Consider the following 144,179-nt stretch of genomic DNA (forward strand, 5'->3'; position numbering starts at 1 on the left):
TTGTCACCAGGTGCACGTGACATGATTCCCCTGTACTTATGTTGTATATTGTCTTAACAAAATAACCTGAGACGTATCTCCCTTCCGCATTGTATTAAAACCTCGATTAATATAAGACCATTGTGGCAAACAACACTACTGGTACACACCTCTTCTACTCTCTGTCATCCAACCCATCGTCCTCTAAGACAGTGCATAGATAGACACCCCTACCATGCAACGGAAATATTCCGCAAACTACCATATCCGGATGTTACGTTCTAGCGGGGGGTCACTGGTCGGGTACCCGTCACTGGTCCGAGCGCACTGATCTGACAGCGCGAATCTGAGCGATCTTTTATTAATACAAGCTTTTTACGAGTGTGTGTAAGTTATATGTATCGTTACTATATGTACATCGTGTGTTACATGCGTGTCTAGTTGTAATAACTGCCGGTTGTAATAATTGCCGGTTCTAAAATGCCAGTTATTCAATTTTTTTCGGGAAAAGAATAATAATGATAACACAAAAGAATGCAAAGACTAACTAGTTATTAAAAAGCCCGCCGGTTCAGTGGTGCGAGATGTTTACAGTGTTCAGACTATCGTACAACCTTGTACGTAGCTATAACACTAGTATAAAATATTATACTTGTGTTACGCTTTAAGGGCTTAAGCAGGACAATACATGTATATCGCGGTATTAGTCGAGTAGATTATACGAAATGGATGCCGTGTATGGTACCTATCCTAGTCTGCGTAGGCTGGGTCAATTTAATTACTGAAACCCTACAATATAGATAGCCGTACTAGCGGTCATAGGTGTTTATAAAATAATGTTATCCCACTAGGGACTTGTGAGAAGGCTAAAGCCTGGGAATACAGGGAGTATGAATTGAAACGTTGAAGGATGCAGAAAAAATCCCAGACCCAGTAGTGACTTGATTTCATGCAACATGCAGTCTAGGCATGCGCCAGATGTGTTACTTAGTATATTGTGAGGTGACTTACTGTTTAAAACCCTTACTAAAGGAGCAGTGTGTTAGCGTTAACAATGTATTGCCATGATTGCTGATTTACTAATTAGCTAGCTATGTATGTGTAGTGTAAGAATTCCAATACTAACACTGCAGAACATACCTCCCACTCCTCAGGCACAAATTTTGGCAGAGGCATTCCCCTAGACAATGTCTTGCTGTGCCCTAAGTTTGATGTCAATAGCTGCCTTCCCTGACCATGCAGTAACAGAAAAGGTGCAGAGTCAAAACAACCAGTTACCGGAGCCATAACTCATTTACCGGAACTCACATATGCTTACATGTTTCAATTACCGAAACAATATCTAACCACCAACCAAAAAGTTATTCCTAAAGCGATCAAAAAATTCCACACAATTGTGAGTGCCTATGGACATCCATGCAAAATTTTAGTACCTTAGAATGCATAATGTAGGAGTTACAATTTCTTTATAAAAATGTATGCATAAATTGCTTGATTATTAACAGTTCTACAGCTAAATAGTGGAACAACCAGCTCCCAATCAATTCTAGATCCTTCACTTCGTATTGTTCTTGATCTCTTGGTTTATAGACATTTTGTAGGGATAGCATGGCGGCATGCTTCACTTCTAGTCATGAAATAAGTACCTACGCTTATTAGCAGCTAGCCAGATGGTGGTACACTTGTGAAGTATAGCGTTAGATTGTTCGTAGAACACAGGAGCGCTGAAGGAAGCTACAACACGTGTTCTAACTATAGTCTGTCTTAAAGTATTAGAAACACGCATGTGCATATGATCTACAGCAATAAGTGATGAAAGACTAAATTACAATACTATATACTATATAAATGTCTGTCAATCAATACTTGACAACACTATTCTGAACTATATTCTCACCAACCTCTGTCTTCACCACAGCTGCCTTGTCATCTTTTGGCATGTAAGTTCAACTCCCATGTTCGCTAGTAGCTGTACCACATTTATTTGTGGAAGTTTCATCAACTCCTGGCCTTGACCATGGCTTGGCTTGTTTCTTTTATTGTTTGGTGACTAACATCAAAGCAGAAATCAACAGTACTCTCTCAAAGTGATGGAGAACAAATGCCATTGATGGCACAGGGTGAACTCGCATCCAAACACAGCCCCAAACCTACAGTACAGAAGTCAAACAATCTGTAAACCTTTGTACATTCCTTTATCAGTGGAATTATAACCCTTAACAAACATAAAACAGTCTTTGTCAACCATTCCGCTTCTTTGTACCACACCATTTTTATTAGTAAAATGTAGTGATGCACTGATACCGATACTAGTATCGATATTAGAATTGGTATCGGCCCTATTTTGGCGGTATCGGACTTGTATCGGTAAAGCTATAAATCCCCGATACCAACCAATACTTTAAATGATGTCATTTAATTACTTACTAGATAGCAGCGTACATAGCGCATCAAACATAGTTGGGCAAAAGCCATGAATTCCTTAAAAGAAGCCAGCCACTAGCATTATTAGTACAGTGGCAACTGAAGTAAGCCATGAAATAAGATTCATTGAAGCCATAAACTATTATCTTCGCACAATTGATAGCCACAAAACCAGAAAACTGCAGTTGATGAGATTAGAAAATGAGTTTAGTAAGCTAATCACTAGCTGGTTCTTGTGAGAAATGCCTGTGGGGCAAAGTATCGGTATTGCATCGGTATTGGCCTTTTCTAGCCTCAAATGTATCGGTATCGGATCGGTAGTGAAAAAGTGGTATCGGTGCATCACTAGTAAAATGCCTGTCTGATAATTGAAACGTACGTTTCTGGTAATTGAGTCAATCCGATAAATAATTGCTTATGCTACTATGAGTTTAGTCTGTGTGAGGTGTATGATGATCAACAGCTAACTATGTAGTTATTACCCAGTAGGTGTATGATTACAGAATTACCAGTGGGGATATAGTGAGATGAAGCCAAGGTATCAGTGTAATGAAAACCACATTCCACATACTATTCAGAATTTCTGTATCTATGTTTTCAGCATACAGGTATGCACTGGCACACAAAACTGTCAACACCATTGCAAACTACACAAGGCTTTATTAGTATCACATACCTACTGCATTATAATAATTATCTGTTTAAAAATCTATAACAGTGACACAAGGATTTCTGATGAAGGCCTCATAAATACTTTTGATTTGTATCCACATAGCTAGTTTATACTATAGACACATAACTACGATGTGCTTAAAGGACTGTAAGCAGCATACTTTTTGCATCACTGCTCATAACTTCGTAGTATGGCTAGTGACATCATTTATACTTGGTGCTCGTGATTAGTGCCTCGAGTGCTACTTGGTGGTACTACAATCCAAGGGAAAGGACAGCTGCTCTGCACATTATAAAGCAACGTCGAAAATTAATTTCAAGTTGTGCTGTGACACTTACGCGTATGCTGCTTATATAAAATACAAAATGATTCCTTATAATATTAATAATAATAATATAATTATTTAGAAAGTTAGGTCAAGTAGTTACCCAACAAAGTGTTCAATGATTGGCCGTAGCAGGCACTGTATTCCACAATTTCTACTGGTAATAATGGATACTAGCCCATTTCAAGCCCTATACATTTTACAAATCATGAATAGCATGTTTTGTGCCAAGCTACTTACCTATCAAACAGGGTCATACCTATAGCATATGTGACCAGATCTATGAAAACCCGACATGATGGCGCAAGTCTAAATTTTCAGTATAGGCTATTGATTGCAATGCGTAAAATATTTGCGTAAATGAAAGAAATTGGAAATATTTTAAACGCTTTGTTTTTTCATGAAGAAAGGGGGGTGCAATGATAAAAACATGGATACCGCCTACTCAAGAGGAGTTTCAAAATCTTTGTTTTGTAGCAGTAGCCTAAAGGATACATGTGTTATGTGCGTTTGTTTATGTCATGTCGAAGCAGTCGTACGCGATCGATTTTCTTCACTGATTTCATCTCTGTATGTAGTGAAGAAAGGTGGTAGGAGAAAATGTCACCATGTAATGGACTCCCCTATTCGTGGCGAACATGATGGTGCAAGTTGCAACTCTGTACTGCATTGCGTTTGTAAGTTAGTCGTTTTTGTAAGCACCTGTAATTTATTTTCCCAATACTTACTGTACAAATCGATCTTTCTGTTGCTGTTACTTTGTAGGGCTGTAGCTCTAAAAGTTGTTAGCATACAAGGTCGAAACTTGGCCAGAGCATGCACTCAGCTAAGTAGATTATCAAACGGTACGGTCGTACCATTTAAGTAGGAATCCAGGTAAAATTTTTGCGCGCCGCCAAAATTCCGCCTATAAAAATCACCCTAGAGATATCTTACGAGACGAAAATCACCTTTACGGAATAGTACTAGTCCATATAGTACATAAAACAGCATTGAATACAACAAAACGCTTACAGGTGGCTGGATATTAATTTTTAAAAAATCACCAAAACTCGAACTTTCTCCTCACTGCCTCACTCACTGACCACAGTCGCAAGCCTAGAGCCCAAACGAAGCAGCGCACGGCCACCATTTTACGCAAGGGGTTCTACACCTTAGCAAATCTGTACGTGATTTGAAATCATTTCGTGATTTGAAACCTGATTTGTGATTTGAAATTGGATTTGTGATTTGAAAATTGATTTGAAACTTCACTTGTGATTGCCATAGTGGGATTTGTGATGATATTACTGTGTTCTGAAGGACAGTAGTTCACGATTAAAACTAGTATTGTATCACTGTGAGCTTGTATTGTTTAGAAATATGTTTCCAAGAGTAATTTTCAAGCACTTTTAATTATTTGCATGGGCGAAACCACTCAAAATTTTGTTGATTTGTGATTTGGTAGCTGAAGGGCGTACGTGATTTGGAGAGGTGTCGTACCCCTTGATTTTACGCCACAATAACAAACTCACCAGTGAGATGTGCCTTTTGGGGTTCCGACGAGTGTGTGCCCTCTGTGCCTTGTCTTTTCTTTTATCTTCAATCAGGCTGCTTGTCTTCTTCTTCATCCAACGAAACCATATCGAGGCGTTAATTTTCCGTATCAACACTTTCTTTAAACAGCATAATACAAGCCACAAGATTATTTAAGACGCTTAGACTACGCTACTGTACGGAGGAATAGATTATATTCCTTACTGATATAATCTATGACGGAGGGTACTGTACGGAGGTACTGGTACTAGATAGCTTCATGATAGGTCACAAGATCACGCCCATTCTTCATTCTACGCATTATCGATCTATCAATTGAAACCACGATGATACACCCCTTTTGTACTAGCTGTATTTCAGTGACCACACACCTTCAATGTGGAAGGCTGACTCAACATACTCTATAATCGATCGAAACCACGCCCTTTTTGGCAAGCGGACATCTTGCAGGCTGCCTCGAGATACTCTAACACAGCATTCACCCTAATAGAACAGTCACATGTTTATAGCTAGCTGTATGCCTTAACAAAAAACTAAACAAGCTAGTGTATTAAAAATTATGAATTTAAAAATGAAGTAGGAATCCAAACTATAAAAAGTAGTGAAACAAGAGAAGAACAATGGTAGCTATTACAGCATAGCTCAGTGGGAAATCCTACTTTGGCATTGAACACAAAATAATGGCTATATCATGGGATTTCCCACCGAGCTATGCTGTAATAGCTACCATTGTTCTTCTCTTGTTTCACTACTTTTTATAGTTTGGATTCCTACTTTATTTTTAAATTCATAATTTTTAATATACTAGTAAATATTCAATAATAAAGAATTTGAAAAATGTACCATTATGTCGGGTTTTCGCAGATCCGGTCACATATGTAAATTCACTTATCTTGATGGCATGTAGCTTGGCATGTAGATCTAGGATTGGTTGGCTGATTTTCCATTACCTGGTCACTTATGGGAAGAACCTAACTAAGTATGTTACCAGAGCCTGCTGGGCATGTAACAGTATCAATAGCCACGGGTATAATTATGTCAAATGCTGTAGTTTAAAAGATGCTTCAAATTTGATGTACAAAATTGCAGTCACACATAGGAACATTGCAACCTGAGAAACAAATTGTGGCTGGAAAATATTTATTTTTTATTTTTGCATGTTTACATTACTAGCAGTCAAAGATTGTACACAGAGATAGTTTTGGATACTGTAGGTTAGGATTTCAAGAACACAAATAGAATCATTGATTAGGTAATGAAAAGTGTAGAATTTCAACTATGATGTTTGGCACTATTAGATGTGCTGAAATAGAGCTCAAATAGCAGCTTACACACTGGTCATGGTCATTAACACTATGTAATAGAGCTATAATAAATCCTATAGATGTTGACTGTTCTAGTGGTATTAGTCTTTCACATTCAGTGGTGTAGCCAAGGGTGGGCCTGGGTGGGCATGTTCCCACCCAAATTTCCCTTGGACAACGGTGCCTACTCGCTATTGCTATCACAAACAAGAAACAAGTAGTGTATACCTTCACAATGCGATATTTTTGTTGTAAATTAGCTGTTGATATTGAGATAAGTCTACTAATTACATCACATAATTCTAGTAATTTCAGTGTTTTCTATTTAATGCACAGCATCACATGATCCAATTTTTATTGGGGAAGAGAGGAACACTAGGAAGAAGGGGATCCAGTCTATTTTTCAGAATACTGAGTTGTGATTAACAGCAGATTTTTTTGTTGGAAAGGTTAATTGACCTAAAGTGATAGACGAAATTTACTGAAGTCTCTGGTGTTAGGCAAGTCGGGATTGAGAATGAAAATTTTGGGAGCTCAATTAAGCCATACAATTATCTGAAGAGTCAGGCTGGAATATAAAGAGTTGTGTACAAGTAAAAAGAGAGCAAGACAAGAAGGTGTAATAAGTTAGTTTTCATTTCTAGCTTCTATATCATTAATTCATGCAGTAGCATTATACTAGTGAATAAGCTGCAGGAACAGCAGCATATTTCTATAGCGTATTATTAGCTAGCTAGTACATTCATGCACTTTTGAAACAGTAATCCACAGGGATGGACTTGCATTTTGTGCTAGTTAGTTGCATGGGTGAAATGTATGGGTTATTGGGTGAGTGTGCCCACCCACTCCTGAAGGCCTGGTTACACCACTGTTTACATTCCCATGTTCAGTAAATCAGTCCTGCAAGTATAAGTTTGACCATGCAGCACTCATTAATTTTCAGAAGAGTTTAGTTCTTGTTATTTTCATCTTTCCGTAATAATACAATTGTTGCATTATAGTTAAACAATTGATGAAAACATACTCTACTATAGCTTTTCCTATAGCAAGTACTGGTTGGCACTGATTGTGGCACCTGGGTGGCCTGTGGATCTAGTCATGATGGGTTGGCTTTTTTCACCCCTTCTAGGTATTTGTCCCATTTAGGATACTTTATTCAGAGATTTTTAGGCTTCTGGGCTAGTGGTGAACACCTTGTACAGATTCTGCCTTCTGTGTTCACCCTCCAGTACCTAACTGGGTATAATAAAAAAGTAAATACATGGTTAATTTTCTGAGGGGGTAAACTCTCAGATATTTACTCTCTTTAAAGTATACAAACTTCCATCATTCATCTCTTGTTCTAACCCTAAGATTGGAATTTGTACACTTTAAAACAAGCTAATATAAACTAGTATTTTAAAAAAAAATTGTTAATTTAAAAACTGAAGTAGGGTTCTATGCAATAAAAGGTAGTGAAACAAGAGATGAATGATGGTATTACTGCATACCTTGGTGGGAAGTCCTACTTTCGCATTGAACAAAATAATTGTTATAATTAATGTGCCAAAGTAGGGACTTTCCCACCGAGCTATGCTGTAATACCATTATTCATCTCTTGTTTCACTGCATTTTATTGCATAAATTCCTACTTAATTTTTTAAAATTAACATTTTTTAGTTTTTTGTTGTAGCACAGCTCACTACAGTGTAACTTGTAACTGTTCTATTAGAATATCATACATGCATGACTGTTGCATTAGAGTGACTGTGTTGTATTAGAGTATCTTGAGCCAGCCAAGGGGTGTGCAGCTAACTAGACCAATAAGGGGTGAGGTAATCTTATCTAGATTGTTAAGAGGTGTGGTCTTCATACTCTATCGCTATTTTTTGTCAATTTAGATTTTTTTTTGATGAGTGTGGTCGCGAACTTATGAATGGGATCCCAATCACGAAGTTGCAGATATCTAGCTAGTATACCTCTTATAGTAGTGCCAGGACTGAAGTGCTTTTGAAATCCAGCTCTGAAATAATTCTGTGGCATCTAAAATATGCTGCTGAAAAAAGTGTTGATACGGAAAATTAACGATTTGATTATGGATTCATTGGATGAAGAAGAATATGAACAGCCTGATTGAAGATAAATAAAAGACAAGGCGCAGCAGGCCTACACTTGTTGGAACTCTGAAAGGCACATCCCACTGGTGAGTTTGTTATTGTGGCATAAAATGGTGGTTGTGCACTGCTTTGCTTGGCCTCCAACCTTTCGACTGGGACCAGTGAGGCAGTGAGATGAGATTTGGTGATTTTTAAAATTCTATATCTGGCCACCTGTAAGTGTTTTGTATATTTACTGCTGTATTCTCTAGGATGATTTTCAAAGGCAGAATTTTGGCACTGTACAGATTTTTTTGGGGCGATTCCTACTTTAACGGTAATACAATACCGTTTGATACTCCATCTGTCAAATAGGTACAAGCTTGACTGTCTTACTGCTAATTGTAAATGAAGCACAAAAAGTAGACATGTGTTGAAAAATATTTAAATCTCAAGGGTGGCTCTAGGATTTTTGGTGACTGGTTTCTGATCAAGAAGGTGAAGACCCAGAAAAGGTAACTGCATGCTGAGAATAACTGCCCTCCACTAACTATATCAAGACACACGGTAGCGTGCGGCCCAAGAAGCCGGCGCGCAACACCCGTGAGTATATTGACAGGAAGAATGAAAACGCAATTTTCGCACCTCTGTAGCTCTGTGCTGCCTTGATGAAACAAGACAATTTTTGCTGTGGACACTCCCTCCAACTTCAGTACTCCACATTCCAAATTTTAGCGAAATCACTTCAAGCGTTTCCGAGATATGCGACTTCAAAAATTGGCTAAGTTTCTTGTGTTTTTTTCTTCCTCTTTTCGCACACTTACAAAAACTGCTATAAAACGCGAACGTAATATCCGATTGCCTTGAAATGTGGCACACAGAAGGGGGGTATAAAGGCGCATCTCTGTACCAACTTTGGCTGGAATACGATAAACAGGCAAAGAGTTATTAGCGATTATTCATGGAAAATAACACCAATATGTTGTCATGCCTACAGGGTAAACCGCTTACGGGAAGAAGCTGAAAATCGGTGGGTAAATAGGTTAACTATTGAACAAATGGTTTGAAAGAAATCGAGCTAAAAACCAGGAAGATACAACGAAAAAACCAACAGTGTGTAACAATTATGCAATCGAGATTAACTAATAAAAAAACAACTACTTTCCACACCCACCAGAAAAACCGCTTGGGGTAATGCTTTGAAATTCACTGTACAGATGGAGTAATCATCTTAGAAAGGATCTTCAATGGTGTAGAAAAATCAGACTTGAAGCCACGGAGTTATAACACGAAATCAAACTTGGTGTAGCAAGTACGAGATCGAGATACTCTAATAGAGCAGTCACCCTAATAGAGCAGTCACCCTAATAGAGCAGTCACCTTGAAAAGAATTCAAAAGATCAGCTAGAAACTAGTAACCTGTATAGAAATAAGCTACAAGCAATTTACCCTGTAGAGAGATCAGCTAGAAGAAGCTACCTTGTAGGTAGTTCAACTACGTAGTTCAGCTAGAAGAACTCACCTTGTAGAGAGTTCAGTTACAAACAAATCGCCCTGTAGAGGAATCAGCTAGAAGATATTACCCTGTACAGAGTTCAGCTACAAAGAAACCATCATGTAGAGAGTTCAGCTGCAAACAAATCACCTGTAGAGAGTTCAACTACAAACAAATTACCCTGTAGATAGGTCAGCTAGAAGAAGTCATCTTGTAGAGAGTTCAGCTTCTAACTAGTGGCCCTGTAGAGTCATCAGCTAGAAGAAGTTACCTTGTAGAGAGTTCAGCTACAAACAAATCATCCTATAGAGAGATCAGCTAGAAGAAGTTTCCTTGTAGATAGTTCAGTTACAAACAATTCACCCTGTAGAGAGATCAGCTAGAAGGACTCACCTTGTAGAGTGTTCAGTTACAAAGAAATCGCCATGTAGAGTTCTGTAATAAATATATGCATTATATATATATATAATATTATATAATTTGTACATTTATTGATAAATATTTAAAGTATTCATCTGCTTCATCTGCTTCATCCTTTCTTCTTCCTGTGGAAAAGAAAAAAAAAGATAGGTTAAAAAAGCCCCAAAGCTGGCCTATGGCCAGCTTTGGGGTATACAAATACAAAAAGAAGTAAAATCTAATCCAAGCTGTAAAAAAAGAGTGCGGCCCTCAAAAATGCTATGGTGAAAAAAGATGTGAAATCCAAGGTGGCGGCTGTGATGGTAGGTTAATGGTAAAAGTTTTAATAACGATAATTCAGGTGAATTTGGTGCCGCTTGGTCTTGGCACAAAATTCACTTGAATTGTTGTTATTAAAATTTTTACCATTGACCTACCATCACAGCCATTTCTTGGCCGCCACCTTGGATTTCACATGTTTTTTCACCATAGCTTTTTGAGGGCCGCACTCTTTTTTTACAGCTTGGCTGTTTTGGATTAGATCAAGACACACGGTAGTGTGTCGTGCGGCATATTGACAGGAAGAAAGAAAACGCAATTTTCGCACCTCCGTAGCTCTGTGCTGCCTTGATGAAACAAGACGAATTTTGCTGTGTACATTCCATCCAGCTTCAGTACTCCACATTCCAAATTTGAGCGAAATCGCTTCAGGAATTCCTGAGATATGCGACTTCAAAAATTTGCTTAGTTTCTTCATTTTTTTTTCTTCTTATTTTTCTTCCTCTTTTCGCACACTTACAAAAACTGCTATAAAACGCGAACGCGTTATCCGATTTCCTTGAAATTTGGCACACAGAAGGGGGGTATAAAGGCACATCTCGGTACCAACTTTGGCTGGAATACCATAAACAGGCAAAGAGTTATGAGCGATTATGCACGAAAAATAACACCAATATGTTGTCACGCCTACAGGGTAAACCGCGTATGGGAAGAAGCTGAAAATCGGTGGGTGAATAGGTTAACTATTGAACCTCAAACCTTTTGTGGTTTGAAAGAAATCGAGCTAAAAACCAGGAAGATACAACAACAAAACCAACAGTATGTAACAATTACGCAACCGAGATTAGCTAATAAAAAACAAATACTTGCCATGCCTACCAGATAAACCGCTCGGGGTAATGCTTTGAAATTCACTGTACAGATGGAGTAATCATCTTAGAAAGGCTCTTCAATGGTGTAGAAGAATCAGACTTAAAACCACGGAGTTATAACACGAAATCCAACTTGGTGTAGCAAGTGCGAGATCGAGATACTCTAATAGAGCAGTCATCCTAATAGAGCAGTCACCCTGAACAGAATTCAAGAGATCGGTTAGAAATAAGAAACCTGTATAGAGATCAGCTACAAACAAGTCACCCTGTAGAGAGTTCAGCTACAAACAATTCACCCTGTTCAGACATCAGTTAGAAGAAGTTTTCTTGTAGAGAGTTCAGTTACAAACAAATCACCCTGTTGAAAGATCAGCTAGAAGATGTCACCTTGTAGATAGTTCAGTTACAAAGAAACCACCATGTAGAGAATTCAGCTACAAACTAGTGACCCTGTAGATACATCAGCTAGAAGAAGTTACCTTGTAGAGAGTTCAGCTACAAAGAAACCATTCTGTAAAGAGCTCAGCTGCAAACAAATCACCTATACGGAATTCAGCTACAAACAAATCACCCTGTAGAGAGATCAGCTAGAAGAAGTTACCTTGTAGATAGTTCAGCTACAAACAAATCATCCTGTAGAGAGATCAGTTAAAAGAAGTTACCTTGTAGAGAGTTCAGCTACAAAGAAACCATTTTGTAAAGAGCTCAGCTGCAAACAAATCACCTGTACAGAATTCAGCTACGAACAAATCACCGTGTAGAGAGATCAGCTAGAAGAAGTTACCTTGTAGATAGTTCAGCTACAAACAGATCTCCCTGTAGAGAGATCAGCTAGAAGAAATTACCTTGTAGAGAGTTCAGCTACAAAGAAACCACCATGTAGAGAGTTCAGCTGCAAAGAAATCACCCTGTATAAAATTCTGCCACAAACAAATTGCCCTGTAGAAAGATCAGTTAGAAGAAGTTACCTTTTAGAGAGTTCAGCTACAAAGAAACCATTCTGTAAAGAGCTCAGCTGCAAAGAAATCGCCTGTACAGAATTCAGCTACAAACAAATCACCCTGTAGAGAGATCAGCTAGAAGAAGTTACCTTGTAGATTGTTCAGCTACAAACAATTCACCCTGTAGAGAGAGCATCTAGAAGAAGTCACCTTGTAGAGTGTTCAGTTACAAAGAAACCACCATGGAGATTTCTGTAATCAATATATGTATTATATATATATAATTTGTACATTTACTGATAAAATATTTAAAGTACATCTGCTTCATATTTTCTTCTTCCTGTGGTAAAAAAAAAAAGATAGGTTAAAAAAGTCTCAAAGCCAGCCATAGGCCGGCTTTGGGGTATACAAATGCAAAAAGAAATGAAATCTAATCCAAAACAGCCAAGCTGTAAAAAAAGTGTGCGGCCCTCAAAAAGGCTATGGTGAAAAAAGATGTGAAATCCAAGGTGGCGGCCAAGAAATGGCTGTGATGGTAGGTTAATGGTAAAAATTTTAATAATGACAATTCAGGTGAATTTGGTGCCAAGACCAAGCGGCACAAAAATTCACCTGAATTGTCATTATTAAAATTTTTACCATTAACCTACCATCACAGCCATTTCTTGGCCGCCACCTTGGATTTCACATCTTTTTTCACCATAGCCTTTTTGAGGGCCGCACACTTTTTTTACAGCTTGGCTGTTTTGGATTAGATATACTTTCAGTCCTTGACTTTCAATTACGGAACTTTGCTGTTAGCAATTAAACATAACTTCAAAGCATGTCATTTCCCAGTATATAGGTACACTACATATAAGTACATAGAAATCATAAATGGTTTGAAGACTGTGCACTGAAAGAAGTCCCTAAAAGCTTTATTGATTGCTTTCCTGTAAACCGATTTTCTTAGTTTGTATCAAATTGAACAGCACCACCTTATCACTGCGTTATTGGACAATGTGTAAATCTTGATTAAAATTGTATTCAAGAGAAAGTATCTGGTCAGTAAGCTTCATTCATTAATTCAAGGTAGGCTTTGTTGCTCAGTGGATTAGTAACAAGATTAGTAACTTTCTTACTTGTAGTAATAAAATTTGATTCATTACAGTTGTAACTTTATTGGTAGCGCGTTACATTTGTAAGTAAAGTAGCTTAAGTTATATTACTAGCATATATTTTGTTATATTACTTAGTTACCACAAAAGAAATAATATTAGTACGTGACTCATTACATAAGTAATGCATTGTCCCCAACACTGGCAACCATTTTTAAATTCTTGGTGTGAAGAGAATGTTTGTTGCAACTACGTACAGGGGGTGTGTAATTGTTTTTATAGGCTTTTCACTACCCTATGCAATTACTGCTATCTTTTCTACTATGGAAAGAATAAGTAGTATAATACATTAGGTACAACTGTATCTCTACAATTTCTGTACTTCTACAGGCAGTAACACAAGGTATGACTAAATTTCCTTTATCAGAATCACTTCAAGTCCATATTAGTGCAGGACTTGAAGTGATTCTGCTCAAGGAAAAGTAGTCTTGGTTGGCTTGAGTGTTTGCGGCTGCATTTGTAACAAAATACCTTAAACTGCTACCAGACCCAATAATATCTACAGTATAGCGTCTCTTTTTTTGTAAACAACCCTTTTCTTTGGAACACCATACCATATTCCATCCTACAGATTAAGAAGTCAAATTTATTCCATGCTACCCTTTGCCGCTCTCTATTCAAATTACTCTCTTTTTTGTCCTGTTGTGCATTGCTCTGTTATTAGCTGTTTGTCTTGTCTTAGTTGTTGTATTCATGTGCATTTTAATGTTATTGTATGTATGCTTAATTGTGGGAAGTACATTTGCAGGCTTGTCCTTTTGTATGACCCTGTCATTTTGACAAATTGATAATAATACTAATACATAGTGGAAGTGTAATTGTTCTGACTGAATGTAGTTGCAGTTGTGTGTAGAAATCTTTGTGTGGCAATTGTTGTAATGGTCGTTGCACCAATGTTGTAGTTGTTGTGAATGAATGCTTACTGTTGTTGCTTGCAGCTAAATTTATGTGAAGTACATACGAGTGTAGTGTCTGTTTGTTGTACGTAAGTGATTGTATATCATGCATCATAATATAATCAACATTATTTAGTTACTCATAAAATAAAGAAACTATCATATTACTTTGTGTCCACAGCCATATGTGCAACTACCACCTTATCAAGATTTCTGTTCAGTTGGGATAAGGATAAGGTGTTGTTTCTTAAGAGTGCAAATAATTAAAAAACTCGCTAATTAAAAGGCATGAAAACCCAATTTGCTTGCATTTTCCTTGAACTTCAAAAACAGAATAATTATGTGACCGGATTTGCCAAAAGGTACCTTTTCTGCACATTATACATGCTAACAAACATAACAATGTAACTTTTGACTTCGTATACTGATTACCTTGCTCTTAGTTTCAAAATGCAGCCAAATGCTTTAGCTACATGCATGGAAAATGTCAGGCAATTTATGCAATGACCAAAATGTTATGGAGCTTCAAAGTTCACAAAATGAGTCAAAATTTAAAAGGTACCTTTTCACAAATTCGGTTGTGTATTGTGATATGTATTTGCAAGATATTAGTGGTCATGAATTTACAAAAAAAATAGTTGCAAACATATAAAAATGGTAATGCTCTGCTACCATCTGCAACATATGAATTATGAATGATTTCTCAACATCTCTTTGAATACTATGGCAAAGTTGTGAATATAGAAGGTTTATGGAAAACCCTGCTCACTCAACAATATATTGAGAAATTCAGTCTGCTAGCGATATTGTCAGTATGTTTATGTGTTGTAATGTAGCCAATTGTGTGGAGTTAAAATCATCAATTGGCTATACTATATTTGTACTCTATATAGGGAAGATGAGAACAATTTTATCTTCATGGCTATTGCTAATGGCTTGTGTTGAAGTCAGCATTCAACAGTGTACCATTAAGGGATCCATGTCAAAGATTAAGGATAGACTATACTCTATCACTGATGCCATGATCACCATCAACAGTACATATTACAACTGTTTGTCCAGATCTGATACTAGTGATCATTACAGTTCCATGTCAGTGTCAATATTGTATATCAGATCAGGTGATCCTAATAACACACATGAAGTTCGATACAACCTACAGTGTAATAATAGTGTTTGGGAAATTGTTGGGAACCAGTCAACTGCTCTGAGAAATAATAACACAAGATATTGTGAAGACTGTATTGATCAAACTGTGAACAAGTATCGCTGTACCAGTTATGCCATTGGTAAGTTAACAATGAAGTGTTACATGTATATGTGACTGGATCTACGAAAACCGTTCTTATCGCCCAAGACAGGAAGTTTGACTTTTTCACACAAACACAAAGCTTAATGAATGCACTATCAAGTTTCACTGCCACAGTCGACCAGAGTAAAGTAATCTGCTTTTGCTGGCTGCTTTTTTAGAGCACAGTGGCGAGCCGTACGAGTGGTCTGGGGTCTTGATGGAGCCCTGGCCAACCAGGAGATGGCTGTGTATGGCTGTACAGCTCCGTGGTGTTGGACAATGGACTGTGCTGAAAATTTCCTTTCATTTTAGCCAGTTCTGAGTCCTGAATGGCCTATAACTTGGCCTAATTCATCCCAGCACGTTTCTTTTCAATTTTTGAACACCATCTTGCCTGCCTTCCAGGGCCCCCACCTCCCACCCTTCTGGAGCTCGCCTGATACAGACAACCTCGGTTTAAAAACTATCTAAAATGACGGGAAACTTAGCTGTTGACCACTCCTTCAGTGGATGATCAGGAAGGTAAGAAATTGTTGTGAAACGTGTGAAAATTTGGTATGCGTAGCTACCACCATTGGCCAGCTACAACACACTGAATATTTAAAACCGACATTTCTTGATACTTTTGAATGGGCAATAAGACCGGTTTTCCCAGAGATAGTCACATCTAATCCAAAACAGCCAAGCTGTAAAAAAAGTGTGCGGCCCTCAGAAAGGCTATGGTGAAAAAAGATGTGAAATCCAAGGTGGCGGCCAAGAAATGGCTGTGATGGTAGGTTAATGGTAAAAATTTTAATAAAGACAATTCAGGTGAATTTTTGTGCCGCTTCACAAAATTTACCTAAATTGTCATTATTAAAATTTTTACCATTAACCTACCATCACAGCCATTTCTTGGCCGCCACCTTGGATTTCACATCTTTTTTCACCATAGCCTTTCTGAGGGCCGCACACTTTTTTTACAGCTTGGCTGTTTTGGATTAGATTTCATTTCTTTTTGTATTTGTATACCAGCTTTGGGACTTTTTTAACCTACATTTTTTTCTTTACTACAGGAAGAAGAAAAGATGAAGTAGATGTACTTTAAATATTTTATCAGTAAATGTACAAATTATATATACTGTATAATACATATTTGACCGCATTTGCGAAAAGGGGTCTTCCACACACATCCGATTTGCCAACTTTGACAATTGATAACTTCAGATTGGAACGAGCTATTGCCTTGATATTTGGGCAGTGGTGAGCACCACTATAGCTGAATACATGGTGAAATTTTCAGGTTAATATGTTACTTGAACACTGAGTTATGGTCTCCAACGTTTATGGAATTGGGTGTGTGTGGAAGACCCCTTTTCTCAAATCCGGTTACATATATTGATTACAGAAATCTCCATGGTGGTTTCTTTGTAACTGAACACTCTACAAGGTAACTTCTTCTAATTGCTCTCTCTACAGGGTGAATTGTTTGTAGCTGAACGATCTACAAGGTAACTTCTTCTAGCTGATCTCTCTACAGGGTGATGTGTTTGTAGCTGAATTTTGTATAGGTGATTTGTTTGCAGCTGAGCTCTTTACAGAATGGTTTCTTTGTAGCTGAACTCTCTAAAAGGTAACTTCTTCTAACTGATCTTTCTACAGGGCAATTTGTTTCTGGCAGAATTTTCTACAGGGTGATTTCTTTGCAGCTGAACTCTCTACATGGTGGTTTCTTTGTAGCTGAACTCTCTACAAGGTAATTTCTTCTAGCTGATCTCTCTACAGGGAGATTTGTTCGTAGTTGAATTCTGTACAGGTGATTTGTTTGCAGCTGAGCTCTTTACAAAATGGTTTCTTTGTAGCTGAACTTTCTCCAAGGTAACTTCTTCTAACTGATCTTTCTACAGGGTGATTTGTTGTAACTGAACTATCTACAAGGTAATTTCTTCTTGCTGAATTCTCTACAGGGTGATTTGTTTGTAGCTGAATTCTGTACAAGTGATTTGTTTGCAGCTGAGCTCTTTACAGAATGGTTTCTTTGTAGCTGAACTCTCTACAGGGTGATTTGTTTGTAGCTGAAATCCCTACAAGGTAACTTCTTCTAGCTGATCTCTCTACAGGGTGATTTGTTTGTAGCTGAACTCTCTACAGGTGATTTGTTTGTAGCTGAACTCTCTACAAGGCGATACTACTAGGTGATCTCTATACAGGATTCCTTGTTTCTAACTGAACTCTCAACAGGGTGATCTGTTCATAGCTGAACTTTCTACTGGGTGATTTGTTTGCAGCTGAACTCTCTAAATGGTGGTTTCTTTGTAGCTGAACTCTCTACAATGTGACTTCTTCTAGCTGATCTCTCTACAAGGTGACTTGTTTCTAGCTGATCTCTCTACAGGGTGACTTGTTTCTAGCTGAACTCTCTACTGGTGATTTGTTTGTAGCTGAACTCTCTACATGGTGGTTTCGTTGTAGCTGAACTCTCTACAAGGTAACTTCTTCTAGCTGATCTTTTTACACTGCATATTTGTTTGTAGCTGAGTTCTCTACAGGGTGATTTGTTTGCAGCTGAACTCTCTACATGGGAGTTTCATTGTAGCTGAACTCTCTACAATGTGACTTCTTCTAGCTGAACTCTCTACAGGGTGACTTGTTTCTAACTGAACTCTCTACAGGTGATTTGTTTGCAGCTGAACTCTCTACATGGTGGTTTCTTTGTAGCTGAACTCTCTACAAGGTAACTTCTTCTAGCCGATCTTTCTACAAGGTGATTGAGTTTTTTGCAGCTGAAATCTTTACATGGTGGTTGCTTTGTAGCTGAACTCTCTAAAAGGTAACTTCTTCTAGCTGAACTCTCTACAGGATGATTTGTTTGCAGCTGAACTCTCTACGTGGTAGTTTCTTTGTAGCTGAACTCTCTACAATGTGACTTCTTCTAGCTGAACTCTCTACAGGGTGACTTGTTTTTAGCTGATCTCTCTACAGGGTGACTTGTTTCTAGCTGAACTCTCTACAGGTGATTTGTTTGCAGCTGAACTCTCTACATGGTGGTTTCTTTGTAGCTGAACTCTCTACAAGGTAACTTCTTCTAGCTGATCTTTCTACAGGGTGATTTGTTTGTAGCTGAATTCTCTACAGGGTGATTTATTTGCAGCTTAACTCTCTACAAGGTGACTTCTTCTAGCTGAACTCTCTACAGAGTGATTAATTTTTTTTGCAGCTGAACTCTCTACATGGTGGTTTCTTTGTAACTTAACTCTCTACAGGGTGATTTGTTTGTAGCTGAACTCTCTACAGGGTGATCTGTTCATAGCTGAACTCCCTATAAGGTAACTTCTTCTAGCTAATCTTTCTACAGGGAGATTTGTTTGTAGCTGAGTTCTCTACAGGGTGATTTGTTTGCAGCTGAACTCTACATGGTAGTTTCTTTGTAGCTCTACAATGTGACTTCTTCTAGCTGAACTCTCTACAAGGTGACTTGTTTCTAGCTAATCTCTCTACAGGGTGACTTGTTTCTAGTTGAACTCTCTACAGGTGATTTGTTTGCAGCTGAACTCTCTACATGGTTTATTTCTTTGTAACTGAACTCCCTGCAAGGTGACTTCTTCTAGCTGATCTCTCTACAGGGAGATTTGTTTGTAGCTTAACTCTCTACAGGTGATTTGTTTGCAGCTGAACTCTCTACATGATGGTTTCTTTGTAGCTGAACTCTCTACAAGATAATTTCTTCTAGCTGATCTCTCTACAGGCCGATTTGTTTGTAGCTGAACTCTCTACATGATGGTTTCTTTGTAGCTGAACTCTCTACAAGGTGATTTCTTATATAGCTGATCTTTCTACAGGGTGATTTGTTTGTACCTGAACTATCTACATGATGATTTCTTTGTAGCTGAACTCTCTACAAGGTAACTTCTTCTAGCTGATCTCTCTACAGGACAATTTGTTTGTACCTGAACTCTCACATGATTGTTTCCTTGAAGCTGAACTCTCTACAAGGTGATTTCTTCTAGCTGATCTTTCTACAGGGTGATTTGTTTGTAGCAGAACTCTCTACAAGGAAACTTCTTCTAGCTGATCTCTCTACAGGGAGATTTGTTTGTAGCTGAACTCTGTATACATGATTTTTTTGCAGCTGAATTCTCTACATGATGGTTTCTTTGTAGCTAAACTCTCTACAAGGTAACTTCTTCTAGCTGATCTCTTTACAGGGTGAATTGTTTGTAGCTGAACGATTTACAAGGTAACTTCTTCTTACTTATCTCTCTACAGGGTGATTTGTTTGTAGCTGAACTTTCTACAAGGAAACCTCTTTTAACTGAGCTCTGTACAGGGTGAATTGTTTGTAGCTGAACTATCTACAAGGTAACTTCTTCTAGCTGATCTCCTACAGGATGATTTGTTTGTAGCTGAACTATCTACAAGGTAACTTCTTCTAGCTGATCTCTCTACAGGGTGATTTGTTTGTAGCTGAATTCTGTATAGGTGATTTGTTTGCAGCTGAGCTCTTTACAGAATGGTTTCTTTGTAGCTGAACTCTCTACAAGGTAACTTCTTCTAGCTGATGTATCTACAGGGTCACTAGTTTGTAGCTGAATTCTCTACAGGGTGATTTGTTTGTAGCTGATCTCTATACAGGTTACTTATTTCTAACTGATCTCTTTAATTCTGTTCAGGGTGACTGCTCTATTAGGATGACTGCTCTATTAGAGTATCTCGATCTCGCACTTGCTACACCAAGTTGGATTTCGTGTTATAACTCCGTGGCTTTAAGTCTGATTCTTCTACACCATTGAAGAGCCTTTCTAAGATGATTACTCCATCTGTACTGCGATTTTCAAAGCATTACCCCCAGTGGTTTATCTGGTAGGCGTGGCAAGCATAATAATAATAATAATAATAAAATAAAAGAATTAAAAATTAGCTAATCTCGATTGCGTAATTGTTACACACTGTTGATTTTTTCGCTGTATCTAATAGAGCAGTCATAAGGAAACTTCTTATAGCTGATCTCTCTACAGGGAGATTTGTTTGTAGCTGAACTCTCTACAGGTGATTTGTTTGCAGATGAACTCTCTAAATGATGGTTTCTTTGTAGCTGAACTCTCTACAAGGTAATTTCTTTTAGCTGATGTCTCTACAATGTCACTAGTTTGTAGCTGAATTCTCTACACGATGGTTTCTTTGTAACTGAACTCTCTACAAGGTGACTCCTTCTAGCTGATCTTTCTACAGGGTGATTTGTTTGTAGCTGAACTCTCTACAAGGAAACTTCTTCTAGCTGATCTCTCTACAGGGAGATTTGTTTGTAGCTGATCATGAACTCTCTACAGGTGTTTTGTTTGCAGCTGAACTCTCTACATGATGGTTTCTTTGTAGCTGAACTCTCTACATGGTAATTTCTTCTAGCTGATCTTTCTACCGGTGATTTGTTTGTAGTTGAACTCTCTACACAGAAACTTCGTCTAGCTGATCTCTCTACAGGGAGATTTGCTTGTAGCTGAACTCTCTACATGATAGTTTCTCTGTAGCTGAACTCTCTATAAGGTAACTTCTTTTAGCTGATGTATCTACAAGGTCACTAGTTTGTAGCTGAACTTTCTACATGATGGTTTCTTTGAAACTGAACTCTCTGAAAGGTGACTTCTTCTAGCTGATCTCTCTACAGGGTGATTTGTTTGTAGCTGAACTCTCTACAAGGAAACGTTTTCTAGCTGATCTCTCTACAGGGTGAATTGTTTGTAGCTGATCTCTCTACAGGGTGACTTGTTTCTAGCTGATCTCTATGCAGGTTACTTGTTTCTAGCTGATCTCTTGAATTCTTTTCAGGGTGACTGCTCTATTAGGATGACTGCTCTATTAGAGTATCTCGATCTCGCACTTGCTACACCAAGTTGGATTTCGTGTTATAACTCCGTGGCTTTAAGTCTGATTCCTCTACACCATTGAAGGGCCTTTCTAAGATGATTACTCCTTCTATACAGTGATTTTCAAAGCATTCGCCCTAGCGGTTTATCTGGTAGGCGTGGAAAGTAGTCGTTTTTTATTAGCTAATCTCGATTGCATAATTGTTACACACTGTTGGTTTTTTCGTTGTATCTTTCTGGTTTTTAGCTCGATTTCTTTCAAACCACAAAAGGTTTGAGGTTCAATAGTTAACCTATTCACCCACCGATTATCAGCTTCTTCCCATACGCGGTTTACCCTGTAGGCGTGACAACATATTGGTGTTATTTTTCGTGAATAATCGATCATAACTCTTTTCCTGTTTATCGTATCCTAGCCAATGTTGGCACCGAGATGCACTTTTATACCCCGTACTGTGTGCCAAATTTCAAGGCAATCGGATATGGCGTTCGCGTTGTATAGCAGTTTTTGTAAGTGTGCGAAAAGAGGAAGAAAAATAAGAAGAAAGAACAAAAATCGAAGAACCTAAGCCAATTTTTGAAGTTGCTTATCTCTTGAATACTTGAAGCGATTTCACTCTAATTTGGAATGTGGAATGCTGAAGGTGGAGGGAGTGTCCACAGCAAAACTCGTCTTCTTTCATCAAGGTAGCAAAGAGCTACGGAGGTGCGAAAATTGTGTTTTCTTTCTTCCTGTCAATATACTCACGGGTGTTACGCGCCGGCTTCTTGGGCCACACGACACACTACTGTGTGTCTTGATCTAATCCAAAATAGCCAAGCTGTAAAAAAAGTGTGCGGCCCTCAAAAAGGCTATGGTGAAAAAAGATGTGAAATCCAAGGTGACGGCCATGAAATGGCTGTGATGGTATGTTAATGGTAAAAATTTTAATAACGACAATTCAGGTGAATTTTTGTGCCGCTTGGTTTTGGCACAAAATTCACCTGAATTGTCATTATTAAAATTTTTACCATTAACCTACTATCACAGCCATTTCTTGGCTGCCACCTTGGATTTCACATCTTTTTTCACCATAGCCTTTTTGAGGGCCGCACACTTTTTTTACAGCTTGGCTGTTTTGGATTAGATTTCATTTCTTTTTGTATTTGTATACCCCAATTGGGACTTTTTTAACCTATCTTTTTTTTACTACAGGAAGAAGAAAAGATGAAGTAGATGTACTTTAAATATTTTATCAGTAAATGTACAGATTATATATATAATACATGTATTGATTACAGAAATCTCCTTGGTGGTTTCTTTGTAACTGAACACTCTACAAGGTGACTTCTTCTAGATGCTCTCTCTACAGGGTAAAATGTTTGTAGCTGAACGATCTACAAGGTAACTTCTTCTAGCTGACCTCTCTACAGGGTGATTTGTTTGTAGCTGAATTCTGTACAGGCGATTTCTTTGCAGCTGAGCTCTTTACAGAATGGTTTCTTTGTAGCTGAACTCTCTACAAGGTAACTGATCTTTCTACAGGGCAATTTGTTTGTGGCAGAATTTTATACAGGGTGATTTCTTTGCAGGTGAACTCTCTACATGGTGGTTTCTTTGTAGCTGAACTCTCTACAAGGTAATTTCTTCTAGCTGACCTCTCTACATTGTGATTTGTTTGTAGCTGAACGATCTACAAGATAACTTCTTCTAGCTGATCTCTCTACAGGGTGGTTTGTTTGTAGCTGAATTCTGTACAGGTGATTTGTTTGCAGCTGAGCTCTTTACAGAATGGTTTCTTTGTAGCTGAACTCTCTGAAAGGTAGCTTCTTCTAACTGATCTTTCTACAGGGCAATTTGTTTGTGGCTGAATTTTCTACAGGGTGATTTCTTTGCAGCCGAACTCTCTACATGGTGGTTTCTTTGTAGCTGAACGATCTACAAGTTAACTTCTTCTAGCTGATCTCTCTACAGGGTGGTTTGTTTGTAGCTGAATTCTGTACAGGTGATTTGTTTGCAGCTGAGCTCTTTAAATAATGGTTTCTTTGTAGCTGAACTCTCTAAAAGATAACTTCTTCTAACTGATCTTCCTACAGGGCAATTTGTTTGTGCCTGAATTTTCTGCAGGGTGATATCTTTGCAGCTGAACTCTCTACATGGTGGTGGTTTCGTTGTAGCTGAACTATCTACAAGGTAATTTCTTCTAGCTGACTTCTCTACAGGGTGATTTGTTTGTAGCTGAATGCTGTACAGGTGATTTGTTTGCAGCTGAGCTCTTTACAGAATTGTTTCTTTGTAGCTGAACTCTCTACAAGGTAACTTTTCTAGATGATGTCTCTACATGGTCACTAGTTTGTAGTTGAACTGTCTACACGGTGGTTTCTTTGTAACTGAACTTTCTACAAGGTGACTTCTTCTAGCTGATCTTTCTACAGGGTGATTTGTTTGTAGCTGAACTCTCTACAGGTGATTTGTTTGAAGCTGAACTCTCTAAATGATGGTTTCTTTGTAGCTGAACTCTCTACAAGTTAACTTCTTCTAGCTGATCTCTCTACAGGGTGATTTGTTGTAGCTGAACTATCTACAAGATAACTTCTTCTTGCTGATCTCTCTACAGGGTGATTTGTTTGTAGCTGAATTCTGTACAGGTGATTTGTTTGCAGCTGAGCTCTTTAAGTAATGGTTTCTTTGTAGCTGAACTCTCTACAAGATAACTTCTTCTAGCTAATCTCTCTACAGGGAGATTTGTTTGTAGCTGAACTCTCTGCAAGGTAACTTCTTCTATTGATCTCTTTACAGGGAGATTTGTTTGTAGCTGAACTCTCTACCTGATGGTTTCTTTGTAGCTGAACTCTCTGCAAGGTAACTTCTTCTAGCTGATCTCTCTACAGGGAGATTTGCTTGTAGCTGAAGTCTCTACATGATTGTTTCTTTGTAGCTGAACTCTCTACAAGGTAACTTCTTCTAGCTAATCTCTCTACAGGATCACTAGTTTGTAGCTGAATTCTCTACATGGTGGTTTCTTTGTAACTGAACTCTCTATAAGGTAACTTTTATAGCTGATCTTTCTACAGGGTGATTTGTTTGTAGCTGAATTCTGTACGGGCAATTTGTTTGCAGCTGAGCTCTTTAAAGAATGGTTTCTTTGTAGCTGAGTTCTCTACAAGGTAACTTCTTCTAGCTGATGTCTCTACAAGGTCACTAGTTTGTAGCTGAGCTCTCTACATGGTGGTTTCTTTGTAACTGAACTCTCTACAAGGTGATCTCTTCTAGCTGATCTTTCTACAGGGTGATTTGTTTGAAGCTGAACTCTCTACAAGGTAACTTCTTCTATTGATCTCTCCACAGGGCGATTTGTTTGTAGCTGAACTGTCTACATGGTGGTTTCTTTGTAGCTGAACTCTACAAGGTGATTTCTTCTAGCTGAACTATCTCTTTCCATAGTTGCATGAACTCCCTACAAGGTAACTTGTTCTAGCTGATCTCTCTACAGGGTGACTTGTGTGTAGCTGATCTCTATACAGGTTTCTTGTTTCTAGCTGATCTCTTGAATTCTCTTCAGGGTGACTGCTCTATTAGGATGATTGCTCTATTAGAGTATCTCGATCTCGCACTTGCTGCACCAAGTTGGATTTCGTGTTATAACTCCGTGGCTTTAAGTCTGATTCTTCTACACCATTGATGAGCCTTTCTAAGATGATTACTCCATCTGTACAACGATTTTCAAAGCATTACCCCAAGCGGTTTATCTGGTAGGCGTGGCAAGCAGTCGTTTTTTTATTAGCTAATCTCAATTGCGTAATAGTTACAGACTTATTAGCTCGATTTCTTTCAAACCACAAAAGGTTTGAGGTTCAATAGTTAACCTATTCACCTACAGATTTTCGGCTTCTCCCCATACGCGGTTTACCCTGTAGGTGTGACAACATATTGGTGTTATTTTTCGTGAATAATCACTCATAACTCTTTGCCTGTTTATCGTATTCCAGCCAACGTTGATACCGAGATGCGCCTGTATACCCCCCTTCTGTGTGCCAAATTTTAAGGCAATCGGATATGGAGTTCGCGTTTTATAGCAGTTTTTGTAAGTGTGCGACAAGAAAAAGAAAAATAAGAAAAAAAACCGAAGAAACTGAGCCAATTTTTGAAGTCGCATATCTTGGGAACGCGTGAAGTGATTTTGCTCAAATTTGGAATGTGGAGTGCTGCAGTTGGAGGGCATGTCCACAGTAAAAATCGTCTTGTTTTATCAAGGAAGCACAGAGCTACGGAGGTGCAAAAATTGCGTTTTCTTTCTTCCTGTCAATATGCTCACGGTTGTAACGCGCCGTCTTCTTGGGCCGCATGACACACTACCGTATGTCTTGATGTACTACCACTCCATGAACATCCCAATTAGATGGCATTTGGCAAATGTGTCATCTATTAGGGAAATGAACTTCATAACCATTGCTTTATGCTGTCTCATGAATCCATTTGAAAATGTCCTACCTTATTGTGTTTGATTGCCATTAGAATTCTCATGCACTACCAAATTCATTGGCATGCATAAAATCGTATGATATTAAAATGGTGACCATATCAACATTCCAATATTTGCCACTTATTACTTTGTTTTAGTGTTGTATAAAATTGTTTATGTAGCATGTAAAACAAATTTGCATTGTACAATAACAGCATTACCTTACACCTTATTTCATACTCAAAATAAATTTTCACTTTGAAAAGATATTGCTATTTGATTTATGAATTCTTGATTAGTTCTGTTATCACTACTGCTATTACTACTGCATAATATATTTCCTTTCAGACACTAAATGTGATAACTTGACAACACCATCCAATGGAGAGATCACATCATGTAGTTCTGGTAGAGTAGGAGTGGGTTATGAGGGAGACAATTGTAGTTTCACATGTAACACTAGTTATGTGCTGTCTGGTAGCGGCAATAGGACCTGTCAGAGTAATGGAAGTTGGAGTGGCATTGAAACTGTATGCAAAAGAGGTAAATGGATATGTTTTTGTCAGTTTACACAAATATCTAAATTTCATTTTTTTATAGTGTAGTATCTATAATGGTTATGTAGTCTTATATCTAATCCAAAACAGCCAAGCTGTAAAAAAAGTGTGCGGCCCTCAAAAAGGCTATGGTGAAAAAAGATGTGAAATCCAAGGTGGCGGCCAAGAAATGGCTGTGATCAGGGGCGGATCCAGGGGGGGGTGGGGGGCTTTGGGGGCTGAAGCCCCCCCCCCCTTCATATTTAGGCTTTACTTGATCAATATGCTGAGTATTATAATGAAATTTTGTCTTAGCATAATTATATGATCACTAATAATACAAATACTCATAAAACCACCTTATAAACATCTTTCCAAGATATTATCAGTGGATTTATGCTAAAGTTTATGCAACAAGGACCCGGATCAGCATTGGAGATGTACAAGATCGAGGTACTCTAATAGAGCAGTCAGCTAACTACTCTAATAGAACATTCACTGGAAACATGTAGTTGGTTCTGGAATTTTTCCAAATCTGCCTGCACCTATACATACAATGAAGTGCATTGGTCTGTTTAACCCTTTATTATCGAATGGCTAATATATTGCCATAACGAGTGCCCTTTATAAACGGAGCCATAACTCCTTTTTCCTAGGGGCTACGAAGCTGAAATTGCTACCAAACTGCTCAGAAGGACCGGGCGTTTTTAATGAAGTTTACCGTTCGGCGATAGGAAGAAGCATGGGAAAGTTATGGCACTTGGCAATATAAAATAGCGTATACAAAACAATAATACCTGTTTAAAACTCCATGTTCGCCTTCTCCCTGCTACTAGGAGGCTTTAGTTGGAGTTACTCCATTCCCCACGTGATAAGGATTCTAAAAATAAATAGTGTGATGTCATCGCGTTGATTAGTAAGATGGCGGCGCCCATCCTTCAATGCCATGGCGATACGGAGAAGATACGCTTTCTCCGCTTCATAGCGCGTGAGTTGTGTGTGTGATCTGTAAGTATTCTAGCTGTGTTGGTAGAAGAGAGAGTTGGCTATCAAACGGTATATAGCTTGATGGGTTAATTAATGGGTGGGGTCCACTCGTATCGCCCACATTTCACACAAGCCATAAAAGTTTTCACACTTGCGGTTTTGTAAAAAAAACTTCGGTAATAAAGGGTTAAAGGGCTTCATTCATCAACTTGTGTAGTTAATATGTATGGCAATACTTAATCCAGGTACACAATTTCCATTGAAAGTGCTCTCAGATTCAATCTTGTATTGTTCAAATTTCAAAATTTTCCACTTTCAACATTATTATTCTAACATCACCTATTCAGTGTTGTGCAATTGTGAGAGGGGTGCATCATGTATTTGGTTGTCTGTACCTACCCAAACTTTTCCATTAGCAAAATGCTTCAGAGAACCATACCTATAATCTAAGGGCAGTATATAAAATATCTACAGGCAGAAAATATTATGAATTTTATGTGGAAATGTCTCCAAATTGCAGTATTATAGCATCTATTTTTCAAAATTTTCCTGGGGGGCATGCCTCCCAGACCCCCTAGTTCTAGCATGCTTTGCATGCTGGGAAGTGTACTTCACACACCTCTACCCAAAGAGATTAGTACCTTGAGTTACCCCCCCCCCCCCTTTTATAAATCCTAGATCCGCCCCTGGTGATGGTAGGTTAATGGTAAAAATTTTAATAACAACAATTCAGGTGAATTTTGGTGCCGCTTGGTCAATCGGCACAAAATTCACCTGAATTGTCGTTATTAAAATTTTTACCATTAACCTACCATCACAGCCATTTCTTGGCCGCCACCTTGGATTTCACATCTTTTTTCACCATAGCCCTTTTGAGGGCCGCACACTTTTTTTACAGCTTGGCTGTTTTGGATTAGATTTCACTTCTTTTTGTATTTGTATACCCCAAAGCCGACCTATGGTCTGCTTTGGGACTTTTTAAACCTATCTTTTTTTCTTTACCACAGGAAGAAGAAAAGATGAAGCAGATGTACCTTAAATGTTTCTGATTTTATCAGTAAATGTACAAATTAAATATATAATACATATATTTATTACAGAACTGTCCATGGTGGTTTCTTTGTAACTGAACACTCTTCAAGGTAACTTCTTCTAGCTGTTCTCTCTACAGGGTGATTTATTTGTAGCTGGATTCTGTACAGGTGATTTTTTTGCTGCTGAGCTCTTTACAGAATGGTTTCTTTGTAGCTGAACTCTCTACAAGGTAACTTCTTCTAACTGATCTCTCTACAGGGAGATTTGTTTGTAGCTGAACTCTCTACAGGTGATTTGTTTGCAGCTGATCATGAACTATCTAGATGATGGTTTCTTCTTAGCTGAACTCTCTACAAGGTAATTTCTTCTAGCTGAACTCTCTACATGGTGGTTTCTTTGTAGCTGAACTCTCTACAAGATAACTTCTTCTAACTGATCTTTCTACAGGGCAATTTGTTTGTGGCTGAATTTTCTACAGGATGATTTCTTTGCAGCTGAACTCTCTACTTGGTGGTTTCTTTGTAGCTGAACTATGTACAAGGTAATTTCTTCTAGCTGATCTCTCTACAGGGTGATTTGTTTGTAGCTGAATTCTATACAGGTGATTTGTTTGCAGCTGAGCTCTTTACAGAATGGTTTCTTTGTAGCTGAACTCTCTACAAGGTAACTTCTTCTAACTGAACTCTCTACAGGGAGATTTGTTTGCAGCTGAACTCTCTTCATGATGGTTTCTTTGTAGCTGAACTCTCTACAAGGTAACTTCTGCTAGCTGAACTCCCTACATGGTGGTTTCTTTGTAGCTGAACTCTCTACAAGGTGACTTCTTCTAGCTGATCTTTCTACAGGGTGATTTGTTTGTAGCTGATTTTTCTACAGGGTGATTTGTTTGCAGCTGAACTCTTTATATGGTGGTTCTTTGTAGCTGAACTCTCTACAAGGTGACTTCTTCTAGCTGATCTCTCTACAGGGTGATTTGTTTGTAGCTGAACTCTCTTCATGATGGTTTCTTTGTAGCTGAACTCTCTACAAGGTAACTTCTTCTAGCTGAACTCATTACATGGTGGTTTCTTTGTAGCTGAACTCTCTACAAGGTGACTTCTTCTAACTAAACTCTCTACAGAGAGATTTGTTTGCAGCTGAACTCTCTTCATGATGGTTTCTTTGTAGCTGAACTCTCTACAAGGTAACTTCTTCTAGCTGAACTCCCTACATGGTGGTTTCTTTGTAGCTGAACTCTCTACAAGGTGACTTCTTCTAGCTGATCTTTCTACAGGGTGATTTGTTTGTAGCTGAATTCTGTACAGGTGATTTGTTTGCAGCTGAGCTCTTTACAGAATGGTTTCTTTGTAGCTGAGCTCTCTACGAGGTAGTTTCTTCTAGCTGATGTCTCCACAAGGTCACTAGTTTGTAGCTGAACTTTCTACATGGTGGTTTCTTTGTAACTGAACTCTCTCTACAAGGTAACTTCTTCTAGCTGATCTTTCTACAGGGTGATTTGTTTGTGGCTGAACTCTCTACAAGGAAACTTCTTCTAGCTGATCTCTCTACTGGGAGATTGGTTTGTAGCTGAACTCTCTACAGGTGATTTGTTTGCAGCTGAACTCTCTAAATGATGGTTTCTTTGTAGTTGAACTCTCTACAAGGTAACTTCTTCTAGCTGATCTTTCTATAGGGTGATTTGTTTGTAGTGGAATTCTGTAAAGGTGATTTTTTCTGCAGCTGAGCTCTTTACAGAATGGTTTCTTTGTAGCTGAACTCTTTACAAGGTAACTTCTTCTAGCTGATGTCTCTACAGGGTCACTAGTTTGTAAATGAATTCTCTACATGGTGGTTTCTTTGTAACTGAACTCTCTACAAGGAAACTTCTCCTAGCTGATCTCTCTACAGGGAGATTTGTTTGTAGCTGAATTCTCTACAGGTGATTTGTTTGCAGCTGAACTCTCCACATGATGGTTTCTTTGTAGCTGAACTCTCTACAAGGTAACTTCTTCTAGCTGATCTCTCTACAGGGTGATTTGTTTGTAGCTGAACTATCAACAAGGTAACTTCTTCTACCTGATCTCTCTACAGGGTGATTTGTTTGTAGCTGAATTCTGTACAGGTGATTTGTTTGTAGCTGAGCTCTTTACAGAATGGTTTCTATGTAGCTGAACTCTTTACAAGGTAACTTCTTCTAGCTGATGTCTCTACAGGGTCACTAGTTTGTAAATGAATTCTCTACATGGTGGTTTCTTTGTAACTGAACTCTCTACGAGGTAACTTCTTCTAGCTGATCTTTCTATAGGGTGACTTGTTTGTTGTGGAATTCTGTATAGGTGATTTTTTTTGCAGCTGAGCTCTTTACAGAATGATTTCTTTGTAGATGAACTCTTTACAAGGTAGCTTCTTCTAGCTGATGTCTCTACACAGTCACTAATTTGTAAACGAATTCTCTACATGGTGGTTTCTTTGTAACTGAACTCTCTACAAGGAAACTTCTCTTAGCTGATCTCTCTACAGGTGATTCGTTTGCAGCTGAACTCTGTACATGATGGTTTCTTTGTAGCTGAACTCTCTACAAGTTAACTTCTTCTAGCTGATCTCTCTACAGGGTGATTTGTTTGTAGCTGAACTCTCTACATTGTGGTTTCTTTGTAGCTGAACTCTACAAGGTGATTTCTTCTAGCTGAATTATCTCTTTCTATAGTTACATGAATTCCCTAAAGGTAACTTATTCTAGCTGATCTCTCTACAGGGTGAATTGTTTGTGGCTGATCTCTCTACAGGGTGACTTGTTTGTAGCTGATCTCTATACAGGTTACTTGTTTCTAGCTGATCTCTTGGATTCTCTTCGGGTGACTGCTCTATTAGGATGACTGCTCTATTAGGATGACTGCTCTATTAGGATGACTGCTCTATTAGGATGACTGCTCTATTAGGATGACTGCTCTATTAGGATGACTGCTCTATTAGGATGACTGCTCTATTAGGATGACTGCTCTATTAGAGTATCTCGATCTCGCACTTGCTACACCAAGTTGGATTTCGTGTTATAACTCCGTGGCTTTAAATCTGATTCTTCTACACCATTGAAGAGCCTCTGTAAGATGATAACTCCATCTATACAGCGATTTTCAATGCATTACCCCAAGCGGTTTATCTGGTAGGCGTGGCAAGTAGTCGTTTTTTATTAGCTAATCTTGATTGCATAATTGTTACACACTGTTGGTTTTTTTGTTGTATCTTCCTGGTTTTTAGCTCGATTTCTTTCAAACCACAAAAGGTTTGAGGTTCAATAGTTAACCTATTCACCCACCGATTTTCAGCTTCTTCCCATACACGGTTTACCCTGTAGGCGTGACAACATATTGGTGGTAGTTTTCGTGAATAATTGCTCATACCTCTTTGCCTGTTTATCGTATTCCAGTCAAAGTTGGTACAGAGATGTGCCTTTATACCCCTCTTCTGTGTGCCAAATTTCAAGGCGATCGGATATGGCATTTGCATTTTATAGCAGTTTTTGTAAGTGTGCGAAAAGAGGAAGAAAAATAAGAAGAAGAAAACGAAGAAACTAAGCCAATTTTTGAAGTCGCATATCTCGGGAACACTTGAAGCGATTTTGCTCAAATTTAGAATGTGGAGTGCTGAAGGTGGAGGGAGTGTCCACAGCAAAAATCGTCTTGTTTCATCAAGGCAGCACAGAGCTACGGAGGTGCGAAAATTGTGTTTTCTTTCTTCCTGTCAATATACTCACAGGTGTTACGCTCCGGCTTCTTGGGCCACACGACACACTACCGTGTGTCTTGATTACATAAAAGTTTCTGTATAGTAGCTAATATCTATATTCCAATGAAGTGTGCATTTACAAACCACCCATACATTATGTACATTGTGCTCTTCCATGCACTTATAACATGCACCTGACTGTTCCACAATAACTATATGCTTTACAGCATACCATCATGGTATGATACGTTAAGATTCTGTTAATGCATTATATATAATAAGATACTTCATGTGAACATTTTCCGCCGGGTCATGCTAGCTACGTCCAAGTTTCTTAGGATTTCAGACATTCCAATAAACATGTTCTGATTACGAAAACTTTCTGGGCAAGATTTAAGCCGTGTGTGTACAAGCCTCCTTCAACTCTGTAGACACCACTACTGGCAACCAGCAGTATGAGGCCAGCTAAAAAGTTTTTTGTCATTAAGCAATAGTGTGTTGATTCCAGTATTTCTCCACGTGCTAACATCATCTGTTATTCTACATCATCATCATCATCGTCCACAGTTACATCGTCCAGTGCTTCTCTATTATGTTCCATTATAATCTCTTCATCTCCAGGATAAGTATGGTAGTACTGTACACTACGGATCCCCCAAAGTGATGCACCCCCCTCCCTCCAAAAGAAAATTACGTATTTAATTTGCTGTAGATTTGTGTAATTTTGGTTTTGCAGCTGATTCTGTTACAGTATTGTCTCACTATTTAATTTTCAATTTTTAAAACACCTATAGACGGCTATACAGACATGACTCATTCTTGCATAGATATAATTATTGTGTACCCTGTATATCTCACTATCTATGCTACTCATACTGTAGCTATGCACATTAAGATTCTTTAGCAGTAATATGATTTAGCACTTATACACAACCCAATATCAATTGATCATATCGACCATGCCTCTTACTGGTAGCATGGTCATAGACAGATAGTGCCTTGTATTTATCTGGTGTGGTGAAAAGGAGCCATGGAAAGACTGTGCTCTATGAAAATGTTGCACATGCTATACATCTGAGGCCCACTCAAGATACTCTATAATAGCAAACACCTTAATACAACAGCCATGTTCGATATTCTAATAGAACAGACACATGTTCATATCATAGCTATACTGTTATTAATTTAAGGAATCCTAGTAATAAAAAGGGGAGTTATTATTCAGTGTACTGGACTATTGGACTGACATTTTTGTTTTTACACATTCTGTGATTGAATTTATAGAGTCTCACTAGTTAAGGGCTCTTAGGGAAGCTGCAGCCCACAACTAAACGGCTGAATATGATAATTGTATACAGCACTTACTTCTTACCCTGGTGTATAGTAATGCTTAAGGGAACGTGACAGTGATAGTTAATCAGCAATGACACTCATTTGAGATATCCCTAGAGCACGAGCTTTAGTAGCAAGCTAATCTCGCATGGTGCCCAACTTCTATTGAACATGGGGGTTACCAATTGCAACCGGATCTGCGAAAAGAGGTCTTATATCCTTTCCACATTTCCAAGTTTGATGAGTCATAACTCATCATTGTTTAATCTATTATCTTAACCTTACATCCAGGAATAGTGCTATGTTAGGAGTGTAAAGTGACCAAATCCAGGCTGGAACCATACTCACAAATCATGTTATGGATTGTCAAGTACATGCAATTGGAAAAGCTATAATACCCCTTTTCACAGATCCGATCACAATTAGAGATTTTTCAGCAAGGGAACTAATTAACATACCCCTGCACTGAAATACAGGTCTGGCAGTGCAAGACTATCTTGCTTCTCGAGCATGTTTTAGTTAAAGAATTTATTGCTAGCTAAATAATGGCAATCATGTTAATTCCCTGCCAGCATTGTATACACTAGGATAAGGAGTAAGTACTGTCAGTATAATTGCACAACAAACAGTACATAGCGAACATGATTATTAAGACAATTTTTGCATATACCAGTACTTTATTAGGTTCTCTAAGGGCCCTTATGTAGCAAGACACAGTAAACCCAATCACAAAAATGTGAAAAACAAATATGTCAGTCCAGTAACCCAGTCCAGTGTTCCAGTCCAGTGGTCCAGTCCATTGGTCCAGTCCATTGAATAGTGACGGCCCAATAAAATTTAGTGAAACAAGAGATGAATGATGGTATTACAACATAGCTTGGTGGGAAAATCCCTACATTAACATATCATAATGTTTTTTTTGTTCGTAACTAAATCATGAATGGCATCCCTTACTTCATCGTTGCATTCATTGAGTCACCAATTCTCCCAACTCTACAATTCAAAATATACTCTACACTAAATGGTGAACTGCAACCGTCACAAACAGAGAGTTTCTGTTGCAAGACCCCTTATAGGATCAATGAATGCACAGTCCAAGTGATATAGAATTTCTTCATGCCTTTTCTGGCTTGTTCAGATAATGACTAGGCTGGTTCACTTGCTGTCAGGGCCCAAAACATGTTGTAGAGTGCTTAATAATTGGGAAATGGGCAAATCACACATTCAGTAGAGCATTTTAATGCAAAACACATCATTAATTAAAATTTCTAGAATATGTTAGACACAGTCAATCACATGATCAATCATTTAAATAATGGTATCATTCTGGACAAGTACACACAATCATTGGGGCCCAGCTTTGTTACATAAATATCACCTATATTGTATGTTTGTGTTGTAATGTTTCTCCTGCAAGGAAGAACGGCTGTAGCCAATTGCATGGAGCCTAAAATAGCAATCAATCAATAAATCACCTTTACGGAATAATGTTATTAGTCCATCTAACATCAAAACACATGGTAGTGTGTTGTGCGACCAAAGAAGCCAGCACACAACACCCATGAGTATGCTGACAGGAAGAAAGAAAATGCAATTTTTGCACCTCCGTAGCTCTGTGCTGCCTTTGCAAAACAAAACAATTTTTGCTGTGGATACACCCGCTAATATCAGTACTCCAATTACCAAATTTGATTGAAATCGCTTCAAGCGTTCCCGAGATATGCTACTTCAATAATTGGCTTAGTTTCTAGGGGTTTTTACCTTCTTATTTTTCTTCCTCTTTTTGCACACCTACTAAAACTGCCATAAAACTTGAGCGCATTATCCAATTGCCTTGAAATTTGGCTCACAGAAGAAGGGTATGAAGTCACATCTTGGTACCAAGATTGGCTGGAATACAATGAACAGTCAAGGAGTTATTAGCGATTATTCATGAAAAAATAACATCAATATGTTGTCATGCCTCCAGGATAAACCGCTTATGGGAAGAAGGTAAAATTATTGCGTGGATAGGTTAGCTATTGAACCTCACACCTTTCGTGGTTTGAAAGAAATCAAGTTAAAATCCACGAAGATACAACGAAAAGACCAACAGTGTGTAGCAATTATGCAATCGAGATTAGCTAATAAAAAATGACTACTTGCCATGCCTACTGGAAAAACCGCTTGGAGTAATGCTTTAAAAGTCGCTGTACAGATGGAGTAATCATCTTAGAAAGGCTCGTTAATGGTGTAGAAGAATCAGATGTAAGGACACAGAGTTATAACACGTAATCCAACTTAGTGTAGGAGGTGTGAGATCGAGATACTCTAATAGAGCAGTCATCCTAGTAGAAGAGTCACCCTGTAGAGAGATCATATAGAAACAAGTAACCTGTATAGAGATCAGCTACAAACAAATAACCCAGTAGAAATATGTGCTGAAAAAAAATCACCATGTAGACAGATCAGTTAGGAACATGTCACCCAATAGAGAGTTCAGCTAGAAACAAGTCACCCTGTAGAGAGATCAGCTACAAACAAATCACCCTGTAGAAGGATCAGTTGGAGACAAGTCACTCTGTAGAGATATCAGCTAGAAACAATTTACCCTATAGAGAAATCAGCTACAAACAAATCACTCTATAGAAATATGTGCTGGAAACATGTCACCATGTAGAAAGTTCAGCTAGAAACAAGTCACCCTGAAAAGAGTTCAACTACAAACAATGAGAGTTTCAGCTACAGTTCAGTTATGTAAGAAATCACCTTATTACATGTGATATCATTCAATGTAAAGTTAATATACAAATATTTAATCAGATAAAAAGGTATACACGTAATTACTTCTGGCTTTTGTTCCACAATTCCTGCAGTGAAGAAAAAAACAAATTAGAGGAAACACCAAATCCAGTTGATAGCCAGCTTTGTGGCTTGCAATACAAAGAGAAGTGATATCTAAACCAAAACAGCCAAGCTGTAAAAAACGAGTGTGGCCCCCAAAACGGCCAGGGTGAAAAAAAGATGTGAAATTCAAGGTGGCAGCAAGAAATAGCTGTGATGGTAGGTTAATGACAAAAGTTTTAACAATGACAATTTAGGTGAATTTAATCTTGGATTTCACATCTTTTTTCACCTGGACCTTTTTGGGGGCCGCACTCTTTTTTTACAGCTTGACTGTTTTGGTTTAGATTAAATATATAGCATTAAAAGCGAGGTATTGGCAGATATAATAAAAAAAAATCACTGAAACTCAAATTTTTGTCTACCTTCCTGTCTGCATGCCTGCCTAGCCAACCACAGTCACAAGGCCGAAGGCTGAACAAAGCACCTTATGCCACAATAACAAAGTCACTGGTGGCGAGTGCTTTTTGGAGTTCTGATGAGTGCAACAGAGTCATATCCAGGTGTTAATTTTCCACATTAACACTTTTCTTGAGCAGATGCCACAAAATTTTTAAAGCACTGCACACTGCTATTTGTAATTTTATGAGAGGCTTGAGACCATGCCCATTAACCATCTTGGTTGATTACTAACAGTTGAGCATGGAGGCCACATCTCTTAACAATATATTTACTCAAACATGATCATACCCTCTTATTGGTTTTAGCTGTGTTTATGATAGTAGCCAGTAAAACAAGGAATAGCACCATGACCCTGGGTAGGAGAGAGTCTGACTTGTGATACACTTCCACAGCAGTCACTCTAATAGAGCAGTCACACATGTATAGTTGTATGTTATAACAAACAAATAAGCAAACAAACAAATAAACAAACAAACAAATAAACAAACAAACAAATAAACAAACAAACAAAACATAGTATAAGTAACCTGCTAAGCAAAACTTGACCTTCTTGCATTTTCCTCGATTATGACTTTTTGCTGTCTAGAGGGAAAAGCCAATAGGCTACTAAACTTTCAGCCTTATCTGGTAAGAGCTTTTTCAGAGTTGTAGCAGTGGACATCAAGAAGAGCAAAACAATCGATTTGTACAGTGCATATACAGAAAAATTACATGTACTCATTTAATAACAAGCCTTATCCAAAACTTTGTGAAACCATATAAGTGCCATATATTATCTATTTTATGAATGCTATACTCTCGCTACATTTCCATGTCTCGTCCGTGATATTTTAACTGGGGTGTAGTTTGTACAGGAGCTTATGGAAGAATGGTGAGTTAAGCATATAAGAGTAGCTCTAGCTTTATCAGACACAAGTAGATTGTTTCATTGTTTAAAATACGGTGCTCTAAGATGGCAAAACCCCAGAATGATGCCTTAACACAGGTTTATTTCACTGTGTGTGCTAATTAAAAACTTCCATAGATTCATTTAATGAACTGTAACTGCACTATGTGTGTATGTAACTAGCAATGTAAAAAGTGTATAGGCTAATTGAAACAATGATGAATGCTAGATTGACATGATAACATGTTCTTGTGCCAACTCTAATTAGTGCACATTATCAAAAAGCCTACTAAAATTTTTGCTATCTTAAAATGCCATCTTTTAAACAACAAAACAATGTACTTGTGTCTTGTAAAGCTAGACCTACTCTTATGCACTCAACTTTTTCATTTTTGTATAGGCTCTTGTACAAACTACACCCCCAGTTAAAATATCACGGATGCAACATGGAAATTTAGCAAAAGTATAGCATTCATAAAATGAGTAGTATATAACACTTGTATGGTTTCGCATAGTTTTGGATAAGGCCCACTGTCTCAAGTGTAAAAGAATACGGAGTTGGGACTTGTATCATTCTATTCACGGTGAACTGGACCATTCGTCAAGGTATAGTTTTTGGCATGAATATACCCATGCTATCAAACAAGAAGGCTGTTCAAGCTAACTCGTGCTTGCTTCATGGTACAGAAATAAAACAAAACTATGCTTCTTCTCCATGAAGAGGCAAATTCATTGGTATATCAATTCAAGTCTTCCTTCACTGTTTACTGAAGTGATTAAAACCCCCGTAAAATTATTTATGTAGCATGTGTATTTACCCAATGTATTTCTATGTCGTTGATTTCAAAACAGAATTATGCAGACAAATCGGGGTTTTCGCTCAGTGGATCACTTATCAATTAAATAAAAAAGGGATTATGTAATGAAACAATAAACGAATGGTGGTATAGTGTATTATAGTATGGCTCGATAGGAAAATCCCTACTTTGCTGAACAAAATAATTGCTTTAACATACTAATATAGAATTTATCACAGAGCTATCTCTTTTTCACTACTTTTTTATCATTTGGATTCCTACTTCATTTTAAAAAAAATAACTGTGAGCATGGTTCCTAACCAACTTAGAAAATGTGGGTGTTATATATACAGTGGAACCTCCCTTATCTGTACCTCTATTATTCGGGCACCTCCATTATCTGGGCACCTCCATTATCCAGGCACCTCCATTATCCGGGCACCTCCATTATCCGGGCACCTCCATTGTCCGGACAGCCCAAATTGGTCATGTGGCTTGTAGTTTATTGACCATAATGAAGTTTGGTTTAGATGAAAGCACAAGGAGGGAGCCTAAAGGTTACTGTTTACCTGTTTGGTGGCTTGTTTATTCTACTGCTAATATCTACCACTTGGTTGCTAGGTGATAATGCATTTTTACAGCCCAGGGGAGTGACCATGAATGCTCTGTAGTGACTTCCCCCTCTGCCCACTAAACTGCATAGCACTAACTGATAGCAATAACAACATTACTTGTATTTAAGTTAGTCACTTTAGCATACTAGCATGTTATTCTTAGTTATGGATATTTCTGAGATACGGACAGTAGTATATACCAGACTGCCCGGATAAGAGAGGTTCCACTGTATATGGCTATGTAGGTGGAACCATTGTGGGATTGAATTATATGTTGTTTTGAAATCACAGTGTTTAAACAATTCTTGCGATCAGTAGAGAAGATTGAACATGTTTTCGAATTAAAGCTTGTAGCTAGCTACATTATTGATGCTTCTGTTAGCTGGTGAATCAAAAACAGAGTGATAGCTACTGTGACAATAAAGTTAAAGCCAGCACTACCAAGGGTTTAAAACAGTTTAACTAATTAACAGTTTAACTAATTTTATTATCAAGGAAGTGGTAACAGTGGGGATCAGGGAGTAGATTGTTGTTAATGATTAACACTACTCGGTCTGGCACTAGCCTTCTGTCACTAAACCAGTATATACTCACACCTACATAACTTTTTTTTACAAGAAACAACTAAACATTCTACAAGTAAGCTTACCTATTTAGTTCTTTTAATAGAGAGTCCATTTAAAGTATAGTAAAAGCATATTAAACAGGCTTGAAACACTGATGTGCATTAAATAGAACTCTGTTATATATCTGGACTTCTCCATTTATAATAACAATTAGCAAACGTACCTACAACATTACAGTCTAGCTCCCATAATTGAATAGGCATAGATGTGCTTATAAAAAGAATGGAGTAGGTCAAGCCCTGTTCGTCTATGGGCTATTATATTAGCCTGTATATGCTTTGCAGAGCATGCATAGCAAATCAATGATCGAAAGTGAGATTTGCAATGCTTGAGGTTTATCTGCTAGCAGGTTTCTAACTAAGTTAGTTAGAAACCTGCTAGTAGCAACTATTTTAGAGACCTTCTAGTAGGTTTCTTCATGGTTTTTAAGGTGGCACTAAAGCAATAACGTACATTCTTGACAACAATCTGCTGTGTCTCAACATGGTCTCAATTTAAGACATATTGAAAGCTAGTACTTAACTTTGCATACAAATAAACTATGCATATAGGAATCTATCATTCCTAGAGAGTATAAAGCATAGAACTGCTCTCAAACCACAAAATCGGTGGTACTTAGTGGACTACAGAAGACACGTTATCTCTTAATAACCTCAAGTTTTACCTCCAATACTTCACATGATGAAAGCATACTATTACAAGTATCATTCTATGTATCAATAAGTGGAAGTGATTTACAAGTCGAAATATATGGCGTTTACAAGCAGATGAGAGCCTTGTTCCACCATTCGCACCAAGCGAAGAAGCCATAGAATGGATATATGATATACCGATGATACGTATAATTATTTTCGTGGCTGTTCAACCCATGTCTACAAAGAAAAGATAATGTTTGTAACAGGCTGTAAGGTGAGTCAAAACAAATAATGATTATTAGTGGCGCTTGCTTTCACCTTGTCAAGGTTGTCAGTTTGTGAGTTACAGCAGCTGCTTGTTGTTTTAGCTAACAACTCACCTGTTATTCATTATGCTTGGTAAGCTCATTATGGTGTAGCGCCAATTAGCCCGCCTGATTTACCACAAATTGCGTAGTATATGATATGTTCCATCATATGTATTTGCTATGGCTTCTTGTGCGCGTCATTGCTTTATTGCCACCTTAAGACCTCATTATCTGCCAGAGATCAAAGCTTACTATGCATAGCATTTTCTAAACTCTCTTCTAGAGGAACTAAAAAGACCATCATAGGTTTTAATTTTATGTTTTTATTATATTAATTAGTTGTATATATTCACAGCAGTTTTACAACTGCAATTGTATCAACCAACTATGATTTCAATGTACTTTTAAGGTGGCTGTACTATTAGCATATCTCAATTGATGATAATTGTTTTAATTTGACTTTTGTAAACCACTGTAAGGCTCTTTGACAATTGCTAATCAAGCTATAAACCAATGTTTATTCATTCCCTTAAAATAGTTTGCCTAGTTGTTACACATATTTGGTTTTTGCGATATGGATGACTTAGCACAATAAAAATGAATCAAAAATTGGTGTGTAGATGGAGTACTAATCTTTTGCGGCATTAAAGAGATTGGGATAATGGCCATATCAAGACACACGGTAGTGTGTCGTGCGGCCCAAGAAGCCAGCACGCCACACCGTGAGTATATTGACAGGAAGAAAGAAAACGTCATTTTCACATCTTTGTATCTCGGTGATCTCTTATCCGATTGGAACCAAATTTGCTACAGATTTGCACGCCAGCCAGGGAAGTCTACATTCTACATTTTAAGGAAATCACTCCAGCCATTTCCGAGATACGAGCTGCCAAACTTTTGATTTTTTTCTTCGTTTTTTTTCTTCTTCGTGTTTTCACACACTTGCAAACATTGCTATAAAATGCAAACACGTACTCCGATCGCCTTGAAAGTTTGCACACAGAAAGGGAGTCAAAAGGCGAATCCTAGCATCAAATTTGGTGCAAATCCGATGAATGGTTCAGGAGTTATTGCTGAGTATTCATGTAAAACAAGATCGATTAATTTGTTGTCACACCTACAGGGTAAACCACTTCATGGAATGAGTTGAAAATTGCAATGTAGATGGAGTAACCATTGTAGGAGTGCCTTTTGGTGGTTTGAAAGGAATCGAGATAAAGCTCACGGAGATATGGCACAAAACCTAACCTGTGTCACAATTACGCGATCGATTTTTATGAATAAAAAAGTATTAGCTTTTACGCCTACTAGGCAAACCACTTAGATAGGGTCCGCAACGCGAAAAATTGATATCCTCCAATCAACTGCCTAACTATTGTCATGTGTTAGGCTAAGTGTAACTTAAATAACACCAGTGTGGCAGCCAAGTTTGTCACTTTCTTCTGGTAGAAAACGGTACAAATGTCTTAAAATCACGTGATTTTTCGTTGCAGCGGTCCGTAGGGTTCTTCGTATGCCACGATATTCACTCTCAACATTGTTCAAGTAGTCTATCATCAACTCAAAGTATTGATAGTTTGATTTTATTGGTCAGTTTCTGGTGGCAGCACGATCTGTGCAGCTTTTTGGCGACAGACAAAATGTTTCTTCCTCTGGGTCATTCCGTACCAAATCAACCAAAAAAATCCACACCCCTTCCGATTTTTTTGAAAATTGGCACCCATGTTGGGTCCATAGAGAAACTATATCAGACAAAAATTTGGCTCATTTCGATTACTCACCTCTGAGATATGACCGGACAAATGTTGTCAACTTTTGAAACTATAATTTACATTGCATTATTTAAATTACCATAACTTTGTGTGTGTTCAATGTAGAGCCTTGCAATTTGATTTACTGAAATGCTTATTAAATTACCTTTCAGATGATATATAATTCATTAGAATTAAACGAAAGGAAAGGTCAAACCACATTAAAGAGCTAATTTTCTTTGATCTTTATTTATTCAAAAACGGATATTTCAATTAATTAAATTTTTTTGTGTCCTTATAGTTGTAACATATGTCTTTATCTACTTTGAGTTTGAAGTTGGGATGAGCTTTACATCATGAGTTATGTGTGCTATATCATTATGTATCATTTAATTAACAGTCTGTATAAAATAGAAACATTTTATATAAACAATAAATTATTTAATTGCTAGCACTTCTGTGTGAATTACTCAGTTGAACTGTTACACTTCTTCCATGCCTTAAACTTGTCAGTAGCATACTTACTCTCTTGTTTTGTGATGGTGTATGTACGACCTGTGACAGTTCTAGGATCAACTTTTGTTAGAATATTTTTTTGAGGAACAGACAAAACATGTTGCGTCAAAGGGTAGCTAAAAGCATGAGATGGACCATGAGGGTTCAGTAAAGTTACTAATATTTTCCCGGTCTCTTCTTCTTCCACTCGAAGTACACAGCCAACCCACCAATGACCACTCTCTACCACAGTGATGAATCCATTGATTTCTTCTAATGATAACTCTGTTGTTTCAGATAATGTAACCTTCTGCTCTTTCTGGGTATCAGAGTTTGAATATACTTTTGTAGATACAGTGGTTTTAGAAATAGGAATGAAACAGTGAAGCTTTTGTGTGCCTGGGATGGTTCTGGACTTCTGAAATCTACCTTGTAATAAAGTTTCTACTCTTGAGTAATCGTCAGTTGTACAATAGGAGAAAACTACATTTGAGATATTTTCAGAAGCCCATTCAAACAATTGCCTAGGTGTCATTATTTGATGATCATATGGTCGCTGAAGGCTGGCTCTTGCAGCCAGCCTTTTGACTGTGCCTCCTATACCATCACAAGGACCTTTGCCATGAGAGGTTGCAAAGAAATGCCATTCAGCATCAATCCCAAAGTCAGCTTTGTGGTGACATAAATTTAAAAAGTTTTTACGATTTTTATATTGTGCAGCTGCTCCATCAGAAAAATAAAGAATTTTTTGAGGAACAAATTTTGTCAATAAAAATTCTATAAGACATTTTTGAAATACATAAACAGCAACTGTGTCGTGGTGAAGACAGTCTGATATAATAACATAAGTTAGCTGTTGTAACTTGCCTGATTCCATGTAGTAGACCATGAAAGGGTGAACAGTTGCTTGAGAATTGTTCCAGTGAAAACCTTGGGCTTCGTCTTGTAGCACAAAAGAATAATTTTCAGAAAAATCTGCTATTACTTGGAATACACCTGCCTGTAAATAAGATTTTACTTCCATCTGAAACAAAGACTGCTGCTTGGCAACAAAAGAATGAGTTAGAAGGAGTTTTAACTGTTCGCAAAATAATTCAACAAATTCATCAGCGGTTTTAGTGATGGTTTCAAGCGTTGATCTGTCTGTTGAAACCCACTGTTTGTATTGGACATAGTCAATCATATTGTCATCAATTAATTCATATAAATGCTCCTTCAAGCCTGAAAGTCCAGGGCATGAGTTACAAGCCTGAAAGTAACAATCTGGCTGAGGTGGATTACAAATGATTTTTGCTAGACAGTGGCTGTATTCTTTAAGTGGAACCTCATCTTCAGCAGAAATTTCAGGAATCTTTCCACCAATCATCATCAGTTTAATATTTTGGTGAATGGTACAAACACATACAGCATGTGTCCCACTTGCCCCTGCCAAAACACAGTGTTTTGGACGAAGTTCAGCAAATTTTGAGAAACCTATTTTTTCCAATGGATGCTTTTCCTTAAATTGCTGATATACTTCCTTTAAATTGTTCAGAATTAATCTCTTTTGAACATGAACTCGCCTATCTCCATGTTTGATAGATACAAAATCTTTTTTACCTGGCATTATTCGACTAATTTCATCTGATTCATAAAAATCTTCTATAACAGAAATAGTTACTAGTGGTAATGTGCAGCCATGTTTTGGATTTGGAGATGACAAAATACCCTGTTCTTTAACGAGGTCTTTTACTTTACGTGCCATGTAATTGCTTACTGCAAATTCTTCTTGGATCTGTATTCTACTCCAACTTTTGGGCAACATAGTGAGAATTCGTACTTGCTGACTTCTATCTGTGGTTTCAATAAACTTTTCTTTAACTGCTGAATAATTTCTAAGCCATCATCAATTTTAGGCATTGTGCTATTGGAAGGCAACATAGCTTTTGCAGCAGCATCTTTAATTTTGCTTAGCTTTTGTTTTGAATAACTCTTGTGCACTAATTTCTTTTTAACAACTGGAGTTTCCCCAATAGCTTGTAAACATTCATTTAGTGATTCTAAGTTAGTTTGCTGGCTACTATAGCTATTATCTGGATCATCAAAGGAACTGTCAAGTATATTTGGCGCTACTGTTAGTTCCTTTCTACAGCTATCACAAATTTTACCTCGCAGCGTCAGAGTTGGGATCTTTTCAATCATCCATGGTTTAACTGGTCTTAGGGTTTTCTTCTTAGAGAAATGTCCCACTTTGTTAAATGGGTTACAGCATGTATTTGTCCATGTTCCTTGCTCCATGTAACTCGCAAATCAAATAATCACTTAGATAGCATGCTAACTCCAAATACTGAATATTAGAAGCTTTAAATTCTATTAATATACTACCCTGCTTATTACATCATATCTTTTTTCAAAAGGATAAGGCTGACCCACTAGTCTTTAATGCCCACTTTTAAGTTTTTGGGATTCAAAATTGTCTACAAGTGCAATTAGTAGCAGACTTATTTAAACACCTGATTGTCTGCTCATGATTATGCCCTGTGTTGGTGTTTGTTTATTTTTCAGCCAATTAACATTAAATTAATTTTATCCTGACTCCAACAATTGATCCAAATTTGCTTTATGTTAAAGTGTACAAAGGGAGCTACACAATCATGACTAGGGCTCAAACGAATATTCGAATAACATTTCTGGTATTCGAATATTCATTTCAAAGGAAATATATTACATCAGTGGTAGAGTACATGGAAATTCGTGATCCTACATAAGCATATCTATGACATAAGTGATCAAATCATGTTGATTTTGAATTGTATTAAAGAGACATCTTGTACAGCCGCAGGATTATTGATATCTCATCCATATCAATGTTGAAAAAGAATATTCGAATATTCGGTAGTTGTGAATAAAGAATATTCGAATAGTAAAAACCACTATTTGTTTGAGCCCTAATCATGACCTATTCACAGAATCCAAAGCTTATCATCAGAGGAGGATGGAAACAATCTAGGCACTACTTGAAAATATTACCTTAATTGCACAGTTTTGTTGGCAGTATCACGTGAACCTCAATAGTCCCAATACAAAACTAGCAAATGCTAGATATTTCAGTTGTGCATCGTGTAAGGATTAAGACTACGCACTTTGTTTTCAGTAAAAGCACTTAGTTTTCAAAGTAAAACTGATGGAGCAATATTTTGTGCGTAGAGATTCTAGAACTAGCCAGGTATTTGTATTCTAAACCAGACAATGATTCCAAACTTTGTTACATCATCCACACATTTTAGGTCATCCAGAAACCTATGGTTTTGCATAATTCATTTTAATGGCGCTTAAACCACTTCCACCCTCCTCTGGGTTAACATCACATATGTAAACATTTGTTTTGGCTTGCCACTGCTATTAGCACTATATACAAAGTTAGCTAGGTTCGTTATTTCTTTGGATGAATGCATTATAGTGAAATACTGATAGGAGATGTGCAAAAGTACACAAGTAACTTATATTATAATTATGTAACTCATGAAGTAAAGCTCATCCCAACTTCAAACTCACAGTAGATAAAGACATATGTTACAGCTATAAGGACACAAAAAAATTAATTAATTGAAATATCCGTTTTTGAATAAATAAAGATCAAAGAAAATTAGCTCTTTAATGTGGTTTGACGTTTCCTTTAGTTTAATTCTAATGAATTATATATCATCTGAAAGGTAATTTAATAAGCATTTTATTAAATGAAATTGCAAGGCCATACATTAATCACACACAAAGTTATGGTAATTTAAATAATGCGATGTAAATTATAGTTTCAAAAGTTGACAACATTTGTCCGGTCATATCTCAGAGGTGAGTAATTGAAATGAGCCAAATTTTTGTCTGATATAGTTTCTCTATGGACCCAACATGGGTGCCAATTTTCAAAAAAATTGGAAGGGGTGTGGATTTTTTTTGGTTGATTTGACATGGAATGACCCCTCTGGAGCACAGGACAAGCAGAGCAGCAACTACGCCGTGGGTCAGCAATGACCAGTACTAGGTAAAGTACCTGCATGTGGAGTATGGTTATAATTGAAGCTTGTTAGCCATATGGCTGAGCCATCTATATGCTGAAATTCGGCCAATACGACGCAATTTTTTGCAAACAAATACCAGAATTGTTGACACATCAGTGAGATAGTCTCCAACAGCAAGGATATGAAGCTTATAAACACCTAACAATACAGCTATCTCGCCCAGTAAACGCATAGAGCAATCCAATGCATGAAATAGGCACTCACGTGATTGAAATTCAAATCGCAGAGATACACATGGAATCACTTTCATTTCTGAATAGGAGCCATGCAGTGTGCTCCTTTTGTAAATATTTCTGCTAATTGTTTGCTCGGGCGTGGCCTGGGCCAGTGCAAGGTGTGTTCGGCTGTGATGGCATCATAGGGAGAGTCTTAGACCTCTGCGCTAACCGAGATGCTGAATGTAATGTACACAAACTGATTGTCACTTGATTCCAAGTGATTTTACGGTCATTGGAATAGATTATGGTTGTATTTTCCGAGATTTGAATATCGATCACGTGAGTGCCTATTTCATGCATTGGATTGCTCTATGCGTTTACTGGGCGAGATAGTCGTATTGTTAGGTGTTTATAAGCTTCGTATCCTTGCTGTTGGAGACTATCTCACGGATGTGTCAACAATTCTGGTATTTGTTTGCAAAAATCGCATCGTTTTGGCCGAATTTCAGCATATAGATGGCTCAGCCAGATGGCTAACAAGCTTCAAATATAACCATACTCCGCATGCAGGTACTTTACCTAGTACTGGTCATTGCTGACCCACGGCGCAGTTGCTGCTCTGCTTGTCCTGTGCTCCAGAGGAAGAAACGTTTTGTCTGTCGCCAAAAAGCTGCACAGATCGTACTGCCACCAGAAACTGACCAATAAAATCAAACCACCAATACTTTGAGTTGATGATAGACTACCTGAACAGTGTTGAGAGTGAATATCGTGGCATACGAAGAACCCAACGGACCGCTGCAACGAAAAATCACGTGATTTTAAGACATTTGTACCATTGTCTACCAGAAGGAAGTGACAAACTTGGCTGCCACGCTGGTGTTATTTAAGTTACACTTAGCCTAACACATGACAATAGTTAGGTAGTTGATTGGAGAATATCGATTTTTTGCGTTGCGGACCCTAACTTAGAGCCATGAGCTGAAGATCGGTGTATAGCTGGAATAATCTTCATAGAAAATCCTTGCAGTAGTATAGAAGGATCGGATTACAAACCACTGAGTTGTGATTCGAAAGCCAACTCCGTGTAGCAAATGCAAGATCGAGATACTCTAATAGAACAGTCATCCTAATAGAGCATTCAGCTAATTTATTTACTCCATTATAGAATTCTATTATGTTACAAATTATTCTGTAGGGAGTTCAGCTGCAAACAGTTAATCTTATAGACAGTTCAGCAAGAAGCAAGTCACTATGTGGAGAGTTAAGCTACAAATATATCACTGTAGAGATTCAGAACATTACAAGTCACACTGAAGAGAGATCAGCTATAAACAAGTCATGCACCTTGTAGAGAGTTCAGCTACAATTTAGTCACTCTCTAGAGAATTCAGCTACACACAAGTCACTGTGGAGAGAGTTCAGCTACAAACAAATTACCCTGTAGAGAGATCAGCTACAAACAAAACACTTTACAGAGAGTTCAGCTACAAACAAATCAGCTTGTAGAGAGATCAGTTACACACAAATCAACCTGTAGAGAGATAAGCTAGAAACAAATCACCCTGTAGTGAGTTCAGCTACAAAAAAATCATCATGTAGAGACATCAGCTAGAAACTAGTCACAATGTAAGGAGTTCAGCTACAAGTAAATCGCCCTGTAGCAAGTTCAGCTAAAACAAATCAACCTGCAGAGAGATCAGCTAAAAACAGATTACCTTATAGAGAGTTCAGCTACAAACAAATTACCCTGTAGAGAGATCGGCTACAAACAAATCACCCTGTGGAGAGATCAGCTAGAAACTAGACACAATGTAAAGAGTTCAACTACAAGCAAATAACCCTGTAGAGCGATCAGCTAGAAACAGATCACTCTGAAGAGAGGTCAGCTACAAACAAATCACCCTGTAGAGAGATCAACTACAAACAAAACACTTTGCAGAGAGTTCAGCTACAAACAAATCAACCTTTAGAGCAATCAGCAACACACAAATCAACTTGTAGACAAATCAGCTAGAAACAAATCAATCTGCAGAGAGATCAGCTACAAACAAATCAGCTTGTAGAGAGACCAGTTACACACAAATCAACCTGTAGAGAGATAAGCTAGAAACAAATCACCCTGTAGTGAGTTCAGCTAAAAGAAATCAACCTGCAGAGAGATCAGCTACAAACAAATCACCTTATAGAGAGTTCAGCTACAAACAAATTACCCTGTAGAGAGATCGGCTACAAAGAAATCACCCTGTAGAGAGTTCAGCTGCAAACAATTCACCCTGTAGAAAATTCAGTACAAACAAATCGCCCTCTAGAAAGATCAGCTAGAAGAAGTAACCTTGTAGAGAGTTCAGCTACAAAGAAATCATTTTGTAAAGAGTTCAGCTACAAACAAATCACCCTGTAGAGAGATCAGCTAGAAGAAGTTACCTTGTAGACAGTTCAGCTACAAACAATTCACCCTGTACAGAGATCAGTTAGAAGAAGTTTCCTTGTAGACAGTTCAGTTACAAACACATCACCCTTGCTAGAATAATTCACCTTGTAGAGATTTCAGCTACAAAGAAACCACCATGTAGAGAGTTCAGCTGCAAACAAGTCACCCTGTAGAAAATTCAGCTACAAACAAATCACCCAGTAGAAAGATCAGCTAGAAGAAGTTACCTTGTAGAGAGTTCAGCTACAAAAAAACCATTCTGTAAAAAGCTCAGCTGCAAACAAATCACCAGTACAGAATTCAGCTACAAACAAATCACCCTGTAGAGAGATCAGCTAGTAGAAGTTACCTTGTAGATAGTTCAGCTACAAACAATTCACCCTGTACAGAGATCAGTTAGAAGAAGTTTCCTTGTAGACAGTTCAGCTACAAACAAATCACCCTGTAGAAAGATCAGCTAGAAGAATTCACCTTGTAGAGATTTCAGCTACAAAGAAACCACCATGTAGAGAGTTCAGCTGCAAACAAGTCACCCTGTAGAAAATTCAGCTACAAACAAATCACCCAGTAGAAAAATCAGCTAGAAGAATTCACCTTTTAGAGATTTCAGCTACGAAGAAACCGCCATGTAGAGAGTTCAGCTGCAAACAAGTCACCCTGTAGAGAGTTCATCTAGAAACAAATCACCCTGTAGAGATATCAGCTAGAAGAGGTCACCTTATAGATAGTTCAGTTACATTTCAAGTCACCCAGTAGAGAGATCAGCTGCAAAATAATATCCTGTGGGGAATAATGGGCATGTAATAAATATATGTATATAATTTGTATAATTACTAATAAAATCAAAAATAATTGAAGTATTAAAATCTTCTTTAAGTTCTTTTCTTCTTCCTGTGGTAAAGAAAAAAACACATGGGTTAAAAAAACCCCAAAGCCAGCCATTGGCCGGCTTTGCAGTATACAAATACAAAAAGAAGTGATATCTAATCAAAAACAGCCAAGCTGTAAAAAAAGGTGCGGCCCCCAAAAAGGCCATGGTAAAAAAAGATGCGAAATCCAAGGTGGCGGCCAAGAAATGGCTGTGATGGTAGGTTAATGGTAAAAATTTTAATAACGACAATTCAGGTGAATTTTGTGCCGCTTGGTCTTGGCACCAAATTCACCTGAATTGTCGTTATTAAAATTTTCACCATTAACCTACCATCACAGCCATTTCTTGGCCGCCATCTTGGATTTCACATCTTTTTTCACCATGGCCTTTTTTATGGGCCGCACCTTTTTTTACAGCTTGGCTGTTTTTGATTAGATATAGTTAACAGTCTTTATTAGCGACATAACAATGGCAATGAATACAGGATACAATGAACACAGGGTACAACACAACTCAATTTATACTACAACATGAATACATAATATAGATACACATGTTTACAAAAGTGTTAGTAAGTATATTACAAAAACAACTGTGTTTACCTATTACAAGTTTACCATAAAAATAATGTGTTAATACTTTTGTAAAATACAACCCAATTATGCATACACAGTAAACAGTGTGTGTTGAAGGCTTCTATCTAATTAGTGTGCGTATTATGTTGTTAATTTATAAAAAGCTAGCTAACTGTTACTTTAGCTATTATCTAAAGTAATGTGTGTGTGTACTAAGTAACATCAGATTAGTATCAGGTAGTGAATAGGGCTGAGCAATACTACCGTTTTAGCAATATATCGCGATATTTTGAAAGTATCGATATTGCGATATTTTGATATTAACTATCATGATACCATGCCTGTACATTACTGTCGTTAAAAATCCATTTGCTATGCAGTACTTGGCTAAGAATCCTTGTAAATGATAAAGTCCACCCATTTGGTTTCCCCTGCAGAGAGGTGTGAACACCATAACAACCTCAAAGCATATGTAACAATAACTGTTACTGTAAACAAGGATGATAGTGGCTAGTCTGCTTTCACCTATAAGGACTTCCTGCAGGAATACTGAGCAATACAGTATGTGGCACCAGCTATGATTGACTTATTTGTAAGTATCGTGGACTATTCAGTATCGTGAATAGTGGCTTCAATATTGATCGTGATACTGAAATGGCAGTATCGCTCAGCCCTAGTAGTGAAGCTACGTATGTCACCAGCTGGTGTACTAGTGTAAGTGCAGAACTGATACAGTAGCTATGAGAGTAGATACCGGAATTTACAGCACATATTCAGCTATGTACATAATGCTAAAAGTAATATTATCACTGTATAGTGTGTAGGTTAGTGGGTTAGATGCAGCATCTTATGTAGTTACAATTCATCAGCATTATGCCATATGTATTTCAACATCATGTATACCAAACCCACAAAATTTGTGCCTACAACATGTACTTATGTACGTTGTTATTCATCATTCTGTTCATTCAATATATTGTTATTCATGATTGGTAGTGCTTGTGTTATTTTGTTTGTGTATCTTATTTCAGCATCTGCTCCAATGTTTATTAAACAATTAATAGATGATACAGAAAATGAGACACACACAGCTGACTTCACATGTCAAGCTAATGGTGTACCAATTCCTACCATCAGTTGGTACTTTAATGATGTTCCAGTAAATGTTAGCAATACGGAGAAGTATGAGGTGCTGCTTTCATCACCTGGTGTAAGCATCATAAGAATCTATAATGTGCAGTCTTCTGATGTGGGTACCTACACATGTAATGCTACTAATGTTGTAGCTAGTATCACTAGTTCTGGAATACTCACTGTTAATGGTAAGCTTGTACTTGTTTTTTTGTTATGTGCCAGTTCAACTCAACTAGCTGTTAATGAACAGTAAACAACTTGTACACCCAAAATGTAACAGTTATATTAACAATTTGTACCTTAGCTGTATAAAATAAAGAATTACCAAATGTATGAAAACTTACAAGACCTATGCGTACTATAATTACAGTCTGACTGTATGTACAACTGCTAAAGATGTGCAATAATGAATGTACAACAGAGCATGTCTCACACTGCAAAAGCAACAAAATTTTGAAGTTTATTTGTGACTGGATCTGTAAGAGTCTCACATCTTAGCACAAGCCTAATTTCAAAGCAGAATGCAATAAACACAATAGGTGAAATATTTACCTGAGATGAAAAAAATCTGTAAATTTTTTGAATGCTTGTTTCACAATGAAGAAAGATACTAAAGGAAAGAACCGTGATAGCATCGTGATCCCCAAAGCAAGTTAGAGGAGTTCCAAAATCTTTGTTTTGTGTCAGTACTTCAACGAGACAGAAGATATGAGTGTTAGGCTATCTTGCATTGGACGAGCAGTTTGCCTCCATTTCGTTTCACATTTTCGCCTTTTCCCTGGTTGTAGGAAGGAACTGGAAGATACTTACACATCAATGGATTCATCTGTTCACGGATGGCCTGATGGTGTAAGTTTCATCTTGGCAGCTGACTGCATTAATAAGTTATTTACATGCCAGCTTTACAATAGTTTATTTACCGTATTGTTTACTGTACAAATCGATTTTTCTATTGATACCACTTTGCAGGGCTGTAACTATGAAAGTTCTTGGCTTCTAGAGCTGAAACATTTGTTGACCACTCCTTTGGTTATTTAGATTTAAAAATGTAATAAATGGTATTCAAAAAATGTGCTAACATGGAGTTCTTGCAGATCTGGTTACATTTACTCAAAAGCTTTTACAGCATTAGAAGCAAATTTAGTGCTTTAAGTAGCAAAATTGCACAAGAGTTTGCAACGTATTTTAAGGTAGTGTACCTGATATCATTCTAATGTCCATTGTGAATTTAGCTCATTGCACTTTCATGATTTCCTATTTATGACAGTTCCAAGTGTTAGCTGGCAGCACAACAATACTGAATAATAAGATGACTAGTGAAGTGATTCTTCCCTTTAAATGTGTTGAAACTAGTAATTATACAGTAACTTGACATCATATAAAAGGCCACTTTCAATTTTATCATTTCTTCACTAGTCTGTAGTAATAGAAGTCCTTCGTATTATTGCCATGTAAAAAAATTATAAAAAGGACAGATGAGGCTATAGGTATATACACCACTTTCATACCTTACTGTAAAAGGAAGAGAAGTATATAAATGCCATATATGTATGTAGTGCTACTTTGAGTGCTCAGGAATGCAATAACGAAAAATAGAGGTAGTACAGTAGGACCTCGATTATCTGAACCCTCGATTATCCAAGAAGTATAAGTGACTACTCTATTAGAGTATTTCGTCATTAGGTGGATGTTCTATTAGAGTAAGTGTATGTTCTATTAGTGTAGTTGAACAGAACTCTGTATAATATGAATGGGCTGAACAAATTTACTTATCTGAACACTATTATGATTGAACTGGCACACAGGTGTTCAGATAATGGAGGTCCTACTGTACACCAAATCTATAACCATCCTAGGAAGGAGTATAATTGTTACCTCTATTTCTTGTTAATACATTCCAGGCATTCCCAGAAGTTATCAAATTCTTTAATGAAGCTTTATTATCCCTTCTGTTATAATAATATTATAGTGATACTTTACAGGATCAATTATGGGTTTTAGTTTTGAGAATAATGAGAAGTTAAGTTATGGATTTGGAAATGAAGGTAGTTTGGTGTTTTTTTGAATATAGAGGGTCATAGGTTACTGTTTTTGAATGATAATAGACATCTGAAGTGATGTCATGTAAAGCACAGGGCACTAAATTAAATTTACACTTAGCCATTGACAGAATAAACAGTACAGCCTTGTTATGTAGGTTACCATGATTGAATTTCACATGGCCCAATATACAAATACACTCGCGAAGCATGCCTAGTTTTCTACACTGGCAGTATAGTCACCCAAGTGGAATATGATTATTATGTGCACTTGTGATTTGTCTGACATATACACACTCACACTTGGACCTATGACCATCTTGCTTGTGTATATATGTACATATATATATATATATATATATATATATATATATATATATATCAGGCAAATCTCTCGTTCCCATGTTACAACTATTACGTACATGGATGTAATGGTTAATTCTGCTATAATTGTTAGTTCATTATATGTGACCAGATCTGCAAAACCCTGACATAATGGTGCTTTTTTTTCAAATTCTTTATTATTGAATATTTATAATCTACTTAGCTGAGTGCATGCACTGGCCAAGTTTCAGTCTTGTATGCCAATAACTTTTGGAGCTACAGCACTACAAAGTAGCAGCAACCGAAAGATTGATTTGTACAGCAAGTATTTGGAAAATAAATTTCAGGTGCTTACAAAAACGACTATAACTTACCAACCCAATGTAGTACAGAGTTGCAACTTGCATCATCATGTTCGCCATGAATAGGGGAGTCCATTACATGGTGAGTTTTTCTCCTACAACCTTTCTTTACTACATACAGTTGTACATATACAAAATCAGTGAAGAAAAATCGATCGTGTACAACCACTTCGACATGACATAAACAAATGCCCATAACTCACGTATCTTTTAGGCTACTGCTACGAAATAAAGAGTTTCGAACTCCTCTTGAGTAGGTGAATAAGATGGTACTCATGTTTCTATCATTGCACCCTGAACAACGCATTTAAAACGTTTACAATTTTTTTTTTCATTTACGCAAATATTTTATGCATTGCAATCAATAGCCTATACTGAAAATTTAGGCTTGCGCCATTATGTCAGGTTTTCGCAGATCCGGTCACATATACTGTGACTACTAATTTTTAGTGGTTTTGTTATATGACTTTATTTTGTAATGATTTGTATTAATGTTTTTAGTGTCACCAAACCTTACTATACCATTGATGATGCAAGAGTTTACAGTTATTGAAGAAAGTAATGTATCAATCATGTGCATAGCTACAGGTTATCCTCCACCAACAATCTATTGGTACAAAAGTGATGGGAATAGTAGTATGAGGCCAGTATCTGGTAGTGAAGTGATGTCATCTACTGGTGTTGGTAATGTGACAACTGTTAGTGTAGAACTGACATTGACAGGAGCTATGAGAGTAGATGCTGGAATGTACACATGTTCAGCTAGTAATATTGTTAGCAATGATACAGACGTTACGATAACCCTCACCATTCAATGTGAGTGTAAAACTGTATTGCATGATATCAATTTTGCATAAAAAGATGTGAAATCCAAGGTGGCGGCCAAGAAATAGCCGTGATGGTAGATTAATGGCAAAAATTTTAATTACGACAATTCAGGTGAATTTGCATTGCCTCCTCCTTCGGCACCAAATTCATCTGAATTGTTGTAATTAAAATTTTTGCCATTAACCTACCATCACAGCCATTTCTTGGCTGCCACCTTGGATTTCACATCTTTTTTCATCCTGGCCTTTTTGGGGGCCACAGTCTTTTTTTACAGCTTGGCTGTTTTGGTTTAGATATCACTTCTTTTTGTGTTGCAAGCCACAAAGGTGGCCATTAACTGGCTTTGGTGCTTCCTTCTAACTTGTTTTCTTTTTCTTTTCTGCAGGAATTGTGGAACAAAGGAAGAAATGTTGTGTACAGTTTTTTGTCTGTTTATAAATATTTGTATATTTAACAATGGAAGATAATCATACTGTAGGTAATAAGGTGACTTCTTATACATAACTGAATTGTAGCTGAAACTCCCATTGTTTGTAGGTGAACTCTCTACAGGGTGATTTGTATGTAGCAGAACTCTCTACATGATCGTTTCTTTGTAGCTGAACTCTGTACAAGGTAACTTCTTCTAGCTGATCTCTCTACACGGTGACTTGTTTGTAGTTGAACTCTCTACATGATGGTTTCTTTGTAGCTGAATTCTCTACAAGGTTACTTCTTCTAGCTGATCTCTCTACAGGGTGACTTGTTTGTATTCGAACTTTCTACATGATGGTTTCTTTGTAGCTGAACTTTCTACAAGGTAACTTCTTCTAGCTGATCTTTCTACAAGGCAATTTATTTGTAGCTGAATTCACTACAGGGTGGTTTGTTTGCAGCTGAACTCTCTACATGGTGGTTTCTTTGTAGCTCAACTCTCTGCAAGGTGACTTCTTATAGCTGAACTATCTACACAGTGATCTTTTCGTAGCTGAACTCTCTACAGGGTGATTTGTTTGTAGCTGAACTCTCTACAATATGATTTGTTTCTAGCTGATCTCTCTATAGGGTGACTGGTTTGTAGCTGAACTCTCTACAGGATGGTTTCTTTGCAGCTGATCTTCTACAGGGTGACTTGTTTATAGCTGAACTCTCTACAAGGTGATTTGTTTGCAGCTGAACTCTCTACAGGGTGGTTTTTTGTAGCTGAACGCTCTACAAGGTAACTTCTTCTAGTTGATCTGTCTACAGGGTGATTTGTTTGTAGATGAATTCTCTACAGGGTAATTTGTTTGCAGCTGAACTCTCTACATGATGGTTTATTTGTAGCTGAACTCTCTGCAAGGTGATTTCTTCTAGCTGGTCTCTCTATAATGTAACTTCTTGTATCTGATCTCTCTACCGGCTGACTTGTGTCTAGTTGTACACTCTACAAGATACAAAACAAATATAAATATATCAATATACCTTGTGATATCTGATGCTACTAGAAGAGTTTTTAAACTGTGTATGTACTATTATAGCTACATTCATTATTTGCATTTTGTATGCTTGTGTTCAAAATTTTTTTCATTTTCAAACCAACCTACCTACCCAAATTTAAAATAGTTTTGCCTGCGCAACATAAGATCAAATAGGTATGGCTCAACGAATACTGTTTTATTCATAAAAATTGATCGCGTAATTGTGGGTTTTGTGTCATCTCCGTGGTCTTTATCTCGATTCCTTTCAAACCACCAAAAGGCACTCCTACGATGGTTACTCCATCTACATAGCAATTTTCAACTCATTCCATGAAGTGGTTTACCCTGTAGGCATGACAACAAATCGATCTTGTTTTACGCGAATGATCCGTCATAACTCCCGAACCATTCATCGGATTTGCACCATATTTGATGCTAGGATTCGCCTGTGGACTCCTTGCTGTGTGCCAAATTTCAAGGTGATCGGAGTACGCGTTTGCATTTTATAGCAATTTTTGCAAGTGTGTAAAAACACGAAGAAGTAAACGAAACTTTGGCAGCTTGTATCTTGGAAATGGCTGGAGTGATTTCCTTCAAATTTGGTATGTAGACTCCCCTGGCTGGCGGGCAACTCTGTAGCAAATTGGGTTCAATCGGATAAGGGATCACTGAGACACAAAAGGGTGTGAAAATGACGTTTTCTTTCTTCCTGTCAATATACCCACGGTGTGGCGCGCCGACTTCTTCGGCCACGTGACACACTATTGTGTGTCTTGATGAATGGTTCAGAAGTTATGACCGATTATTTGGGTAAAACAAGATCGATTTGTTGTCATACGTACAGGGTAAACCGTTTCATGGAATGAGTTGAAAATCGGTTTGTTGATAGATCAACCATTGTAAGAGTGCCTTTTGAAAGTCAAAATTAAGATTATGGAGATATGACACAAAATCAAAGGTGTGTAACAATTGCGCGAGAATAAAATGTCCAATATTTTTCACGCCTACCAGGCAAATTGCTTAGAGCAATGAGCTGAAAATCGGTATGGGGTTGGAATAATAATCGTAGAAAGTCCTTGTAGTAGTACAGAAGAATCGGATTTCAAACCATTGAGTTATGATTCGAAAGCCAACTACGTGTAGCAAATGAAAGATCAAGATACTCTAATAGAACGAACAGTCACACTAATAGAGCACTCAGTTACGTTTATGACTTACTCCATGAATTCTATTAGATTGCAAGTTACTCTGTAGGGAGTTCAGCTGCAAACAGTAAATTTTATAGACAGTTTAGCTGCAAGCAAAGTCACCCTGTAAAGAGTTCAGCTACAAATGTATCGCTGTAGAGATTTAGAACATTACAATTAAGTCACACTGAAGAGAGTTCAGCTATAAACAAGTCATGCACCCTGTAGAGAATTCAGGTCACTCTCTACAGAATTCAGCTACAAACAAGTCACTGTGTAGAAAATTCATGCAGCAACCCAAAACCGCCCTGTAAAGAATTCAGCTATACAAACAAGTTACTCTATAGAGAGATTAGCTAGAAACAAGAGAGAGATTAGCTAGAAACAAGAGAGAGAGTTCACAGCTAGAAGATGTCACCTTGTAGAGACTTCAGCTATAAACAAATCACCCTACAGGGAGTTTAGCTACAAACAAATCACACTGTAGAGAGTTCAGCTAGAAGCAAATCATCCTGTGGAGAGATCAGGTAGAACAAGTTACCTTGTAGGGAGTTCAGCTATACAAGAAACCACCATATACAGAGTTCAGCTGCAAACAAATCACCGTGTAAGATTGCGACTACAAACAAATCACCCTGCAGAGAGAAACAAGTTAAAGAGACCAACTGTAAGAAGGCACCTTGGAGAGAGTTCAGCTACAAATAATAAACCACCCTGTAGAGAGTTCAGCTACAATGAAATCATCCTGTACAGAGTTCAACTAGAAACAGGTCACACCTATAGAGAGATCAGCTAGAAAAAGTCACCCTAGGCCTGTAGAGAGCTCAGCTACAAACAGATCACCATGTAGAAAGTTCAAGTAGAAACAAGTCATGCTGTTGAGAGATCAGCTAGATGAAGTCACTTTGTAGAGAGTTCAGCTACAAAAACTACCCTGTGGAGAGTTCAGCAACTAACAAATCACACCCTGCAGAAGATTCAGCTGCAAATAAATCAGTTCAGCTACAAACAAATCATCCTGTACAGAGTTCGGCACAAAAAATCATCCTATAGAGAGTTGAGCTACAAAAAATCACCCTGTAGAGAATTCGGCTACTATCAAATCACCAAACAGGGAATTTGACTACAAACAAATCACCTTGTAGAGAGTTCAGCTATAAAACCTAAGAAAGTTCAGCTACAACCAAATCTCTATAGAGAGGTCAGCTAGAAACAATTTACAGAGATCAGCTGGAAGAAGCCACCTTGTAGAGAGTTGAGGTACAAATAAACCATCCTGTAGAGATATCAGCTACAAAGGAACCGTCCTGTACAGTGTTCAGCTAGAAACAAGTCACCCTATAGAGGGATTAGCTAGAAACAAGTCACCCTGTAGAGAGTTCAGCTATGAAAAGATCACCCTAGAAAGAGCTCAGCTTGAAACAAGTCACCCAGTAGAGAGATCAGCTAGAAACAAGTAACCCTGTAGAGAGATCAGCTAGAAGAAGTCACCTTTTAGAGAGTTCAGTTACAAACAAATCATCCTAGAGAGTTCATTTACAAAGAAATCACCCTGCAGAGAGTTCAGCTGCAAACAAATCACCCTGTAGAGAGTTCAGCTACAAACATATCAGAGTTCAGCTATGAGCTGATCACCCTGTGCAGAGTTCAGTTCAAGAAACAAATCATGCTGTTGAGAGATTGGATAGAAAAAGTTACTTTGTAGAGAGTTCAGCTGCAAAAACCACCCTGTAGAGATTTCAGCCACAGCGAATTTACCCTGTAGAGATATCAGCTTGAAACAAGTCACCCAGCAGAGAGATCAGCTAGAAACAAGTCACCATGTAGAGAGATCAGCTAGAAGAAGTCACCTTGTAGGGAGTTCAGTTACAAACAAATCATCCTGTAGAGAGTTTATTTATTTAAAAATCACCCTGCAGAGAGTTTAGCTGCAAACAAATCACCCTGTAGAGAGTTCAGCTACAAAGATATCACCCTGTAGATAATTCGGCTACAAACAAAACACCCTGTAGAGGGATCAGCTTGAAACTGTACACAATGTAGGGAGTTCAGCTACAAGCAATCATCCTGTAGAGAGTTCAAGTTATCCTGTAGAGAGATTGGCTACAAAAAAATCACACTGTAGAGAGATAGCTAGAAAATGTTACCCAGTAGAGACTTCAGCTACAAACAAATCACTCTGTAGAGAGTTCAGTGGCGAACAGATCACCCTGTAGAGGATTCAGCTAGATACAAGTCACCTTGCAGAGAGATCAGCTAGAAGAAGTCACCTTGTAGAGAGATCGTAACCTTGTAGAGAGTTCAGCTACAAAGAAACCATCCTGTAGAGAGTTCAGCTACAAACAAATCACCCTACAGAGTTTAGCTGCAAACAAATCACCCTGTAGAGAATTCAGCTACAAACAAATCATCCTGTAGAGAGTTTAGCTAGATAAAAGTCACCCTGCAGAGAGATCAGCTAGTAGAAATCACCTTGTAGAGAGTTCAGCTCCAAAAAACCCACTCTGTAGAGAGTTCAGCTACAAACAAGTTATCCTATATAGAGATTAACTAGAAAGAAGCCTGTAGAGAGCTCAGCTACAATCAAATTACCCTGCAGAGAATTCAGCTACAACAAACTACTTTATAGAGAGATGAGCTAGAAACAAGTCACCTTGTAGAGAGTTCAGTCACAAAGACAACATCCTGTAGATAGTTCAGCTACATTTCAAGTCACCCAGTAGAGAGATCAGCTGCAAAAAAATTATCCTGTGGGGAATAATTGGCATGGAATAAATACATGTATATAATTTGTATAATTACTAATAAAATCGAAAAATAGATGAAGTATTAAAAAATTTTTCTTTAAGTTCTTTTCTTCTTCCTGTGGTATAGAAAAAACAGATGGAAAAAATAGCCCAAAGCCAGCCATAGGCCGGCTTTACAGTATACAAATACAAAAAGAAGTGATATCTAATCAAAAACAGCCAAGCTGTAAAAAAGGGTGTGGCCCCAAAAAGGCCATGGTGAAAATAGATGTGAAATCCAAGGTGGCGACTAAGAAATGGCTGTGATGGTAGGTTAATGGTAAAAATTTTAATGACAATTCAGGTGAATTTGGTGCCACTTGGTCTTGGCACCAAATCCACCTGAATAGGCCTTTTTGTTTAAGACAGTGGAATGTTGTGGTTAGACTGTGACAACATAATTGGTCTATGACGTGGCTTCCGGAGTGCGATGTTGCCTTACATTACCATTGATATTGGCAGTGTTTATACCAGTGCAGCTGCCGTATATATCACTAACAATTTCTAATGAATGGGTAAGTGTTGGAGAGTGGTGGATTATTACTTTCAGTGGTAATCCGCTAGTAATTAGTGAGATTATCAAGTTGAGCTGTCTTAGCTTTGTTGCCATGTTAGGTGAATGCTAGTCCTGTATCATTCACTGAAATGGCATGAAAGGAGAGTAGTGTATACAGGTAGCCCAGCAATGTAGCCTAGATCATCAGCATGGCACTCACAAGCCATATATCCAAGAGCTACAATAATGTCAAATGAATTCCCAGCAGTGCGTAGATTCCTAACGTCACTGCCAGATATTTTAACTTTCTTTATCCTCTCTAGTATGCTGGTTTCTCTATACAATAAAAAAGTTTGGGAACAGTACACCAGTCAAACAGCAACTTCACCATTGCTCCAGATAATTATGTCATTCACTATAAGAACACTATTTTTTGTTGTTGCTATCCTTAGCTTGGCTTGAATAGCTGCTAGTGGTGAGAATAGTGGTTAACTATCATTAGCACTAGAATTATCACCAGTGGCTTTGTTAACTACAGTGCTAAATGAAGCGATTAAGTATATGAACAGCCGTTTAATAAATATACAACTTCTGTAATTTGAAGACAGGTTGTTGTAGCACAATGAGACAAAAGTTTTCCTGAGAGAGGAAAACCACATCTAATATCTAAAGAAACTTGTTACAGTAGTATGAAAAAGTTTTAGCTTTTTAAAAATATGTATTTTTGTACAGGTGTCAATGGGAACCACGAGTTGTGGTAAGCAATATCGCACACCGGAAAAGTAAAAGAATTAATTAATATTTTGATTAGTTTAACGAAAGGCCTATTGTCGTTATTAAATTTTTTATCATTAACCTACCATCACAGCCATTTCTTGACTGCCAGCTTGGATTTCACATCTTTTTTCACCATGGCCTTTTTGGGACCGCACCTTTTTTTACAATCTGGCTGTTTTTTATTAGATATATATATATATATATATATATATCAAGACACACGGTAGTGTGTCGTTCGGCCCAAGAAGCCGGCGCGCCACGCCATGAGTATATTTACAGGAAGAAAGTAAACGTGATTTTCACACCTTTGTAGCTCCGTGATTCCTTATCCGATTGAAACCAAAGTTGCTACAGAAGTGCCGACTAGGTAGGGGAGACCACATTCCAAATTTGAAGAAAATTGCTCCAGCCATTTCCGAAATACGAGTGGCCAAAGTTTGGGTTTTTTTTCTTGGTTTTTTTTTCTTCTACTTCTTTTCGCACACTTCGCAAAATCCGGCATAAAACACAAACGCGTGCTCCAATCGGGCTGAAATTTGGCATACGTAAAGGGCTCATTAAGGTGAATCTCAGTACCAAGTGTGGTAGGAATCCGATGAACATTCATGGAGTTATTAACAATTATTTGCGTAAAATAAGGTCGAAGGTCTGTCACACCCACATGGTAAACCGCCTGAAGGAATGAGCTGAAAATTGCTATGTAGATGGAGTAACTATCGTAGGAGTGCCTATTTGTGGTTTGAAAGGAATCCAGTTAAGGGCCATCGAGATATGACACAAAATCCAACCTGTGTAACAATTACGCGATCGATTTTTATGATTAAAAAACTATTAGTTTCACACCTACCAGGCAAACCGCTTAGAGCAATGAGCTGAAAATCGGTGTGTAGCTGGAATAATTATCATAGAAAGTCCTTGCTTTAGTACAGAAGAATCGGATTACATACCACTGAGTTATGATTCCAAAGCCATATACGTGTAGCATATGCGAAATCGAGATACTCTAATAGAACAGTCACCCTAATAAAGCATTCAGCTACGTTTATAACTTAGTCCATTATAGAATTATATTACATTGCAAATTATTCTGTAGGGAGTTCAGCTACAACAGTTAATCTTATAGACAATTCACTACAAGCAAGTCACCCTGTAGAGAGTTCAGCTACAAATATGTCGCTGTAGAGATTCAGAACATTATAAGTCACACTGAAGAGAATTCAGTTATAAACAAGTTATCCTGTATAGAATTCAGCTACAAACAAGGCACTGCATAGAGGATTCAGCTATAAAAAAACTACCCAGTAGAGAGTTCATCTAGATCAGCTACAAACAAGTTACTTTATACAATGTTCAGCTACAAGTAAGTCACTCTGTAGAGAGTTCAGCTACAACCAAGTCACTCTGTAGTACAAACAAGTCACTGTGGAGCTGGAGAGTTCAGCAACCAATCAAAAAAACCACTCTGTAAAGAGTTCAGCTATGTTATAACTCTATAGAGAAAGTTAAAACTGCATAGAGATATCAGCTACAAGACATCACCTAATAGAGAGTTCAGTTACAAAGAAACCACCATGTAGAGAGTTCTGCTACAAACAAATCACCCTGTAGAGAGTTCAGCTAGAAAAAGTCATCCTGTAGAGAGATCAGCTAGAAGGATCACCTTGTAGAGAGTTTAACTGCAAATAAATCACCCTGTAGAAAGTTCAGCTACGAACAGATCAACCTGTAGAGAGATCAGCTAGAAGAAATCACCTTGTAGTGAGTTCAGCTACAAAGAAACCACCATGTAGAGAGTTCAGTTGCAAACAAATCATCTGTAGAGAGTTCAGCCAGAAACAGGTTCACCCTGTAGAGACATCAGCTAGAAACAAGTCACTGTGTATAGAGATCAGCTACAAAGAAACCATCCTGTAGAGAGTTCAATTACAAACAGATAACCCTATGGTGAGTTCAGCTAGAAATAAGTCACCGTGTAGAGAGATCAGCTAGAAATAAGTCATCCAGAGATCAGCTAGAAACAAGTCACCGTGTAGAGAGATCAGCTAGAAACAAGTTACCCTGTAGAGAGATCAGCTAGAAACAAGTCACCCTGTAGAGAGATCAGCTATAAAGAAACCATCCTGTAGAGAGTTCAGCTACAATCAAATTACACTATAGAGAGATCAGCTAGAAACAAACCATCTTGCAGAGAGTTCAGTTGCAAAAAAATTATCCCGTAGAGAGTTCAGCCACTCTGTAGAGAGTTAGGCTAGAACAAGTTACCTTGTAGAGAGTTCAGCTACAAAGAAACCACCATGTAGAGAGTTCGGCTACAAACAAATCATCCGTAGAGAGTTCAGCCAGAAACAAGTTCACCCTGTAAAGACATCAGCTAGAAATAAGTCACCCTGTAGAGAGATCAGCTACAAAGAAACCATCCTGTAGGGAGTTCAATTACAAACAGATAACCCTATAGTGAGTTCAGCTAGAAACAAGTCACCATGTAGAGAAATCAGCTAGAAACAAGTCATCCAGAGATCAGCTAGAAATGAGTCACCCTGTAGAGAGATCAGCTAGAAACCAATCACCCAGTAGAGTGATTAGCTACAAAGAAACCATCCTGTAGAGCGTTCAATTACAAACAGATAACCTTATAGAGAGTTCAGCTAGAAACAAGTCACCACGTAGAGAGATCAGCTAGAAGAAGTTACCTTGTAGGGAGTTCAGCTACAAAAAAAACCATCATATAAAGAGCTCAGCTGCAAACAAATCACCCTGTAGAGAGTCCAGCTACGAACATATCACCCTGTAGAGAGATCAGCTAGAAGAAATCATCTTGTAAAGAGTTCAGCTACAAAGAAACCATCATGTAGAGAGTTCAGCTGCAAACAAATCATCTGTAGAGAGTTAAGCCAGAAACAAGTTCATCCTGTAGAGAGATCAGCTAGAAACAATTCACCTTGTAGAGAGATCAGTAATAAAGAAACCATCCTGTAGAGAGTTCAGCCACCCTGTAGAGAGTTCAGCTAGAACAAGTTACCTTGTAGAGAGTTCAGCTACAAAGAAACCACCATGTAGAGAGTTCGGCTACAAACAAATCATCTGTAGAGAGTTCAGCCAGAAACAAATTCACCCTGTAGAGAGATCAGCTGGAAATAAGTCACCCTGTAGAGAGATCAGCTAGAAATAAGTCACCCTGTAGAGAGATCAGCTACAAAGAAACCATCCCGTATAGAGTTCAATTACAAGCAGATAACCCTATAGAAAGTTCAGCTAGAAACAAGTCACCGTGTAGAGAGATCAGCTAGAAACAAGTCATCCAGAGATCAGCTAGAAACAAGTCATCCAGAGATCAGCTAGAAACAAGTCACTCTGTAGAGAGATCAGCTACAAAGAAACCATCCTGTAGAGAGTTCAATTACAAACAGATAACCTCATAGAGAGAAACAAGTCACCGTGTAGAGAGATCAGCTAGAAACAAGTCATCCAGATATCAGCTAGAAACAAGTCATCCAGATATCAGCTAGAAACAAGTCACCCTGTAGAGTGATCAGCTACAAAGAAACCATCCTGTAGAGAGTTCAATTACAAACAGATAACCCTATAGAGAGTTCAGCTAGAAAGAAGTCACTGCATAGAGAGATCAGCTAGAATCAAGTCACCCTGTAGAGAAATCAGCTAGAAACAAGTCACTGTGTAGAGAGATCAGCTACAAAGAAACCATCCTGTAGAGAGTTCAATTACAAACAGATGACCTTATAGAGAGTTCAGCTAGAAACAAGTCACCGCGTAGAGAGATCAGCTAGAAACAAGTTACCCTGTAGAGAGATCAGCTAGATACAAGTTACCCTGTAGAGAGATCAGCTACAAAGAAACCATCCTGTAGAGAATTCAGCTACAATCAAGTGACGCTATAGAGAGATCAGCTAGGAACAAATCATCTTGCAGAGAGTTCAGTTACAAACAAATCACCCTGTAGAGAGTTCAGCCACCCAGTAGAGAGTTCAGCTAGAACAAGATACCTTGTAGAGAGTTCAGCTACAAAGAAACCACCAAGTAGAGAGTTCAGCTGCAAACAAATCACCCTGTAGAGAGTTCAGCTAGAAACAAATCATCCTGTAGAGAGTTCAGCAAGGATTAAATCACCCTGAATAGAGTTCAGCTACAAACAATGAGAGTTTCAGCTACAGTTCAGTTATGTAAGAAGTTACCTTATTAACTACAGTATGTGATAATCATCATTCAATGTTAAATATACAAATATTTCATCAGACAAAAGCTATACACACTCCTTTGTTCCACAATTCCTGCAGTAAAGAAAAAAACAAGTTAAAAGGAAGCATCAAAGCCATATGGCCAGTTTTGTGGCTTGCAATACAAAAAGAAGTGATTTCTAAACCAAAACAGCCAAGCTGTAAAAAAAGAGTGCAGCTCCCAAAAAGGCCAAGGTGAAAAAAGATGTGAAATCCAAGGTGGCGGCCAAGAAATGGCTGTGATGGTAAGTTAATGGCAAAAGTTTTAATTACGACAATTCAGGTGAATTTGGTGCTGAATCCTAGTGGAGGAGGCAATGCAAATTCACCTGAATTTTCGTAATTAAAATTTTTGCCATTAACCTACCGTCACAGCCATTTCTTGGCCGCCACCTTGGACTTCACATCTTTTTTCACCTTAGCCTTTTGGGGGGCCGCACTCTTTTTTACAGCTTGGCTGTTTTGGTTTAGATCAAGACACACGGTAGTGTGTTGTGCGGCCCAAGAAGCCGGCGCGCCACACCGTGAGTATATTTACAGGAAGAAAGTAAATGTGATTTTCACACATTTGTAGCTCTGTGATTCCTTAGCCGATTGAAACAAAGTTGCTACAGACGTGCCGGCTAGGTAGGGGAGTCCACGTTCCAAATTTGAAGAAAATCGCTCCAGCCATTTCCGAGATACAAGCGGCCAAAGTTAGGTTTTATTTTCTTCGTTTTTTTCTTCTTCTTTTTGCACACTTTGCAAAATCTGCCATAAAACACGAATGTGTGCTCCAATCGGGCTGAAATTTGGCACTCGTAAAGGCCTCAATAAGGCGAATCTCAGTACCAAGTTTGGTAGGAATCCGATGAACATTCACGGATTCCTACCAAACTTCAAGTGCTTCCTTGCTATCAGATAAATGGGATTCAAATTATGCTGCTGTAATGGGGTGGATCCGGTGCTGCTTGTCCTTTTCACTTTTGAGGTCAGCAATTAGGTGTCTGCGGGGTTCTAGATCTTCAAAGGGCTCCTTTGGCCACTCTTTAGGATCAGCACCAATTGACCTCATTCAAGTAGAGTCAAGACTCCCATTAATTAAGCAGCAAGCTGTTAAAAAAGGTGTGGCCCCAAAAAAGGCAATGGTGAAAAAAGATGTGAAATCCAAGGTGGCGGCCAAGAAATGGCTGTGATGGTAGGTTAATGGTTACATTTTAATAATGACAATTCAGGTGAATTTTGTGCCGCTTGGTCTTGGCACCAAATTCACCTGAATTGTTGTTATTAAAATGTAACCATTAACCTACCATCACAGCCATTTCTTGGCTGCCACCTTGGATTTCACATCTTTTTTCACCATGGCCTTTTTTGGGGGCCGCACCTTTTTTTACAGCTTGGTTGTTTTTGATTAGATTTATAATAGCTCAGATGATTACCTACCAGGCTGCTTTTCTTGCCTTATTATCTTAGTGATATTGTTCTAGGCTAGTATAGATCACATCATGTGATAACTTTGGACAATGGGATTGCAGATAAGGTACTAAAAATCTAAAGATTCTAATAGAACATTCTATTATAATAGTCATTTACCAGTATAGTTAAGTTGTTCTATATGAAAATATGGTACTATTTAGTTATATCATATCAAATACTGCCCAGTCCTATCTATGAACATTAGTAAAACTGTGTTTATATTGCAGTATCTTATGACATGTTGATAATGCATTATCTGGTAATGAAATGTGTCATATACCTGTATTTCAAATATTAATTATTAGCTGCTTGGCTATTTCAAATAGACAGGAATGAATGCTACCACTCATTGCTATGACCATGGCTAATAACTTACTTATACGTTAATTCACCACTGTAGTTTTAATATTTCAGTAACTACTGCACTGTAAACACAAGCCATGTAAGTAATTCATGTAGCAAATTTAAGATGATCTATTAACTTTTTTCATTACAGTTCCTCCAGCTATCACCCCTGAGTTAAATGATCAAATACAAAGTGAACCAGACACAGCTTCCTTCACTTGTCAAGCTACTGGTGAACCAACTCCTGCCATTATTTGGTATTTTAATGGTGTTCCAGTTGATGTGGCTAATACTACAAAATATACTGTATCAGTGACATCATTAAATGTCACTACTAACAGTAGTACATTAATAATAATGAATGTGCAGCCATCTGATGTGGGCACCTACACATGTAATGCTACTAATGTAGTAGCTAGTGACACTAGCTATGGAGTACTGGCTATTAGTGGTGAGGATCATTATATACCTAAAATGTGATCTACACATCATTTGTATATGGTAGTATCTACACCAAAGCAGCCAAACTGTGAAAAAGTTGCTGCCATAAAACTAGTCTTATTTTTTCATTGTAGTATATTTTGATCTAATCAAAAACAGCCAAGCTGTAAAAAAGGGTGCGGCCTCCAAAAAAGCCAAGGTGAAAAAAGATATGAAATCAAAGGTGGCAGCCAAGAAATGGCTGTGATGGTAGGTCAATGGCAAAAATTTTAATAACAATAATTCAGGTGAATTTGTGTTGCCTCTTCCAAGTTTCACTAGGATTCGGCACCAAATTTGCCTGAATTGTCGTTATTAAAATTTTTGCCATTAACCTACCATCACAGCCATTTCTTGGCTGCCACCTTTGATTTCACATCTTTTTTCACCCTGGCTTTTTTGGAGGCCGCACCCTTTTTTTACAGCTTGGCTGTTTTTGATTAGATATCACTTCTTTTTGTAATTTCATACCTAAAGCCAGCCTATGGCCAGCTTTAGGTATTCCTTTTAACTTGTCTTTTTCTTCATCACAGATCTAGAGAGAAGGTTATTATGAAGAAGATTTTAATGATTTGTTTAGCTACATGTACTTCAAGCAGTAATTTTTAATTTTGTTGATTAATAATAAAAATAAGTCACACAGGTTAAACTGTTTGCAGCTCCAGGGAAATGTGTATGTAGTTCTTTTCTACAGGGAGCCTCATAATGTAACTGTACTCTTTGACTACATGGTGAATAGTTTGTAGTTGAACTCACCACATGGTGGCTTGTTTTTAGCTGAAACACTCTATGAAATGTAGCTGAATCCTCTCTTGTTTCCAGCTGATCCCTCTACAGGGTGACATGTTTCTTGCTGATCTCTCTACGGGGTGATTTGTTTCTAGCCGATCTCTACAGGGTGAATTGTTTCTAGTTGATCTTTCTACAGGGTGACTTGTTTCTAGCTACACTCTGTACAGAATGACTTGAAATGTAGTTGAACTCCCTACTGGGTGACTTGAAATGTAGTTGAACTCCCTACTGGGTGACTTGATCAAGCTGATCTCTCTACAGGGTGATTTGTTTCTGGCTGATCTCTCTACAGGATGATTTCTTTCTAGCTGATCTCTCACAGGGCTGCTTGTTTCTACTGAGCTCTCTACAGGGTAACTTGAAAAATACTTAAGCTCTTGTAAGTAGCAGGGTAACTTGCCTAACTTATCTCACTACAGGGAGATTTGTTTCTAACTGACTACTGTACAGGGTGATTTATTTTTAGCTGTTCTTTCTACTGAGTAATTTGTTCATAGCTGGACTCTCCATGGGGTGACTTGAAAAGTATTACAGGGTGACTTGATCATGCTGGTCTCTCTACAGGGTGCCTTGTTTCCAGCTGATCTCTCTATAGAGTGATTTGCTAGCTGACCTCTCTACAGCATGATTTGTTTCTAGCTGATCTGACTTATTTCTAGCTGAGCTCCCAGGAAAGAGCCTATGAAAATGAGATGGTAAACCATGAAATTTATGTAGTTTTTATGGACACTACCTATAAGAAATTAACAATTCATGGACACTGCCTATAAAAATTAGACAATTCATGGCCACTGCAACCATGAAATTTTCTTGTGCCATGAAATAATTTGTCGGTAATATGAAATCACCATGAAACCTCCACTTTTCATGTGTATTTCATGGCATGGATATTACCATGAAATATCAATGAAATGACTTTCATGGTGATTGTTTTACTATTCATGGATAATACATAGGTGTTTGATGGCACTGTTCTCTGGTAGTGCTACACAGTGACTTCATTCTATCTGATCTCTCTATAGGGTGACTTGTTTCTAACTAATCTTTCAATAGAGTGATTTGTTTCATGCTGATCTTTCTTCAGGGTGATTTGTTTCTAGCTGATCTCTCTGCACGGTGACTTGTTTCTAACTGATCCTTCTACAGGGTGGTTTGTTTCAAGTTGATCTTTCTACAGGGTGATTGAAATGTAGCTAATCTCACTACAGGGTGACTTGTTTCTAGCTGATCATTCTACAGGTGATTTTTTACTAGCTGATTTCTCTACAGTGTGACTTCTTGCTGGCTGAACTCTCCACAGGGTGACTTGTCTCTCTACAGGGTGATTTTTTTCAAGCTGATCTTTCTACAGGGTGATTTGAAATGTAGCTTATCTCTTTACAAGTTTAATTATTTCTAACTGTTCTCTCTACAGAGTTTGTAGTTGAACCCTTTGCAGGATAACTTGCTTCTAGCTGATCTCTCTACTGAGAGAATTTGTAGCTGAACTCTCCGCAGGGTTGCTTATTTCTAGCTGAATCTCTATGAAATGTACCTGAATTCTCTCTAAGTGGTTTGTTTCTAGCTGATCTCTCTACAGGTGACTTATTTCCAACTCAACTGTCTACAGGGTGACTTATTTCTAGCTGATATCTCTACAGGATGATTTGTTTCTAGCTGATCTCTACAGGGTGAATTGTTTCTAGCTGATTTCTCTAAAGGGTGACTTGTTTTTACCAGATCTCTGTATAGGGTGATTTGTTTCTAGCTGATCTTTCTACAAGGTGAATTGTTTCTAGCTGATTTCTCTACAAGGTGACTTGTTTCTACCAGATCTCTCTACAGGGTGATTTGTTTCAAGCTGATCTCTATACAGGGTGATTTGAAACATATTTGAACTCTTTGCAGGATAACTTGCTGCCAGCTGATCTTTCTACTGATAGAGTTTGTTGTAGCTGAACTATCCACAGGGTTGCTTATTTCTAGCTGAAACACTCTACGAAATGTAGCTGAATTCTCTATAGGGTGACTTGTTTCTAGCTGATCTCTCTATAGGTGGCTTATTTCCAGCTGAACTCTCTACAGGGTGACTTGAGTCTACCTGATCACTCTACATGGTGATATGTTTGTAGCTGATCTCTAAAGAATGAATTGTTTTCTAGCTGATCTCTAAATGGTGAATTGTTTTCTAGCTGATCTCTACTGAGTTCTTAGAAACGTAGCTGAATTATCTACAGAGAAATTTGTTTGCTGATGAACTGTCTTCAGGGTGACTTGTTTGTAGTTGAACTCTGTACAGGGTGACTTGTTGGTAATTGAACTCTCTACAGAGTTGATACTAGTTGAAGGGTGACTTGATTGTAGTTGAAGTCCCTATTGGGTGACTTGTTAGTTGAACTCTCAACATGGTAACTTTATTGTAGATGAACGTTCTAATAGAGTGACTTATTGAGCAGCTGAATGTTCTAATACGGTGACTGCACTATTAGAGTATCTTGATCGTGCACTTGTTACATCTAGTTCACTTTCATAGTGTAGCTTAGTGGATTTTAATCTGATTCCTTGTAAACCACTGAAATATCATTCGAAAATGATTTGTCTACCTCTCTACCTGATTTCAGCTGATTCCGTTAATTAGTTTAGGCCACTCCAAATATATTCTGTTTCCTGTCCTGGACTCAGGCATATTTGCATGCAGGCGGGCGGTCCATTTCCATCATTTCATTATAAGATTAGCAGTTTTTCAAGCCATTATTTTCCTGGCACAACAATAAAAGCTGCATAAAAGCATGTTCCTTCCTTTCTTTAAATTGCAAAAATAGCACATACGTGAAGTTTGTGCAAACGTGATAGCACTGTTGATTCGTGTGCTGACACTGTTTCAAGATGGCTTTTAGTGAGCCTGTCAGTATGCAAGAATAACCGGAAGATAATGGAAGAATGCGGAATAATGGAATATTTAGAGCTGAGAGTAACTAGATGCATGCAGTGGACGGGAAACAGAGAATTTATTTGGATTGGCCGCGTGGCAAGTATTACCTTTTTATTTTAAAAAACTCGATTGTGCGCATTTTACATATGATTGGAATTTTTGTTATAACTCCATGACGTTTAGTGCAATTTCTTTCAAACCACAAAAGGTTTGCACTACGAAGATTACTCCATGTACAGACTGATTTTCAAGTCGTTCCTTCAAACGGTTTACCCTGTGGCCATGACAAAAACTTGTTATCAAAATTTTCAAAAATCGGATATCTCCCTCGTTCTTTATCCGACGTGTACGAAAATTGGACTGTAAACATGCTTCATTACGTTTGTACTGTCCTCCAAATTTGAGGAAAAGTGACCAAAGTATGTGCCAGTTTTGGCGATTCTTCTAAGTGTTGTAAAAAGAAGAAGAGTAAGAAGAAGAAAAATACAAAGAAACTAAGACAAACTTTGAAGATGCATATCTCAGTGATGGCTTGGCGGATTCAGCTCAAATTTGAAACTGTATGTGCCCCACCCCGAGGGAAATACCACAACAAAAACGGGTAATTTCCGGTCAGGCACTATCGAGCTACAGATGCATGAAAATAGCATTTTCCTGGTTCCTGTAAAATATACACTTGTCTGTCGTGCACCCGTAGTCTACTTGGCCACACAACAACTATCATGTGTCTTGATATGTGATATATATAGACACCAAACCTGTGATGTTTCAATTTGGTATAGGTTTTGATATAATTATAGGTGTGCAACTTCTTTCCATTTCTTTGTCCATGTTTTTCTTGCTACTGAGTGACTATTCTATTTCAGTATACATTGTACTTAAGTACTACTTTTTTTCAAAAAATGTTTGATCTATGATAGCTAACCAATCTACAGGTACTATTATGTAGATCGTTTTCAAGTTACGTTACAGTACAGTCTACTTACATCTTGGCATTTTGCGCATGGTGCCACGCATCTTTCTGCATAGGGAATGTCATGGCCATGAGTGGGGAAGGCCCGGGAATGTGTGATTAATTCTACAGCCACGAGTTGGGCTAGGGGAAGCCACTTGAAGAACACAGGGTGATTATTTCTCCAGTGGCATATTTCATTTCTACGCAAATGCAGTGTATCTACATATGTATAATGTAATTTTGTAACCATCGTACTATGTATAACTTCTTACTCTGTGTTTTCAATGTAGGTCTAGTTACTTATGTTGCTATCTAGCAAACTCTGGCACCCAACTACCACAGAAGCAATAGCTTGGATCAACATGTTGAAGCTAGGCTTGAGCCAAAATTTTACGTATTAAAATTTCCCAAAATTTTCACCTATTATTCTTTTATTATTCTTGTGTCTAGCCTATTATTCCAAACTAATTCTCATTTAGTTTCTGTAGCTAGTAAATTAGTTTTCAAGATGCTGATCTACGTAGTTTTTCCAGAATTAATTAATGACCATAAATAAAGTGCTCCCTTTTTTACATCATTAATTTTTCTAGCCGTAAGTAGTTACAACAGACTTGGATAGCACTGGTGGCAGTATGTATATCTCGTTATGGCAGTGTGTAACTAGATATGCGCACTGCCTTAACGAGATATATGCACTGGTAGCAGTGCGTATATCTTGTTAACATTTTGAGTCAGTGCAATATGTGATATATATGCACTGTCTTTCCTTTGATCTAAGGTGTGAAGGTGTTACATTATATGTATATACCACACCTGTAGTTGAGTTCAAAAGCGCCACGCTGTGTATATACCACATCTGTGGTTGAGATCAAGCTGCCGCGCTGTGTATATACCACGCCTGTGGTTGAGATCAAGAGCGACGTGCTGTGTATATACCACACCTGTAGTTGAGATAAAAAAGCACCGTGCTGTGGTATATAACTGATATACCATGCTTTGTGGCTATGCTTACCATATATGGTGTAACTTCACACATTCCATGAAATCCTTATCTAAACGGTAAACAAATCTCTAATAACAAGCGCCTAAATCGACCAACAATTAATTCACCTCAGGAACTAGAACAAGTTTCGATGAACTATTGTCTCCTTCATGGATAAGTCACTAATCGCGACTATGTGAGCATGGCACCACTAAAAGTGTAAATCATCTGATCCATCAAGAATTTCTGTTGATTTCCATCTCCTGGAGGTGCTGTTTCACTATAACTTACTATCTATAATCATCTTCATCTACTGGGGTATAGAATATAACAGTTATAACACGATTATTGGGATAAGACTAAATATACGCACTCTCACTTGAGCGCTGTGCACTCTCGTGAATTGTGTGTATATTTTAGTCATATCCCTCATAAGCGTGTTACAACTATAAAATGTACTAGATAAAGCACTGCCGCGAGTGCTATATGGGAAGTATAGCACGAAAAGAGTGGGCGAAAGACAAATATAGCACGAGGTGAAGCCAAGTGCTATATTTTGTGTCGAGACCACTCTTCGAGTGCTATATTTCCCATATAGCATGAGTGAAAGGCAGTGCTTTATCTGGTATAGAGAACTGTCAACTTGAGGTACACACAAGACACACGAACAATTAGAAACTCACATAGTGTTATCATGGGTAGAATATGCATTGCGCCTCTGTTTCGCCTGCGTTGCATTGTGCTGCACCTTTATTAGTCATTTTGTGAGTCTATTCTGTCTTCTCAATGCTAAAGGTTTTTGATTGTGGTACTTTAATAAGCATATTTCTGTGATATTCCTAGAACTCATCTGTTTATTTCAAAACGTAGTAAGAACGTTTGCTGCTGCTGACCACAAGCAACCATCATCGAAATCTTCAAGTGTGTCTATAAATTAAATCAACCCAACCAGTAAGTGTACTCTTACTGGTTGGGTTGACTGATCAGTCAGCGCAGTCAGGCTATCAGCCTACACTGGCTTGGTTTATTGGTTGTACTGGCCAGAATGAGTGATTACTCACTCAAAGTAGGCTATATATCAACCTACAAAATAGACCTGGCAGTTCTATAACTACCTGATAAAGAACTGTGGTCTATTAAAGTGTTCTATAACTGCCCAATATAGAACACTTGTGCTTGTATGGAAAATATAGAACACTTTTTTCTTTGATCCTCCCATGCAAAGTTCTTTATAATATATATATATATATATTTATATTTATTTATTACATGATTATTCCTTACAGGAGAACTTGTTTGCAGCTGGTCTCTCTACTAGGTGACTTGAAATGTAACTGAACTCTCTACAGGATTCTCTCTACATGGTGGCTTGTTTCTAGCTGAACTCTCTGCAGGGATATCTGTTTGTAGTTGAACTTTTACAGGGTGATTTATTTGTAACTGAACTCTGTACAGGGTGACCTGTTTCTAGCTGATCTCTCTACAAGGTGACTTGTTTCTAGCTGATCTATCTACAGGGTGATTTGTTTGTAGCTGAATTCTCTACAGGGTGATTTGTTTTTAGCTAATCTCTCTCTACAGGTTGATTTGTTTGTAGTTGAACTCTATAACGGTGTTTTGTTTGTAACTGATCTCTCTACAGGGTAATTTGTTTGTAGCTGAACTCACTACAAGGTGATTTGTGTGTAGCTGATCTCTCTACAGAGTAATTTGTTTGTAGCTGATCTCTCTACAGGGTGATTGAACTCTCTACAGGGTGATTTACTTGTAGCTGAAGTCCCTACAATGTGTCTAGTTTCTAGCTGATCTCTCTATAGGTTGGTTTGTTTGTAGCTGAACTCTCTACAGGGTGAAATGTTTGTAGCTGAATTCTCTACAGGATGATTTTTTTTTGTAGCTGAACTCTCTACAGCGTGATTTGTTTGTACCTGAACCCTCTACAGGGTGATTTGTTTGTAACTGAACTCTCTACAGGGTGATTTTTTGTAGCTGAACTCTCTACAGGGTGATTTGTTTGTAGTTGATTTCTCTACAGGGTTTCTTTGCAGCTGAAATCTCTACAGGGTGATCTCTTCTAGCTGAGCTCTCTCTTGTTTCTAGCTGATCTCTATACAGAGTAACTTGTTTGTATAGCTGAACTCTTTACAGGGTGTTTTTTTGGTTACAAAACTAGCAGAATTCTCTACAGAGTGACTCGTTTGTAACTGAACTCTCTACAGAATGACTTATGTATCTGAACATTTTATAAAGTGACTTGTCTGTAGCTGAACTCTCTACAGGGATAATTACTTGTTTGCAGTCTCTACACTGATATATTTGTAGCTGAACTCTCTACAGGGTGACTTGCATCTAGTTGAACTGTCTATAAGATTAACTATTTGCAGCTGAACTCCCTACAGAATAACTTGCAGGATTGTATAATGGAGTAAGTCATAAACTAGCTGAATGCTCTATTAGGGTGACTGTTCTATTAGAATATCTTGATCTCGTATTTACTACACAGAGTTGGATTTCGAATCATAACTCAGTGGTTTGTAATTTGATTCCTCTGTACTACTGCAAGGACTTTCTGGGATGAGTATTCCAGCTACATACCGATTTTCAGCTCACTGCTATAAGTGGTTTGCCTGGTAGACATGAAATTATTGGTATTTTTATTTACAAATCTCGATCATGCAGTTGTTACACACCTTTGGTTTTGTGTCATATCTCCATGATCTTTATTGTGATTGCTTTCAAACCACCAAAAGGCACTCCTACAATGGTTGATCAATCCACAAACCGATTTTCAAATTATTCCACGAACAGTTTACCCTGTAGGCGTGACAACAAATCGATCTTGTTTTACATGAATAATCAGTCATAAATCCTGAATCATTCAGCGAAGTTGCACCAAATTTGATACTAAGATTTGACTCCCTTTATATGTGCCAAATTTCAAGGTGATCGGAATATGCGTTTGTGTTTTATATCATTTTTTGCGAAGTGTGTGAAAAATAATTGAAATTTTGTCAACTCATATCTCCGAAATGGCTGGAGCGATTTACTTGAAGTTTGAAATGTGGACACCCCTAGCTGGCAAGCATCTCCGCAGCAAATGTGGTTAAGGGATCACAGAGATACAAAGGTGTGATAATGATGTTTTCTTTCTTCTTGTCAATGTACCCACAGTGTGGCGCACCGGCTTCTTGGCCGCAAGACACACTATTGTGTATCTTGATATATACAAACAAGTTACTCTATAGAGAGCTAAGCTAGAAAAAAGAGAGAGCTCAGCTACAAACAGATCACCCTGTAGAGGGTTCAGTTAGAAACAAGTCACCTTGTAGAGAGATCAGCTAGAAACAAGTCAGCCTGTAGAGAGATCAGCTGGAATACGTTACCTTATAGAGAGTTCAGCTACAAGCAAATCAACCTGCAGAGAGTTCAGCTACAAACAAATCACCCTGTAGAGAGATCAGCCAGAAGAAGTCACCTTGTAGAGACTTCAACTACAAAGTGTAGAGAATTCAGATGCTATCAAAACACCTTGTAGAGAGTTCAGCTATGAACAGATCTTCCTGTAGAAAGTTCAGCTAGAAACAAGTCATCCTGTAGAGAGATCAAATACAAAGAAACTACCCTTCAGCTACTAACAAGCTATCCTATAGAGATTGGCTACAAAAATGTAACTCTGTAGACTACAAACAAGCTATCCTATAGAGATTGGCTACAAAAATGTAACTCTGTAGACTACAAACAAGTCACCCTGTAGAGAGCTTAGCTACAAACTAATCACCCTGCAAAGATTTCAGTTACAAACAAATCACTCTGTAGAGAGTTACAAACAAATTACCCTGTAGAGAGTTTAGCTAGAAACAAGTCACCTTGTAGAGAGTTCAGCTAGAAAGAAACCATCCCTACGAAGAGTTTAGCTACAAGGAACCCACCCTGTAGCGAGTTTAACTAGAAACAAGTCACCCTGTAGAGAGATCAGCTAGAAACAAGTCACCCTGTAGAGAAATCAGCTAGAAACAAGTCACCCGATAGAGAAATCAGCTAGAAGAAGTTACTTTGTAGAGAATTCAACCACAAGGAAACCACCGTGTAGAGAGTTTGGCTACTGTATAAACAAGTTTCCCTGTAGAGATATCAGCCAGAAACAAGTCACCTTATAGAGAGATCAGCTAGAAACTAGACACAATGTAGAGAGTTCAGCTAGAAACAAGTTACCCTGTAGAGAGATCAGCTAGAAGCAAGTTACCATGTAGAGAAATCAGCTAAAAGAAGTTACTTTGTAGAGAGCGTAGCCACAAGGAAACCACTCTGTAGAGAGTTTGGCTACTGTATAAACAAGTTACCCTGTAGAGATATCGGCCAGAAACAAGTCACCTTATAGAGAGATCAGCTAGAAACTAGACACAGTGTTGAGAGTTCAGCTACAAGCAAATCATCCTGTAGAGAGTTCAGTTACATTTCAAGTCACCCAGTAGAGAGATCAGCTGCAACCAAGTTTTCCTGTAGGGAATAATTGGGATGTAATTAAAAAAATGTATATATATATATGTGTGTGTAATTGCAAAAATAGTTAAAGTATTAAAAATCTGCTTTAGATCTTTGCCATCAAAAAGATAGGTTAAAAAGCCCCAAAGTTGGCCTATGGCCGGCTTTGGGGTATACAAATCCAATAAGAAGTGATATCTAATCTAAAACAGCCAAGTTGTAAAAAAAAATTGTGTGGCCCCTAAAAGGCTATGGTGAAAAAAGATGTGAAATCCAAGGTGGCAGCCATGAAATGGCTGTGATGGTAGGTTAATGGTAATTTAATTTTTAATAGCAACAATTTAGGTGAATTTGGCGCCACTTGGTCTTGGTACCAAGGATTGTCATCATTTAAGTTTTTACCATTAACCTACCATCAAAGCCATTTCTTGGCTGCCACCTTGGATTTCACATCTTTTTTCACCATAGCCTTTTGGGGTCTGCACTTTATTTTTACAGCTTGGCTGTTTTTGATCAAGACTCACGGTAGTGAGGCGCGCGGCCAAGAAACTACGAAGCACACGCCCAATTAAAAGACACGGCCACTACTGTGAGTTATTTACGTGTAGGTTCGGTTTTGCAATATTAGCCCTGGATTATGCAACATCTCTCAATGGATTTGTATTGGGTTACGTAATAAAAAAATGTTTAGTCGTCGTCGTTTTCTTGCGACCTTGCTAAAATAAAAAATATAGCCGTATTTAGACATATTTCACTTTATTTCTCTACCTTGTATTACACATATCATCACGTTATACCAGTCATCTTACCCGTGTTTGTACCGGCCGTCTAGGCCTGACATTATCTAATTCTGGTTGGCCCTACGCGTATTTTCTCCATTCAAACCTGTAATCCCTACAATAACTTTTAAAGACACGATGTGGACACAAGCCCTAATGTCTGACAAACAAGTTGTGAAAGCGTGCAGACCCGTAAGTTCCCTAGGGAAGGCATTTTAAGCAGAAATATTTTAGAGTCCATTTAGTGCCACGCCCCATGCGAGCGTTTATAATCGGAAGATGTCTTATAAACAAGGTATGAAAGCATGAAGAACGTACAGACACTAGGGAAGGTGTATAAATCGTTAGTCAATACTCCATTTAGTGCCACACACCACTTATGATACAAGAAATATTTTGCAAGTTGTGTGGAATGACCAAAACTCATGTACAGTCACAAACCACATTCCAGACAAAACTAATTTGTTTCCCTACATTATGTACACAATGAAAGCCACAACACAAGCTCCACCTTACACTGATGGTGCTTTGTGGAAGTGTGAACTGCCATGACAGCTACTAATTTTTCTCCTTTCTCCAACTTTTCAAACACACCTTAAGTAGTTAAAGTCTAAGTAGCTAAAGTCTTTGAGCAGGCTGTAGGACCAGGTGTCCTACAGACCTTCAGCACTTGTGCTGTAAAGCATTAATAAATAAACTAGTGTCCATTTGGTTCTACTTCGGGTACTTAGAGATAATGAGTTACTCTCTAGAATTCCTATGGATATAATTACATGAAAATAACAAGGAGAAAACATCCTGACCACCTGGTAGACTCCTGTAAGCGTTTGAGCGTAAATCGGATGGCTGCAGGTTCGAGGCTACCTAAGTCTAGTCATGGATTTTTTCTCCTTTCTCCAACTTTTCAAACACACCTTAAGTAGTTAAAGTCTAAGTAGCTAAAGTCTTTGAGCAGGCTGTAGGACCAGGTGTCCTACAGACCTTCAGCACTTGTGCTGTAAAGCATTAATAAATAAACTAGTGTCCATTTGGTTCTACTTCGGGTACTTAGAGATAATGAGTTATTCTCTAGAATTCCTATGGATATAATTACATGAAAATAACAAGGAGAAAACATCCTGACCACCTGGTAGACTCCTGTAAGCGTTCGAGCGTAAATCGGATGGCTGCAGGCTCGAGGCTACCTAGGTCCAGTCATGGATTTTTTCTCCTTTCTCCAACTTTTCAAACACACGTTAAGTAGTTAAAGTCTAAGTAGCTAAAGTCTTTGAGCAGGCTGTAGGACCAGGTGTCCTACAGACCTTCAGCACTTGTGCTGTAAAGCATTAATAAATAAATAATAAATAAGGCAATTCTAATTGTGGATAAGATGACTGCAGGATTCATGAAAATTTCTTGCAGTAGAGTAAACATGTAACAGTGCTATTACAACACATAACAAAAATTTAATAAACATCAGTTTAACACCAAGTGACTATTTCTTAGATGCCTTCATGATGACACAAGATTAAGTGAGCCCTGTAAAAGAACAAACAGGCACTGAATTAAACATTAAAAAAATTATATTCAAGGCTATAAGTGAATCTGGTGCACCAGAGGTAAAGTAAATGTGTTTTGGTGCCTAAGTATGTAAACATGAACACCTGATCTTAAGTAACAACACCTGATCAAGTAACAATACCTGATCTTAAGTAACATTAAGTTACACTTGTGCATAAAAGTACAACTTACAAAGCAATTTCTGTGAGCTTGTGCACATACCTTAAGTTAAAGCTGCTAATCAGACAACTGGCCAATTATCGCTAGGGCTGGGCTTGTGGTCACCACAAAACACAACTTGCTTGGTATTCTGACAACACAAGAGACCAGTCCTGTAAAACAACAAGCAAGTATTTTTGCCTGGTCAAACGTGACTTACCATGACTACATCCGACTGCTAGTACGTGAACTGCTATGATCAGATGGCGCCTGCAAAACCGACGGTGTCATTAATACGTACAATATACCAAAAAATCTTGGTACTAGGAAAACATTAATACTATACGCACAACACGTAAACTGACCTGGGTATTAGTTTGTTACCATCATATGAGATAGTACAATATCAACTAATTATGTAGAAATTCATGTGACAACTTTTGACATCACAATATCAAGACACACGGTAGTGTGTCGTGCGGCCCAAGAAGCCGGCGCTCAACACCCGTAAGTATATTGACAGGAAGAAAGAAAACACAATATTCGCACCTCCATAGCTCTGTGCTGCCTTGATGAAACAAGACGATTTTTGCTGTGGAAACTCCTTCCAACTTCAGTACTCCACATTCCAAATTTAAGCGCAATCGTGTCACGCGATCCCGAGATATGCGACTTCAAAAATTGGCTCAGTTTCTTCATTTTTTTTTCTTCTTCTTTTTCTTCCTCTTTTCGCACACTTACAAAAACTGCTATAAAACGCGAACGCCATATCTGATTGCCTTGAAATTTGGCACACAGAAGGGGGGTATAAAGTCGCATCTCGGTACCAACTTTGGCTGGAATACGATAAACAGGCATGGAGTTATGAGCGATTATTCACGAAAAATAACACCAATATGTTGTCACGCCTACAGCGTAAACCGCGTACGGCAAGAAGCTGAAAATCGGTGGGTGAATAGGTTAACTATTGAACCTCAAACCTTTTGTGGTTTGAAAGAAATCGAGCTTAAAACCAGGAAGATACAACGAAAAAACCAACAGTGTGCAACAATTATGCAATCGAGATTAGCTATTAAAAAACGACTGCTTGCCACGCCTACCAGATAAACCGCTTGGGGTAATGCTTTGAAAATCACTGTACAGATGGAGTAATCATCTTAGAAAGGCTCTTCAATGGTGTAGAAGAATCAGACGTAAAGCCACGGAGTTATAACACGAAATCCAACTTGATGCAGCTAGTGCGAGATCGAGATACCATTATAGAGCAGTCATCCTAATAGAGCAGTCACCCTGAAGAGAATTCAAGAGATCAGCTAGAAACAAGTAATCTGTATAGAGATTAGCTACAAACAAGTCACCCTGTAGAGAAATCAGCTACAAACAATTCACCCTGTAGGGAGATCAGCTAGAAGAAGTTACATTGTAGGGAGTTCATGCAACTATGGAAAGAGATAGTTCAGCTAGAAGAAATCACCTTGTAGAGTTCAGCTACAAAGAAACCACCATTTAGAGAGTTCAGCTACAAACAAATTGCCCTGTAGAGAGATCAATAGAAGAAGTTACCTTGCAGAGAGTTCAGCTACAAAGAAACCATCGTGTAGAGAGTTCAACTTCAAACAAATCACCTGTAGAGAGTCCAGCTCCAACAAATCTCCCTGTGGAGAGATCAGCTAGAAAAAGTTACCTTGTAGAGAGTTCAGCTACAAACAAATCACCCTGTAGAAAGATCAGCTAGAAGAAGTCACCTTGTAGAAAGTTCAGTTACAAAGAAACCACCATGTAGAGAGTTCAGCTACAAACAAATCATCCTGTAGAAAGATCAGTTAGAAGAAGTCACCTTGTAGAAAGTTCAGTTACAAAGAAACCACCATGTAGAGAGTTCAGCTACAAACTAGTGACCTTGTAGAGACATCAGCTAGAAAAGTTACCTTGTAGAGAGTTCAGCTACAAAGAAACCATTCTGTAAAGAGCTCAGCTGCAAACAAATCACCTGTACAGAATTCAGCTACAAACAAATTACCCTGTAGAGAGATCAGCTAGACGAAATTACCTTGTAGATAATTCAGCTACAAACAAATCACCCTGTAGAAAGATCAGTTAGAAGAAGTTACCTTGTAGAGGGTTCAGCTACAAAGAAACCATTTTGTAAAGAGCTCAGCTGCAAACAAATCACCTGTACAGAATTCAGCTACGAACAAATCACCCTGTAGAGAGATCAGCAAGAAGAAACCACCATGTAGAGAGTTCAGCTGCAAAGAAATCACCATGTAAAAAATTCAGCCACAAACAAATTGCCCTGTAGAAATATCAGTTAGAAGAAGTTACCTTGTAGTGAGTTCAGCTACAAAGAAACCATTCTGTAAAGAGCTCAGCAGCAAACAAATCACCTGTACAGAATTCAGCTACAAACAATCACCCTGTAGAGAGATCAGCTAGAAGAAGTTACCATGTAGGGAGTTCATGCAACTATGGAAAGAGATAGTTCAGCTAGAAGAAATCACCTTGTAGAGTTCAGCTACAAAGAAACTACCATGTAGAGAGTTCAGCTACAAACAAATCGCCCTGTAGAGAGATCAGTAGAAGAAGTTACCTTGCAGAGAGTTCAGCTACAAAGAAACCATCATGTAGAGAGTTCAGCTACAAACATATCTCCCTGTAGAGAGATCAGCTAGAAGAAGTTTCCTTGTAGAGAGTTCAGCTACAAAGAAATCACCCTGTAGAAAGATCAGCTAGAAGAAGTCACCTTGTAGAAAATTCAGTTACAAAGAAACCACCATGTAGAGAATTCAGCTACAAACTAGTGACCTTGTAGAGACATCCGCTAGAAAAGTTACCTTGTATAGAGTTCCGCTACAAAGAAACCATTCTGTAAAGAGCTCAGCTGCAAACAAACCACCTGTACAGAATTCAGCTACAAACAAATCAGAGATCATCTAGAAGAAATTACCTTGTAGATAGTTCAGCTACAAACAAATCACCCTGTAGAAAGATCAGTTAGAAGAAGTTATCTTGTAGAGAGTTCAGCTACAAAGAAACCATTTTGTAAAGAGCTCAGCTGCAAACGAATCACCGGTATAGAATTCAGCAACGAATAAATCACCCTGTAGAGAGATCAGCTAGAAGAAGTTACCTTGTAGATAGTTCAGCTACAAACAAATCTCCCTGTCGAGAGATCAGCTATAGAAGAAATTACCTTGTATAGTGTTCAGCTACAAAGATACCACCATGTAGAGAGTTCAGCTGCAAAGAAATCACCCTGTAGGAAATTCAGCCACAAACAAATTGCCCTGTAGAGAGATCAGCTAGAAGAAGTTACCTTGTAGAGAGTTCAGCTACAAAGAAACCCCCATGTAGAGAGTTCAGCTGCAAAGAAATCACCCTGTGGGAAATTCAGCCACAAACAAATTGCCCTGTAGAAAGATCAGTTAGAAGAAGTTACCTTGTAGAGAGTTCAGCTACAAAGAAACCATTATGTAAAGAGTTCAGCTGCAAACAAATCATGTGTACAAAATTCAGCTACAAACAATTCACCCTGTAGAGAGAGCATCTAGAAGAAGTCACCTTGTAGAGTATTCAGTTACAAAGAAACCACCATGGAGATTTCTGGAATCAATATAATATGTGACCGGATTTGTGAAAAGGTACCTTTTTCACACACAAAATGTGACCCATTTTTTGAACTTTAAAGCTTCATAACTTTTCGATCATGACATATAAGTACTTAAAATTTTCAATGAATGTAGCTAAAGTATCTGGCCACATTTTGATAGTAAGAGCAAGTTAATCAGCATAAGGAGTCAAGTGTTACATCATTTTGTTTGTTCTTATGTCAAATGTGTGGAAAAGGTACCTTTTCGCAAATCCGGTCACATATGTATTATATAATTATATATATATATATATATATAATTTGTACATTTACTGATAAAATATTTAAAGTACATCCACTTCATCTTTTCTTCTTCCTGTGGAAAAGAAAAAAAGATAGGTTAAAAAAGTCCCAAAGCCGGCCATAGGCCGGCTTTGGGGTATACAAATACAAAAAGAAATGAAATATAATCCAAAACAGCCAAGCTGTAAAAAAAGCGTGCGGCCCTCTAAAAGGCTATGGTGAAAAATATGTGAAATCCAAGGTGGTGGCCAAGAAATGGCTGTGATAGTAGGTTAATGGTAAAAATTTTAATAACAACAATTTAGGTGAATTTTTGTGCCGCTTGGTCTTGGCACAAAATTCACCTGAATTGTCGTTATTAAAATTTTTACCATTAACCTACCATCACAGCCATTTCTTGGCCGCCACCTTGGATTTCACATATTTTTTCACCATAGCCTTTTTGAGGGCTGCACGCTTTTTTTACAGCTTGGCTGTTTTGGATAAGATTGAGCACTACAAAAAGAAAACACAATATAATTCCTCAAGTTCTGTATGTAAACTGATCTGAAATTCAATAAAGTTTAAGTTATTAAACACAGTTAATGTTGTGAAGCGTAGGCCATGCAAGTATCCAAAATATTAGCATGCAACAGTGGGCTCTAATAAGAACAACGCCTGCGCAGCATCGTGAGCAGAACACGTTGGCAGTAATTCATACCTTTTGTAAGAAATCTCGGCAGTTGCAGTGGCTTTGAGTCTTCAAGATGGGTATTCGTTGTTCTCGCCTGCTGAGGAAGGAGAGGGTTGTCGTCCTTGGGAAGCTCGACTGCTGGATTGAGCAGGCGAGGAGCCGGCTTTGTCACGCCTGGGGAAGGACCGTCTCAAGGAACGGGTGTTCCGGGCAAGACAACAACGCGACAGGATGTGACATTACAATACTAGTGGCTACCGTCAGGGTGGTCTCTAGAACTGGGTCACTTGACTCGGCCCACGCACGGTATCACTGTCACCTGGGACAGCTCCATCGCTGCTGGACTCGTCGCTAACATCAGTGACTACAGCTCCACCTCGTGCCATAGCCAGTTCATCGGATGCCACCTAATCCACACAAAATGTAGGGAGATCGTGTGGCGGGCATCAATCAGAATCTTCGGGAGGGAACTTGAACGCCCCGACTATTGCGAAATGGCCTCAGACGAGATGCTGCATCGGGTAAGCAACAGTATAACACCAATTGGTGCACTAGTATAAGCTTACACACTGTTCCCACACACCCTGTATATATATATATGCATGTAATGAGTAGGGATGTACCGATTCATATCGTATCAGTGGCCAATATGGAGATTTCTGCCAATATCGGTTGGTCTCAATATAACCACCAAAACCGATATGATATATCGAAATAGTCTTTGCCATGGTAAAGCCACATTTTACCCTCTGTTATACAGCAAACAAGGCTGAGGAAATAGTAGTTTTTCTATATCCTTGAAAAGAAGCGCATATACTACGAGAAGCCATAGAAATACGCACTTGACAAACATTCATTGTTACAATACTTACCAACCATACAACAAATGATCATAGTGGAGAACTATAAAAAAGCAACCATGGGATGAATAAACTAGAAACACAGCTTGAAATAACCAGCCATCATTACAAGCCATTAAAATACGGAGTAGGTAATGTGGACTCATCTTGGTGGGAGCATGCATTAAAAATAATATTTTGTGGGTGCCTCACTGTCTGGGCTGTTAATTGAGGCCACACCACCACAGGCAATCAAGCATTGTCAGTGATTATTAGCACTTGGAACTGCTTACTAAGTATATCTTATGCAAGTTAAAGTTTCCCAGTTTCTTCTAATCTAAATGTATAGCTACACTTTATTATATTGTGTCGGTGTCAGTGTTCTGACTCAGTATATCACTTTATATTGGATCAGTTCAGAAATTTCTCTATCGGTACACCTCTAGTAATGTGTGAAATAGTAAGGAGAGAGTTGCTTTGTACTGGTGAGCTTAGTAGTGAGCTCATACATAGATACAGTGTAGCCACCAATCACTGATGCTACTTTCAAAAAAAAAATGACTAAGTACCTGAATTCAGTAACATTAATTGTGCTTTTGAAGTCAAAAAATTCTATTTTGTGCAATTAAATTTAAAATAAATAAATAAATAATGCAACCACAGATGTGTATTAAATGCATTAATAGACTTCTGTATTCTACAGCATACTATATTGGTTTCTTCATTGCTGCTTATTGGCTTGTAGTCAGCATCAGCAGGGCTTGGATAGTCAACTAGAGAATTCAGAATACAATGAAGTGTCAGCAAACTAGCTACATACATGTATATATAGCTAGTCACCAGCCTTAGAAGGTGACTGCATTAATGGTGGTATGAAGGTAACTTGGTACCAAAAAAAAAATAAATAAAAAAAAAATAAAAAATAAAAATAAAAATACGGTAATCATAAATTGTATGCAGAAAAGCAGCCAGGTGCATATCAGAACTTTGCATAGCAGTTTCACCGTGTTGTGTCAGCTTCTTGCACACCATACCCTTGAGTCTTATAATAGTCACAAAGAAAAGTCCATTTTATTGTTATTAAAGGAAACTTCAACCTATACAATTGCAATAGGAATCATTTCAAAACATGGTGCTTGTTCTAATGTGTACATGATACAGTGTCTTCGTTATATATCTGTAGTTCTATGGTTAGGATGTGCTCCACAATTTTGCTAGGCAATTGGCATGGGACACACCATTGTGTTGTTAGTTGCATGTTAGTTTGCTTGTGTGTTATGTCTTCCTAATATTTATATTGTCACATTTGCTTGATATGTATGTCATCACCATTGCTTGTTTGTATACCAACGTATGTCACTTCCACTACTTGTTTCGTATGTTACCGTGGCTCGGTTTGCACATCATCTTCTGCATGTTGCAAGCATAGCTTATCGTGCATATTACTAGATGTTGTCACCATCAAATTTCTGCACATTGCATGGTCTAAATTAAATAAATAACCTTGATGCTTGGGGGGTAGATCACAATATATATATATATATATATATATAATATATTGTGACCTACCTATGGCCTCTATTGTAAAGAGTTTAGGACAGAGACGCTTCTCTGCTCTAAACTCTTTCATTACTCAAGCATCAATAATCCAAAAGTACTTCCTACTTTGGCCCCGCTGGAATTACATAACCTTGCGTAGGCCATATACCATGGCAGATGAGGCCCCTAGCACTTACCAAACCCCCGCCTCAATCAATGGATTGCTGGAGGTGAAGAATGAAGATCTGAGGAACAGACCACATAAGTAGGTGAGTGGTAGCGTAACTAAACATTAAATAAAGTTTAAGTTATTAAACACAGTTAATGTTGTGAAGCGTAGGCCATGCAAGTATCCAAAATATTAGCATGCAACAGTGGGCTCTAATAAGAACAACGCATGCACAGCATCGTGAGCAGAACACGTTGGCAGTAATTCATACCTGTTGTAAGAAATCTCCCCACCCTTTCCCTACCCACTGAACAGTTCATAAACTTCACTATAAGCAGGTGCTCTATGTTAATTGGCATTGTATGCCAGCAGATAACAATTCTAGTTAGTATTCCACTGTCAATAATGGTACATATGTACATTTGTAGTGTAAGCAGTGGAGCAAGTAGACACATAATGTTGTTGTACTCTGTACTTCACTGTGCCTGCATTCAATTACTCAGAAATATTTACATGAAAGACTATTTGCTATTATATGCATTTTGTTGTGAGTTCTTCAGCTGCAGGTCTGACTGGATTCCTTCACCGTGCCAGCTGCTACCACAAGTAGAGATTGCTATTGAGGGATGCTCGCAGTTTAAATTTTTGTCAGGAGAGATGCTCTTTTATCCTGCCTGCAGTCACAGACAGGCCCTCTAGTTCAGAGTGTCATCAGGAAACCAGGTTGCTAACAGCTGTTTGCCTCTCCCGCCCAGATCAGTATCAGGAGATGTCTCCCCATCCAAATTGCTAACTAGAGACACTCTCTCAACCAGATCACTAGCTGAAGATGCTCTCCCATCCACATCAGTATTAGGAGATGCTCTCCCATTCAAATCACTAACTAGAGACGCTCTTCCAACCAGATTGCTAGCCGGAGACGCTCTCCCATCCAGATCACTATCAGGAGACACTCTCCCATCTACCAGAAGACACTTGCTGTCATGAACACTATCAAACATGACCCAGCTATAGAGTACCAACTAGCTAACCACCATAGAGGGACCACAGTGCTACTATCAAGTGTTGATGCTATTTCAGACAGTGCCACTCTCAACAGTGGATTGTGACAACTCTGAGAACAATGGTCACGCTCTGACTATTGTATCACCTGCGCACAGGTGTTGATGCTGTCACAATCTGGCTAAAGCCACGTGACACCAATTAGTGTTGCTAACAGCTGCTTGTCTCTCCCATCCAGATCAGTATCAGGAGATACCTTCCCATCCAAATTGCTAACTAGAGATGCTCTCTCAACCAGATCACTAGCCGAAGACGCTCTACCATCCAGATCAGTATTAGGAGACGCTCTCCCATTCATATCACTAACTAGAGATGCTCTCCCAATTGGATTGCTAGCCGGAGACGCTCTCCCATCCAGATCACTATCAGGAGACACTCTCCCATCTGCCAGAAGACACTTTCTGTCATGAACACTATCAAACATGACCCAGCTATAGAGTACCAACCAGCTAACCTCCATAGAGGGACCACAGTGCTATTATCAAGTGTTGATGCTATTTAAGACAGTGCCACTCTCAACAGTGGATATTGACAACTCTGAGAACAACGGTCACGCCCTGACCATTGTATCACCTGCGCACAGGTGTTGATGCTGTCACAATCTGGCTAAAGCCATGTGACACAAATTAGTGGTGACCCGCAGGTCAACACATCACCTACTGCTGCTATAAGCAGTTCGTCTATTCTCCTTAGAGGAGTCTGAGACAGCAAGGGGCCTCACTTAGGATATCTGCCTTATCCACTAGGTTCTCCCATTTGCCTCTATTGTAAAGAGTTTAGGACAGAGACGCTTCTCTGCTCTAAACTCTTTCATTACCCAAGCATCAATAATCCAAAAGTACTTCCTACTTTGGCCCCGCTGGAATTACATAACCTTGCGTAGGCCATATACCATGGCAGATGAGGCCCCTAGCACTTACCAAACCTCCGCCTCAATCAATGGATTGTTGGAGGTGAAGAATGAAGATCTGAGGAACAGACCACATAAGTAGGTGAGTGGTAGCGTAACTAAACATTAACAATACTAATAAGGGTCCTACCTGGTCCAGAGTTAAGTATCACAACCACATCCACTGTTGGTGGGTGAATCACAATGACTAGATTGCCTGTAAAAACAGATAGGTGAGCATTAAATGCAATATTACACTTAAATTTGTCACTTTTTACACAAAATAAACATTTGGGGATTTTATTCGTTTAAACAGTTGACATTGTTACACAGAGACCTGAAAAAGGAGGCATATCAAGAAGTTTTTTGTTCATGGCAAAAATGCCAGCTGAAACAGGCATGTCCAATACATTTCAATTGAAAAATTATTAAAAATTAAATCAATTATCGTGTACCGCCTATCTCGAGTCTGTTTAGTAACTTTCTGAATTTGATACATGTAGAGCAACTCTCTGCGAGTACAATGATGCCAAAAGAAGTCCAATTCACGTAAATTTTGGCTCGTCAAAATGGCCTAAACTGACCAGGTGTAGCAAATTTCCCCATACATTTTGTATTGAGTGTTTTGGAGTCATGCAATAAAAGGCATAATAACCCACGACATGTGATAGATACCTCAGATTCGAACCAGATTTGGAAATAGCAGTGAATAGCGATTAAGATGAGCTATAGCAGAAGGAAATCAGAGGAAATTTAAGCTTGTCATTTTGAGGTTGAAAATCACTTACTTTTTTTTCTATGACGAATTGAATGCCGGATATTTGGAAAGGAACGCTCTGATCTATTTCGATGTCTTGACAACCATTGTTAACCTTCACTACAATAGTGTTACAAAGAAACAAAAGCACTGTGAATTAGTTCTGCAGGTTAGTTTGTGAAATTTACAGTGTTCCTGATTGAGCGAAATAATGTCTGTGTCATGCAGCAAACTTCTTCATATGTTTCACTGTACATAAATTCAGTAATTTAGACAAGAACATGTGAATGGGTATACTTTTTCATACAAACATTGATATCTGACAAACATTCACTTATTTTCACCTGCAGCCAAAGTTCCAATACTTCTGATGATGATGTAAGTGGAAAATGACAAGATAGCCACGGTTTTTTGGTAATTGGTCCGTACACCTTGTCAACAATCTCGCCATGAGATAATACGAGCTAGTGAAGCTACCAGGAGTTTTCGCCTGGCGGGTCTCTAAAATACCGTAAATTCAGTTAATCAGTGTGTGTCGATGATCTAATTCTTCGATCTAATCAGTTTCGTTAACCTCCACTCCAGACTCTTATTCTTTCGGCATACTTCAGAAACGGTGTACGGCCTCTGCATTAAAGTACACCTCACCATGAAATGAAATCCAGTTACAATAATACTTAATGTAGTCCCGTTACTTCTCTCTCACTCTCCTTCTTGGACTGCCATTTTAAACAACGTTAGTTCAATTTTAATTGAAACCGCTTATCACATGTGTCAGCTTGGGGTGTTGCCGGCAGGGACATTCCAAGGGACTTTACCTAAATAGATCACGTGATAATTGTTAGTCTTGTGTGGTACTTGTCCTTAGTCATGGCTCAGCAATGCGGTACGTGTGTACTATAGCCTATAGCTATATATAGGATTGTTTGTACGCTGCTAATTTTTTCTGTGATGATGCATATGGTCGCATAGAACGCGTGATGGTAGGGCAAATTCCCGCCCCTGGCTATGCCTATGGCATTAACTAGCTTTTTCTATAGCTACTCTATTATAATTATGTTACTGATACATCAGGGGCACCAGAGTAAGGTGAAAGTGGTAGCTAAGGTGAGGCTAAGTCAACTGGTCTATATAGTCTTGGCCCCTAGCCTGGGGCATACTCCCTCAGAAAATTTTAGTTAAGTATACTGCAACTTTTAGTCCTTCAGTGACCAAATTTGCTTTATCAAGTTTGAAAGTTTAATTCCAGCCAAAAAGGCTCGGATCTCAATGCACTGGTTGTATCTACTGTACTGGCTCTGATGCCCTATATATACATCGTCCAAAAGATGGTTAGAGTCCCATATTAAAATGAACTCTTGTTATATTATTATTGGTTAAATAGGACGGACAGCCGAGGCTGATTAGGCCCTACAAGGTACAAGTAAATACATTACAGACATTCAATTATGGCCTATGAAAATTTAGTTAAATTGTCCATTTCTATCAGTGGTATTGGTAGTGCATTCCATTCTCTGGTCGTCTTCGGGGAAAAGCTTGTCATATATGCGGTGGTACTTGTGGATGGTATCATTAGGTGGAATGGGTGATGTTGTCTAGTATGTGCGGTGGTAAAGTGATAGTAGTCAGGTAGAGATAAGCCAATCATGTCGTGCATTATTTGGTAAAAGATGTTTAGTCTTTGTTGCTTCCTTCTCCTTGCTAATGGCAACCAATTAAGCTGTTCCAGCATAGTAGCTACTGACACTACTGTGATAGTTATAGTCAGAAAGGACCCATCTTGCAGCACGCCTCTGGACTTTTTCTAAAAGTGTTATTTGTACAATGATATGCTTGCATGGACTCTTGATAATAATGACTATATGTATTTAGCTTTCAGGTTGCGTATACAAGGTATTCTTTCATCTTCCAGTATAAATTGCTACTCCATGCACTATGACGGAGGCCTAAGGCTCTAGCTACACACTAAGAATCAAATTATATAATGTTCTACACAATGATAAGATAATTGCCAGAGCAGAGTTCATGGTTATTGTATCAGCAAAGAGTTTTGAATATTAATTGAGATGTTTTATTTAAGTGCATTTTGACTGTTCCTCCTATAATTATTGTTCAATTATCTGATGTCTTGTTGGTTTCCCTCTATCCTCTTTACTGATCCCTCTTTATTGATTCTATATGACTAGAAAATCTGTACACCAGTTACAACAGTTGATCTAAATTATGATGATGATGCAGTTATTGAGACGAAGAGATGCATAATATTTCCCTACAGTGCCACAACACACAAACACTTGAAATGTAATCTGAGACTTATGTGTATATAGCTGCAGTGAACTAAGTAAGATCACTATAACCGCTGGTAAGCATTGCGTCGTATTACCATTCATCGGTGCTTGTGCAATAAATTGTCTGTATTATGAATTCAGTCAAAATTGTGCATAGCTAGCTGTGTACTAATTTATTAGGCACCCAGTAAATGCTTAAGTTTGAGCATAAGATGCCTGAAGTATTTACCACAGATATATTTTGTAAATAATATTATAAAAAAAGATAAATATACTTTAATAGAACAGTCAATAGCCAGCTGTTTAGTAATTGTGAACTAATTAGGCACTTGCTAATTATGAGCATAATCTAAAGCATTTACCACAGATGGGATATTGTAAAATTTTGTCAATAGTAAATGAATGCCACAGTAAACATAGATCTATACTCTAATAGAACAGTCTGTCTATATTCTACACTGTAAATTCATACTTCCAAATTTACAGTGTGAACAGTGTCTGAAATGTGCATGTCTTTGTCAAACACGATGACAGGTGCACATGTTTGACTCTCCTAGATAATAATATTATTGCTAATTTCCAAATATCAGTCATCTAAATGTTACCATTTTAACAATTTTGTTGTTCCACCAGTGAGTCTATCACTATAACAAAAATGAGTGATATCCACCCCAAAAACACCTTCGCTGTAAAAAAAGGCACGTCCAAGAAACTACAAGTACCTGTAATCCAATATAATTAAAAACAGCTCAGTTGTAGGGAAAGACTTCATGAAAGTAAAAATAACTGGTAACTTAAAGAGCTGATATCTGGAGCGGCCAAGAATCAATCTTAATCCAACTACTTATACTAATTTTTTTTAATCTGTGGTTAAACACCTAGCATTGGCTGTAAAAAAAAGTGTACCCATGAAAGTAACTGGCAATTGAAATAGCTGATATCTGAAGCGGCCAAGAATGAATGCTGATATACAACTAATTGGAATTAACAAAAAGTTTAACATTGAACCTTTGTCTTTCAGCTGTGTTCTACATTCACTCTTGCTGCATCATAAATTGATTTCTTTTAACTCTAATTGGCTGGTAATTTGGCCGCCTTTTGTTTGCTCTATACACTGAATATTAAAAAAAGCGGCCAAATTACCAGCCAATTAGAGTTAAAAGAAATTAATTTATGATGCAGCAAGAGTGAATGTAGAACACAGCTGAAAGACAAAGTTTCAATGTTAAACTTTTTGTTAATTTCAATTAGTTGTATATCAACATTCATTCTTGGCCGCTTCAGATATCAGCTATTTCAATTGCCAGTTACTTTCATGGGTACACTTTTTTTTACAGCCAATGCTAGGTGTTTAACCACAGATTAAAAAAAAAATAGTATAAGTAGTTGGATTAAGATTGATTCTTGGCCGCTCCAGATATCAGCTCTTTAAGTTACCAGTTATTTTTACTTTCATGAAGTCTTTCCCTACAACTGAGCTGTTTTTAATTATATTGGATTACAGGTACTTGTAGTTTCTTGGACGCGCCTTTTTTTACAGCGAAGGTGTTTTTGGGGTTGATTAGATATTACTTATACCACGGCCACTTGGAATTTTCCTGATATAATTATATTCCCATGCCCTCAGGCCTGTGTCCTTCAGGATTGGGCATAATATCAGGAAAATCCCTTGTAGCCATGGTATAATTATTAAATAATCCCTGAAACACAGTACAGGGCCGGAGCCCATGGTCCGGCCGGTCCGGCATTGGCCGGACCACTTTTCAGCCACTTGAATTTGCAAAAAGATCAAGATACTCTAATAGAGCAGTCATCGCATTATACTCTAATGGAACAGTCATGGTGATAGTTAGAGCATTCGGTATACAATACCAATACTCTTATTACACTGGTTGATCTAAGCCATTATATCCATTTTAATTGTTTTCAAATTACTTTCTAATGAACCATCTGCATAGAATTGCACAATAGGCTAATTGATAATGCATGTTATGTATTAACAATTACAATCAAAATTGCTTCTGTATCTCAAAAGAACTAAACTCACTTTGTATCATGAAAGTAAAATTAGCTACTAGCTATATATTAAATTGAATTAATTGGTATACAGTAGCACAAAATTACCTGGATATATTCTTGGTGTAAAAAAACAGAAAGAGACCGTGTATGTAAAATAGCTTCCAGATGCCATTTCAGAACATGTATTTTCAAAAATTTTCCCAGGGAGCATGTCCCCAGACTTCCTTTGCTTAGCATGTTAATACATGCTGTAGCTAGCACACACAAAATACATTACAGTAGATAATGTGATTTAAATTTCAAATCAATAAAATGTAGTGTGCATGACTATGACCTCCATTGTAGTCCATGAATGGCCTGACCACTCAAAATCTCTGGGCTGCGGCCCTGCAGTATGTACTGTAGCTAGTGAGTCTACACATAAAAACTAAAAAATAGAATGACAACATTGTTTTGATTTGATTCTAACTACAATTAAGTGTGTCTAGGATATGTATTGTACACTCAAATGTATGTTACAAATACAGGAGGACCAGCATGACAAAAAATGCAGACTAGTCTGTAGTTTTTGAACTTTTATTCAGATTTGAATTGCCCAAATTTTTTATGGTAATGTCTGGTCTGAGCATGTTCCTTCCTCAATAAAAACCCCTGAGATTTGACACTCTTCATCATTCCTACAATGAAATTCTTTCTCACATTAATGTATGATATCCACAATGACAAAATTTGATGTCATTTATTTATTTATTTGATTTAATGCACAAAGAATTCAAATATGAGCGTGTAAATGTGCATGTGTGTAATTTAGTCTGAAAGTCATTAACATTTTCAACAGCAACAACTTTGATAGGGAGGGAGTTCCAGATTCTGATAGTTGATGGCAGAAATGAGTGGTGGTACCAGTTGACCCTGGTAGAAATAAGTATGAATCTTTGATTGTGGCCACGAGTAATTGTGGAGGATGGGTGAAGATATGATAGAAAGTCAATTGAAACTATTAATTTTTTGTAGAACATAGTGACTTTAGCATAATTTCTCCTGTCCTCTAGTGTTAGCCAATCCAATCTATTAAGTAAATCTGTCACACTGGTGTTTCTAGTATAAGAGTTAAAAACAAATCGAGCTGCTTTACGTTGTACCATTTCTAGAATGTTCTTCTGTGACTGAGTATGTGGGAACCAAAAACCGAAGCATACTCTACACAATTGACAAAATGGCAGTATTAGTGTGGTGGCTTTGGCACACAGTATTCGAAATGAATGTTGTCTGTAGTTTTTTACACATGAAACCATGAAATAATAAAGGTAAGAAGTAGTACACTTACTGTAACAGTGCAAATACACTGAAAATTTATATTCGTACACAAATAGGCTTACTGTATATACTACGTATGGTACCACCCAAGTGCAGTGGTGCACTCACTTGCACACGCAACTTTGCTCGAGATTTTAAAAATCGCTAATTGAGGGGCGTGGCAACTGTTTTGCTCACGAGACAACATGGCAGCTGTTTCGTTCATGAAAATTATGAGCAAAACAGTTGCCACGCCCTTTAATTAGTGATTTTTAAAATCTCAAGCAAAGTTACGTGTGTAAGCGAGTGCAACGTTGCGCTTGGGCGGTACCGTATATGCCTCACCTTTGCCCTTTTTCAAATTTATAAATGCTAACATAGGCAAGCACTATCTTGCCCAATACCTCCCTGTACAAAGTCCTCTCACTATTTTGTTTTGTGACATCATAGATAATACGCAAAACGTAAATGCAACGTCAAGAACATCATTGCACATATCGCTCATTGATCTGTTAATAAATGGATATTCATATGAATGCTCTATTAGAGTATCACAATCTTAATTAATTAATTTTAAACACTTTTAAGAGGGCTCATGTCCCAATGTAGATCTTTCCTCAAGAAATGAATATGTTATCATAAATGTGACTGGATTTGCAAGAACCCCTTATGTTAGCACAGTTTTCAAATTGCATTTTATTACATTTTCTTATAATAGATAGCCAAAGGAATGGTCAACCAAAGTTTCAACTTTGAATCCAAGAATTTGCATAGTTACAACCCTGCAAAGTGGTATCAGCCAAAAAACCGATTTGTGTAGTGACTATACGGAAAATAAACTACGGGTACATATAATTAATGGTCATAACTTATAAATGCAGTCAGCTACCAAGCAATACTTGCACAATCAGGTTCCATTGGTGGGTAAGTTTTGTCTTCCAGGTCCTTCCTACAAACAGGGCAGAGGCGAAAACTTTAGAAAAAAGCGATAGTGAACCGCTTGTCCAATACGAGGCAGACTAACACTCATATCTTATGTCTCCTTGGGAGTGCTGATACGAACCAAAGATATTGGAACTCCTCTTGGAACTCCTCTTGGAACTCCTCTTGGAACTCCTCTTGGAACTAAATCTCCTCTTGGAACTCCTCTTGGAACTCCTCTTGGAACTAAAACTCCTCTTGGAACTAAAACTCCTCGAACTCCTCTTGGAACTAAAACTCCTCTTGGAACTCCTCTTGGAACTCCTCTTGGAACTCCTATTGGAACTCCTCTTACATACTATCTAAATCTTGTAACAGTGATGACTTCATCATTACAGGTTCAAACACTCTCTGGCCATTTAATCCTACTGTTGCAGTTACAAGTGCCATAAGAGTCATTATTCCTAGCAGAGGACTAGAAATCTATCTCACACAAGGTGGAGGTGGAACAATCACAATCAATGATGTTCTGCAATTGAACAATGGAGATGGGGTAGTATATGATTTCAATGGAGTTCAAGTATTAAGGATAGGTGGACATCCATTTATTTTACTTACAGTTAATTTTCCTGTGACTGTTAGTTGGGATGGATCACATCAATTTAGCATTTCTGTGTCTAATAGTTGGCGGGGACAATTGTGTGGACTGTGTGGAAACTACAACAATGATGAAAGCGATGATTTTATGCTTCCTGATGGTTCAGTGACAACTTCAGCAAACAGATTTGTTAGTAGTTGGCTGTATGCCAACACATCATCAACATGTGGAATACCACCAACTTTACCAGCTTGTCCAGCAAGTGTGATGACAGCAGCACAATCACGATGTAATGAACTCACAAACAGTGTCTTTAGTGTGTGCAACAGTGCTGTGAACCCCTCACCCTATATTTCCAACTGTATATTAAACTGTTGTTCATGTACTGAAGCAGAGAGAGAAGAGTGTTATTGTAACAGTATATCTAGGTATGTATCAGCATGTACAATCGAGGATGTCATCATTCCAAACTGGAGGAACTACTGTTTTCGTAAGTGAAATTAAAACAATCTAAATCAAATCTACTGTTACATACTGTGTTTGCAGCTATCACCTGTCCATTAGGCATGGTGTATCAACAATGTGGTCCATCATGTCCTCAGACATGTGATATGATCAAGACTCACGGTAGTGAGTCGTGCGGTCAAGAAACTACAAATCGCATGCCACAATTAAAACACTCGGCCACTACTGTGAGTTATTTACGTGTAGGGACGGTTTTGCAATATTAGCCCTGAATTGTGCAACCTTTCTCAATAGGTTTATACTGCATTTTTGTGATTTTAAAAAGCTTGGTGTCATCGTTTTCTTGTCGCAACCTCTTAACAAGCGTATTTAGATATAATTCACTCAATTTCTCACCATGTGTTTCAGCTATCGTCACATTATACCACTCAATACACTCGTGTTTCTACAGTCCATCTGGCACTAACATTATTTAGTACTGGATCGCCTCTACGCATATTTTCTCCATTCAAACCTCCATCCCTACAATAACTTTTAAAGACACGATGTGGACACAAGCCCTAATGTCTGACAAATAAGTTGTGAAAGCGTGCAGAGCCGTTAGTTTCTTTAGGAAGGTATTTTAAGCAGAAATCTTTTTGACTCCATTCAGTGCCATGCCTCGTGCGAGCGTTTATAATCAACAGATGTCTTATAAACAAGGTGTGAAAGCGTAGAGAACGTACAGACACTAGGGAAGGTGTAAGTCATAAGTTAAGACTCCATTTAGTGCCATGCACCAAACAAGAACTACTGATTTTGCAAGTTGTGTGGAATGACCAAACCTCATGTACAGTCACAAACCGCATTTCAGACAAAAAGGTGTTGCTGTACAGCACGTACATAATGAAAGCCACGTCACAAGCCCCATCTTAATTAGTGCTTTGTGGAAGAGTGAAACTGCCATGGACGTGTGAAACTGCCGTGACAGCTACAAACAGAAAATGAGGCGATTCTAATTGCAGATAAGATGACTGCGAAATCCATGAAATTTTTTGCCTTACAGTAGCTAAACCTATATAACAATGATATTACAACATGTAACAAAAATTTAATAAACATCACATCAAATAGTTAACACCAAAAGTGGTGATGATGATGTAAGTGGCAAATGATAAGAGACCCGGTACTTGGTCGATCCATACACCTTGTCAACAATCCTGAAATTCACTTGATCTCAGTTGCTGTCTGTTCCCAAATTACACACCATGACCATATCTGATTGCTAACATGTAAACCAGATGGTCTGTAAAAACTGTTAGGCGGGCATTAACTTAAAATCTGGATACTATGAAAATACACAAAATTATAACTGACCTGGGCATTAGTTTGGTCCCATCATAACAGTATGCCTTATCCTGGAAATTCAGAAAACATGAGATAATACAGTATTTCTTAGTACATGGACTGACCTGGAATTTTCACGACACCCTTGATATCACTAGAGTTACATAGATTGAAGTACAGAAGAGAACACACAACTCCGCTGTTAACTGAAATTCTCAACACTCTGATCTTAGCTCCTGCCAGGTTCCAAGTTACATACCATGAACTACTAGTGGGTAAACTGCTATGACCAGATAGCCTGCAAAATTGATAAGCAGGCATTAAATACAATGCACCTAAAATCTGGGTATAGTAGAACCTATCTTATCCAGGCAGTCTGGTACATACTACTGTCCATATCTCAGAGATATCTGTAAGTAAGAAATGTATGCTACTAGTGACTACATGCTACTAAATACAAGTAATGTGATTGCTATCAGTGGTGTAGTTTAGTGGGCAGAGGGGGAATTCACTACAGAGCACTCATGGTCACTCCCCTAGGCTGTAAATATGCATTATCACCTAACAACCAAGTGTTAGTTATTATTAGTAGAACAAACAAGCCACCAAATAGGTAAACAAACCACCAAATAGGTAAACAGCAACTTTTAAGCTCTCTCCTTGTGTTTCATTTAAACTTCATTCTGGATAATAGAAGTCTGGATAAGTAAGCAGACTAACCTGGAAATCCACAACGTCCTTGATGTCACTACAGTCCATGTACACTTGACAATTGAGAGCTACAAAAGGAACACTAATAAAATTCCTCTGTATGTAAACTAACCTGAATCTTTGATCTTAGTTCCCAAGTTATGTACATACCATTACCACATTCAACTACTATTACTGCTAGTGGGTGATCCTGGAAATTCAGAAAACACCTGAGACAATAAATGACTACATTCCTTGGTATGTAGACTGACCTGGAAATTCATAACACCCTTGATGTCACTACAGTCTATGTACTCTTGATTTTAGAACTACAAAAAGAACACACAAGATACTACAATTACTCTTTATGTAAACTGACCTGCAATTTATGACTCAGTTTCTGCCTGGTTCCAAGTTATGTATGTACCATGACCACATCTAATTATTTTAACTGCTACTGCTAGTGGTGAACTGCATGCTATGACCAGAATCAGATTACCTGTAAAAACCAACAGGTGGGCATTCACACCTGAATTCTGTCACTTTTTGCCCAAATGATGTTGTTGGGGATTTACAAGTTGGCTGGTTTTAACAGGTGATTCACAGAGACCTGATTAGACAGATTTCACTATACATTAATTTAGGGTAGGCCAGTATGCAGTGTAAATGAGTACATACAAACATTACACATGTTACATTTGCCTACTTCTTTCACGTGCAGCCGAAGTTCCCAGACTTCTGACGATGTAAGTGGCAAGTGGTACGAGTTGCCTTGTCGACAATTCCGCCATGAGGATTTTGCTGCTCCTTAGAACTTTCAGTGAATTTGCACTGCACACCTCTAAAAAAGCCTATCACATAAATGCGGTTACTCAGCAATGTGACACTTTACTGACACGCCAACTTTATCTTTCTTCGTTCCATTCTCTTATCCTTCAAGCGGTGTGCGTTGCATTACAATTAGTCTAAAGTACACCTCACCACTGAAATACCAAAGAAATGCTTCTTATTAGTACTACGGCTTTACTCCTCTGTCTCGACTTGGACTGCCACTAAACATTCAATTTTAAACCGCGCATCACGTGTTTCTACTTGAGGTGCTACAGGGACTTTCCAAAAGACTTCCCCTAAATACTCCACGTGATACTTGAATTGGCACAATGCGGTACGTGTACTTTAATAATAGTATTATTATAAACTGTCAAGAATTGTTTGTGCGCTGCCGGCTAAAATCATTGGTGTGATGGTTTGACCATATGGTTTGACAGCAGTTATTATGGGGCAAAGAATGCAAGAGGAACTGTGATAGTCAGTCCCACCCTAGCTGTGCCTATATATAGGGGCATTAACTAGCTTTATCTTACAGCTACTGTATGTTGCTGATACATCAGGGGCACCAGAGCAACGGTAAAAGTGGTAGCTAAGGTCCCTACTGATACAGAGGCCAGGATAGTTGCATTCACAAAGATTCCAACACTGATTGCAAGCATAGGCTGTGGAGGAATCTTTAGCTACCTTGATGAAACAAGACGATTTTTGCTGTGGACACACCCTCCAACTTCAGCACTCCACATTCCAAATTTGAGCGAAATTGCTTCCAGCCTTCCCAAGATATGCGACTTCAAAAATTGGCTTAGTTTCTTCTTATTTTTCTTCCTCTTTTCGCACACTTACAAAACTGCTATAAAACGCGAACGCCATATCTGATTGCCTTGAAATTTGGCACGCAGGTGGGGGGTATAAAGGTGCATCTCTGTACCAACCTTGGCTTGAATATGATAAACAGGCAAAGAGTTATGGGCGATTATTCACGACGCATAACACAAATATGTTGTCACGCCGACAGTGTAAACCGCATATGGGAAGAAGCTGAAAATTGGTGGGTGAATAGGTTAACTATTGAACCTCAAACCTTTTGTGGTTTGAAAGAAATCAAGCTAAAAACCAGGAAGATACAATGAAAAAACCAACAGTGTGTAACAATTACACAATCGAGATTAGCTAATAAAAAACGACTGCTTGCCATGCCTACCAGATAAGCTGCTTGGGGTAATGCTTTGAAAATCACTGCATAGATGGAGTAATCATCTTAGAAAGGCTCTTCAATGGTGTAGAAGAATCAGACTTAAAGCCACGGAGTTATAACACGAAATCCAACTTGGTGTAGCAAGTGCGGGATCGAGATACTCTAATAGAGCAATCATCCTAATAAAGCAGTCACCCTGAAGAGAATTCAAGAGATCAGCTAGAAACAAGTAACCTGTATAGAGATAAGCTAGAAACTAGTCACCCTGTAGAGAGATCAGCTACAAACAATTCACCCTGTAGAGAGATCAACTAGAAGAAGTTACCTTGTAGGGAGTTCATGCAACTATGGAAAGAGATAGTTCAGCTAGAAGAAATCACCTTGTAGAGTTCAGCTACAAAGAAACCACCATGTAGAGAGTTCAGCTACAAACAAATCGCCCTGTAGAGAGATCAGCTAGAAGAAGTTACCTTGTAGAGTGTTCAGCTACATAGAAACCATCATGTAGAGAGTTCAGCTGCAAACAAATCACCTGTAGAGAGTTCAGCTACACACAAATCTCCCTGTAGAGAGATCAGCTAGAAAAAGTTTCCTAGTAGAGAGTTCAGCCACAAACAAATCACCCTGTAGAAAGATCAGCTAGAAGAACTCACCTTGCAGAGAGTTCAGTTACAAAGAAACCACCATGTAGAGAGTTCAGCTACAAACTAGTGACCTTGTAGAGACACCAGCTAGAAGGAGTTACCTTGTAGAGAGTTCAGCTACAAAGAAACCATTCTGTAAAGAGCTCAGCTGCAAACAAATCACCTATACAGAATTCAGCTACAAACAAATCACCCTGTAGAAAGATCAGCTAGAAGAAGTTACCTTGTAGAGAGTTCAATTACAAAGAAACCACCATGTAGAAAATTCAGCTACAAACTAGTGACCCTGTAGAGACATCATCTAGAAGAAGTTAACTTGTAGAGAGTTCAGCTACAAAGAAATCATTATGTAAAGAGCTCAGTTACAAACAAATCACCTATACAGAATTCAGGTATAAACAAATCACCCTGTAGAGAGATCAGCTAGAAGAAGTTATCTTGTAGATAGTTCAGCTACACACAAATCACCCTATAGAAAGATCAGCTAGAAGAAGTTACCTTGTAGACAGTTAAGCTACAAACAAATCACCCTGTAGAAAGATCAGCTAGAAGAAGTCACCTTGTAGAGAGTTCAGCTACAAAGAAACCACCATGTAGAGAGTTCAGCTGCAAAAAATCACCCTGTAAAAAATCAGCAACAAACAAATCACCCTGTAGAAAGATCAGCTAGAAGAAGTCACCTTGTAGAGTGTTCAGCTACAAAGAAACCACCATGTAGAGAGTTCAGCTACAAATAAATCACCATGTAGAAAGATCAGTTAGAAGAAGTTACCCCTTAGAGAGTTCAGCTACAAAGAAACCATTCTGTAAAGAGCTCAGCTGCAAACAAATTACCTGTACAGAATTCAGCTGCAAACAAATCACCCTGTAGAGAGATCAGCTAGAAGAATTACCTTGTAGATCGTTCAGCTACAAACAATTCACTCTGTAGAGAGAGCAGCTAGAAGAAGTCACTTTGTAAAGTGTTAGGTTACAAAGAAATCACCATGGAGAGTTTTGTAATAAATATATGTATTATATATATAATTTGTACATTTACTGATAAAATCAGAAATATTATTTAAAGTACATCTGCTTAATCTTTTCTTCTTCCTGTGGTAAAGAAAAAAAAGATAGGTTTAAAAAGTCCCAAAGCTGGCCTATATTTGGGGTATGCAAATACAAAAAGAAGTGAAATCTAATCCAAAACAGCCAAGCTGTAAAAAAAGAGTACAAGCAGCACCAAAATTCAGTCGTTATTAAAATTTTTACCATTAACCTACCATCACAGCCATTTCTTGGCTGCCACCTTGGATTTGACATCTTTTTTCACCATGGCCTTTTTGAGGGCCACACTCTTTTTTACATCTTGGCTGTTATGGATTAGATAATGTCCTACTGGACAGAAAAGCTAAATTTTATTAGACAAGATGTTTAGTAACTATTGCAATAGACTGTTTTGTTCAAGTATGTGACTGTTCTATTAGAGTATCCCAACTTTAAGTAATAAGATTTGCCAATCATTCACTAAAATTGGTTCAAAATACCAAATGTATACTGATTCTTCTTATTCACCCTTATATACACAAAACTCATTTGGTCCTGACTCCTCCCTGTATTGTGATATGTTTTGGATGTACTGTAAATATCTAATAAGAATAAGAATATTGCCAACACAAAAATGTTGTTATGTAATGTATTATATGTATGTAGACATTACCAGAAATTACTACATTGCATACTTCAGTAACAATGGTGGACCAAGTCATATTGGAGAACCATCCATCATAATAAAAACATCAGAATCACTACCAGTGTACTATTCAATTGAGGCTCCAGGAGTAGGATATTATACCAGTGGTATTGTCACAAGTGATAATGAGGTCATCATCCATCTAAACAACAGTTTCATAACATTGTCACATAATGATCAGGATAAAGGAATTCATTTGATGACCAGTAGTGATAGGGTAACTTTGATTGGTCAGAATTTGAGAGATAGTAGTAGTGACACATTTCTTTGTTTGCCTGTTACTGACTTGTGTATTGTTGAATATGTGTATTATGGGATATCTGTTTTTAGAGAGACTAAATTTCCAAATAACAAATACAATAGTTCTATTTTAGTAGTTGGTACAGAAAATAGCACAATGATGAAGTTGACAGTCACACAACCAGTCACCATTAATGTTAGTAACTCTACAGTTAATCTCACTACTGGTATACAGCACTCTCTTGTGATCAACAGGCTCCAAACTGTGTTGATTGAATCAGTTGATGATTTGACTGGAACTAAAATTGTTACGGATAAACAAGTATCTGTATTGAGTGGACATCAGTGTGCTGGTATACCGCAGCATACTAGAGGTTGTGATCACTTGGTGGAACAAATTCCACCCACCACATTATGGGGGGGAGAATATTACACTGCACCATTAGCCACCAGAAGGTCATATACTATTAAAGTACTGGCAGCATATAACTCCACTGTTGTTGATATTTACTGTAACAATACAAGGGAGTCTTATAATATTAGTGAAGGAGAGTCTGTTAACAAAACTCTATCACTACAAGAGTATTGTGCCATCAACTCTAGTAAAGAAGTGTTAATTGTTCAGTTAAGTCATGGATTTAATGATGAAAAATATACAAATAATAATGGTGATCCAATGATGACACTAGTACCAGCCACAAATCAGTATAGTAACAAATTTCAGTTTTCTACACTTCAAGGTCGATCAGGTTACACACACTATATTAACATCATAGTGTTAGCACAGTATTATCAACCTAACATGACCTACCTGATAGTGAACAATCTAGAAATAATACATGAATGGGTACCAATTATGGTAAATAATGTTATCAAAGCTTATGGTGTGAGAATGATTCTACATGATGTCAATACTGTGACTGAAGTTGTGGCTGAAGATGCTCTCATAGGAATAATAATGTATGGAAATGCTGCAAAAGAAAGTTATGGTCATCCTGGAGGATATGATATTCAAACAGGTTATCGCTATCTATACCAAAAAAGCCAAGCTTTGAAAAAAGGGTGCAGCCACCCAAGAACGAGGGTGAAAAAAGATGCGAAATCAAAGGTTACAGCCAAGAAAAGGCTGTGATGGTAAGTTAATAGCAAAATATATTAATAACGACAATTCAGGTGAATTTGTGTTGCCTTCTCCAACCAAGTTTCACTAGGATTCGGAACCAAATTCACCGGAATTGTCATTATTAAATTTTTTGCCATTAACCTACCTACCATCACACCCATTTCTTTGACGCCACTTTTGATTTCACATCTTTTTTCACCACAGGGCCACACCCTTTTTCACAGCTTGGCTGTTTTTCTATATATATATATATATATATATATATCACTTTTTGTATTTGTATACTCCAAAGCCGCTTTGGAACTTCTCTTACTTGTCTTTTTCTTTAAGGAAGAGATGAAGAGCAGATTTCTTTTGTATTTTGCTGATGTAATGATGCATTTAAAATAATACTGTATTATTAATTACATCTACAGGTTGGCTGGCTTGTAGCATAAATCTCTACAACTACAAGGTAACTTTGTTTGTAGCTGAGCTCTCTTACAGAGTGACTTCCTGTAGTTAGACTGTTTATAGGATGATTTGTTGGAGCTGAACTCTTTACAAGATGACTTGTTTGTAACTGAACACTCTACAGGGTGACTTGTAGTTGAACTCTCTACACAGTGATTTGTCTGTGGCACATAGTAATTTGTTTGTGGCTGAATTCCCTGCAGGGTGATTTGTTTGTACCTCAACTCTCTACTGGGTGAATTGTTTGTAGCTGAACTCTTTACTGCATACAGGTTGACTTGGTTGTAGCACCAAACTCTCTACAGAGTGACTTTTTGTAGCTGAACTCTCTACTGTGTGATTGGTTTATAGCTGAACTCTCCACAGGTGATTGTTTGTAGCTGGACTCTATACTGTGTACAAGGTAACTTGTTTATAGTTCAGCTCTCAACAAGTGACTTCTTTGTAACTAAATTCTATACTGGGTGACTAGTGAAACATGGGGTCTTGTATTAGCCTAGAGTGGTTTGTTTGTATCAGAACTCTTTACAGGGTACCTTGTTTGTAGCCAAACTCTCCACAAGTTGATGTGTATGAAACCGAATTGTCTACCCTGTGACTTTTTTGTAATGGGGTGACTTGTTTGTAGCTGAACTACCTACAGGTTGACTTGTTTGTACCTGAACTCTCCACAGGATAATTTGTTTGTATTGGAACTCTCTACAGAGTGACGTATTTGTAAATGAGCTCTCCACAGGTTAACTTGTTGTAGCTGAGCTCTCTACATTATGACTTTTTTGCAGCTGAACTCTCTAGTGAGTGACTTTGTTTGTAGCTGAATGGATATTACAGGGTGAGCTTAACTGCCTACAGGGTGACTTGCTTGTAGCTAAATTCTCTACAGGGTGAATTTTTGTAGCTGAACTGTCAGGTTTGTTTGTACTGTAGCTGAACTCTCACAGGGTGATTTGTTTGTAGCTTAACTCTCTACAGGGTGCCTGTTTGTAGCTGAACTCTACAGGTGACTTCTTTCTAGCTGATTTTTCTACAGGTGGCTTGTTTGTAGCTGAACTCTCCACAGGGTGTTTTGTTTGTAGCTGAGCGCTGTACAGGGTGAAGCTTTGTAGCTGAATACTCTAAAAGGTGATTTGTTTGTAGCTGAGCTCTTACAGAGTGACTTTTTAAAATCGAACACTCTACAGGATGACTAGCTGTGACTGAACTCTGTACAGGGTGCTTGTTTGTAGCTGAACTGTGTATAGGATGACTTGTTTGTAACTGAATTCTTCACAGGGAAATTTGTTTGTAGCTGAGCTCACCACAGGTTGATTTGTTTGTAAATGAGCTCTCTACATTGTGACTTTTTGTAGCTAAACTCTCTACAGGGTGACTTATTTTGTAGCAAACTCTCTACAGGATTGCTTGTTTATAGCTGAAATCTCCACAGGGTGATTTGTTTATAGCTGAGAGTGTTTTTTTGTAGCTGAACTGTCTACTGGGTGGCTTGTTTGTAGCTGAACTCTCCACATGGTGATTTTTTTTGTAGATGAATCCTCTATTGGGTGACTAGATTGTAGCTGAACTCTCTACTGTGTGACTTGCTTGTACTGGGGGACCTTTTTGTAGTTGAACTCTCTACAGGTGACTTGATTTCTCTATAGGGTGGCCAAATACTTCACAGGGCGATTTGTGTATTGCTGAACTCTATTCTGGTTTAACTGAACTCTCTACTTTTTTTTTAACTCTCAGGTGAGCTCTGCACAGGGTGATTTGTTTTTAACTGAATTCTCCACCGGCTGACCTGTTGTGTAGCTGAGCACTGTAATAGAGTTAACCCTTTATTACTGAATGGCTAATATATTGCCAAAAAAATGCATGTTACAGGTGCCCATTATAATGGACCAATAACTCTTTCGTCCTAAGGGCTAAGAAGTTGAAATAACCACCAATTTGTTGAGTAGGCCCAGGCGTTTCTTGTAAAGTTAACGTGAAGCGATAAGAACAAGTATGGGGAACTAACAATACTTATAAACATACAACATGCATCAAAAACAATTGTACCTGTTTAAATTTTGATAATTTTCGTTCTGAGCATCATGCTGTGTTCTACTAAGAATAAAACTGTACCTCACATGATAAGGATTCTAAAAATATACAGTATGATGTAACCGGGGGTTATAACAAGATGGCGGCATCCATCTTTTGTTGCTATGGTGAAGAATAACAATGCACCTTTCTTCACTTCAAAGTGCGTGAGTTATGTGTTTTCTTGTAAGGTTTTTAGATGTTTGGGTAGAAGGGAAAAATGGGTTTCATATGGTATCAGGGACGTAGCCAGGATTTTTTGAAGGGGGGTTCCAGGAGCAGTATAGAGTTACCAGAAGCAGGGGTCTGGGGGCTGTGTCCCCAACTGCTGAGAAACTTTCAATATTTTAATGAATCAAACTCAGCAAATTACTATATTTTTTGCAAAAAGCATATAAGTGCCTTTGGGATGAAGCTATTATAAAACTACCTAGTGGAAACAGACAGCATAACACATAGAGACACATATAGTAATCTGTAAGTGATAATTATCTCAATGATATAGGAACCATGAATCCACTAAATCAAAACATTACAAAATATGCATAGCATAGATTCATTTTACATAACAAATTATTGGAGTTCTATATCTTTATACACTGTACACCAAAGCTATAGCAGTATAAGTCATGCTCAGTTTTGCATTTAATGTTAGAATGCTTGTTAAACTTCACTAATTCCTTAACATATGGATATGGACATTGACATGCATATTTTGTTAGAATATACGTGACTGCTCTATTAGAGTATATGCCTGACTTCTCTATTAGACTATATCTATCTTTTTGACAAGTTTTGAAGAGGGCTCATGTTACCTCTGTAAATCCTTCCCTGAGAAATGAATGCAAGCTTTATCAAATGTGCTTTGCCATACACTATATTATTCACTCATTTTGTCCTGCCACACTAAATGGTATGTTAGGATCCTGCATGTTGTAAACTCAGAAGTCTAAATTTTAGAGGGGGGGATTCCTGAACCTCTCGGAACCCCCCTCCCTTTACCCCTGGGTATATAGCATTCCGTGTTAATTAATGGGTGGGGTCTTCACCAATCTTGCAAAGATCACTCAAGCCATAAAAGTTCATTTCCTAAGGTTTTTCTATAGTTTTATGAAATACCTTCAGTAAGAAAGGGTTAATGTTCTATTAGGGTGACTATACTATTAGAGTATCTCGATCGCACACTCCCAATATGTAGTTTGATTTGCAGTGGCTTTTACTTCAATTCTTCTATACTACTGCAAGGACTTTCTATGATGATTAATCCATCTACATACTGGTTTTCAGCTCACTCTTCTTAGTGGTTTGCCTAGTAGGTGTGAAAATTAATAGTTTTTTTAATTTATGAAACTCGATTGCATTATTGTGATACAGATTGGTTTTGTGTATATATCCATGGTCTTTACATTGATCCTTTCATACCACAAAAAGGCACTCCTATGATGGTTACTCCATCTACACAGCAATTTAAATTCATTTCGTCAAGGGGTTTACCCTGTGAGTGGGACAGAAATTTGATCTTATTTTATGCAAATAATCGGTCATAACTCCTTGATTGTTCATCAGATTCCTACCAAACATGGTACTGAGATTCACGTAAATAGCCATTGTAGTGTGCCAGGTTTCAGCTTGATCAGAGTAGGTGTTTCTATATTATGGCACATTTTGCAAAGTGTGTGAAAAGAAGAACAAAGAAAAAACCTTGAAACTTTGGCCACTTGTACCTTCGAAATGGCTGGGGTGATTTTCTTATGTAGACTACCCTAACTGGTGGGCACTTCTCTAGCAAATTTGGTTCCAATCAGATAAAAGATCACAGAGTTACATAAACACAAAAATTACATTTTCTTTCTTCTTGTCAATATACTCATGGTGTGGTGCATTGGCTTCTTGGGCCTCATGATGCACTGCTGTGTGTCTTGATGTTATGCATGTATTGTGGTTTAGGTGCAAATTATGTAACCCAATTTCAATACTAATAACTAATGACCTAAACTGCCAATATAAAAGTGATACGAGGTTTACATGCACATTTAAACCAAGTTAGTGTAGGAGCTAGTAATTAGTTATACAGGCATTTATTATAAATGTTAGTGAGCGTTAATTGTAGTTTGCACATGCACAGCATTCAATATGTGCTTCCTGGTGTGAACAATATGGCTCGTCATCACATCTAGTCAGTAAGAGTGAACTATCAGGGGTGGATCTATGGTTTTACTATGGTGGGCACACTTGTAGAAGTGACTCCACAGTATGCTTTGCACACTCCACAAAATTATAAAACATGAGCCTTCTAGGGGCATTCCCTCCCTGCAGGAAATTTTGAAAAATTAATGTTCTGAGATTGAATTTGGTGGCAATTTTGACTGTAATCACATAGTGATTTAGTCTGCAACATATTAGTCCCAATAGTAGGAGTGCAATTAATCCCAATTCGCATGGTTTGTTTCTGTAATTGCACTATAAATTAGCATATAATAACAGTATCACAGAATCCTTTTAAATACTACAAAATTTTATGTTGATATTTGCAGTAGCCAATCACAATTGCTGACACATGAAGCCTTTTAAGTGCGACTACAAATGATATAAAGATAAGCCAACCAGATTAAGAAGCCTTTTAAGTGCCAGAAGAATGATGCTATCACTTTTTAGAAGTTAATAAACTTGATAGATGTGTGCTACAAACCATGAAGGCTGATCACTATTACCCTTTTCATGTTCACTTTACATTCAACCCTAGTTAATGCATTCATATAATCTTCTTAACCTGGGTTGAATCTCGAAGTCATAAAATATCATAAGCGAGTTCAACCCTACAAAGCAATAGGGTTCAACCCAGGTTGAACTCGGGTCTGAAAAGTAAAAATGAATTGCAGTTTTTGGTGAATACATAAAGTGCTTAGAAGACAATTATTATTTAATGAATACCATCATCTGATGATTGCTTGTGAACAGAAACTGGGTTGAAAGTGGGGTACTCAATCCTCACTTTTAAGTGGTTGTGTGGAATAGTGTACGTGATTAGTAAGCAATCACACACATTTTCATGAAATTATGGAATAATTGTACTCAAATGTGTGTGATTACCTATATAAATTTGTTGATAGTTGAACACTGGAAATATGAATACTAGTAATTGTTATATATTGAGCTAGAAAACAGAATTTGCTAAGTTTCCTCAATCTTCTGAGATTATATTTAGTGATAATTTTGTAAATTTTATGAAAATTCAATGCAGGAGGCATGAATGCTACTGAATTAGTAGTAACTATAGCATCTATATGAAGTTTTTACCTTTTGAGAATGATTTTGGTGGCAATTTAAGTTTAAAGTTTTATTGAATGCTCAAAATCGAGACTCACGGTAGTAAATCAGAAAGTAAGTAAATCAGAAATGCGGACAGTAAATCAGAAACGTGCACCACAGACAAGAAATGACGTGACCACTACACGTGAGGATTTTACAGGAACGAACATTGTCAAATTTGGCCTGCCTGTAACTCACCCATTACTTAAGCTATCCCTCTGAAACTCTAGAGTTGAACTTATCATGTCACTAGTAACTACCATGCAAGCAGTAAAGAATATCTAATCAAAAACAGCCAAGCTGTAAAAAAAAGTGCGGCCCCTAAAATGGCCAAGGTGAAAAAAGATGTGAAATCCAAGGTGGCGGCCAAGAAATGGCTGTGATGGTAGATTAATGGTTAAAATTTTAATAACGACAATTCAGGTGAATTTTGTGCCAAGACCAAGCGGCACCAAATTCACCTGAATTGTTGTTATTAAAATTTTTACCATTAACCTACCATCACAGCCATTTCTTGGCCGCCACCTTGGATTTCACATCTTTTTTCACCTTGGCCTTTTTAGGGGCCGCACCTTTTTTTACAGCTTGGCTGTTTTTGATTAGATATCACTTCTTTTTGTATTTGTATACCCCAAAGCTGGCCATAGGCTGGCTTTGGGGCTTTTTTAACCTATCCTATTTCTTTACCACAGGAAGAATAAAAAGACAGAGCAGATTTTTAATACTTCAACTGTTTTTGATTTTATCAGTAATTATATAAATATATTTATTACATGTCTATTATTCCCTACTGGATAACTTGTTCACAGCTGATCTTTCTACTAAGGGACTTGAAATGTAGCTAAACTCTCTACAGGTTGATTTGTTTGTAGCTGCACTCTCTACAGGGTGATTTGTTTGTATCTGAACTCTCTACAGGGCGATTTGTTTGTAGCTGATCTCTCTACAGGGTGATTGTTTGTAGCTGATCTCTCTACAGGGTGATTTGGTTGTAGCTGATCTCTCTACAGTGGGTGATTTGTTTGTAACTGAAATCTCTACAGGTTGATTTGTTTGTAGCTGAAGTCTCTACACGGTGTTTTGTTTGTAGCTGATCTCTCTACAGGGTAATTTGTTTGTAGCTGAACTCACTGCAAGATGATTTGTTTGTAGCTGATCTCTCTACAGGGTGATGTGTTTGTAACTGAACTCTCTACAGGGTGATTTGTTTGTAGCTGATCTCTCTACAGGGTGATTGTTTGTAGCTGATCTCTCTACAGGGTGATTTGGTTGTAGCTGATCTCTTTACAGTGGGTGATTTGTTTGTAACTGAAATCTCTACAGGTTGATTTGTTTGTAGCTGAAGTCTCTACACGGTGTTTTGTTTGTAGCTGATCTCTCTACAGGGTAATTTGTTTGTAGCTGAACTCACTTCAAGGTGATTTGTTTGTAGCTGATCTCTTTACAGGGTGATTTGCTTGTAACCGAATTCCCTATATTGTGTCTAGTTTCTAGCTGATCTCTCTACAGGTTGATTTATTTGTAGCTGAACTCTCTACAGGGTGATTGGTTTGTAGCTGAACTCTCTACGGGATTGTTTCTTTGTCACTGAACTCTCTACAAGGTGATTTGCTTCTAGCTGATCTCTGTAGACGGTGACTTCTTCTAGCTGATCTCTCTACAGGGTGACTTGTATAGCTGAACTCTCTACAGGGTGATCTGTTCATAGCTGAACTCTCTACAGGTTGATTTGTTTGTAGCTGAAATCTTTTGTTTCAAACTGATTTCACTGTAGGGTAACTTGTTTGTAGCTGAACTCTCTATAGGATAGTTTCTTTGTAGCTGAACTCTCTGCAGAGTGATTTTTTTTTGTAGCTGAACTCTATATAGGGTGATTTGTATGTACCTGAACTTTTTACAGGGTGACTGCAGGGTGATTTGTTTGTAGTTGATCTTTCTACAGGGTTTCTTTGCAGCTGAGACCTCTACAGGGCAACTTCTTCTAACTGAGCTCTCTCTTGTTTCTATAGCTGTTCTCTCTACAGAGTAACTTGTTTGTATAGCTGAACTCTTTATAGGTGGTTTTTTGGTTGCTGAATTCTCTACACTGTGACTTGTTTGTAGCAAAATTCTCTACAGAGTGACTTGTATGTAGCTGAATTCTCTACAGAGTGACTTACTTGTAGCTGAACATTGTATAAACTATAAAGTGACTTGTCTGTAGCTGAAATCTCTACAGGGTTACTTGTTTGCAGCTGGTCTCTATAGGTTAACTTGTTTGTATAGATGAACTCTCTACAGGGTAGTTTCTTCGTAGCTGAACTCTCTCCACAGTGACTTGTTTGTAGCTGAACTCTCTAGAGAGTGTAGCCAAACTCTCCACAGGGTACATGACTTGTTTATAGCTGAACTCTCTTCAGTGTGACTTATAATGTTCTGATTCTCCTGAATCACTACAGCGATATATCTGTAGCTGAATTCTCTATATGGTGACTTGCTTCTTTGCTGAACTGTCTATAAGATTAACTGTTTGCAGCTGAACTCCCTACAGAATAACTTGCAATGTAATAGAATTCTATAACTACTTACTATAACTAATCTTAGTAACTACTTACTTACTATAACTAATCTTAGTAACTATAACTAATCTTAGTAACTACTTACTCCTGGCCACTGGCACTGGATGCCAGTGGACCTTCAGCATACACTAGATTTTAAGGACCAATGTTTATACTGTATGTATCTTGTATGTATGCTGTAAAGCAATAATAAATAAAATAAATAAATAAAATAATGGAGTAAATAAATTAACTGAATGCTCTATTAGGGTGACTGCAGGGTGACTGCAGTCACCCTGTTCTATTAGAGTATCTCGATCTCGCATAATGGAGTATCTCGATCTCGCAGTCACCCTGTTCTATTAGAGTATCAGTATCTCATGTTCTATTAGAGTATCCCTGTTCTATTAGAGTATCTCGATCTCGCATATGTTACACGTAGTTGGCTTTGGAATCATAACTCAGTGGTTTGTAATCCGATTCTTCTGTACTACTGCAAGGACTTTCTATGATGATTATTCCAGCTACACACGGATTTTCAGCTCACTGCTCTAAGCGGTTTGCCTAGTAGGCGTGAAAACTAATAGTTTTTTTATTCATAAAAATCGATCGCGTAATTGTAACACAGGTTGGGTTTTGTGTCATATCTCAATGGCCTTTAACTGGATTCCTTTCAAACTACAAAAAGGCACTCCTACGATAGTTATTCCATCTACATAGCAATTTTCAGCTCATTCCTTCAAGCGGTTTACCTTGTGGGCGTGACAGACCTTCGACCTTATTTTACGCAAATAATCGGTAATAACTCCGTGAATGTTCATCGGATTCCTACCAAACTTGGTACTGAGATTCGCCTTAATGAGCCCTTTAAGTGTGCCAAATTTCTGCCCGATTGGAGCACGAATTCGTGTTTTATTGCGGATTTTGCAAAGTGTGCGAAAAGAAGTAGAAGAAAAAAACGTAGAAAAAAAACCCTAACTTTGGCCGATCGTATCTCGGAAATGGATGGAGTGATTTTCTTCAAATTTGGAATGTGGACTCCACTACCTAGCCGGCACGTCTGTAGCAACTTTGGTTTGAATCGGATAAGGAGTCTCAGAGCTACAAAGGTGTGTAAATCGCGTTTACTTTCTTCCTGTAAATATACTCACAGTGTGGCGCGCCGGCTTCTTGGGCCGCACGACACACTACCGTGTGTCTTGATCCATGCCGACTGTTTCGAGATCGAGATCGCCGACATCAAAGAGGAGGTTTCATTTTAATTTTTTAATTTTAATTTTATTAGATTTTTTTGCATGCGGTTGGACACTACCGCAGGTGTATGCCTTGCTTACCTTTGTGCATTCCGAGCATTGATTGCCCTGCTATCGTTTCAATATTCTCTCAATCGCTTCAAGATTCACATCTTCAATTTTGCCATACATTATTATCCTACAGTCGTAATTTCAGCACCAAACGAAGTTTCAGTCGTCCTCAGTTTGCGTAGAGACCAAATACAAACCCTTATTGCTGTTTCCACAGTACGCGTTTGACATGTAGGGCAATGTGTCTTTAAACTGTTCTAAAAGTTTCGTTGAGATTGTTACATATGTTTTTGAGAATGACTAGTTTGAAATTGGAATTTAGTTGCCGCCCCAAAATTGGCTTTCTAAGGGCACGGCTTAAGAATTTAAAGAATGATGCAGAGCACAACTGTGGTTACCAGTTTTTGATGAACCGGGCTGTGAATAGTAAGTGTAGCATGTAGCCATAAAAGAAGTGCGCAAAAAACTATGCCATCGTTTGAGGATTGCTAGTTTGAAATTTGAATTTAGTCACCCCCATGTAATTTGCTCTCTAAGGGCGTGGCTTAAATAAATTTAAAAATGACACAGAGCACAACTGCAGTTGCCAGTTGTTGAAACAAGATGTGAATAGCTATGTGCATTTATTTAATGCATGTAGCTAGCCTAAAAGGAAGTGTGCAAAACCACCAACAATTTATAATTGTCACCATGCATTTTATAGTACCCTACACAAAATTATATGGGTACACATGTAGTTACAACAACATACAGAGGACACATAAATACCCAACACTTTTCATGTAAGAATTGTACAATAATGACTGTGATATAACTGCTATGAAAATAATGTCTCCATGCACTTCTCTAGTGACCCACCATGGTGGTAGGTCTCACACGATGGCATATTCATCCAAACACAGATAAGCAATGGGAGTGAGTGCATTGACAATGAATTGGTGTGACTCCATTCGTAGAATCCAGATGAGTGGGTGTGGCTCCAGTGTGTCTAAACAGTTAACACACATTCTTGTTATAAATATGTACTAGAGTTGTAACAGTATCAAGACACACGGTAGTGTGTCGTGCGGCCCAAGAAGCCGGCGCACAACACCCATGAGTATATTGACAGGAAGAAAGAAAACGCAATATTCGCACCTCCGTAGCTCTGTGCCGCCTTGATGAAACAAGACGATTTTTGCTGTGGACATTCCCTCCAACTTCAGCACTCCACATTCCAAATTTGAGCGAAATCGCTTCAAGCGTTCCCAAGATATGCGACTTCAAAAATTGGCTTAGTTTCTTGGTTTTTTTTTCATATATTCTTCCTCTTGTCGCACACTTACAAAAACTGCTATGAAATGCGGACGCCATATTCGATTACCTTGAAATTTAGCACAAAGAAGGGAGGTATAAAGGCGCATCTCGGTACCAACTTTGGCTGGAATACGATACACAGGCAAAGAGTTATGAGCGATTATTCACGAACAATAACACCAATATGTTGTCACGCCTACAGGGTAAACCGCGTATGGGAAGAAGCTGAAAATCGGTGGGTGAATACGTTAACTATTGAATCTCAAACCTTTTGTGGTTTGAAAGAAATCGAGCTAAAAACCAGGAAGATACAATGAAAAAAACAACAGTGTGTAACATTTACGCAATCGAGATTAGCTAATAAAAAACGTAGACTTGTCACGCCTACCAGAAAAACCACTTGGGGTAATGCTTTGAAAATCACTGTACAGATGGAGTAATCATCTTAGAAAGGCTCTTCAATGGTGTAGAAGAATCAGACTTAAAGCCACGGAGTTATAACACGAAATCCAATTTGGTGTAGCAAGTGCGAGATCGAGATACTCTAATAGAGCAGTCACCCTGAAGAGAATTCAAGAGATCAGCTAGAAACAAGTAACCTGTATAGAGATCAGCTAGAAACAAGTCACCCTGTAGAGAGATCAGCTACAAACAATTCGCCCTGTAGAAAGATCAGCTAGAAGAAGTTACCTTGTAGGGAGTTCAACTATGGAAAGCTAGAAGAAATCACCTTGTAGAGTTCAGCTACAAAGAAACCATTGTGTAAAGAACTCGGCTGCAAACAAATCACCTATATACAGAAATCAGAAACAAATCACCCTGTAGAGAGATCAGCTAGAAGTAGAAGTTACTTTGTAGAGAGTTCAGCTACAAAGAAACCATCATGTAGAGAGTTCAGCTGCAAACAAATCACCTGTAGAGAGTTCAGCTACAAACAAATCTCCCTGTAGAGAGATCAGCTAGAAGAAGTTACCTTGTAGAGAGTTCAGCTACAAAGAAACCATTCTGTAAAGAGCTCAGCTGCAAACAAATCACCTATACAGAATTCAGCTACAAACAAATCATCCTGTAGAGAGATAAGCTAGAAAAAGTTACCTTGTAGATATTTCAGCTACAAACAAATCACCCTGTAGAAAGATCAGCTAGAAGAAGTCACCTTGTAGAGAGTTCAGCTACAAAGAAACCACCATGTAGAGAATTCAGCTGCAAACAAATCACCCTGTAAAAGTTTCAGCTACAAACTAATAACCCTGTAGAAAGATCAGCTAGAAGAAGTCATCTTGAAGAGAGTTCAGCTACAAAGAAACCACCATGTAGAGAGTTCAGCTACAAACAAATCGCCTTGTAGAGAGATCAGCTAGAAGAAGTTACCTTGTAGAGAGTTCAGCTACAAAGAAACCATTCTGTAAAGAGCTCAGCTGCAAACAAATCACCTATACAGAATTTAGCTACAAACAAATCACCCTGTAGAGAGATCAACTAGAAGAAATTACCTTGTAGATAATTCAGCTACAAACAATTCACCCTGTATAGAGCTCAGTTAGAAGAAGTTTCCTTGTAGAGAGTTCAGCTGCAAGCAAATCATTCTGTAGAATGATCAGCTAGAAGAAGTCACCTTGTAGAGAGTTCAGCTACAAAGAAACCACCACGTAGAGAGTTCAGCTGCAAACAAATCACCCTGTAGAAAATTCAGCCACAAACAAATTGTCCTGTAGAAAGATCAGTTAGAAGAAGTCACCTTGTAGAAAGTTCAGCTACAAACAAATCACCCTGTAAAGGGATCAGCTAGAAGAAGTTACCTTGTAGATCGTTCAGCTACAAACAATTCACCCTGTAGAAAGAAAAGTTAGAAGAAGTCACCTTGTGGAGTGTTCAGTTACACAGAAACCACCATGGAGAGTTCTGTAATAAATATATATATTATATTATAATTTGTACATTTACTGATAAAATCAGAAATATTTAAAGTATTTAAAATCTGCTTCATCTTTTCTTCTTCCTGTCGTAAAGAAAGAAAAGTAGGTTAAAAAAGTCCCAAAGCCGGCCATAGGCCAGCTTTGGGGTATACAAATACAAAAAGAAGTGAAATCTAATCCAAAACAGCCAAGCTGTAAAAAAAGTGTGCGGCCCTCAAAAAAGGCTATGGTGAAAAAAGATGTGAAATCTAAGGTGGCGGCCAAGAAATGGCTGTGATGGTAAGTTAATGGTAAAATTTTAATAACGACAATTCAGGTGAATTTTGTGCCAATTGACCAAGCGGCACAATAATTCACCTGAATTGTCGTTATTAAAATTTTTACCATTAACCTACCATCACAGCCATTTCTTGGCCGCCACCTTAGATTTCACATCTTTTTTCACCATAGCCTTTTTGAGGGCCGCACTCTTTTTTTTACAGCTTGGCTGTTTTGGATTAGATAGTATTTAAGTACAACGATACTTAGTCTCCATTGCATCACTATCAAATGACAAAATATTGTTGCATCTCTAGTATGCACACCATCAGTACATCAAGGAAAGCTGTCTTAATGGCCACCAATATAGAAAAACAACCTCTCTCGAAAAGCCAATTCCAAAGTGAGAATTTATACACTGCTACCTGCTTATTGAGCGAAAGTGGCAATAGACAAGTTCTACTGGAATTTATACACGTGATCTGATCATGTACATTCTGTTGGTGAGGACAAAATGTTCATGTGGGGGTGGCAAATAAACCGTCTGGTCACTTCTGTGAACTCACTGGAATGCAATTAGATTACACCACGGTATTGTTTTGCACCAAGTATGATGTAATAATCTTTCCAGTCATCTCTGTGAGCAGACTATTGTACTGGTACAAATCCGTACAAATAAAATCGTACAAATCTGTGGTGAGCCATAGTCATTCTTATACCAACGTTTTTAAGAGCTCTGTACTAGGGAAACAAAGATACTGATCCTAAGCTTATGACATTGTTTAACTTTTGAAAAAGTAATCTTTAGCCTAGATTCAGTTCTTTGTTACACTAAGAATTTGTTGTTTGTTTCGTCACAGAGTCTGTGAAGCTATATGATTGGCTCTGGCAGTGGTCACAGAATGTGTGCAACAGTGAACAGATGGTTTGTTTGCTGTCCTCGCACAAACAGTCTGGCACCTGAGACTATTAGAGAGGAAGCCTTCTGTGCAAGTGGCCACCAAGACAGGTCCACTGTGGATGAAAGCGTGGCATTAGATATAATTATGGAATTTCATGTGTTGAAGGCATTCCAGGGCTTCTGGTAGTCTGAAATTTCACCACAGTTTACCCAGGCAGTGTTGTGGTCACCACTAAACCACTGGAATGCTGGGTTATTTTAGTCTTATGCTTGGCTACTATATAGTAAAACTGAAATGGATATTCTGAAAAAAAAATCCTATGGATAATGACTTCATCACTTTCTTCATCAGGAGCTTATAAGGACTGAAAGTGAAAAGTCTTACACTTTGAGCTGACAGCCAACTTGGAAATGTCCCATCTGTGATCCTATAACCTACATCAGGAGCAGTTCCTTTGGCCCTCTAACAAATTGTTGGCCCCCTTGCTACCAGCACTCACTATCTCATATGCTGTCGTACACTAAATCCATCTCTATAGCCAGTTAGAACAGCTGTATTGCAGATGCTTTATACCAATTGTTTAAGGCGGCAAAATGCAGCCACCTCCTTAATAAGCTAGCTCAGAAAAAATTATCCCTGCAATAATGACCGGTATTCACTGTACTATTAGTGAAGGATTATCAAGATACTGAGATCAAGACACACGGTACTGTGTCGTGGGCCCAAGAAGCTGGCACGCAACACCGTGAGTATATTGACAGGAAGAAAGAAAACGCGATTTTCGCATCTCCGTAGCTCTGTGCTGCCTTTATGAACAAGACAATTTTTTGCTGTGGACAAATGTTTTGCCTGTCAACTTCAGTACTCCACATACCAAATTTTGTTTATGATTATGATGTGATTTGGGTTGAGGCTTAGAAGCCTGTACATCCATTCAATTACATACATACATACACATACATAAATTAGATGCAATAAACAAAAATTAACTATGAATATAATTATTACATTAACATAAATCTGTAGTCATAAAAGTAATCTAATCCAAAACAGCCAAGCTGTAAAAAAAGTGTGCGGCCCTCAAAAAGGCTATGGTGAAAAAAGATGTGAAATCCAAGGTGGCGGCCAAGAAATGGCTGTGATGGTAGGTTAATGGTAAAAATTTTAATAACGACAATTCAAGTGAATTTTTGTGCCACTTGGTCTTGGCAAAAAAATTCACCTAAATTGCCGTTATTAAAATTTTTACCATTAACCTACCATCACAGCCATTTCTTGGCCGCCACCTTGGATTTCACATCTTTTTTCACCATAGCCTTTTTGAGGGCCGCACACTTTTTTTACAGCTTGGCTGTTTTGGATTAGATTTCAATTCTTTTTGTATTTGTATACCCCAAAGCCGGCCTATGGCCAGCTTTGGGACTTTTTTAACCTGTCTTTTTCTTTACTACAAGAAGAAGAAAATGTGAAGCAGATGTACTTTAAATATTTCTGATTTTATCAGTAAATGTACAAATTATATATATAATACATATATTTATCATAGAACTCTCCATGGTGGTTTCTTTGTAACTGAACACTCTACAAGGTGACTTCTTCTTGCTGCTCTCTCTGCAGGGTGAATGTTTGTAGCTGAACAATCTACAAGGTAACTTCTTCTAGCTGATCTATCTACAGGGTGATTTATTTGTAGCTGAACTATCTACAAGGTAACTTCTTTTAGCTGATCTCTCTACAGGGTGATTTGTTTGTAGCTGAATTCTGTGCAGGAGATTTGTTTGCAGCTGAGTTCTTTACAGAATGGTTTCTTTGTATCTGAACTCTCTACAAGGTAACTTCTTATAACTGATCTTTCTACAGGGCAATTTGTTTGTGGCTGAATTTTCTACAGGGTGATTTGTTTGCAGCTGAACTCTCTACATGGTGGTTTCTTTGTAACTGAACTCTCTACAAGGTAATTTCTTCTAGCTTATCTCTCTACAGGGAGATTTGTTTGTAGCTGAACTCTCTACAGGTAATTTGTTTGCAGCTGAACTCTCTACATGATGGTTTCTTTATAGCTGAACTCTCCACAAGGTAACTTCTTCTAGCTAAACTTTCTAAAGGGTGATTTGTTTGTAGCTGAACTCTCTACAAGGAGACTTATTCTGGCTGATCTCTCTACAGGGAGATTTGTTTGTAGCTGAACTCTCTACAGGTGATTTCTTTGCAGCTGAACTCTCTACATGATGCTTTCTTTGTAGCTGAACTCTCTACAAGGTTACTTCTTCTAGCCGATCTTTCTACAGGGTGATTTGTTTGAGCTGAACTCTATACAAGGAAACTTCTTCTAGCTGATCTTTCTACAAGGAGATTTGTTTGTAGCTGAACTCTCTACAGGTGATTTGTTTGCAGCTGAACTCTCTACATGATGGTTTCTTTGTAGCTGAACTCTCCACAAGGTAACTTCTTCTAGCTGATCTTTCTACAGGGTGATTTGTTTGAGCTGAACTCTATACAAGGAAACTTCTTCTAGCTGATCTCTCTACAGGGAGATTTATTTGTAGCTGAACTCTCTACAGGTGATTTCTTTGCAGCTGAACTCTCTACATGATGGTTCTTTGTAGCTGAACTCTCTACAAGGTAACTGATGTCTCTACAAGGTCACTAGTTTGTAGCTGAACTCTCTACGTGGTGGTTCCTTTGTAACTGAACTCTCTACAAGGTGACTTCTTCTAGCTGATCTTTCAAGAGGGTGATTTGTTTGTAGCTGAACTCTCTACAAGGAAACTTCTTCTAGCTGATCTCTCTACAGGGAGATTTATTTGTAGCTGAACTCTCTACAGGTGATTTCTTTGCAGCTGAACTCTCTACATGATGGTTCTTTGTAGCAGAACTCTCTACAAGGTAACTTCTTCTAACTGAACTCTCTACAGGGAGATTTGTTTGCGGCTGAACTTTCTTCATGATGGTTTCTTTGTAGCTGAACTCTCTACAAGGTAACTTCTTCTAGCTGATCTTTCTACATGGTGATTTGTTTGTAGCTGATTTTTCTACAGGGTGATTTGTTTGCAGCTGAACTCTCTATATGGTGGTTTCTTTGTAGCTGAACTCTCTACAAGGTGACTTCTTCTAGCTGATCTCTCTACAGGGAGATTTATTTGTAGCTGAACTCTCTACAGGTGATTTCTTTGCAGCTGAACTCTCTACATGATGGTTCTTTATAGCTGAACTCTCTACAAGGTGACTTCTTCTAGCTGATCTTTCTACAGGGTGATTTGTTTGTAGCTGATCTCTCTACAGGGAGATTTGTTTGCAGCTGAACTCTCTACATGATGGTTTCTTTGTAACTGAACTCTCTACAAGGTAATTTCTTCTAGCTGATCTGTCTACAGGGAGATTTGTTTGTAGCTGAACTCTCTACAGGTGATTTGTTTGCAGTTGAACTCTCTACATGATGGTTTCTTTGTAGCTGAACTCTCCACAAGGTAACTTCTTCTAGCTGATCTTTCTACAGGGTGATTTGTTTGTAGCTGAACTCTATACAAGGAAACTTCTTCTAGCTGATCTCTCTACAGGGAGATTTGTTTGTAGCTGAACTCTCTACAGGTGATTTCTTTGCAGCTGAACTCTCTACATGATGGTTCTTTGTAGCTGAACTCTCTACAAGGTGACTTCTTCTAGCTGATCTTTCTACAGGGTGATTTGTTGTAGCTGATCTCTCTACAGGGAGATTTGTTTGCAGCTGAACTCTCTACATGATGGTTTCTTTGTAACTGAACTCTCCACAAGGTAATTTCTTCTAGCTGATCTCTCTACAGGGAGATTTGTTTGTAGCTGAACTCTCTACAGGTGATTTGTTTGCAGCTGAACTCTCTACATGATGGTTTCTTTGTAGCTGAACTCTACAAGGTAACTTCTTCTAGCTGATCTTTCTACAGGGTGATTTGTTTGTAGCTGAACTATCTACAAGGAAACTTCTTCTAGCTGATCTCTCTACAGGTGATTTGTTTGCAGCTGAACTCTCTACATGATGGTTTCTTTGTAGCTGAACTCTCTACAAGGTAACTTCTTCTAGCTGATCTTTCTACACGGTGATTTGTTTGTAGCTGAACTATCTACAAGGAAACTTCTTCTAGCTGATCTCTCTACAGGGAGATTTGTTTGTAGCTGAACTCTCTACTGGTGATTTGTTTGCTGCTGATCTCTCTACATGATGGTTCTTTGTAGCTGAACTCTCTACAAGGTGACTTCTTCTAGCTGATCTTTCTACAGGGTGATTTGTTTGTAGCTGAACTCTCTACAGGTGATTTGTTTGCAGCTGAACTCTCTACATGATGGTTTCTTTGTAGCTGAACTCTCTACAAGGTAACTGATGTCTCTACAAGGTCACTAGTTTGTAGCTGAACTCTCTACGTGGTGGTTCCTTTGTAACTGAACTCTCTACAAGGTGACTTCTTCTAGCTGATCTTTCAAGAGAGTGATTTGTTTGTAGCTGAACTCTCTACAAGGAAACTTCTTCTAGCTGATCTCTCTACAGGGAGATTTATTTGTAGCTGAACTCTCTACAGGTGATTTCTTTGCAGCTGAACTCTCTACATGATGGTTCTTTGTAGCTGAACTCTCTACAAGGTGACTGCTTCTAGCTGATCTTCTACAGGGTGATTTGTTTGTAGCTGATCTCTCTACAGGGAGATTTGTTTGCAGCTGAACTCTCTACATGATGGTTTCTTTGTAACTGAACTAGGTGACTCCTTCTAGCTGATCTTTCTACAGGGTGATTTGTTTGAAGAGGAACTCTCTACAAGATAATTTCTTCTAGCTGATCTCTCTACAGGGAGATTTGTTTGTAATTGAACTCTCTACAGGTGATTTTTTTGTAGCTGATTTCTCTACATGATGGTTTCTTTGTAGCTGAACTATCTACAAGGAATCATTTTGTTAACAATTTTGACAGTAATAACCTATGTACTTTTTATTTCCGTTGCCCTGTTCCAAATGTTTAAACATTCCAGCTCCTACAAATTATTTTATTCTTTAACTTGTACTCTTTATACTACCCCTTGTAATTATTATTTGTAGTTATATAGCTTATTGTAATTTGTAAGTAATTAATTATGGCTACCAGTGCAAGACACTGGTAGACCTTTAGTTCTGTAATTTAATTGTTATAAGCTCTTAAATATTGTTTAATTTTGTTTATTGATCTGTACAGTTCTGTAAAGTATTAATAATAATAATAATAATAATAATAATAAACAATAATAACAAGGTAGCTTCTTCTATTGATCTCTCTACAGGGCGATTTGTTTGTAGTTGAACTCTCTACATGGTAGTTTCTTTGCAGCTGAACTCTACAAGGTGATTTCTTCTAATTGAACTATCTCTTTCCATAGTTGCATGAACTCCCTACAAGGTAACTTCTTCTAGCTGATCTCTCTACAGGGTGAATTGTTTGTAGCTGATCACTCTACAGGGTGAATTGTTTGTAGCTGATCTCTATACAGGTTACCTGTTTCTAGCTGATCTCTTGAATTCTCTTCAGGGTGACTGCTCTATTAGGATGACTGCTCTATTAGAGTATCTCGATCTCGCACTTGCTGCACCAAGTTGGATTTCGTGTTATAACTCCGTGGCTTTAAGTCTGATTCTTCTACACCATTGAAGAGCCTTTCTAAGATGATTACTCCATCTATACAGCGATTTTCAAAGCATTACCCCAAGCGGTTTATCTGGTAGGCATGGCAAGTAATAGTTTTTTATTAGCTAATCTCGATTGCGTAATTGTTACACACTGTTGGTTTTTTCGTTGTATCTTCCTGGTTTTTAGCTCGATTTCTTTCAAACCACAAAAGGTTTGAGGTTCAATAGTTAACCTATTCACCCACCGATTTTCAGCTTCTTCCCATACGCGGTTTACCCTGTAGGCGTGACAACATATTGGTGTTATTTTTCGTGAATAATCGCTCATAACTCTTTGCCTGTGTATCGTATTCCAACCAAAGTTGGTACAGAGATGCGCCTTTATACCCCCCTTCTGTGTGCCAAATTTCAAGGCGATCGGATATGGCGTTCGCGTTTTATAGCAGTTTTTGTAAGTGTGCGAAAAGAGGAAGAAAACTAAGAAGAAGAAGAAGAAGAAAAAAAACGAAGAAACTAAGCCAATTTTTGAAGTCGCATATCTCGGGAACTCGCTAAGCGATTTCGCTCAAATTTGGAATGTGGAGTGCTGAAGGTGGAGGGAATGTCCACAGCAAAAATCGTCTTGTTTCATCAAGGCAGCACAGAGCTACGGAGGTGCGAAAATTGCGTTTTCTTCCTTCCTGTCAATATACTCACGGGTGTTGCGCGCCGGCTTCTTGGGCCGCACGACACACTACCGTGTGTCTTGATTATCTATAGCTGATTTAAAATTATTTAATGAAGAATTTCTTACAATATCATTTGTAAGATTGTTCCAGTCTTTAATTACTTTAGTACCAAAATAGTTGATTTGAGTGAAATCACTTCAAGCATTCCCAAGATATGTGACTTCAAAAATTGGCTTAGTTTCTTCGTTTTTTTCTTCTTCCTCTTCTTATTTCCTTTCTCTTTTGGCACACTTACAAAAACTGCCATAAAACACGAACACCTTATCTGGTTGCCTTGAAATGTGGCACACAGAAGGGGGTATAAAGGCACATCGTGGTACCAAGTTTGGCTGAAGTACGATAAACCATCAAGGAGTTATTAATAATTATTCACAAAAAATATCACCAACATGTTGACACGCCTACAGGGTAAACCGCGTATGGGAAGAAGCTGAAAATTGGTCGGTGAATAGGTTAACTATTGAACCTCAAACCTTTTGTGGTTTGAAATAAATTGAGTTAAAAACCAGGAAGATACAACGAAAAAACCAACAGTGTGTAACAATTATGAAATCGAGATTAGCTAATAAAAAAACAACCACTTGCCACGCCTACCAGAAAAACCGCTTGGAGTAATGCTTTGAAATTCACTGTACAGATGGAGTAATCATCTTAGAAAGGACCTTCAATGATGTAGAAGAATCAGACTTAAAGCCACAAAGTTACAACACGAAATCCAACTTGGTGCAGGAAGTGCAAGATCGAGATACTCTAATAGAGCAGTCATCCTAATAGAGCAGTCACCCTGAAGAGAGATCAGCTACAAACAAGTAACCCACATAGAGGTCAGCTACAAACAAATCACCCTGTAGAGAGATCAGCTACAAACAAGTCACCCTGTAGAGATATCAGCTATATACAAATTACCCTATAGAGAACAGCCTTACCCAGTATATGTGCTGGAAACAAATCACCATGTAGAGAGATTAGTTAAGAACAAGTCACCCAGTAGATAGTTCAGCTAGAAACAAGTTCCCCAGTAGAGAAATCAGTTACAAACAAATCACCCTGTAGAAAGATCAGCTAGAAACAAGTCACCCTGTAGAGATATCAGCTAGAAACAAGTTACCCTATAGAGAATCAGCTACAAACAAATCACCCTGTAGCAATGCAATATGTGCTGGAAACAAATCACCATGTAGAGAGTTCAGCTAGAAACAAGCAACCCTGAAAAGAGTTCAGCTACAAACAATGAGCGTTTCATCTACAGTTCAGTTATGTATTAGAAATCACCTTATTACCTACAGTATGAGATAATCATTCAGTGTTAATAGTCTAGTTCCTTATGGTTTTGATCGTGATTTACTGGACCAAAGCACCAAATTTGGTACAGTGACTTCTTAGGATATACAAAGTGATTTCAGAAGGGGTGCCACCATGAACTTGCCCTGCATCCCTTTGTACGACAGCTATGTTGGGGAATCTGCAAAATTAAAACCTATTATATCTACCCTTTTGAATAAGTTGTCTTTTCCTTAACACATTCCCAATTATAATAATTTCTTTTTGTGAGTGAGCAGTCCATAAAATGTCATTATCAGTTTCATTGAAATATTATGGCTTAGTATAAAGATACATAGCTTAAACAAAACTACACATTTAGCGAAAATTAAAATCGCTAAATTTTGAACACGGTTATTCATGAAGAACTTTCAAATATTAGCTTGTTACTTATTTCCATTGAAAGCCATGTACATGTTTCCACTACAATGGCTAAGTTCTGCACACAGAGCGCTACCTGTGTGTGGATACTTCACCTCCTGGGTTCCAGAATTACACTCGAGCTCATTTCTAATTCCTAGTAAAATGCACTTTAGCTAGGATTCTAAGATATTTTTGTGCACTTTTGGAAAAAGTATGAAACTTACCACGTTGTTTGTTTCTTTAAAAGCTAGGTTTTTGAATAGAGAGCCACACCACCTCTAATTTGACCTTTGGTGACCTTACACCCAATTTAATGCCTGATTTTCACCCATACACAATTCAGTATACACTAGCATACTGTAGTTTCAATTTAATACTCTTGCTCTAAAGAGAACAATAACATTTAAAGAAAGTCCATAGCTTGCACTAAGTTATAAAAGCAAATTAAAGTAGTCCTATTTCCACCTGCTCATAATATAGTACAGATTACATTTCCAAAATTATTATTATTAGAGTCTGAGTTGGATATGTGGTACTGTACAGTGGAACCTATGGCTACCTGTACTAGGAGATCACTTCTGTATACCTTTAAGAGATGTACAGTAGTTGGCATACATACGTAATATAGTAAAACACCAAGTCATATTGCTAAAACGGTGCACGTGATAATGTCTATGTGATACCCAGTGCAGTACCTCAAACATGCAATATTTTAGTTATCACCCTTCTTCTTAACTTCAACTGTTGACTTGTCACAGTGACACTACCACATTCTGTGTGCACCCTTAATTGTTGCTGTATAGTATGTCAAGGATTATGTTGGCGTGTCATGATTAAGTAGTACAAGGAGCTGTCATGCAGCCCTATTGATAGTACACAGTAACTATATGTGAGCGGATTTGCGAAAAGGAGTGTTCTACACACATCTTGGAAGACCAATATATAGTGGTAACAAACACATTATTAAAATTTTTCTCCATCTACTAAACTGTGTGGAGGCTCACTACTGACTTAATTTCTAGTCAATAGCCTTTTTATTATGAGTCGTCAAAGTTGGTAAATTAGATGTGTGTGGAAGACCCGTTTTCGCAAATCCGGTCACATTATATTAAATCCAAATAAGAAAACTTGTACTATAAGTTTCTGCATTATTTTTAGTCGCATCATGCACATGTTTTGGTTTCAAACCTGCATGCACCATGACTGGTAGCAATAGGGTATATGAGCAATGTATCAATTTACATGCACCTAGTTGGGTCTGTAGAATATACATACCTTTTCTTCCATATGCACTGGATTATAACTTAGCTATCACCCATCATATATTACGAAGCAGTAAGGCAATACCTGGTAAACATGTACTTTACTTTAAAATAGCATTGACAAAAGATCATGCTATGCTGTGATACCATAAAAATTGTAGACACTCAGAGAGTTTGCTTATGTTGAACAACTGCAGTGAAACTTCTATAATTCTGACCTGGGGTAGAAAAATTGTGTAAGGATGTCGAATTATCAATGTAATATCACACATACAAAATTTTCTTGGTGCAGCAAATTACAGATCGTCATTCTGTATTACAGCTAGACATGTAGGATTCAAGAGATTTCATTGTGGTAGTTTTGATAATAAACATAAGGAAAAAGATTTTTAATTGCACTAAATAATTGCATTTCTATAGGGTGGTGTGACATATTTTCCAGTGATATGTGTATAATATTGTCTGAATCTATGTTTGTGGGTACATGTAAATGTTTGCAAATCAGAAATTCTATATACAATTGCAAGCTACAAAACTCAAGCAATTGTCTTGGCTATTCAATAAAAATAGAATCCAGAAGGTTTAATCAAAATATGCATAAAATTTAGCCAAAATTCACACAAATTGAACCTCACATATAAACCTACTATCATAAGAGCCCCATTATACTGTTTTTCATTGGTAGGTATAATGCCTATTTAAAGTGCTAAGTTTCTAAGTACACTCTATTAGAAATGTAAACATTTTCTGTGCATATTTCAAGTTTGTGCATGGAAAGAATAATAATCTGTATTTACAGAAAGTCTGTACGTAACTTATTCTCTGTTCTAAAGTTACAGTGACTTCAATCATGAACCACTATTTTCCTTTGGGGCAATAGCTTCAATTTAAAACCAAGTTTTGTGGATTTTGGATCATGTAAATGTGATTTAGTGACATGTTTGAATGCTAAATTCCTGTAAAGGTCACCGAAGCCGAAAGGTCAAATGTGAGGTGGCTCCGTATCGAAAAATAATCTTTGTCATATGCAAAACTTTTCGTAAGTTCATGTTTTTAACCAATTAAGAGATGTATATTTAAAAGCTTAGAACCTTTATACACAGCTAACCAATACTCAGATTCTAAGAGGTGACAAAATCAGCTAATGGTGAGTCCATTGTAATGCTAATGATTTTTAAAAATCTACACAGATTCTCTGATTAAGTATCTGTCCAGAGCTGCGTAACCTCCTCATTGTCCCATATTGTTAATGATCATTATTTTTTGCTCTTATAGTCTCTAGCTGTTCAGTACACAGGATTAAAAGCATTGCAATACTTACATTCAACACTCTTAGTAACTTACACAGTATACGCTGTAGAGTTTTGTAGATCATTTGAAATCTGTGCTTTAAACATAACATTAAATCTAGAGAATTGTATTTCCTGAACATAATAGTGCTAATAGAAGACTGGCTAATAAATAAACCTGTATCTACATATTCAGCTTATTAATAGATAACTATGGACTGTACATAATTAATAGACAGCATAAACAGATAAGCTGACAAAAGATCAAAGCCAAAGATTTTCCCGATCATTGCTCTCTAAAATCTTTTTAATTCTATAAGGTTGACCTTGCATGCTCCCCCCCCAAGGAGATAAAATATCCAGTAAACAGATGTACAGTGATTAGCCAAAGTAGTGGAAATATAGACATAGTTTTTGATAGAAAATTCTCAAAATTTATATATTTAAATTTTAGCGATTTTAATTTTTGCTAAACTTAATTTTTTTGTGTAAGCTTTGTATCTTTATAGAGAACCATGATATTTCAATGAAACTATAATGGGATGTCACGGAGTGCTCACTCACAAATAGGAATTATTAAACTTAAGAGGTCTGTTTAGCAAAACATAAGTTATTCAATATAGTAAATATGCTGGGTTTTAATTTTGCAGATTGTTGAAAACAGCTGTCGTACAAAGGGGTGCAGGGTGAGTTCATGGTGGCACCCCTTCTAAAATCACTTTGTACATCCTAAGGAATAACTGCACCAAGTTTTGAGCTTTGGTCTGGTAAATCACAATATTGCCTAAAATTTGACATAAGAGACTGGACTATAAATACAAATATTTAATCAGACAAAATGTTATATACACAATTGTTTCTTTTGTTCCACAATTCCTGCAGTAAAGAAAAAAAACAAGTTAAAAGGAAGCACCAAAGCCAGTTTATGGCTGGCTTTGTGGCTTGCAATACAAAAAGAAGTGATATCTAAACCAAACAGCCAAGCTGTAAAAAAGAGTGCGGCCCCCAAAAAGGCCAGGGTTAAAAAAGATATAAAATCCAAGATGGCGGCCAAGAAATGGTTGTGGTGGTAGGTTAATTGTAAAATTTTAATTACGACAATTGTGATTCGGCACCAAATGCACCTGAATTGTTGTAATTAAAATTTTTGCGTTAACCTACCATCACAGCCATTTCTTGGCCGCCACCTGGATTTCACATCTTTTTCACCCTGGCCTTTTTAGGGGCCGGACTCTCTATTATTACAGCTTGGCTATTTTGATTTAGATATGCATACACTACAAAGTCATCTCCATACATCCTCCAGATATTGCAGTAAAATTTGCACCCTGGTCCAATATCTAATAATTGTATACTATCATGACAGAGACTCCACTGTAGCAAATACATGTTATCATGGTATACGCTAATTACGTTTTTTAGCTACAATTAAGTTTTACAACACAAATACATGGATGGTTAAACTCACCAATTGTGTCTCAGTGACACTAAATCTCTTCAACACGACAACACAACCTTCGGACGATGAGACAACAGCCTTAAGATTCTTGCAAAGTTCACACCTATTCTGGTGCGCTTTTATTGGTAATATAAATTTTAAAGGCGTTTATTTTATAAAGGACATAACACATACTTACACACCCCTCTATTGTCTCTGGACATACTCGTGTCTCTGGACATACTCTCCATTTCTCTACCATCCTCATTTCATTTCACAAGAACTCATACTGATATGAGCAGGTGCATGGCTTCTCTGCTTAAATTAGTTCAATGCTTGAAGTAGATCGATTTACTCTAAGGCCATCATTATTAAATTCCTTGTTTCCCGTCACCGTCCGCATCACTTTTTAGGTAGCCGCACCAAATTTTAATTGTTTAATTTTAGATTATGTGAATGCACTATTTCATGATGGAAGGAGGCACAGAGTGACTAAGCTTTAAGGTTAATGCATTAGCTGTGCATAGAAACATAGTAGAAGGATGGAAGTCCCTCCACTCTTCTTCCACAGGGCGCATAGGTATACAAACCTGGCAGTCTTCAAGATTGAGATACTCTAATAGAGCAGTCAGAGACTGAAACAACAAGAGTCAAGTGTATAATTAATAATCAATAATCACCTACCGCCTGCATCAGTTTTTGTTCCATTGGGTTACAGGAAACAAGCAATATAATAATGATGGCCTAATGGAGCAATCACGGTTCTACAAGTGCTGTACTTTTATATTGTAAAGCCTGTAAGTAGCTAGCAATTTAACTACACAATGCATGGCTAGACAGAAGTTGTAACTATGCTGTAACTTTGATTGCTGTATTAGAGCTATTTTGTGACTGCTCTATTAGAGTATTTTGATTTAATGCAGTGCAAGATGAAAGGTGAAGTGTTAGCTACTAAGGGTTTACTAGTTAAAATAGGTGTTAGTTGATTGCAGTTGCATGCCACTAAAATTACAGTTGTATTTTAATATTCTGTCACTGTAATCTAAATTAAAAGGGATTTCTGTCAAAACCATGGAAACCCACCTATTGTTTTCAACAGTGAGAGAATGCTTATTCTAACAAAAAGGTTTGAAATCCCACCCAAAACAGCTTATAGCTGTAAAAAAAGTGTGTGTCCAAGTAAAGCAGAGTTAACTGCAACAACAAGTAATGATATATCATATGTGTGAGATATGCAAGTTGTAAAATTAATATGAATCAGATAATACAATATTATTGTTAAAGTGTTAATGAGAACTATGTGATACTGCTAGTTTGTAAGTGCGTGTGCATCTCCATAAATGCCATACAAATTTGATTCTCAATAAAACAACGTGTACGAATTCTCTGATAGCAATAAATAGTTTGAGTTTGGCCGCCTTTCATGTATACGGCTATGTTATGAACAAAGGAAAGGTGGCCAAACTCAAACTATTTATTGCTATCAGAGAATCTATACATGTTACTTTATTGAGAATCAAATTTCTATGGCATTTATGGAGATTCTCACGCACTTAAAAACTATCAGTATCACATAATTCTCATTAACACTTTAACAATAATATTGTATTATCTGATTAATAGTAATTTTACAACTTGCATACCTCACACATGGCCGCACTATGATATCATTACTTTTTGTCGCAGTTAACTCTGCTTTACTTGGACGTGCACTTTTTTTACAGCTATAAGCTGTTTAGAATGGAATTAATGCTACAAGAACAAGGCAACACATCGCAAAATATTTAAACATAGATTTTCCTAGCATGTAGTGTGCAGGTGCAAGATTTTTCATCTCCAGAGAATTTCTAGTCAATAGGGTGTGGATAGAGTCATTCACTCAGTTTAGAACAGCTGTTTTAGTTGTTTAAACTGACAAACAGTGTTCTATAATACCCTATACTATTTTATTAGAGTAAATGACTGTTCTATTGTAGTGTCTCAATATCTAAATGCAGAGGGTGGTAGTTCCCCTTGTGTTATGCCTATATGGGTAGTAATTTGCTTGAGACAGATTTGTTATATTATGCACAGTCATAAATACTGTAGTATCAAAAATGTTTGAATTACATCTAAGTTGCCTGTTCAATGAGCAACACTATAAAACTTTCTGAGGTGGGTGGAGGGATACTGGCTCCCTTACCCTCTCCCCGTAAATCCACCTGTGGCCATCATGCCATGGACAAAAGGGACAAAAGGAAGAATCCCTAGCGATTATGAGTCAAAGCCTATATGCGAGAGTCTTCTCTTAGCACCACAGCAAAACCAACAGATAGCTGGAGAAGAGAGATTGGAAAAACATGAAGCCCATGACAACTGACACTGCTGGAGGAGTGGTGCTGTAGCAGCTGACACTGCCAGAGGAGTGACCCTGTAGCGAGATTAGCTACATTTCAAATCATCCTGTAGAAAGATCAGCTTGAACAATGCAATTCACTCCATAGAAGGATCAGTTAGAAATAAGTAATCCTGTAGAGATCAGGTCACCTTGTAAAGAGTTCAGCTAGAAACAAGTCACCCTGTAGAAAGATCAGCTACAAACAAATCATGCTGTAGAGAGATCAGCTGAAAACAAGACATCTTGTGGAAAGATCAGCTTGATCAATTAGAGATTCCAACTACATTTCAGGTCACCCTGTCGAGGGTTCAACTACAAATAAATCTCTCAGTAGGCTGATCAGCAAACCAGCATTCAGTTAGAAACAAATCATGTAGAGAGATAAGGTTGAAACAAACAGCAAAAAAGAAGTCACCCAGTAGAGAAATCAGCTACCACTCACCCTGTAGAGAGAAAAGCTAGCTAGAAACAAGTCACCCTGTAGCGAGATCAGCTACATTTCAAATCACCCTGTAGAAAGACCACCTTGAAACAAATCACCCCATGGAAGGATCAGTTAGAAACAAGTCACCCTGTAGGGAGATCAAGTCACAGAGTTTAACTAGAAACAAGTCACCCTGTAATAAGATCAGCTAGACAATCCACCCTGTAAAGAAATTGGCTAGAAACAAGTCACCCTGTGGAAAGATCAAATGTGACCTAATTTTAGAAAACCGTCGATATCCGCACAATTTTCAAAATGCATTTTATTTGTTCTTTGTTTTCTACAGGAACAGAGGAATGGACTAGCCAAGTTTCAGCTTCCTAAGTTAAGCAGCGTTGGAAATACAGCACTAGACAGCCGGACGAGCAAATAATTTGATATGTACAGAAGTTATCGAGAAAAGAATCCATAGGCGCTTACATAAACCATCATAACTTACTGATACAACGATGTATGGAATTGAATCTTGGCCCATTGTGTTCGCCATGAATTTGTGCATCCACCGAAGTATAGTTTTTTCCCCAGGCATGCTTCTTTGTTCGAGAAGGAAGGCAAATTCACTGAAAAACGATCGTCGGTAAATTCGTTCGTCACCGCAACATAAACAAACGTCTGTACCTTTGGAATATTTTCGTGTATGGAGATGAAACAATGATTTCTGTACTCCCTATAGACAGGCGAACACGATGATGCCCAGGATTTATCCATTGGCGGCTTAATTCGCCCACCAGCGAGGTAATAAAAACTTGCGTAATTTTTTTCTGGAGCTTACGTTTCTTACCCATAGTTTTTAAATGCATTTTATTGCAAAAGTACTGTTGTGCGTATATCGACGGTTTTCCAAAATTCGGTCACAAATCATGCTGTAGAGAAATCATCTAGAAAAATTCACTCTGTAGAGAGATTGTGGGGACTTTAGCTGTGCTGCAAAACTTTTGCAGGTCGGCTTCAGGCACTAATTCATAGGCTTTTACAATGGCACTCGTAACAACTTCATACTGAGAGCTGTCATCAACAGACAACACAGAATGCACCTTTCTCACCTTGCTTACTAGGGAGCTTTGTAACAACAATCCCCAATTGTCTTTAGGCCATTTAAGGCTTTTGGCAGCCTTCTCGAACTGGAGAAAATACTTATCAACTTCAGTTTAGGGATGCATCTGTTGTGCCAGAATAACTTCGGGAATAATACAGTAGGTAGTGGAAAGAATTGGGGAATTATTTCAGAAAAATCGGATGAGTTCTAGGAATAATTAGTACAAAATTATAAGTTTTTCTTTGTAGTGTGATGTAAAAATCTTTTTGATACAACACTATAACAGTATGAGCATAAAAATGATTGAAAAGTTCAAGATACTCTAATAGAGCAGTCAAATTCAAGTGTATAATTCTAATAAAGCGTCACTTATATAAAATGTTAAATAATATGCTTGTTTTTGCACAAAGTCTGGAATAATTTTGAGAATAATAGGTAAATTTAAAAAGAATTGCCAGAAAAAATAATTGGAAGGTTAAAAGCATAATAGACTCCTCAGTCTCACGAAAATCTGGAACAAAAAAATTAATATGTTTAACAACGATAAAGGGTACTACTGCCCTAGTTTTTGTTGATCTCTTAACACTACTATTAATTTTAACCTCTAATTCCTTAAGTTTTACCCGAAAGTTCAACTCTTACTTTTCTCTAGCTCTTTCATTCAGAACTGGGCTTGAGCTGTATCATCTCATCACCAGTCATGCTGGAAGTAATTGTTTCTGTTACCTCTGAAGATGGAATTATCACTTCATCAACTAAGTGTGTGAGAATGATCTGTTTTATTTGTGATTTCCCCCTCAGAAGTAGATGTCGCTAAACTATAGTGTTTCACTAGTTGTAGAACTCTGTTTTCTTTAAAAGAATTAAGCATTTTCACAATAGGCAATGTACATGTAGTAAATACATGTAATGTTTCAACATTGATTGACATTGTCAATCTCTTCACGTATCTCAATAATAAAACAGTCAAGATTACAGATGATTACTAAGTTCTACGTGTCCCTTACTAAATGAAGCACACCACAGCAACAAACTTCTTTCTGCCTCCCAGACAAGCTCCCAGTTTGTTGCGGTGGCTGCTTTGACTATGGTAAACCGTTTCATTACACACGCGCTTAAGACTCACCACATGTGACCACCATATACTGTATATACGTAAATGACATTTTCAACTTACTCGTTGAAGCAGTTTACCAGCAGGCTTAACAACAAATCTTCTATGCAAATAATTTGTCTTAACTTAGTGAATATCATTGGATTTGCAAGAAAACGTATGCTCAAATTTGTGACTATATTTTGCAAAACTGATCCAAATTGCACATGAGGCAAAATCAGTCTAACACCACCAGTGGATAACTACACTACCATACTATAGGTTTTGACCCTCAACATTATTCAAACTTCCCAAGGCTGGTTATACTAGCGATGTCTTTACTGAGTTGTATGACAAGCTCAAGTAGAGGTTTCTGGGCTTGTTAATGACCTGGCTTAACAAAAATTAGTGGTATATTACGGTAGTTGATTGCCTGATATAGTTGTCCAAACATTTTTATGTTGATTTTGCTGCATACCAGTTGCTAATAAGCCAGCAAACCCTGTAATCTTGTGTCAGGACTTTAATCGTAGTCTGCCACCATTTTGAAGTCTATCACCATTTTGAAGTCTATCACCATTTTGAAGTCCACCCCGCCACCCTGCACCCATTTCTGAGCACTTGTGATACATGATACTACTTTTTTCCATACAAATAAACAAATTTTCTATCTTATTTAGCAGGAAACTCTACAAGCAGCTACAAGTACTGGAAGTAGTCTGAAAGATAATGAATTGACGTATCTCTTGTGTAAATATTTAACATGTGCTTGTTATCCATGTCAAGTTATAACTTGAATTCTTAAAATTAATTATCCCAAACCTTCTAATGTGTGATTTAGATAGTTATCCCAAAATTTAGTCACACATACTTATTAAATAGTTACACATTAGATAGTCACACATACTGATTTAGATAGTTATTCCAAAATTTAGTCAAATTTTAGTCACACAGTTACCCTTTACATGTGCCACATTTGATAATTTATTTGCAGTAAGGATGTTGCTGAACTTTAGAATATTGCCTGCAGTATCTTCCAGGCCACTCCATGCACTGTGAAAATGATTTTATAAGAAGGAAGGAGTGTGGGATTATGTGTGTGTATGCATGTGTGAGTCACAATTTCATTCTTCCTGTTAATAGCACACTGTTGTGGTGTGCCAGCACCTTGGACTGCACAACACACTATCCTGTGTCTTAATATCTAATATGATTGAGGTTTATCTGTTGGTAGATTAATACTCACATAATAAAGCAATCAGTAGAGAATTAAAAAAAACTGGTACAGTGAAACCTTGGTTATCTGGACCCTACTTATTCGGATTCTTGGTTAATCGAACTACAGAAATGACTATTGTATAAGAATAGTGATTTTTCTATTAGGGTAGTTGATAGAACTGATATTTAAAAAACAATTCTTCATGCTATTGTAGGGATATTTATACACAGTTTCAGACTTTTCAGACTTATGGACCATCCCTGGTCCCAAGGGGTTTGGATAACTGAGTTCCACGGTTCCATTGTAATAATAGTGCAGTACATTACACACTAGATGGATACTCAGTAATAGAACAGTTAGTGTGTAGTGAAATATGTCTATATCTCTAACAGAGCATCCATATAATACTTTTTTTCTTTTCTATACTATGATAAGAAATGTTGTGAACATTAGAGCTTAATACTAGCATAAAATGAAACATTGCAGAATGCTTTCATAAGTCATTTAAATTTTTTTTTTAACAAATGAGATGCAGTAAAATACTGTAGTTGGAATTTACTGCATTTGTTGTTAAATTTGTGTAGAGAGACCTGTGGTAACTCCATCCACTCACAATGTTAGTTTGGGCACTAACATAACATTTGAATGTACAAAGTTTGGTTGTCCACCATTTACCTACCAATGGTTCATGAGAAATACATCAATGGAAGGAAGTGATAAGTTATTAGTTGGAGAGGATAAGAACACTTACAACATATCATCAGTATTGTACAATCAGACTGGACTATATTTCTGTGAAGCTAGTAATATGTTAGAGATTCTTTCTAATTCAACTCCTGCTAGTCTACTAGGTGAGAATTTTATAATTTTGCAATGCATCCCTAGGTCATTGCTACATGCTGTCATTAAATTGGTTTTTAGTTCATAGCTCATGAAATAATTTGCTAGCCAGTATTGTAATACTTTGTATGAATGATTGAATAAATTAGAAAGTTTTCTTGTCACTGTCGTTCATCTCACATACATATATACAGTACATGTATCAAGACACACGGTAGTGTGTCGTGCGGCCCAAGAAGCCGGCGCGTAACACACGTGAGTATATTGACAGGAAGAAAGAAAACGCAATTTTCGCACCTCCGTAGCTCTGTGCTGCCTTGATGAAACAAGACGATTTTTGCAGTGGACACCCCCTCCAACTTCAGCACTCCACATTCCAAATTTGAGCAAAATCGCTTCAAGCGTTCCCGAGATATGCGACTTCAAAAATTGGCTTAGTTTCTTTGTTTTTTTTTTTTTATTATTATTATTTTTCTTCTTTTCGCACACTTACAAAAACTGCTATAAAACGTGAACGCCATATCCGATCGCCTTGAAATTTGGCACACAGAAGGGGGGTATAAAGGCGCATCTCTGTACCAACTTTGGTTGGAATACGATAAACAGGCAAAGAGTTATGAGCGATTATTCACGAAAAATAACACCAATATGTTGTCATGCCTACAGGGTAAACCGCGTATGGGAAGAAGCTGAAAATCGGTGGGTGAATAGGTTAACTATTGAACCTCAAACCTTTTGTGGTTTGAAAGAAATCGAGCTAAAAACCAGGAAGATACAACGAAAAAACCAACAGTGTGTAACAATTACGCAATCGAGATTAGCTAATAAAAAAATGACTGCTTGCCACGCCTACCAGGTAAACCGCTTGGGGTAATGCTTTGAAAATCGCTGTACAGATGGAGTTATCATCTTAGAAAGGCTCTTCAATGATGTAGAAGAATCAGACTTAAAGCCACGGAGTTATAACACGAAATCCAACTTGGTGTAGCAAGTGCGAGATCGAGATACTCTAATAGAGCAGTCATCCTAATAGAGCAGTCATCCTAATAGAGCAGTCACCCTAAGAGAATTCAAGAGATCAACTAGAAACAAGTAACCTGTATAGAGATCAGCTACAAACAAGTGACCCTGTAGAGAGATCAGCCACAAACAATTCACCCTGTAGAGAGATCAGCTAGAAGAAGTTACCTTGTAGGGAATTCATGCAACTATAGAAAGAGATAATTCAGCTAGAAGAAATCACCTTGTAGAGTTCAGCTACAAAGAAACCACAATGTAGAGAGGTCAGCTACAAACAAATCACCCTGTAGAGAGATCAGCTAGAAGAAGTTACCTTGTAGAGAGTTCAGCTACAAAGAAACCATCATGTAGAAAGTTCAGCTGCAAACAAATCACCTGTAGAGAGTTCAGCTACAAACAAATCTCCCTGTAGAGAGATCATCTAGGAGAAGTTTCCTTGTAGAGAGTTCAGTTACAAAGAAACCACCATGTAGAGAATTCGTTTACAAACTAGTGACCCTGTAGAGACATCAGCTAGAAGAAGTTACCTTGTTGATAGTTCAGCTACAAGCAAATCACCCTGTAGAGAGATCATCTAGGAGAAGTTTCCTTGTAGAGAGTTCAGTTACAAAGAAACCACCATGTAGAGAATTCGTTTACAAACTAGTGACCCTGTAGAGACATCAGCTAGAAGAAGTTACCTTGTAAAGAGTTCAGCTACAAAGAAACCATTCTGTAAAGATCTCAGCTGCAAAAAATATCACCTGTACAGAATTCCACTACAAACAAATCACCCTATAGAAAGATCAGCTAGAAGAAGTTACCTTGTAATGAGTTCAGTTACAAAGAAACCACCATGTAGAGAATTCATTTACAAACTAGTGACCCTTTAGAGACATCAGCTAGAAGAAATTACCTTGTAAAGAGTTCAGCTACATAGAAACCATTCTGTAAAGAGCTCAGCTGCAAACAAATCACCTGTACAGAATTCAGCTACAAACAAATCACCCTGTAGAGAGATCAGCTAGAAGAAGTTACCTTGTTGATAGTTCAGCTACAAGCAAATCACCCTGTAGAGAGATCAGCTAGAAGAAGTTACCTTGTAGAGAGTTCAGCTACAAATTTAAAGAAACCATCATGTGGAGAGTTCAGCTGTAAACAAATCACCTGTAGGGAGTTCAGCTACAAACCAATCTCCCTGTAGAGAGATCAGCTAGAAGAAATTATCTTGTAGATAGTTCAGCTACAAACAAATCACCCTGTAGAGAGATCAGCTAGAAGAAGTTACCTTGTAGAGAGTTCAGCTACAAATTTAAAGAAACCATCATGTGGAGAGTTCAGCTACAAAGAAACCACCATGTAGGGAGTTCAGCTAGAAGAAGTTACCTTGTAGAGAGTTCAGCTACAAAAAACCATCATGAAGAAAGTTCAGCTACAAACAAATCTCACTGTAGAGAGTTCAGTTAGAAGAAGTTATCTTGTAGAGAGTTCAGCTACAAAGAAACCATCATGTGGAGAGTTCAGCTGCAAACAAATCACCTGTAGAGAGTTCAGCTACAAACAAATCACCCTGTAGAGAGATCAGCTAGAAGAAATTATCTTGTAGATAGTTCAGCTACAAACAAATCACCTTGTGGAGAGATCAGCTAGAAGAAGTTACCTTGTAGAGAGTTCAGCTACAAATTTAAAGAAACCATCATGTGGAGAGTTCAGCTACAAAGAAACCACCATGTAGGGAGTTCAGCTAGAAGAAGTTACCTTGTAGAGAGTTCAGCTACAAAAAACCATCATGAAGAGAGTTCAGCTACAAACAAATCTCCCTGTAGAGAGTTCAGTTAGAAGAAGTTATCTTGTAGAGAGTTCAGCTACAAAGAAACCGTCATGTGGAGAGTTCAGCTGCAAACAAATCACCTGTAGAGAGTTCAGCTACAAACAAATCACCCTGTAGAGAGATCAGCTAGAAGAAATTATCTTGTAGATAGTTCAGCTACAAACAAATCACCTTGTGGAGAGATCAGCTAGAAGAAGTTACCTTGTAGAGAGTTCAGCTACAAATTTAAAGAAACCATCATGTGGAGAGTTCAGCTACAAAGAAACCACCATGTAGGGAGTTCAGCTAGAAGAAGTTACCTTGTAGAGAGTTCAGCTACAAATAAACCATCATGAAGAGAGTTCAGCTGCAAACAAATCTCCCTGTAGAGAGTTCAGTTAGAAGAAGTTACCTAGTAGAGAGTTCAGCTACAAAGAAACCATCATAAAGAGAGTTCAGCTACAAACAAATCACCCTGTAGAGAGATCAGTTAGAAGAAGTTACCTTGTAGAGAGTTCAGCTACAAATTTAAAGAAACCATCATGTGGAGAGTTCAGCTGCAAACAAATCACCTGTAGAGAGTTCAGCTACAAACAAATCACCCTGTAGAGAGATCAGCTAGAAGAAGTCACCTTTTAGAGAGTTCAGCTACAAAGAAACCACCATATAGAGAGTTCAGCTGCAAACAAATCACCCTGTAGAAAAATCAGCTACAAACAAGTCACCCTGTAGAAAGATCAGCTAGAAGAAGTCACCTTGTAGAGAGTTCAGCTACAAAGAAACCACCATGTAGGGAGTTCAGCTAGAAGAAGTTACCTTGTAGAGAGTTCAGCTACAAAGAAACCATCATGAAGAAAGTTCAGCTGCAAACAAATCTCCCTGTAGAGAGTTCAGTTAGAAGAAGTTACCTTGTAGAGAGTTCAGCTACAAAGAAACCATTCTGTAAAGAGCTCAGCTGCAAACAAATCACCTGTATAGAATTCAGCTACAAACAAATCAACATGTAGAGAGATCAGCTAGAAGAAATTACCTTGTAGAGAGTTCAGCTACAGTAAAAAGAAACCACCATGTAGAGAGTTCAGCTGCAAAGAAATCACCCTGTAGAAAATTCTGTCACAAACAAATTGCCCTGTAGAAAGATCAGTTAGAAGAAGTTATCTTGTAGAGAGTTCAGCTACAAAGAAACCACCATGTAGAGAGTTCAGCTAGAAGAAATTACCTTGTAGAGAGATCAGCTACAAAGAAACCATCATCTAGATAGTTCAGCTGCAAACAAATCACCTGTAGAGAGTTCAGCTACAAACAAATCTCCCTGTAGAGATATCAGTTAGAAGAAGTTACCTTGTAGAGAGTTCATCTACAAAGAAATCATTCTGTAAAGAGCTCAGCAGCAAAAAAATCACCTGTACAGAATCCAGCTACAAATAAATCACCCTGTAGAGAGAACAGCTAGAAGAAGTTACCTTGAAGAGTGTTCAGTTACAAAGAAACCACCATGGACAGTTCTGTAATAAATATATGTATTATGTATATAATTTGTACATTTACTGATAGAATCAGAAATATTTAAGGTACA

At 37.9% G+C, this 144,179-nt stretch overlaps 3 protein-coding genes and 1 long non-coding RNA gene across 7 annotated transcripts; 2 read left to right on the forward strand and 2 right to left on the reverse strand.

Annotated features, from left to right (window-relative positions):
- The first annotated feature begins 15,469 nt into the window (after nt 1–15,469).
- LOC136252716 (immunoglobulin superfamily DCC subclass member 3-like) lies at nt 15,470–68,897 on the forward strand. Its single transcript, XM_066045284.1, has 5 exons — nt 15,470–15,644; nt 26,277–26,471; nt 52,045–52,335; nt 55,374–55,688; nt 68,569–68,897. Exons 3-5 carry the CDS (start codon nt 52,056–52,058, stop codon nt 68,895–68,897), a joined length of 924 nt encoding a protein of 307 aa, XP_065901356.1. The 5' UTR covers nt 15,470–15,644; nt 26,277–26,471; nt 52,045–52,055.
- A 12,273-nt stretch (nt 68,898–81,170) lies between these two features.
- LOC136254570 (uncharacterized) lies at nt 81,171–81,951 on the reverse strand. The gene is made up of 3 exons (XR_010700556.1): nt 81,862–81,951; nt 81,560–81,766; nt 81,171–81,316 (listed from the first exon to the last, which is right to left on the reverse strand). It is a non-coding gene; the product is annotated as an uncharacterized lncRNA (long non-coding RNA).
- Nucleotides 81,952–92,186: 10,235 nt separating this feature from the next.
- LOC136252717 (uncharacterized) lies at nt 92,187–106,693 on the forward strand. The gene is made up of 3 exons (XM_066045285.1): nt 92,187–92,202; nt 98,239–98,928; nt 105,282–106,693. Exons 1-3 carry the CDS (start codon nt 92,187–92,189, stop codon nt 106,691–106,693), a joined length of 2,118 nt encoding a protein of 705 aa, XP_065901357.1.
- LOC136253086 (uncharacterized) lies at nt 99,909–101,604 on the reverse strand. 4 transcript variants are annotated; one of them, XR_010699945.1, is made up of 8 exons: nt 101,299–101,598; nt 101,192–101,248; nt 101,053–101,130; nt 100,950–101,008; nt 100,588–100,639; nt 100,355–100,527; nt 100,260–100,300; nt 99,909–100,197 (listed from the first exon to the last, which is right to left on the reverse strand). XR_010699945.1 is itself a non-coding variant. In XM_066045688.1 (7 exons), exons 2-6 carry the CDS (start codon nt 101,201–101,203, stop codon nt 100,296–100,298), a joined length of 327 nt encoding a protein of 108 aa, XP_065901760.1. In that variant the 5' UTR covers nt 101,204–101,248; nt 101,303–101,604; the 3' UTR covers nt 99,909–100,197; nt 100,260–100,295. The 4 variants fall into 4 exon arrangements, 3 of the variants coding, with proteins under 3 accessions (XP_065901760.1, XP_065901759.1, XP_065901758.1); XM_066045688.1 differs by lacking the exon at nt 100,588–100,639 and having other exon boundaries at nt 101,303–101,604; XM_066045687.1 differs by lacking the exon at nt 100,588–100,639 and having other exon boundaries at nt 99,909–100,167; nt 101,299–101,603.
- Nucleotides 106,694–144,179: the final 37,486 nt, after the last annotated feature.

This window comes from Dysidea avara, chromosome 4 (assembly GCF_963678975.1).
Source record: "Dysidea avara chromosome 4, odDysAvar1.4, whole genome shotgun sequence".
In the NCBI taxonomy this organism is placed as follows: Eukaryota; Metazoa; Porifera; class Demospongiae; order Dictyoceratida; family Dysideidae; genus Dysidea; species Dysidea avara.

Bases quoted from the DNA above. Each gene is read 5' to 3' on its own strand.
- LOC136252716 (XM_066045284.1), top strand. From the start codon at position 52,056: ATGTTTATTAAACAATTAATAGATGATACAGAAAATGAGACACACACA. The intron at 52,336-55,373 runs GTAAGCTTGTAC...TAATGTTTTTAG, and splicing joins TGGAATACTCACTGTTAATG to TGTCACCAAACCTTACTATA. The intron at 55,689-68,568 runs GTGAGTGTAAAA...TTTTCATTACAG, and splicing joins GATAACCCTCACCATTCAAT to TTCCTCCAGCTATCACCCCT.
- LOC136252717 (XM_066045285.1), top strand. The intron at 98,929-105,281 runs GTAAGTGAAATT...ATATGTATGTAG, and splicing joins CTGGAGGAACTACTGTTTTC to ACATTACCAGAAATTACTAC.
- LOC136253086 (XM_066045688.1), bottom strand. The intron at 101,009-101,052 runs GTTAGTTTACAT...TTCCTTTTGTAG, and splicing joins AACTAAGATCAAAGATTCAG to CTCTCAATTGTCAAGTGTAC. The intron at 100,528-100,949 runs GTTAGTCTGCTT...TCAATTTTGCAG, and splicing joins AGGACGTTGTGGATTTCCAG to GCTATCTGGTCATAGCAGTT.